The sequence below is a fragment of the Parambassis ranga genome, chromosome 1 (assembly GCF_900634625.1).
Source record: "Parambassis ranga chromosome 1, fParRan2.1, whole genome shotgun sequence".
Lineage (NCBI taxonomy): Eukaryota > Metazoa > Chordata > Actinopteri > Ambassidae > Parambassis > Parambassis ranga.
In genome coordinates, this window is record NC_041022.1 from 13,371,803 (window position 1) to 13,477,858 (window position 106,056).

At 41.6% G+C, this 106,056-nt stretch overlaps 7 protein-coding genes across 10 annotated transcripts; 5 read left to right on the forward strand and 2 right to left on the reverse strand.

Annotated features, from left to right (window-relative positions):
- Positions 1-11,493: 11,493 nt before the first annotated feature.
- utp6 (UTP6 small subunit processome component) lies at positions 11,494-17,525 on the reverse strand. The gene is made up of 19 exons (XM_028400677.1): positions 17,278-17,525; positions 17,108-17,192; positions 16,978-17,019; positions 16,801-16,893; positions 16,626-16,673; positions 16,476-16,539; positions 16,265-16,383; positions 16,007-16,084; positions 15,812-15,893; positions 15,570-15,651; positions 15,300-15,478; positions 15,095-15,174; positions 14,937-15,014; positions 14,619-14,795; positions 13,217-13,297; positions 12,844-12,953; positions 12,613-12,679; positions 12,414-12,486; positions 11,494-12,004 (listed from the first exon to the last, which is right to left on the reverse strand). The coding sequence occupies exons 1-19, from the start codon at positions 17,367-17,369 to the stop codon at positions 11,850-11,852; spliced, it is 1,785 nt and encodes a 594-aa protein (XP_028256478.1). The 5' UTR covers positions 17,370-17,525; the 3' UTR covers positions 11,494-11,849.
- A 725-nt stretch (positions 17,526-18,250) lies between these two features.
- On the forward strand, positions 18,251-27,500 carry suz12b (SUZ12 polycomb repressive complex 2 subunit b). Of its 3 annotated transcripts, none has more exons than XM_028400645.1 (17): positions 18,251-18,553; positions 18,808-18,952; positions 19,483-19,529; positions 19,619-19,683; positions 19,799-19,867; positions 19,996-20,045; positions 20,253-20,338; positions 20,424-20,655; positions 20,773-20,878; positions 20,973-21,078; positions 21,147-21,324; positions 22,416-22,504; positions 22,788-22,931; positions 23,775-23,932; positions 24,226-24,424; positions 25,077-25,210; positions 25,749-27,500. In XM_028400645.1, the coding sequence occupies exons 1-17, from the start codon at positions 18,539-18,541 to the stop codon at positions 26,059-26,061; spliced, it is 2,136 nt and encodes a 711-aa protein (XP_028256446.1). In that variant the 5' UTR covers positions 18,251-18,538; the 3' UTR covers positions 26,062-27,500. The 3 variants fall into 3 exon arrangements, with proteins under 3 accessions (XP_028256446.1, XP_028256465.1, XP_028256456.1); XM_028400664.1 differs by having other exon boundaries at positions 25,077-25,156; XM_028400655.1 differs by having other exon boundaries at positions 22,419-22,504.
- A 1,091-nt stretch (positions 27,501-28,591) lies between these two features.
- atad5b (ATPase family AAA domain containing 5b) lies at positions 28,592-33,491 on the forward strand. Its single transcript, XM_028429340.1, has 15 exons — positions 28,592-29,036; positions 29,115-29,387; positions 29,466-29,562; positions 29,674-29,756; positions 29,896-30,044; positions 30,347-30,515; positions 30,642-30,916; positions 31,004-31,097; positions 31,176-31,240; positions 31,326-31,524; positions 31,685-31,749; positions 31,832-32,595; positions 32,720-32,878; positions 33,087-33,168; positions 33,382-33,491. Exons 1-14 carry the CDS (start codon positions 28,592-28,594, stop codon positions 33,163-33,165), a joined length of 2,916 nt encoding a protein of 971 aa, XP_028285141.1. The 3' UTR covers positions 33,166-33,168; positions 33,382-33,491.
- On the reverse strand, positions 33,253-35,311 carry tefm (transcription elongation factor, mitochondrial). Its single transcript, XM_028406633.1, has 5 exons — positions 35,170-35,311; positions 34,556-35,040; positions 34,222-34,371; positions 33,951-34,129; positions 33,253-33,854 (listed from the first exon to the last, which is right to left on the reverse strand). The coding sequence occupies exons 1-5, from the start codon at positions 35,213-35,215 to the stop codon at positions 33,590-33,592; spliced, it is 1,125 nt and encodes a 374-aa protein (XP_028262434.1). The 5' UTR covers positions 35,216-35,311; the 3' UTR covers positions 33,253-33,589.
- Positions 35,312-35,920: 609 nt separating this feature from the next.
- On the forward strand, positions 35,921-39,519 carry adap2 (ArfGAP with dual PH domains 2). The gene is made up of 12 exons (XM_028403928.1): positions 35,921-35,939; positions 36,054-36,156; positions 36,563-36,693; positions 36,908-36,999; positions 37,239-37,324; positions 37,414-37,526; positions 37,619-37,765; positions 37,853-37,936; positions 38,041-38,103; positions 38,193-38,270; positions 38,376-38,604; positions 38,686-39,519. Exons 2-12 carry the CDS (start codon positions 36,069-36,071, stop codon positions 38,712-38,714), a joined length of 1,140 nt encoding a protein of 379 aa, XP_028259729.1. The 5' UTR covers positions 35,921-35,939; positions 36,054-36,068; the 3' UTR covers positions 38,715-39,519.
- Positions 39,520-39,912: 393 nt separating this feature from the next.
- Positions 39,913-51,504, forward strand: LOC114440721 (mitochondrial Rho GTPase 1-A-like). Of its 2 annotated transcripts, XM_028413171.1 has the most exons (20): positions 39,913-40,304; positions 40,830-40,888; positions 41,055-41,136; positions 41,217-41,260; positions 41,355-41,408; positions 41,491-41,543; positions 41,799-41,907; positions 43,736-43,837; positions 43,948-44,046; positions 44,163-44,271; positions 44,354-44,474; positions 45,199-45,283; positions 45,710-45,855; positions 46,012-46,112; positions 46,205-46,335; positions 46,881-46,964; positions 47,669-47,791; positions 47,889-48,091; positions 49,239-49,361; positions 50,226-51,504. In XM_028413171.1, exons 1-20 carry the CDS (start codon positions 40,268-40,270, stop codon positions 50,341-50,343), a joined length of 1,983 nt encoding a protein of 660 aa, XP_028268972.1. In that variant the 5' UTR covers positions 39,913-40,267; the 3' UTR covers positions 50,344-51,504. The 2 variants fall into 2 exon arrangements, with proteins under 2 accessions (XP_028268972.1, XP_028268980.1); XM_028413179.1 differs by lacking the exon at positions 49,239-49,361 and having other exon boundaries at positions 50,226-51,500.
- A 2,333-nt stretch (positions 51,505-53,837) lies between these two features.
- rhbdl3 (rhomboid, veinlet-like 3 (Drosophila)) lies at positions 53,838-92,459 on the forward strand. Its single transcript, XM_028417095.1, has 10 exons — positions 53,838-54,108; positions 54,242-54,782; positions 55,150-55,173; positions 76,525-76,683; positions 81,742-81,966; positions 82,235-82,383; positions 85,337-85,449; positions 90,473-90,573; positions 91,159-91,219; positions 91,383-92,459. Exons 2-10 carry the CDS (start codon positions 54,642-54,644, stop codon positions 91,652-91,654), a joined length of 1,245 nt encoding a protein of 414 aa, XP_028272896.1. The 5' UTR covers positions 53,838-54,108; positions 54,242-54,641; the 3' UTR covers positions 91,655-92,459.
- Positions 92,460-106,056: the final 13,597 nt, after the last annotated feature.

The window sequence follows — 106,056 nt, forward strand, 5'->3', positions numbered from 1 at the left end:
TGTAGTCTGGTTTTAAAGCGTGAATCAAAAAATGATTTAAATCCCTCATTGATAAAAGCTGTCTGATGGCAGTGGCAATATTCTCAAAGCAGCTGTTTTGTTTGTTTTTAGGTGACTAAAACCTGCTTTGCAGCAGACGCTGCCCAGTGCCTGTTAATGTGTGTAATTCAATGTCATTTTTAAGATTTGAACCTTTGGCTCATTTTGCATCAAAGACAGGTCTCTTCATATGCTCCTCCATTTACCCCTCACTTAACACAGGCCATCCGTTAAGAAGCTTCAAATTTGCTTTTTCAGTCACATCTAGCAGATACTAAGTGCAAATAATAACTGCATTTAATCAATATAAAGCTGCCATGCTTTGTTCATTTAATTAATTAGTATATGGTTTGTTTTGAGTTACACTGTAGTAAACCTATAGCTTTAGAGAGGTTTGCTGGAGGGATCCGCACACAGAAGGTCTGCTCTGTGTTTTTTTTTTCTTTTCTTTTTTGCAATCTCACCTTTGTCTGTGGTGTTTGCTCTGGATTTGAGTGGTTCTCCTGGTGTTGGAGCTCTGTCAGCCCACACCCTAATAGCAACCTCTCTTAAGAGAAAGATCTTTGTCTGTGCCGCTGGTAAGGCTGGTGTTCTTGGCATGCCCATTTCACCTGTTTGGTCATGCCACCATGGTATACTCATCTTCTTTTTTTTGCTGCACATGCAATTATTGATAGATCAAAGCTGCTTTAGATTATGTTAACACCCAAATCACCCCCAGTCACATCCAAGGACCTCTGCAGATTCCCATGCTTGATCTGAGGCAGATAGAGAGGAGCCGTTGTGCATGTCATGCTGACAGCCCTTTCACCTACATTTATTCTCTGTCTTGTCATCACTCTGTACAACTTCCACAACGTCCACAGGCCTGCTGTGTTAGCACATTTATCACTGTAAAGATGGATTTACATTACCATGAAAGAGCTGCTATGTAAGTTGAGCAACAAAGAAGAACGCTTTGGCTGAATTTAAAATGTCACCCTCTGTTCTCAGTCGATGTGTATTCATAGTCACTTTCAGTTCTTCTTCTTTCTTAAAAAAGTTTCTTTTGATTAAATATTGTGACAACATTGCCTGATTTGGAGCAAGAACAGAGAGATCTACACCAACATGCTGTAAATATGCATGCTGTGGCTTTTTTCAGAATACTTCAATATTTATCCACTTCTCATTCTTGATTTAAACAAGCTAAGCCAGTCGGGCTTATCTAGGAGCTACTGTAGCTGCTCCACCTGTGGGTTTAATGACTTGGTATATTCTGAACGGTGCTTATCAGGAGGGCCATTATATCCACGGTTTAAATTCAAATGGCTCTGCTGGATAATGATGCAGTGTTTCCAACATGCACTCGTCAGTCACACGAGAACACAGAGACGTCTGGGGAAAATTTGCGTGACTCAACACAACTGGAGTGGGTTCAGCCCTGGTGAAAGAATTAATTTATCATCATTTGTGCTTCCTGACTCCCTAAGTTACCGGATCTGGAGTGGACCCACTTCCATTGAAAGAATCCCCTTGTCAGTTTGACCCCTGGCTCTCCACCTTCACCTTCACTATGTTCTCGGCTGGTAAAAGCCTGACTGCTGTTCAGCTGCTGCCTAAGGGACTGATGGCGGCTAAGGAGCAGCCATGGGGGAAGCACACTGTCAGTCCTATGATAGCCGTATGAGATTCCACATGCTGTGATGAGTAATTCCTCCCTCCCTTCTCCATCACCATGTGGTTCGTGGCCCTGAGTCATCGTCCACACTTTCCCTCACTCCCTCTCCCCCCCTCTCTCTCTCTGTGTCTCTCATTCCCTCGACGTGAAGAGGGTTCTTCCTTCCTTCAGCAGTGGCCGTCCCACAGGGAAACTGAATAGAATCGCCTCCCTCCAATGACTCATTCACCAACATCGAGAGCTCCACACCACCCGCTCTCCAGCCCATGACAGCCCACCACACCACACCCAGGCCTAGATCCCTGTCCTCCACCGCCTGCTTTCCTCCATGTCTATCTTTCTATCTGTCTGTTGCTGCATGTCCTCCGGTCTGTCTGCCATTTTGTCTGTCTCTGTGCATAGTTGCTGCTGGCTGGTCAAACTGTTTCGTTGTTTAACTGTCTTTAAACTCCTGTCTACCTGCTTGTGTTTCTACAGTATGTAAAGTGTATCACATTGTTGTGCGTTGCTCGTTTTTTTTGTCTTTCAGTCTGTGCCCTGTTACCTCATTGCAATGTCAAAACACAGAAGGACATGAAGGGTTGACTTTCCTGTCTGCATATTAAACTATGAAGACACTGGCAGAAACATAATGACAACGTAACAGGAAATGTTGGTACAGTTAGTGAAGGGATGCTTTTCATTCAGCCTGTACAGTTCCCAGATAGAGTTGTTAACATTTCCAGCTTTGTGCTTATCTGCCTCTGTGTTGTGAAACTTTTGTCGAGGTTACTGTTTGATTTCAGCAGCCCCCCCCCCCACTCTTAAGACTGTATCCCTTCTTTCATGTGTTCTGCAATTCAATAAGCACGCGCTGAGGTTAAGATCTCTGAATATAACTTCTTCATATCGGCTGAGCTGCGCGCTGGTCTTGCAGTGCGACAAGTTGTTGTCTGTTCAGAGACATGTTGCAACAGGAGATTTGTTGACCATTGCAAGAGCAATAAGGATTTTTAGGGGCATTATGACTGGGTTAATAAAACACAGCTGCCCCTAAAAGTCCCTCACTTTTCTTGCTGCCTTTTCTCTCTCTCCCCTCTCTCTCTCCCTCCCTTAGCTTAATCTTTCTGTTTCATTCCAAACTTTTGAGATCAAACTACATTTGCTGGCTCCCTCAGAACATGATTTGGTGCATAACTCCTGTATCTGTTCAGTCGTGGCTGAAGAAATACAGCAAACTTGCAGTGACCACAGTGTCTTTTGACCTTTTAAATTGCAAACCGGGTCATATATTTCACAGAAATTGAGCATGTCTTCCAGTATTTATGAATTGTATATTTATAATGGCAGAGTTTTATTGGGATTTGTAGTGACGTTTTTAAAAGGGGGTTGAATGAGTTCACAGCAGAATTTCCGAGAAGGAGCTCTCTCTCCGTGTGTTCATTAGAAGTTCAGCTTTCACAGAAAAGGTAAACACAATGTGAAGCCGTTACCTTCACAAAGATTCCTATACGATGCCTACAATAACATACGCACGCAGTGTTCAGTTTGAACCGCAGTGACCCACAGCAGCAGAAAACAACCTGGGTATTGTTGGTATTTAAAGTTAGTGTGCTAACAAATGGTGTGAGGAGAGAATACGAGACAGCAGTGGTGGAAAAAAAAAAAAGAGTAAGCAACACTGTGCAGCAAGTGGTGAGATGAGTCCGATTGGGCCTTTTAAACAATGTGAAATGCCACTGAGAGAGGCTTGGCAGGCGGTAGCAGCCAGGACTGTTTAATATCACAATTTTAATCAGCACACTTGGTGACTATCCCAGAGCTCCCCGTAGCCATGCCGCTTATTCAAACCAGGCTCATTCCACCAAGCCTCCCTTACTAGGCCCTCAGCTCTCATACTCGCACTGGCTTGTACTCTCCTGCAGCATATATGGAGAGCTCTTGGCTGGAGTGGTTTTATCTGCTTTCTGTGATGTGTCATTGCACTTTAGTGAGCTACGTTGGAGTTGGAATCTGTGATGATAGCTGAGTGCATCTTCACTAATCTGAGGTGGATGAGGCACATTTAATGCATTTGATTTTGAATATATCTGATAATAGAGATTACGTGTGAAATATTTTTAAGGTACCGTCACATGGAGTTTAATAAGAACAAGACAAGTAAACAAACCCTTCAATCCATAGCAACATGTGGTAGATACTAGGCTTGTAAAGACAATGAACCACCACTGATATCTCATATACCGCCTGCAGAAAACAACATTTTTAATCAATAAAGCTGACAGTGAAGGGATCAGTGGAGTGACTTCCCACCTATTGTTGCTATAGGGAGGAGTCTGTTTTAATAAGCAAGGAGGTCGTGTGTTTTTTGAAATAAAAATCCCATGCTTCAGCGAATGTCTTACCTATGTGTCACTTGCAGCACAGAGATGCCACCACGGCCCCTCCACTCCTCTATTAATTACATAAAGCATCTAGTGTCAGGATGCTAAATTCATTAGTGAGGTATGTACGGCATGCTAGGGTCAGGACAGATATAGAAACAGGTCTCCAAAACAACTTCTTCCCCACTTGACATGCTTGTTCAACATAATAGAGCGTGCCACTTTGTGATTTTTGACAACTCTGCCTTTTTTTCATTATTAGTTAAAGGTATTAACAGGTTTTCTATGTTTTGCCGCTGCTGTGATTCAACACTAAAGTATATATTTTTAAATTATTATTATAGTAATAAACCCATAAAAATATCTACAACTTTTTAAAATGTGGTCTGCTTTTGGATTAAAGTAAATGAATGTATTATAATAACAATTTATCAAGAACTGCACAGCAGAATGAGGCCGGCTGAACATTTTCTTGAGAGAAAAAAATGAAATTGGTTTTTGTTAACTCATCTCTTAAAACATGACCATTTTTTGCAGCTTTTTAAGAATATTTGTGCAATTTACAATCGGAAGTTAAGCTCATACTCTTAAATATTAAATGTGATATCACCTGCAGTTTGTACTGTCTCCGCCATATTACTAGTGACATTATAGTGATCTTATCGAAGACAAGATTTTTAGTTCTCATATTTTTCTCATAATATCCAAATATTTGCCAGTGTATATGCTATATTAAATTCCACGTACTAACAATAGTGTAAGACTTTATCTCCTAATATTTTGCTTTGCTTTAAAAAGTACACCAAAGCCTATTTTATATTCTTGTAGTATTTCCCCATCTGCTCCTTGAATCTTTTATTACAGAGATAATACACAGCACAAATGTATTGTCTATGACTTGTGGGTCACATGAGCCAGAAACTGGGACTTTGTAGGCCAGTTGAATGAATTAAGGACTCACCTTGCCCGCAAAGACCCAGCCTCTGACACACACCATCATCATCAGTCCCATCTCTGTATGAGGACCAAACTCTGCGCCTTCTAGAAAAATCTACTGATTTCATTTCCAAAACAGGTACTCTAATGAGTGAATGAGTGACCACCTTGGTCCATACATACCCCCCTGCCTCCCAGTGTTTGGAGTGCCGGATTGTTGTTACCTGCATGCCAGGCAGGTGTCAGGAGCATCCCGTAGCCGTGTGGGGACTTCACGTGAAGAAGCGCCCAGTGTCTGGTTGGATGTCTGGCTGCCGGGAGGAGACCATGTCTGGGAGCGAAGTTGAACTTCGCCGTCCTTTCATCGCCGCCCAAGTAATATGTGACCACTTGGTGTTGCACGCATCCCAAATTGAGCAAGCAAGATTATCCTTTTGGGGGGTGGGGGGGGGGGGGGGAATTGTCTTTTGGGATAAGTCGGACAGTCCCCCCCCCCCCCCCCCCCCCCACGCCAGCCCATCTTTTCCCGTCTGCCCAAAGAGAAACAGCATGCAGACGCAACAGTGTCGCGTCTTGTCCCAGTCCCCCACCTCACCCCCCCCCTTTTTTTTAAAAAAAAATCAGCTTCTGCGTTTCCCACCAAGAGATCCCCTGTGCGCACCTATCCATCCATATCCATTCAGGAAGGAGGGAGTACAACGACAGCATGCTGCTGCTGTTCCCATGCTGCAGCCTCGATATTATGAGCAGGATATTCCCGAACAGCTGGAAGGAGCTGATATATGGTGCTGCGCCCTCGTGCTGGGCCCTCCCCAAAATGGACCGGTACTAAGTGCTAACCTGGTTATTTTCAGCGCGTCACTGGCTCGTCTCCCATTATAGGTTTCCGTCGGGGGCGCAGCAGTTAGTGGCTCCGTATCAATTATACTGACTTGAAAACGATCAAGAGCACTACACAGAGTAATGTCCGAGCATGTGTGTTTGCCTCTAACTGCACACATTCCTGCGGTGTGTTGGCTCGCTCGTCCACATGCGCCGCGGCAGCCAGCCAGCGGCTCGACTGCGTCTCCAGCAGCTCCGGGGCGGCTCGTCTGCGTCTCGCTCAAGGTGTTCCCCTCTTTTATCGATGCTGTGCGGGAGGCTCTGCACATCCCCAGGTTCAACACACCTCCCCGACCAGTAATATGTTAGTTCGTCGCGACCCCTGGTGGCCACCGCGCGTCATGACACTCCACATGTGTCAAACGTAACCTAATTCAGATCGCTGGCTGTGATCACGTGTTGCTGCACATCAGGTGCTAATTACAGCGTGACAACTGGATTCCTCTGGACAAATCTAATCCATTGCTTCATTAAAGAAGGAAAAAAAGGTCAAGTCAGCAGGGTTTCTGCTTATTTCTTAATTTGTTTATTAATTCTTTTTGTTTTATTGCAACATATTTGTTTTATTTTATACCTTGTTTGATGGTTTCTTCTGTGTTGTATTTTTTATTTCTCTTTTCTGTTTTAGCGTTTATGTTAATGTTCTCTTTTGCATACTCCCACATTTTATGGCATCCTAAACATCTTTATGAAATATTCTATTGTATTCTATTCAGGACCGCTCCACTTAGTGTGACGCTCTCATGTGCTGCTAAAACCTCATGATTACCGGAAATTGGATCATTTCACTTCAAAAATAAAAGTTTGGCTCGACACAGCCACCTGGAGGAATGCTTGCACATGTTTTTTATTCTGTATTCTCCGTAATATTACTCCTTTTTATGTGCACGGACACTTTATATGACCGAGTTGTGCTTTATTCGAGGTGAATCTACAGTTATTTAAGTGATTTTATTATGTAGGTTTTGACCGGAAGCGGTAAGTGTTGGGCAGAGGCAGACTAAAGGCGAAGTAGCAATGTCCGACTTGTTTCCTGACGAGAGCAGCCCGGCTTGTCATTAATGTGATAATTCAACACTCCAGCAACAGCAGGACGGATGTTCATCATCATCTTCATCATCACGCTAACATCTGACGCCTGTGGGTGAGTCCTCACTCCATTTATTGATGTCTTCGTCATGACTGTTACAGCCTGAGCAGTTTGTTGTTGTTTGTGTTGGCTACGACACAATCCGCTCCTTGTTCTTCTTGTCACCTCAGTCAGTTCAGCGTGTGCTTTTAAAGGTTTCTGATCTTCATCAGACCAAAAGGCAGATCACGTGAGTCCAGTTCAGGAGTGAACCAAGTTTATTAATACTGACATGACGTCAGCACGTGTGGAGGGAGAGGAATGTAAAGTGAGGTCACAAACAGTTCGGCGGCTGCTGCAAAAGCAGTTCAATAAATCCATCATGACCTACTGTAGTAAAAGAAGCTGTAAACAGTTTTATGTACAGAAAAAAAGATGTAAATATTTTATGAAATAACTGTCAACACAATGTTTGACCACCCGTGTTCAGAAAGTTTGTTATCTGAGCCAGATAGGAGCCATTTTTATTATCAATAGTATTTATTTGTAAGTGTGCATCATTTTATACAGATTCTTTTAATTGTTATATTTTGTACAGTGCAGTAAAAAGTACGTTAGTTAAATACTTTAAAATGCAGTGAAGTGGAAATAAAGGAGCCTCAAAAGTGTTTGTCTGTAAAACAAAAACACATCAGCCGCAGAGACGAATGTCCATAAATTTAAAAGTTTAGAGAGTAAATGGTTTTTTTATTGAGTGTTTTAAATATAACAGTGTACATTATTAAAATGTGCACTTTTGTCTCTTCTATTTCAGATTAATAGTTTATTAGACAGTGAATGGACAGACAGTGAGTGTCTGTGTTGTGAGGAAGTGTTTTTTTTTTTTAACGACAGTGCTGCAGAATTGTAATGTAATGTATGGTTACAGGCCATACTGTGTGTTTTAACCAGATCTACTTTCATCTTGTACCAGGACTGTACTGTAGTTCATTGTATCTGTGTAGGAAGGTAATATAATTTAAAAAATTCTAAGGACTGGAGAGTATTGAATTGAAGAACTAATATGACAGTAGTAAGAAAAAACCCAAGAGATGAAGCCACAGACTGAAGGAAGAGCTGAGAAACCGCGAAGGGAAGCTCTTTAAGAATGACCTCCCACAAAACGTTTACTACATAAAAGTTTGTAGCAGTCTCACTGATAGAAATGCAGTGGGACTGCAGTGATTAGTACTTAAGTGATGTGTCTTTCAATAATAATATAATAATAATAATAAATTGGGAATCATTTGACTTTGATTTTCAAGCAGAAATGTAAAGATTGCAGTTGACGTCATGAGAATTTGATCATCATCGTTTGCTGTAGAAAACATTTTATAGTTTAAGAACTTTATTTATTAATTTTAAAAGTAATAAGAAAGTTATTGCAGCCATGAAGTAACAGATGCAGATTATTTTTCACATTTTACTACAGTGCATAAACCACACTAATTCTAGCTAAATCATTACTTAAATCACAAGACATTAATTCTGAACTGCACCCTCACATCTCTTCAGCTCTTCAATCACAAGCTCCTCTCCTCTGCCGACACATCATCTCACTCCACTGTGTGTCACCCTCTTCTCTCGCTTTGTTTATAGTGCAGTAGGGCCGATCACCACCGGATGTGGCGGGCAACCCGCTGCAGGCGGCCCTCTCAATGGTTTCTCCCACCATGAAGGCGGTGGTGGATGCCATATGGGCGGTGTGGAGCATCGGGGCCTCCATCTATGACTACATTCACACCAACGCCATGGAGGAGCGCATCCACACGCTGGAGAACGTCATCACCATCCACCAGTGTGTGATTGGTTTATTGTCCGCTGGTGTGTTGGTGCTTTTCACCTACATCCTCATTAAGAAGCTGTGAAGGCGTGCGCCGTGGCATGCTGGAGTTTAAAATGGAGGATGTGGAGTCCAACGTGGTGAAAGAGACAGGTGAAAGACAGACAAGGGGGGCAGATTTACACTCCACATCTTCTATCAAAGGTTGGGGATCAAACACACAAGTGGGCACACTGTTTTTGTTCCCACAACATTGTAGGAATTGGTGAATCATCCTCTAAAAAGTATAACATCATAGCAGTGCCACTTTTCTCTGAACTTGTTTAGAGAAAATAGAGATCCCTGTACTGTATGAATAAACTGAGGCCACAATGTCCAACTGTTTTATAAAGGCCATAAGAGAGAGTTACTTTTACTATTAGCCCTTAATAAACTTTGATTTAGTATTTCACTTTTATGGCCTGGATACTGCATCAAAATGATCAATTGTTGGAACACATTTAGGCTTAAAAGGCCTCTGACTAAGAGCAAAACCCACTTAGCAGCCACAACATCAAACCCACCTCCGTAATGGCCTGAAGAGGTGTAACATTCACAGGAATGCTAGGCCCTAGGCTCCTCCAGCTGAACGATGCCCAGAGCATCACACTCCCTCTACTCCTGGTAAACTACACACCTGTTCTTCATCAGACCATCTTCTTCCATTGATCCTTGGGTACACTGCTCAAAAAAAAAGGGAACACTTAAACGGCACAACGTGAAATCAGCCTGTCCAGTTAGGATCAACACTGACTGTGAATCAGTTTCAGCTGCTGTTGTGCAAATGGAACAGACAACAGGTGGAAATGAGAGGCAATTATCAAGACAACCCCTATAAAAGAGAGGTTCTGCAGGTGCTGACCACAGACCATTTCCCGGCTCTCATACTTTCTGCCTGATGTTCTGCTCACTTTTGCATTTCGTCAGCACTCTCACCCCTAGAGGTAGCATGAGGCGGTGTCTACAACCCACAGAAGCTGCTCAGGTAGTGCAGCTCATCCAGGATGGGTCATCAATGAGAGCCGTGGCAAGAAGGTTTGCTGTGTCTGTCAGCACAGTGTCCAGAGCATGGAGGAGATACCAGGAGACAGGCCAGTACACCAGGAGACGTGGAGGGGGCTGTAGGAGGGCAACAACCCAGCAGCAGGAGCGCTACCTCCTCCTTTGTGCAAGGAGGAGCACTGCCAGAGCCCTGCAACATGACCTCCAGCAGGCCACTAATATGCATGTCTCTGCTTAAACGGTCAGAAACAGACTCCATGAGGATGGGTTGAGGGCCCGACATCCACAAGTGGGGCTTGTGCTTACAGCCCAACACCGTGCAGGGCTATTGGCATTTGACAGAGAACACCGTAATTGGCAGATTCACCATTGACTTCCCTTGCTCTTCACGGATGAGAGAAGGTTCACACTGAGCACATGTGACAGACGTGACAGAGTCTGGAGATGCCATGGAGAACGTCCTGCTGCCTGCAACATCCTCCAACATGACCGGTTTGGTGGTGGTGTGGGGAGGCATTTCTTTGGAGGCCGCACAGCCCTCCATGTGCTAGCCAGAGGTACCCTGACTGCCATTAGGTACCGGGATGAGATCCTCAGACCCACTGTGAGACCATATGCTGGTGCAGTGGGCATTGGGTTCCTTCTGATGCATGACAATGGTAGGCCTCATGTGGCTGAAGTGTGTCAGCAGTTCCTGCATGATGAAGGCTTTGATGCTATGGACTGGCCTGCCCGTTCCCCAGACCTGAATCCAATCTAGCACATCTGGGACATCATGTCTCGTTCCATCCACCGATGCCACGTTGCACCACAGAGTGTCCAGGAGTTGACTGATGCTTTAATCCAGGTCTGGGAGGAGATCCCTCAGGACAACATCTGCCGCCTCATCAGGTGCATGGCCAGGTGTTGTAGGGAGGTCATACAGGCACGTGGAGGCCACACACACTACTGAACCTCATTTTTAATTGTCTTGAGGAACTTCCACTCAAGTTGGATGTGTTGTTTTAGTGTTCCCTTTATTTTTTTGAGCAGTGTACTAACCACCACACACCAGTAAAATGATCCCATAATATTATTCATGTCAGCTCTCAGTGGTTTTAATGTTGTGGCTGATTAGTGTATATCCTTGACAATATTTTGTTTGTTTTTCTACAAATGTGCATTAGCAAGAAACAGCTAGCCAATTTGCAGATGTTTTTGCCCAACTATTTATGGAGGTTTTTCCTAAAGGGATCAGTATAGAAAACAAAAGTTGCCACAACTTCTGCCTTAAATCTCATTATGTTTCTATGGTTTTATTCTCATTTCACAAATATCTCAAAGCTTGTAATGTAAGAGTCACTACTATATGTAAAATGCAACATTTTGAAGTGTCCTTACTAACTGGATGTATGTTTTTGATGTTGATGGCCCTTGATAAGATGTACTGTAACATAGTGCTGCTGCTGCTTCATATTTATGGTTAGTTTCTAAGAGGTTATTCTATAAAATGTGATTCAAGATGATCCTTTGTACTGACAAACACTTGTGATGTGAAAAGTCATTCAAATGCTAAGTATGTTTCAGAGGATAAAGAAAGGTTATTCTTTAAACTTAAGGGTCAGTCAGAACCATGGTTGCATTAAGGTGTGTGTGTGTGTGTGTACGTGGTGACGTGTCACCAGAACCAGAGAACATCCAATAAGGAAAGTGTTTTAATATCAATATAACAGCATCAAAGTCTGTCTCTCAAAATACCAAATATATGTGAAAAAGTCATTTGAACTTGATGCCCTTCCAGTGCCAAATATTTTCAAAACCGTCTGGGAAACTACAGGAACCTGAAAGTAGTTGTAAATTACAACTGCAAGAAAAATATTTATTATAACTTGAGTGGAACCATCAAAGAGGAATCAGCTAGTCCAACCTTCAGCTTCCAACACTGGGAACAATTCATGGCTCTGGTTAGGAACACGCTCTGGAACACATGCTGTTTCTTCAGCTGACATCTGGACTTAACAGGCCTCATTTTCCACTACATGGACCTTACAGGGTCACTCACAAGTGTCCAGTCTGAAGGAGGGTGTATCTGGAAGTGAATCTCTCCACACTTTCCCCCTCCAGAAACTTCATGGCCCTCCAGTGGATCTTTCCACAGTTCTCAGGCTGGCCAAGTGGCCCCAGCTCCTCCTGGATGTACTGCAGCCACAGATCTTTAGAAAAAAGACAAACGTCAAGCTAAAATGAAAGAATGTTCCCATTAAATAAGATGGATAGCTTAAAGTGGAGGTGTATGAGCTGCTTATCCATCTTCAGTGTATTTATATCACTCTCTTTAAAGCCACCAGACTATATAATGAGAACAATAAATTTACTTTTTTAGAATTTAAAACTTTGATTCATTATGATCACGAGCCAAACAAAAAAACACAAGCAATCTAGCAACCTCCCCTATTTTCAAGTTAAAATGTTTTTGCCAGTGAAGTCTTGTGTTTTTTAAATGGTTAGTCCTGCCGTTTCTGCTGCTGTAGTTGTTTTGTTCCAAGTTGGAAACCTGGAAGTGTGTCCTGTTATTGTCAACAACTACTTCTCCTGTTTGCTCCTGAAAGCCTTTGAACTCACCATCATCTGAGGTGCCAAACTCTTGCAGAGCCCTCTCATAGCAGTCTCTCAGATGATTCATCTTTGGACTCTCCTGGAAGAATGAACACTGTTATTAAATTCGGTTTGTCGGTAAAACGGGTAATCTGTCTGCCAGCTTTATTTCTTCTGAATATGAGACGAGTGGTATTTATTCAGAGTAGCTGATAAATGGTCGTACTTGTTCCTTCTCAATTTGAATCATTGTGGTGAAAAAAGCCTTGGACAAGGGACGGTTTTCCTGTAAGCTGTAGGAGAAAGAAAAAAGTTTAAAAAGTACACTTTGATTACCAGACCCTCAGAACCCTCAGAATGAATTTAACATCTGTAGCTTGGTGTTTTTTGTCCTTGAGTATTCCTTTGTGTATTTAAATTAAGAACAACACAAGCAGACAAAGTTATTTGTTCTTACCTTGTAAACGTCTTTCTAGCTTTCTTGTAGCCTCCAGTGGAGTAGGACCAATCGAGATAGCTCTCTTTCATCTCCATGGCAACAGCCGGGGCTGTAGACAGCAGACCTCTCTGGGAATAAACAAGAACAAACTGTCTGCAAGGCTTTCTCCTATCAGAGGCCAACACAGAGGCATACACCTTTAAGTGATTATTATAAATATGAAAGTGTTATCCAGAACTACACATGCATCTTCAGGTTTGTATTATATTACTGTCCATTTCCTAAGGTCACACATATTGCCACAGTTTAGTAGAGAAATGGTGAAATGTTACTGATGAAACATCTATATCACTGTAAAGTTTCAGATTAACTGATGGATTCAGGTGGTTACCTTAAAGATGGTCTCCGTCTCCTCTGGACTCTGGTTGGTCATGCTCCACTGGACCTGCAGCTGCCACAGTGGAAGACTCTCCTATCAAGACAAAGAGATGCGAGCTAGAGAACCATAACCCCCTATACCTGCAGTGGATACAGTAAGGAGCAGGGTAGGTGTGTGTGTGTGTGTGTGAGAGAGAGAGAGAATATAGATTCTTTCCATCCTTATTATTTCAATTCTCTTCAGATTTCAGTACATGTATGTTTCCCAGTGTTTGCGTTTTCTGATGGGATGTACTACATCACCAGTGCTGTAAGTTGTTGTGCATCTCCAAAGCAGAACTACACATACCTAATGAGGAAGACTTAATTTCCTCCTTGTTGCCAACAGTACAGCTAACGAGTAGCCTGGAAGAGTTCTTTCTGCCCGACTCTTACTAATTCTCCACTTCTTTTGACCCCAAGAGTATATATATCTGTATGCCTCCTGGATTACTGCTAATTAACAGTGTTTGAGTGCATTTCAAATCTTATACGGCCAACTGCAGAGTTTAGACATGACTAATCACCGAGGAGCTGTGGCAAGAATCTGGGCAACAAATCACCTTTCTTTGCTTGCAGCTAAAGATTTTCTTACAGCACCATTTCTGGAAAGCACATGAATATACAGCCAACGCTGAGCCAGAGTTAAGACAATGTCCACATTTCATTCAATAATTTATCTACACCTTTGTGCCATGCAGTATGGAAACAATAGGTTGTTTTCTTAACACTTTGAGAGTGTGTTTTTTTTCTTGAGAGAACAGACATTGCATAATGAGCAGTGTAATCCTCCTCATACAGCTTCTACTCAGAGCCACAGTCTTGTGAAACCCCAACCACAGCATTAACCACTTGCTCTGTTCACTACTGTGGCATGCATGTTCATAGTACATTTACTGTGATAGCATGAAATGATGAGAGGAACATTGTAAAAATAAAGATCATGGAGTTGTTGGAGCGGGACGTGTGTCTCACACATCACACTTATAACTACTAACAAACATCTGAGGGAATGCAAGATTCAGAAGGTCACATTGTGACTTTAATGACCCTGACCCAAATGACTAATTTTAGTGTTTCCGTGTTGCATATACCTGAAGGTTGCTTAAGTGTACACATAACTGATTTTTATATCTCCTCACTTACAGGCAGAGGAAGCAATTTGAGAAAGTTAATGTGATGGAAGAGAGAGTAATTGGGCCAAGGAGATGGCCCACTTATGTGGCAGTGCTGGTGGCTGGTGTGTGTGTGTCTGACTGTAACACCTCAAGTGTGCTCAATGTGATAATGCTCAGTGTAAGCAAAGAAAATAATTACACCTGATATGACTGGGAACTAATTATGTGCAGTCGAAGTGTGTGTGTTTGTGTGTATACCTTAGGATTAACGTGTGTAAGAGCATCCTGGAACAGCCTGCCTACGTCTTCATTCAGCTGAATTAGTGTCTGCAGGCTCAAACTCCACACTGACACCGACTGGCTATAGCGCTGTGTGGCTGTCATGGCAACACTGGTTGCTCCCTCAGCATCTCCTGATGAGAGCAGGACCTGCAGCTGGTCACATATAAAACATCATGTTGGTCTTTTACATACATTAAAACACCACAAAGGGCTGTCACATTTTTAATGAAATGTAATGAAATCACAGAAACCACACTTTAACTCCAGTCAACCGTTTAATAGACTTTAGCTTACCCAGTTCTTGTAATAATTCTCCTTCAGCAGTGAGGAGTCATGGGCTCGCTGCAGCACTCCCAGCAGTCTCTCTTGCCTCTGTGACAGACATTTTAAACATGTCAGGATCCACTTCACATTTTCCATTGAGAAAAGGTCATCTAAACTTAAGGACTCACTTTTTCCTTCAGCTCTTGGACATTGGTCTTCCTCTTCAGCCTTTCCAAGCAGAAGGCCACATAGCAGGTCCACATGGGCTCTAGAAACCAAAGCACACAAGCACACCTGTGGTTTCCCGTACTGACAGAGCTGGCATGACTGTTTACTAAAACCGAGGGACACCTGCAAGGTTGAGACATTTTACAAATTATTAATAGCTCCTACCAGTGTTGAGGTTCTTGACTCCCTCCTCATAGACCTGGCAGCAGCGCTCCTCTCTTCGGTTGATATCCGAGGCTCGGCCTTTAGCACTCTGGAGCTCCTCCCCTGCCCCCGGAGCTTCCAGCTCCCGCTTAGCAATGAAATCCCACGTCACACTGTCCTCTGTGTAGTTAGTCTGTAGGCTGGAATCAAAGGGAGTCAAATTTCGTGTCTGTTTGAATTCAAAGGATGATTGAGTCAAACAATAAATAATTAAATATGTTTGAGCCTTACTCTTGCAGGATGGAGTCCTGGAGGTCTTTAGTGAAGTCGAAGATTGCTGCTATGTTCAAAAGGGAGATGACAAACTCCGCTTCTGTGGGACAAAAATGTGGCACATGAGTAGATTAATCAGTAATAACGTTTTGGTTACCAATATCAACTATAACTATTGTTGATACCACTATCTGAGTACAATTTTAAGTTGTTATATATCTTTTTGTCTTTGGTTTTTTACTACTTAAAAACAAGCTTACCTTTGATTTTCTCTGTACAATCTCTATACACAATCTCAGCCAGTTTACCGCTCAGGATCTCTGGAGAAAACTCATATTCACCCTGGAAAAGCAGATATTGATTAAGTCAATACAAAGTGACAGCCTGCGCACATGTTTGTTTACATTTAAAACACATCTGTGACCTGTTTATTTGTTCATTTGTTTCACACTCACCAGGTCCAGCTCAGCCTTCTCCAGCTCTGACTTCTGCTTCCTCAGTTTCTCACAATGCAGCAGCTCCATACGGAAGTACTAATGCAAGGACATGTTCGACAGTCACACTAAAGAACCTTTTTCTCAGAATTTATGTCGTCATCTCTGCACGAGTTAAAGGAGCAGTGTGTAGTGATTTAGAAGGATGACAAGCTCACTGCTAGATAACACTAAATCCTACATCCTGCTGTGTGTGTGTTGTGTATATTGCATTCTTACCTCCTGGTAGACCTTTTTGTTGTTTGGATGGAAACGTAGCGCCCTCAGAAACAGGTGTCTGGCATTCTCAGAGGAATTTCTATCCTCTAGCTCACTCTTGGCAGCCATGATCCACAGAGCTACAGAGAGGGAGATTAAAAGTCTTAACTTAAACAAATTAAACACACTAAGGTGTCAGCAGAAAATACACAGGTGACTGTATGTCTCGTACCTGGTTTATCAGGGTGGATAGCAAGCATGGATGAGAACACCTTGCTGATCTGGCCTTTGGTGGCCTGATTTATGAAGATGATGATTATTATTAAATATAGAAGGTGCAGCCTGACCTTATCTAAGTGAATATGTGAACAATTTTACATACCCATTTTTTACAGAAGGCAACATGGGAGAGCCATAGCTGCACATCATCCTGGAGGAAAGGAAGACATACAAAATCCTCACATTACTCTTCTGTACTGAGCATGTGATCACATTCAAAAACCTTAGTTATTAACATTTTATGAGCTGTAGCTTTGGAAATGCAGTGCATTCGTTACCTTCCACTTGTTTGTAGCTCGTCTAAAGATGCTGTTTATTCTGTGGATGATGGGGAACTCGATCTCCTCTCTTTTGAACTGGTAGTGTATGTGCTATACATGAAAAGTAGTCACATGATAAGACATTATATGTAAGCACCAGAGGGCAAAATTATGATTTTAGCGCAGGATACTTACTGCTCTTCTCTTCTTAATCAGCTCTAACACGTTAATTTCATACTGCAATTTGAATAAGATTGTGCAGTAAGTGCTCTGAATATGATGGAGTGGTCTTGTTATGTTTGAATATATTAAATATCGTTTTTACCTGAATGTATGCAATAAAGTCCTCCTTCTTTACAATAAGCCTGTGGAGCTTGTACTCCAGGGCTGTCATTCTTTTAATCATGGATCTAAAAACAAATTAAAACAGTAATATTGTTATTCCACACCACGTGATTAGATAGTGGGCATAAAAAGCTCCAGATGTTGTCTTACTTGACTTCTTTCTTGGTGAACAGTCCCACTCTCTCCAGCTGCTGTAGCGCAGGGATTCTGTCCTCTATCCGCTGCTGAACGATCTCCGCCATCTTGTCGACGAAGTCGTTATCGGTTCAGGTTCGGCTGATGTTTAGTAGTATTAAACTGTATAATTCTCTTTACTTTACACTGGAATAATTGCGACTATGGGCGACGTGCAGCTACCTCCCTCCGGTACACATGGGTGGAAGTTGTGATTTGCGAAATTTCCGGTTCCGTCTGCAAATAGGTCCGTGTGGAAACTTGAACAAAATTAAATTCAGACCGTTAAATCCATAGGGTTAACAAATGTGCTCGCTGTTGTTTTAAAACGGAAATATTACAGTACACATACAGAACAACGTTTTACGTTTTGTGAAGCAGTCTGTGTACTGAATCATACAGTTAATTACGAAATGATATATTATAGTTCTACACATTTGCATTTGTTATAGATTCAACTTATTTCGTTTCAAAGTAACTTTAGTTTGATGTAAGTCAAGTTTTCATAAAATTTAAATGGCTTGTAATTATATGACAGCAAAATAAAAATGGCACTAAAATTGAATTAGTGATACAGGTCTTTACTATTTCTAAAGTCCCAACAATAACACATATCATTAAAAAAATTACTAAATACATATCAAAGGGTTACTCTGAAATACATGATAAGTTCTTTCTGTGGGTTATTAGGTCATGGCAAAACAGGTAAGTAAAATCGATCAAACTATGTATAGCGAGATTGATTAAATTCATATAATGTAGGAGGAGTTGTGCTGTAAACGGTGAAGTCTTTTGTGAATGAGAATGAACTGGCAGCTGGAGCGTCTTGATGTGAATCCTGATAAACTCGATTTCCCGCAAAATCGCAGAAAGCAAGAGCGGGTTGCATGTCATCTCCGGAGGTTACCATCCAATCACAGCGCTGGATTATCTCAGTCCGTCTCCCATTGGCTGTCAACTGACTAGTGCTCTGTTGTTCAGTACAAATTGAAGGAAATCTTATCGACTTTATACTACAGATAGATAATCATTAATTTGATCCAAAATATTCAGCGCAGCTCTGATATCAAACGATTGTTGTGACAGGTGGAAGTGGGGAAGCGTCAGGTACTTGTTTTCAAGAGCACTATGCTAGCACAGGCTAGCTAACTAGCCAGCGTCTCGTCGCCTCCTCTTCATGGGTTTCTGCTGTTGAGTCTGCCAGGCTTGTGCTAGAGGCAGCGAGGATAACATATTAATGCCATCAGCCAGGGTGAGTTCCTTTTTAATACTCTCAGCATTTGCCACATGTTCTTTTCAGGCTTATTTGTAGTTTAGCGAACACAGCGTATAGTTTGAGGGCTCAGATATCAAGCAAGGTAAGGGTTAGCATTGTGCTTCTATCCGAGCTAACTAGCTTTACTGCTAACGCGAGTATTTGCCTATTGGCTAAGCTAACTTGTAGTATTTGTCCCACTTACTCTGTATTCGTTTATATTTTAACATGTGCTACTGTCCCTTTCTCAGAACTCAGGTCATATTATGAGTGGGGCGAGTTGCAAAGCTAACGGCGCTGTGTACCCTGCCTCATCAGCAATGATGAACTCTGTAAAGAAGCCGAAAATGGAGCAGATTCAGGCCGACCATGAGTTGTTCCTGCAGGCCTTTGAAAGTAAGATTTCGGTCCTCGTTTACTTTATATTCCACATGTTATCTTTTGGTAATACAAGAGGATTTCTCAGCTTTTAATAAACACCTACTAAACTTAACTGTAACTTAATTTTAGTCTGGTTTTGGCTGGCTGACCGTTAGTATAAGTGGAACTTGATATAGATCCCCAGATTGACTGATTTATTTATTGATTTCTTTGAAAATTGTATTATGATGGCTGTATTTATCAGCTTGTAATCATTAAGGAACTCATGGCTGTTATATGTATTATTTCTTTGGGTGGTGGATGTTCAGATCTATTTGCCACCACCAATCAACAACCCTTTTTTTTTTTTGATCATGTGTTGGCAATAATATTGATTCATTTTGATTGTCATTGCCACTGCCCGCTGTCATTCAGCACACCTCTGCCCTGTGGAAAAACCTAGACTTGTGTTTTACTTGGGATTTTAAAGGGTCTTTATTTTAACCAAAACACTGAGATAATATCATGATAAGGATCGTCTAAAAAAAGCTTTATTTTGTTTCTAGAACCAACCCAGATTTACAGATTTCTCCGCACAAGGAATTTGATTGCAGTGAGTGAAGTTTCAGAGAATTTTTGAATCATTTATCTGGACCTAAATTACTCCCTCAAATTTACAAATATATTTTTTTCTCTCTTTAGCCTATATTTTTGCACAGGACGCTCACCTTCATGTCTCACAGAAATGCTCGATCAAATGCCAAAAGGTATGTCTTCTAAATGTTTTTTGTTGTGATATTTGAACAGGATTCCTTCTGTTGCACCAGCAACAAACATGACTCATGCCTAAAAATGTACACATTTATTTTATCTTTGTTCCAGGAAAGCTTTCAAGGTGGACGATATGTTGCAGACTGTGGAGAAGATGAAGGGAGAGCAGGATTCTCTGAGGTAAAAGAGCTCTATGAGATTTATGAATTGAATTCTTGGTGATTTTTAGGATTAAATGCTAAAGAATAAAAAAAAATATTTTGTCTATCACCCAGTTTCAAATGTGCTTTCTTCATTTGGCCCTTTAGCTTGTCTTCACATCTACAGTTAACCTTCACTGGGTTCTTCCATAAGGATGGTAAGATTTCTATGCCTTTTGAAGGAAAACTGCTGGCTGCATTGTTTTTGTTTAATGCCATGATCTAACTATGTTATGCTGATATGACATTAACCAACCTACTGTAGTGTACATTATAATGCTAAACATTATAATGAATGTAATGTATGTAATGAATGAGATTGCTGTATGTGTTAATCAACATGTCCTCTTTGTGTTGTCAAACAGAAAAGCCATCTCAGAATTCAGAAAATGAACAAAATTCTGTGTCCTTAGAGGTGCTACTGGTAAAAGTCTGCCATAAAAAACGCAAGGTACAGTAAATTATTTTTAAGCCACAGACTCCAAATTGATTTGATGCTCCTTCCTAATAATATTTATTTTCACCTCTTTTTTCAGGATGTCAGTTGTCCAATAAAGCAAGTGCCTACAGGTAAAAAGCAGGTGCCTTTGAATCCTGACAGTAACCAAACCAAGCCTGGCTCCTTCCCTTCCTTACTGGTCTCCAGCAATGAGTTTGAGCCCAGCAACAGCCACATGGTGAAGTCCTATTCGCTCCTCTTCAGGGTGTCACGCACAGGGAGAAGGGATACCAGTGGTCTGGTTAATGGAGAGGCCAACGAGAACATTGGTAAGAAGATACCATTTTCTGGGGTGTTCATCATCCAAAGAAGGGATGCTAAATGTAACTGAAAGGGGCTATGGCTAGATATGAAACATGACTCTGTTGTTGTTTTTGTGTTCAAAGAGGTAACAGATACTCCTAGTAGAAAGAAAAGAAGCTCATCCCACAGAGAGGAGGGAGAGACTACAGAGACCTATGTTGCACAGATGACTGTCTTTGATAAGAATAGGTGAGGTTTTGCGATAAAGATTGTTAAATATTTATCTGTTCTGGTAAATTTTTGACTTACCTGTCAAACACGAGCTCTGTTTGGTGTTCTGCAGGAGACTACAGCTACTGGATGGGGAATATGAGGTATCGATGCAAGGGATGGAGGACAGCCCTGTGAGCAAGAAGCGAGCTACATGGGAAACCATTCTTGATGGGAAGGTAAGCTGTCCCCAAATTGTTTGTCACATCTTGTTGTGTCAAGCTAAACTTTGTTTATGGCTCCACAGAGACTGCCACCATTCGAGACATTTTCTCAGGGACCCACACTGCAGTTCACGTTGCGCTGGACAGATGATGCCAGTGGAAAGTCCACCGCCCCTGTGGCCAAACCCCTTTCTACACGCAACTCGGACAGTTCCAGCCCAATGGAGACCAGGACCAGCCACCACAGAGCTGCCCTCATGAGTAGGTTCAAAAACAAAGCTGGTTAACTTGTTTAATGTCTTGTGTAGAAGTATTTCTTTTGTTTGTTACTGTGCCAGCCAGTGTTTTGTGTTTTTGGTCAAAATTCTTTATTATACACCTTGGAATATATTTCAATCTGATTTACATTAAAGAGCTGCTTAAGGCAGAAAACATCCACAGATAAGAAAGTATGGGAATGGGACACACTTGATTCATGAGAAGACTGCAACGTTTAAAGAAAGATTTAATGAACTGATTCACTGTTTGGATCATTGTTTTGGAATACTGGCACACTGATATCAGTGTGGTATGATCTATTTGTAGCTCAGTCTGGCAAAAGACACTCTGTTAGTCATAAGTGTTGAGAACCCTTTCAGGCATGGACTTCATTTCATAAATGTGCATGCTGCTGTCATGTTTGAATGATTCATCTTTCTTTATCAATCATAATGGCATTTTTCTTGAATTTTTATGTTTCCCCTCGATGATTGTTCATTCTGCTACTAACTGAACAGCATACAGGATGTACAAACCAGCCAGAACGTGTGGGTCTTATTATATATTGTGATTTGATTGTGTTTCCCTAGCTTTTAGTGGGTTTTTTTCAGGAAATTATTATGTGACACAGCTTTGTGAGAATAAGAATGCTACTGTAGGTGTTTAGCTTCATCATCTATAAGTAGATGGAGGTCCTCTTTGGTACCAAAAGCCACTTGTTTTCTGTAAGAGTAGCTGTTTTAAGTGTATCAATGATATACCCATCCCATATACTGGGACACTCGATAGAACTGAGCTATCATTTACCCACCTATGTTTTTCCTACAGTAAATGAACATGAAACCGCTGTATGCTGTTGTCTGTAAGGGTCTTATCAGATTTGAATGGAGATCTACAGTGTGTTTTAATGCAAAGCTGAATGTTACATTTTCCATGTCTGAAAGGGGCTTCATTAAGAGGCATATGTGTGCTTATACGTTATATTTTTATGCTAAATGATGCAATTTCTACTTTTCTTAAATACACAGTGAATGTACTTCAATGCACAGAATCTGTCAATTCTCCAAGAATTAACTTCTCCATCTGTCTGTCAGCAGTGAAAGAGTCAGTCAGCACAGACATTCAAACGAGGAAAGAGCAGGTCCCATGTGAGCCGCGACAGAAGCTACGTATATTTTATCAGGTACACCACACAACAGTAAGGAATACAAAGGGGCCTGGGACACTGATAAGAACCTTTGGTGAGGTTGCAGAAAAGACAAATGTTTTGTTTAGTATTACTGACATGTTTTTAGAGCTTGCTTGTTAATATTTCAGTAAAAAGTTCATAATTATAAATGTTGTGTACCAAACGTGACAGTAACTCTAATGTTATGAAGCAGTGTTACAATCATCTGTTTATATTTGCTTTAGGTTGACCATCTCTGCTTTACTGTATAATAACTCTGTGGTCTGTTCTGGCTCAGTTCCTGTACAATAATAACACGCGGCAGCAGACAGAGGCGAGAGATGATCTCCACTGTCCTTGGTGTACTCTGAACTGCAGCAAACTCTACAGCCTGCTCAAACACCTCAAACTCTCCCACTCCCGCTTCATCTTCAACTATGTGGTAAGGGACTGATGTCGCTTTGTTTGAGCTAAGTGTAACTATGAAGCTCTGGTCTGTAAAGGTTGTAGGCATGGAAATTCACATTATGATCACCAAAACCGATCAGTGTCAGTGTCCAACAGGCAATTTGTGGAGTTGGAAGTTTGAGATGCAATTACAGAGACAGTACTGGTGCTTCTGATGCGGATTTGCTACCTTTTTCTGTGAGGTTTCAGTAAAAATGACTTGAATGATGGCTCTGATGCAGGAATGCACATTTCTAAGAAGCAAACGGTGCAGCTGCCAAGTGAGCTCCAGTTGCCAACTGTAGTAAAAGGGATAATATGCTGCAGTTAAAATAAATAAACCTGAGATTTTCAAGCTGCAGAGGAAAGACGAGGGAGTCTCAGAAGGGAGACACAGGAGGTAGATGCTGCGTACCGTGGAAGGGTTCTGAAATACAGCAAACTGCAGCAGTAGAAAAGAAGAGAAAACTCATGGGTGCAGATATATAATACACCCAGCAGGGCCTAGTTCTCTGTTTTGTTTTTAAAAAGAAAATCATGTAACAAGAAAACATCTGAGAGATGAGATTTGTTGCTGTGGAGAAACAGTTTGAGCTCATGTATTATAGGAACAAAGTACCTGGAAGGTTTCTATCCTCTAAGAGCTACTTGAAAATGTGTTAAATATTTAACATTCAAAGGCTGGGCCCAAATTTACCTGTTAAACCATAAAAACAAACTAGTCATTTAATCCTGATTATAGTATCGCTTTTTAAACAGAACAAGTACCAAGCTCTCATCTTAATTGCAATCTCTTTTGCATTTTTTCTTTGATCTTTTTATTTCTCATCATCTTCAGCCTCACCCAAAAGGAGCAAGAATAGACGTGTCCATCAATGAATGCTATGATGGCTCTTACGTTGGCAACCCTCAGGACATCCACAGCCAGCCAGGCTTTGCTTTCAGCCGCAATGGCCCAGTGAAAAGAACAGCTGTCACTCACATACTGGTTTGCAGGTAACTGTGTCTGTTCAAACATTGAAATAAACATGTTTTAACTTTTTATTAACCTGCTGTAATGTTGAATAATAATGCTTAATCAGTTGAAATAACTTTAGTAAACTTCATGAGCAGTGAAATGGATTAAAATTGATTTTAGAAGATATCAACACTTGAAAAGGTGTAATTTGTATGTTTTATAAGAGAGGGGGAGTGATTGTTGTCTTCCCAGAGTCTCTGTCCATAAACAAAATTCCAGCCAACCTAATTTATATCCAGGCTTTGTTGTTTTTCTCACCTGTATTCACTAGGCCCAAGAGGACCAAACCGAGTCTGTCAGAGTTCCTGGAGTCTGAGGATGGAGAGTTGGAGCAGCAGAGGACTTATGTCAGCGGTCACAACCGCCTCTACTTCCACAGTGACAGCTGCATGCCCCTGCGGCCCCAGGAGATGGATATAGACAGTGAGGACGAGAGGGATCCAGAGTGGCTTAGAGAGAAGACGGCCACCGTGAGTTATCATTGAGTTATTATTACATCTCACTGTTGAATTAATTCATGTCTCTTAAAGAGAGGCACTCAAAGAAAGGGGAAGTTTTGCTTCTAGTAAACTGTAAAAAGAAGCAGCAGTCTTAATTGATCAGATTGTCCCAGTGACCACCCAAGAAAGTGTAAATCTTATTTTCTAATGCACTGCTTGGTTCATTCTTGTCCTCTCAGTGTATTGTGCAGTTGGCTGTCAATGATCACAGATTTAGAAGGGCAACAATTTACACCCGTAAAATTATTTTACCTCAGGCTGACCAAAAATCAACTAAAGGAAACGGAAGATGAAAAAAAATAGCTTTGGAATAAAGATTTCAGTGTCTGATCGTCATGGCAACGTGGAGTAAAATCTTGGGTTGGCCCCATAAATAACTTTTATTTGCTCACAGCAGAATCTCTTGCCAACGATGAACACTTCACCTCACCGCACTCTCTTACACCATTATACAACGTTTTTATCACTTCAGTATCGATTTCCTGATTCCGCTCACACACTGTGCTGCATGATAAGGGTCTGTTAGTATTACTGTCAGGTTTTACAGAAAATGCCTTATAAGTACAGGAACTCTGTTCCTCCCTTTGTCTCATAATTTGTATTTTTTGTCTTTTGCTTGAAGCAACTGGATGAGTTCACAGATGTTAATGAAGGAGAAAAAGAGGTGATGAAGCTGTGGAACCTGCATGTCATGAAGAATGGGTACGTTGACAGTGTCGGCAGTGGAAAGCAATGCACATTCATTAAGGCAGCCACGTAAGCACTGTTTGCATTGTAAACAGTTACAGATGTTTAGAAAATAATGCTATCTAGAGATATTATCACTTGTATTTGAATTTTGTTGCTAATGCAACCTTTCTTATGGAATATTCAGGTGCTTATACCCATAATGAAGAGTTACTGCAGTAGTGTATCTCTTTTCTAGACATATTCTGAAGCATGCCCTGTTTCTTTTAATAGCAACCAAAGAAGGCTTTTATTTGAAAATGGCAATTTTTCATAACTGAAACGATCCTGTTTGTCTTGTTAAAATTGCTGCATTACAGTATTAAGAAATCCAATTCAACAATAATTCTGGTGCAGAATTTACACCATTCGCATTCCTGTATTTGTTTGTTGATTGTAGCCATCTACAGAAACTGACTAGTTTTAAAGAAAGATATATATATATATATATATATATATATATATATACAAATGCTATATTGCAGATCTACATGACCTCTGAGCCCCTCTAAGACCACCTGTCAATAGAAATGGCAGAATCTAAGCCTTTATTTTCTTTCCTCTGCAGCTTTATAGCAGACAACCAGATGAATCAGGCTATCATGCTTTTTGTGGAGAACCGAGGCGCTCACATCATTCGCCGCAACCTCTGCCGCAACTTCCTCTTGCATCTTGTCAGCATGCACGACTTCAACCTGGTGAGCACAACCACCATCGACCGTGCAATGGCCCGACTGCGACAGATCCAGGAAGAGCTGCCAGACATGGACGAGGAGCAGCAGGACCAGACTCTGGTATCAGCAGGAACCTGCAACGGTAATGCCATTACCTCCGCTGGGGCAAAGCAAGGCAAGAGGACAAAAAGTGCGCTAACGGACTGATGTCAGCCTGGATGGAGTGAACAATAATTGTTTATTTTATTTTTTATTTTTTTTTCTTCATCAATGGACATTACCAGCTCTTTGGTGCTTAGGTAGGTTGGAGAACTGGCCAGCCACAGACCAGTATACAAGGTAAACAAGTTTTTGGAACTTGAGAACTGAACCAAATATGAACAATATAAAAGTGAATCACGCATCTCCATGAACCAGGAGTTGAACCTACTTGATACACATTTTGTAGGAACCACTGAAGTACCTGTCATTGAATGAGAGAGTGATCAAAGTGAGTTTAACGATGTGGCACGACTGGTATGTCATTGTAACAGACAACTGTATCAAAACTACAGTTAAAAACTACCAGTAACATCTTGTTTGTACACATACTCGGTAACCTTGTTAAAAAAACGTATCCTTTTAGCTGATTATTTTAGCACTTGGTGTTTGTATTTAGGAAGCTTACCTTGAAGTTTTGAGAGAGAAAAAAAGATGCAACGCCAAATATTAAGAGCAACTTTTCCTCTGTCATGAGTAGAGAAGCATTGGTGGGTGAATGACATTATGAAGGGCCATACTATTGAGAAACAATAATTTCTAGAGTGTATGAAGCCTGCAAAGTGTGCGTTAGGGCCCTACAAAGGGTAGAGGGTTTTGCTGGTAGGTTGTCATGACAGTAGTGTTATACTGTAAGCTTGGATCCTGGACAAAAGATTAAATTCAGATATAGGTCCAGGCTAAAACTGCTACATCATTATCCCCCCTTGTGCCCCTTTTGGCCTGCACTGATATTATGTGTCAAGGAAAGCCTGAAAAAAAGAAAATCACCTTTTCTAGATATTTCATTTCTTAAGAACCAGCAGCACATTACCTTCTGTGTAGAGTGCACAGCATTATAAAATGACTTCCTGCAGTTTCTTCTCACTTCTGTAAATCGTGTTTTGTTTTTTTAAACATGTTATGAATGTCAGTAGCTGACAGAAATGTGTATACATGTAATCACATCAGATTGATATCTGTGCCCCAGATCTTCTCTCAAAGCAATATACTGTCTATTGGATGGTTGGTTTTCAGGTCCAAATCCATTGTCTGTTCTGTGAGGTGCAGGTATTCCAAAGGGGGATAGTATCATGGTATAGTCTGTATATTTTTTAGTTTAGTTTTTTTTTTTTTCATTTTCATTCAATAACATTTTTTTAAACTGTAGTTTTGTAGTGTGCACATACATTTGTGATCACTATTTCATTATTGCATCAGATTTCCCTTGTTGACAAAGAAATTAACAATATTTTTCCTGCCTCTGCTCTTCATGGAGAGTTTCTGTATTCATCTGGATAACGGAGTCATATTCACCATTATTGTCAAAATACCCTGTTAAATTGTGAAGTCTACATTCTGGCTAAGGGGATTTTTATATTTAAATAAATAAAATACATTTGACCTTATTTTAGACAGTCATTACTTTTTGTTTTATGTCATCTGCTAATTAGCCTGTTTATAAAACTTCACATAATTGTGGTCATAAATTAGAAAAAGTCGAGCCCTAAGCAAAAACATTACATTATCCATATGTTGATAATTGTATGTGATAAACATACTGACAATCAAGCTGCCTCAGATAGGATAGAAAGCAGAAGACGACAGGTTTATAAAACCTCTTTCCCCAGTTCTTTTACCAGCTACAGAGTAAGATGCTCATTCTCTGTGCATCATTGGATAATAATGGAGCTGGAGCATGCTCTGCTGGACAAACTGAGATAGTTATCCAATGTAATAATCCAACATTTTATATGTCATGTTAAAAAAAATATTTAATGCTGTTGTGACCTTGACATGAAATCCTCCAGTGGAACCTGCAGTTTGGTAACTGTTTTTGAAGATTATTTAAGGGGTCTCCTGTTTTTGATTTGAAAAATGTATCAGACAATAACGTTTTTATGCTTTTTAGAACATTTCTCAGAACATGTTTACTACATTAAAAGTCTGCTTTTGAGCTTATATAAAATCTCGAAACCTTTTGATTACAAAAGCCTGGCCTCCAAGAGACGGGGGTGATGAAAGTAAGAGCTGTCACTATTCTGATTAAAGAAAACTATTAATTACAGTTCATAGAGTAATTATAATTTTCCTGTTAACATTTAAGAGCAAACTATACACGTGTCTTTGTCATATCTGAATAGTTTGCTAACCTGTTCGAAAGCCTCTGCGTGATTCCCTCACGATCATTGGTTGCACCTGAACCTGCCTGGCGCATGTTTTATACGTCACCGTATAGATCGATGAGACGACAAATGTCAAAACTGATCCAGAGGTTACTATCTTTTTTGTGTTTTTTTATTGTTTTATTTTATTTTTGTATTTTGCATATTATTGTTTAGCTAAAACAGGCTAAACAATCAAGCTAGCGTAAAAGAAAATTAGTTTTTGCTATAAAGCTTAGCGTCGCATAGTGTGACGTTGTCGGCATCCTGCGTACACACCCCAGCGCCAAATCCAAAATGTTACCGCACAGGTTTTGAGGTTGCAGACTTTTACGATGCCAAACAAGCTGAAGCGAAGCACACGCGTTAAGGATGCATCGTGTCAAAGAAAAGGTCGAGCGCCCTTCGTGTGGATCGTCTTATCTGATGACGAAGCTTCGCCTGGTGATTCAAATGAGAAGTATGGCTCAAATGCTGCTGAACGCGACAGACAAACTCAACCAGTGAAGGAGGAAAGGAAGGTTCAGTGCGCAAAAATTGCACCAGTTTTCTTACAGGCTGCACAGCCCCGGAAATGTAAACGTAGCAGTGATGGAGATGAGCCTGTGGTAAAGCTTTCTTTTCTGGGGGATGATGTAAAGGAGGACCAGCTGCCTGCTTCATCCCTGCACAGCTGTCTGCAGGAAATTCAAAAATGTAATCCAACATTTCCTGTCCCTGCAGTATTCAGCTGTTTGCAGAGGAAAGCAAGTGATGTGCTGCAGCAGTTTGAATCCACAGGTAAGCATAGTTTGTTTGTGTTTATGTGCATGCAGAGGTGTCTTTTTATGACCAGCTGCATCTCTTTATTTCCCAAAGCAGAGTCCTCTACACAAAATCACTTCAAAGAGAAGCGGAAACGAGGGGATGAACTCCCTCAGAGGATGTGCAAGCGTCTGAGGTACAGTGTCACTACAGAGGGTGTAGCCGGTTTCACGTCAGCACAGGATGTCCAGGAAATGTCTGTCATCAGTGCGAAGAAGCAGCCCAGGTGCAGCAAGCTTAGTCGTACTCACAGGCTGAGGCAGCAAAGCCTGATGAACAACTGTGAGCTCAGCCCTGAGAGAGAGAGTGTTAAAAACTCAGAGAGAGGTAACACTTCTCACATGCTGCATGATGTGACATTCAAATGGCAACAATAATTATTGTCTCTGTTTTGTCTACCGGTAGTTTCTTTTTGTGAAGACACTCTCTGGACAGACAAGTACAGCCCTCAGCTTTCAAGTGAAGTCATTGGTAATCCAGCCTCAGTGAATAAATTGCACAGGTGAAATTTATATTGTGGGATTACCTCTCATTCCCACTGCTGTGTTAGACTTAAATTGATTAAATTGTGCCTTTCTTTCTTTCTTTTTGTAATCTTTTCTGTGGAGCTCAGCTGGTTGAAGACATGGAAAATAAGAGCCGTCTGTGATGAGAGGAGACAAGTGGAAGAACAGCAACAGGAAGAAAACAGTAACGGTATCAGCAGTCTTATGGTTTAGTCACAATACTGCTGTTCTCAGGTCATCCACATCACTACAGTTTTATTGCTCATGATTTCACTGATGTATTTTATGTGAGGAGTGTAGGGGACAGTAATGGCTGTCCTCCTGTGTAGGCTCGTGGGACTGTGGAGACTTCCAGGGTGAGGCTGGGTCAGAGGATGGAGGAGGGGAGCCTCTGTGCAACACCGTGCTGATCACTGGACCTTCAGGTGTGGGCAAGAGTGCTGCAGTGTACGCCTGCGCTCAGGAGCTCGGCTTCAAGGTGAGAAAAGCTGTGTGTTCAGTTCCAATGTTAGCATCCATGCTAGGGTGTTTCATTTTGACCATATCAGAAGTTCATATATGAATGTAGCTTAAGTATTTATTGTTGATGGTATTTGTTAACATGTGTGCATAAAAACGAAAAATATAAATAAAACACCAAAGAAGCAGATGGCTGTTTTAATGTATTTACTTAAGCAGCAGGACCTCCTTATTGAGTCTAAATTTACTCATCATCACCACTGACTTCTTGACTACTCAGTCCTTTGGCCAGTTAATGCTTTGACTTCTCTGTAATGCAAGGTATTCGAGGTGAACTGCTCCTCACAGCGCAGCGGGCGCCACGTTCTGTCTCAGCTGAAAGAGGCTACCCAGTCCCATCTAGTGGAGACGTCAGGGAAAGAAAGCCTGAAACCAGCATACTTCAACAACTACAGCACCAACAGCTGCATGAAATCTGAGAGTTTACCTGGTAGGACATTTTTTCTGATCATTATTAAGTGGTAATGAGATTTTTGTACCTGTATATAGCATACAGGTACAAAAATCTCATTACCACTTAGATGCCTTTTCACACGCATGTGTATTCTTTAAACAGGAAAAGCGGTGCTTCCAAAAAGTGTCAGCTCTACCTCAAAAATGAGGGCAGCAAGGACCTCTGGCCGGTCTGGTCGCAAAGGAAAAGCTAAACCAGCCACAGTCACTTTGGCCCACTTCTTTAAGGCGAAGGCGAAAGCAGATCTCTTTCACTTTGGTGGCCTGCCATTATCTGTAACACCAGGCAGCCAGCAAGGGGGTGACACGACAGCGGGCTCAGATCAAACAGCTCTTAAGGACAAAAAGACAGCCACATCGCTCATTCTGTTTGAAGAGGTAAACCATTTGGAAACACTACACTGTTAAGTCATTAAATTACTAGTTATGTTGATCTGATCCATTTGCAACCGTCTGCTCCTGCAGGTTGATGTCATATTTAAAGATGATGTTGGTTTCCTTGCCGCTGTTAAAGCTTTTATGAGCACCACAAAAAGACCGGTCATTCTGACCACAAATGGTAAACTAACACACGGTGTAATTATGAACAGAATACATCTGATGGCGAGCGTTGATGCAAAACAAATGTCCTCCTCAGATCCCTTCTTTAAAGAGAGATTTGACTGCAGCTTGGAGGAAATCGTTTTCAAAGAGCCATCAGCAGTAAGTGGATGACAGCTCTGCCTCTGAGTACAGCTTCAGTGTGAAATGAATGTGTTTGAACACAGTAACTCCCATCTGTGTTGAGGTGAACGCCTGCAGCTACCTGCAGCTGGTGTGTTTGGCTGAGAAGGTGCGGCTGGATTCGGATGACATCAGGAGACTCGTCAAGCTCCACTACGGTGACATCAGACGCAGCCTGCTGCAGCTGCAGCTCTGGGTGCACGGGAGTGGAAGAAAGACATCTCAAGGTGGAGCTCTGTCACGTAACCCTGTCTGTGCTGCGGGTATGTTTCTCTACATAAGCTACAGTTAAAACCCCACGAACAAAAAATTCTATAGACTTTCAGAAATGTGATTGATTTTGCCATCTAAGCTCAGATGCTACTGCAGAGGTATACTTTTTGGACTTACTTCACCTCACTCGTGTTCCTCCATGTGAAACAGGTTGCTCTGCTGACATGCTGGGTCTCCATACTCTGACCCCAAACCATGTGCTGAACATTTTAAAGGCAAGTATTCACGATTCTTTACACCATCCCTATGGGAAAAATGAATCGTGCCTGTTAACACTTTCTGCTTTTGAATCTTCAGCGTCAGTCCTGGTCTGAAAGGGACATGAACGAGCTTCTGAACCTCCTCTCTGAGAGCTGGAGAAGAGGTGTTCCTCTACTTTACTCCAACCTGGGGCTTCTTCTGTCCAAAGAGGCCAAGGGAGATCCAGTCCGAAACCTGGACCAGGTGACTGACCCAGGGCTGCAGAGTGAATCCTGTAATCCTCACACCCATCAGTTGAATCAAAATAATCCAAGGGTGCTGAATAAAAAGTCTATCAAGAATATCTCACGGCTTAGCCGAAGGAAGTGTAACACCACAGTGGACTCCACATCATCTACCAGTTCAACTTGTGCAAAAGCTGCAGGTGCAAGTGAAAAGACTAAACACACTGCAGACAAAGTGGTGACTGACTGTTTAGCTGTTCTGGCTGACTTCTTTGACCTCATGTCATTCGTTGATGCCACACTGCCACCTAAGAGTTCGCTTGTTTCAGGCTCCTGCACATCTGAAGCGTTCATGTGGACAGGAGCAGCGTTAAAGGACGGCTTGTTAGATGAGATGAGTGAAGAGGAGGGAAAGAGCTGGAGGCAGGAGGCTGTGTTTGATATTCAGGCAGCTGTTGAAGGTTTAGGGTGTCACAGGTGCTGGTGGAGAGTGTCTGAGGTGTGGACTAAAGCCCAAAATTCTAGGAAGGAACAAGAGGAGGAGAGTTGGACACGACTTCTGGACAGACTTGGGTTAACTGCCTCTCCTGAGAGAAGGAGCCTCCACTTTACATTTCCACCTCTCTGTGCACCAAGGTGAGGTTTCCCCTTGCCTGCTAAAATTTTAATAAGGTGTTCCTGAAATGAGCACTCATCGTCTATGATGCATGTAGTTATCGAGTACAGAAAAAGCGTGTAATGTTTGTGTCTGTTCCTCTAGTGTGTCTCAAAGGAGGTACAAACTGAGCAGGGCGGTGCTCAGCAGTAAACCCTTCAGCCTGCTGGGAAACAGACAGGCCGTCAGTGTGGACTACATGCCGGTCCTTCGCTCCATCTGCCGTTCTCATGAAGCACAGCAACAAGACAAGGAGTCAGTGAGGTGGGTCGAATGTAAATAAACAGTTTAAATGGAGAGTGAAATCTGGTGTAATTGGTGATGTAAATTCTTTGTTAGGACCAGTTTTGTTATCGTTATGAGTCATTTAAATCTATGTATGTTCTCATCCTACAAACACCTTTTTACTCTTTAGTTACAACAGGACTTTTGTAATTTTGCACATTATAATTTAAGTCATCTCCCACCATAGATGTCTGACCCACTTTCACAGAGTACACCTGGGCCTCTCAAAGTCAATGCTGCAACTCCTGGCAGAAGATTTCACCTAAAAGGTCTGAGAATGGAATAACTCCTGTTAATGAAGTGAATTTACTACAGATGAGATGATAATTCATGTTTTATTTACACATGGGTGCAACAATTTAAAGTTAATAAAAATATTTTTCTAAGTGAATCTGAGCAGTTAGAATATAAAGTACTTGCGTTGTTCAGATTTCAAGTGTCCAAAGATGATAAAGTGTTCTTCTCATTCTTTTATTCCACAGAATTGATTTAAAACAAACCAACACAAGTGCCTGCTGGAAGATGACAGCTATTACTTTAACCAAGACCTCATGCTCAGGTTTCCAAAAACAGCATTTGAATTGTTAATGGGACAGCATTTCAAATTCTTCTGCCAAATGCCGAAGGGTTCAGAACAACACCTCGCAGGTCAGCTTTAGTGGATGCAGTGCTGATCAGTCCAAGTGGCAGCTAAGAGGACGCTTCACTGAGCAGCTCGTAAAAAGCAACAGCCTGAAGCAGAGCATCACAGAGTTCCTCTCCTCCTCCTTTGCTGTCCATTTTGAAGGAATTCCTGTACTTTACCAGCAGCGTGTTGGGAAAGCTCACCCTGGGAACTTTCTGCACCACTGACTCGGTCATCAGCTGTCGCACCGCCTGCGCCCCGCTAGCTCTGGACTCGCCCACCATCAGGCCAAAGTGGCGTCCCACTACAGTTCGCATCATGTTAAGAACTCTGCGAAAGAACCAAAAAAACTCAACTTTATTAAAACATATTTGGTAAAAATATTGATATAATTATGTATGCGTTTTCTTTAATCCCTTTTCCCACCTGGGAGGTATGTTGGTGTCTGCTGGGGAGTTTCTGGGCTCCAGCAGAGCAAACAGCATTGCCTCCACTACCCTCATATGGGCCATGACAGGGAACAGAGCTGTATTCTGGACTGAGATGGAGGATTTCTCTATTATATAGAAATCTGCCAACGGGAGGCACTCCACCACAAAAGAGACCTGTTTGCAAAATAAATAAATTACAAACTGCTATATTGTGTTACAGTGAAAATGTCTATGAATAACATGGATTCCGAGTCTAATGTACTCACATCAGTTAAATAGGAAGAAGCCATGTATGTTCCTCTCAGGAAATTAGGACAGTCCAGCTGCTGCCAAGCCAATACAGTCATTCCTTGGTCCACATGTGCCCATGCGATTTTATTAACCCCACATACTATTGACACTATGGAACTGGCTTCCTGAATAAAAGCAGAGCAAGTGATCAGCATGAACGATTCTAATACTAACATATGCTATCAAGCAAGTGTGGCAAAAAATAGAACCTCATGAGACATTCACTGCCATGCCACCAAACTCTACAATAACAGAAAGGCAGCTGTAGAGATTGGAGCACCAACCACACACATAAGACCAGAAGCTCACCTCCAACCAGGACTTGTCAACCTCAGGCCTGATAAACTTGGCCAGCTGTATCCTCGTTTTTTTCTCCTTTTTAACCGGGTTAAGAATGGAGTTGAAGACAGTGACCGCGCTTTTGTGCTTCAGCAGTGGTACATTCACCACGCTTTCCAAAGTTTTAAAGGGTCCGTTTTTAGTCCTGTAATCGACGATGTTGAGCGACTTGCGGCCCCTCAGCATCTTCACCTTGGACAGCTCGGACGGTGTAGCGTTGTTGAGGAGCTGGAGGATGATGTCTCGCTGTTCGGAGGTGTAGCATTCATCTAAGGATCTATTATCATCTTTGCAGGGATCAGTTGTGGAAGACAGTGTGGCGTTCAGGGTCTCGAAGCCTGCCACGGGAACCCGGCTTCTCCAGCAACACGTGCACTGGAGGTACCGCAGCTCCAACTCGGGGAGGGAACCGCGCAGAGGGCGACGGAACAAACCAGACTGACCCGCATACTGAGCTGTGGAGAAAATAAAGCAAAAGGGTTAACTTGTTATTGCTAGCATACATGGCACCGTTGCCTACTGCACATTAAAATGCGTACACACAAGAAGTAAAACACACAGATAATTCTACGACATATATTTACCTCTTTGGATGACTGACAACAAAAATCGCCGTGTGAGCCACATCATTGTTGTTTAAAATTAAGTCGTTTTATTTAAAGCATCATGTAAGTTGAATAACTTCGCCCTTTCCCTGTTTTGGGTCCAACGGTTTTAAGTGATCGGCGGGAAACAACGACGCGGTATTGATTAGTTCCGCCCTTGCGAAATTCAGGTAAAAGCAGTTGCTATACGGAGGCTGTGTAGGCTAAATGTACAAAATTAGTTTTTACGATTTTTGTATATTTGTGATGCGTTTGCTTATTTTTTATTTAGTTTTTAGATTTAAGAGTTAGAGGTTGTTTTGAGAAGTAATCATTAAAACTGCTTTGAAAATATAAAAAAAAACATGTGTTGGCTGGTGTTTCAAAGTGGACCCATGGCATGTTTCTCTAAACTCTGTCATACTCAATTGTTGATGATGTGTACATGATTTATACAAGACGAATAATGCATAAAACATAAAAGCGTAACAAATAACAAAAAAGCATAATGTATCAATACCTACATGGAGATGTTTTGTTTTGTCTTAGGCTTGTAAAATATCCTGAACATAAACAGTATATTAAACCTCTATGAGCTACCAGCCTATGAGCCTGATACTGTAAGTCAAGCTCCCCGCAGCAGGGTGACGTCTCTTTCACTTCCTTTCTCTGTTATTTCTAGACCCTTTGCATTTGTGTGCAGAACAATCAACTTCATGATGCTGCTGTGGTAAGAGGAAATACATGGGCCACTGGCCAGTCAGAACAAAGTACGTTCTCACCTGCTACAGACCAGAATAGCTTTGAGTCATACAATGTGTAGAGTCAACATGGAGTTAATACCTAGTAGTTGCTTTGTTGGGATCTGACCGTCTCTCTGACAGAGACTACCCTCATCTATGGCCAGCCTGGAAAGAAATAACAGGATCCTGATTGATTTGGTGCGACAGCCAGGTAACAACTTGTGTGCTGACTGTGGAGCTCCTGGTGAGTAAAAACTAAAATCAATATGGTAACATAACTTTTTAAAACCTGCTTTAAATGTGTAAGAATGTCTCAGTTCATATGAACGGTAAATATTAGCTTGTAACACTAAGCCACATTTTTGGTTCAACAGAACCATGTCTAAATAAAAAGTATCACCAGTTAATGGTTTATAATAAACATTTACAAGGGGGAAGAGGTAACTGCTCTGTATTGGTTGTATGACCTAATTGTTCCTCATATAGACACTTTTATACCATCAGTATAGTGTCAAAAGAAATTAGCATGGTGTGTGAAAGGAAGACAGAAAAAACACATAAAGACCAACATGAATATATGCTTTAGTATGTTTACTGTGTGCAGAGTTTATCTAGTTCCAAAATAAAATAAACATTCTTCTTGCTGACAGAACCTGACTGGGCCTCCTACACTCTGGGTGTCTTTATATGCCTGAACTGCTCAGGGATGCATCGTAATTTGCCTGCTGTCAGCAAAGTCAAATCTATACGGCTGGATCTGTGGGACAGTTCACTAGTAGAGGTACTGATGAATCTGTGATTATAATATGGACACATAATGAAGCATAATGTCTACTTTACTGAATGTGTTTATTGTTTACAATACTCTCCTGTGCAGCAAAGGTCCAGTTATCATTATCAGTTCTTATTATAAGTAGCTAACTAGTTGGTTAATTGCTGGAAAGTGACTACATGTATGCATATTTATTGTTTGTTTTCAAATCCTGTGGTTTTAGTTCATGCAAGAAAGAGGAAATTCTGCTGCCAGAGCCATTTTTGAGAAGTGTGTCCCTGCCTTTTTCTACCGGCCACAACAGAAAGACTGCATGTGAGTGACTGTCACGGCATGTGGCAATTCACCTCATTAACTGAGCAGAAGTGAAAAGTGAGGATTGGACAAATAGTCTATTTATTGAATGGGACAGGAGGAGGGGTCATGTTGCTCATAGAAACAATGCAGAAGTGTAAGGGATGGGTACGGAGGTGGAGCTACTCATCAGTGGCAGGCCTACACATTTATATCGAGCTAAACACTAATGGCTCATTTTTACTTTGCTGTGCTTTCAGTGTTCTTAAGGATCAGTGGATCCGTGCTAAGTATGAGAGAAGAGAATTCACGGGAGAAAACAACCATGTTCAAACATACAGCACGGGTAACTATTCCTACACAAGCAAGGAATTATTCTTCTAATATCCCTTATTTTCTATCATATACAGTATCTTTTCAATGTGTCCAACCCAGATCTGTTTGAGGCAACACTATGGAAAAAAGGAAAAGACAACAAGCAGTTTCTCAAGAGGATGTTTCTGCTGTCTCAGACGGACTTCACTCTCAGATACTTCATTAAAGAGGATGTGAGTATTCTTTGCTATGTGACCATCCAGTTTTCAATGTCTTATGAAACACATGCTTTTGTTCCTGATGAAATGATCTCATTTAAATAAAGTCCAAAGTGCCCAAAGCTGTTATCAGCATGAAAGATCTCAACGCAGATTTCCAGCCAGAGAAGATCGGTCATGCTCATGGTCTGCAGATCTCCTACATGGAGGACGAACGTACGAGGAACCTGTTTGTTTACCATGAGAATGGGGAGGTGAGGCAGTCTGGCACGACAACAAAATCACTGCAAGTGAAGATTTACCCTCCTGAGATGCTGCTGTGTGTCTTGACCCTCTTTTAGATGATCGTATCGTTTTTCAATGCTATTCGGGCAACACGCTTGGCATACCTGCTGAAGAAACATCCCCCACTTCAAGACAAGGATGTGAGACAGATTTTAAATCACAGCTAAATATTTTGCAACTATAATCAAAGTGTCAGCCTGTCTCTGTGCTCATCTAACAGTGTTACCTGTGTGTCTGTCCACAGTTGATACATCAGTTAACAACACACTGCCTGAAGGAGGGGTACATGGAGAAAACTGGTCCAACGGTCTGTTTGCTTGGTGAAGAGTTCACCGTTAAATAATCATCTTTTCTTTTTTCTGCCAAATTAATTGGATTGTGTTTGTGCGTTTTCAGCAACGAGAGCCCTTCAAGAAGAGGTGGTTCACATTGTGCTCCATGAAGCGAAAGCTTCTGTATTTTAAATCTCCACTGGTAATAAACCAAAGAACTGTGCAAATAAATCCTTCCAAGGAACAAAAAGTCGATCATTATATATAAACATGCACATGTGCTGTCTCTGTGCTCATCGTCCATCAGGATGCTTCAGAGTTGGGTGCCGTCTTTATTGGCACGGAGAGCCACGGCTACTCTGTTTCAGAGAGCAGCAGCCGGAGCACCAGAGGAGGCCGGTGGCACTGTGGGATCATGCTGGAGACACCAGGCAGGCAGTTTGTGTTTATGTGTGAGCAGGAGCAGGAACAGAGGGAGTGGTTGGAGGCCTTCATGAAGATCATCTCTCAACCCATGACGCCAGAGGACTATGCAAGTAGGGTGAACATCTGCCACGGTGCTTCTAATGTTTTCCTCTGTCACATATTAATGTATGGTCTGTGTCTCTCTGGTACAGATGAAGCCAACTTGAGAAGGGGGAAATGACAGCTCACCTGATCTTTTCAGGACTGAAGGATCCTCCTGAACCTGCTGCTGCTGTGGCTGCAAAAAAGGAGACAAACACTTGTTTTTACATTTGCACACTTTGCACAGGACACACATCTACTATGTGACACTTTGGAGAAATCACTGTCAATAATGCTGGCTTGTGCATCAGAATCAAAATGATTTATGCATGGATAAATTATGACCCATAACAAATTACATATTACTCAAGTTCCAATGACATGCCCAGGTTCATGCACGCAGTCACTCAGTGTAGCAGACTGTAATGGAGGCTGTGAGGATGGACTGACTGTCATTGACTGTGGCAGGTTGAAGTTGTTCACCCGCTGTGGGAAGTACATCCTCTGCTGAGAAAGCTGATGTTCAACTTCCAGTAAACAAGACATAAATTCCTGTTTTTATCATTTTGTGATTCAGTGTTATGTCACAGGTGACAGACTAGGATTATACAGTATCCCAGTACAGTGGATGTCTTTGTTGCTCTGGGTATTAGCCAGGGTGGATTATCACTGCAGCAAACGATGGACTACTGCCACATCAAAACATGCAGATGATTATTTTGGTTTAACCATTGTACAGTGCTACTCACCAAGTGTGTGTGTGTGTGTGTGTGGTTTTTAAAATGTTACACATGTATCAGAAACACAGATGTGGACTTATCTCCATTGCAAGCAATATACATATAATAATGCAGCATATGTGTATAATTTTGTGATTTAGGTGTAGATCATATTTACAATAATGTACATTTATATTATTATTGAATTAAAAACATAAATAGAATGTTTCCATGGCTTTAAAGAACAAACTGTTGTTGAAAGAAATATATATTGTATTTCACTGAATGATAAATAAAGCCCCACTAGATGCTCACAAAAATATGACACAGTACACATGAATGTTAGTTTCCTCTCCTGCAGGGGGCGCTCGTTGATCAGAATATTCAAAAGCAAGGCAAAAAGTAAGATGTCTCACTCCGCACTGTTTTACCGGTACGAGAAGCGTCATCAGAGTGACTTAACAACGGAGCTGAAACAGACGATCAGGAAAACGGCTACTTGAACTTTAAGACCACAACATCAGAGCGACTGTAAGAAAGACACATTTCTATGTGTTACTTGTTCAATAAACGATCTTTGCTCGCCCTCTGTCAGCTGAAGGGGCGTGGCGGAGAGCACGCATGATGCTAGCGTCCCGGCTGCCCGCTAACGCTGCTGTGCTGTAACAGTCAAGTTAGTGATTAGCGGGCTGCTGCACACAGTAGCAGCCGTACGGTCAGTCGGTCCGGCGGCGGTCGGCAGGCGTAGTTTATTAATAAAGGTAAACGCCTCGTTGATATTTAATGATTTGTACGAATTCTAACGGTGCAGCGTCTGTTCTGAACCAGAGCAAACCGGAGTATAAATGCGAACGTAGCTGTTAGCAAGAGAGCCAGGCCGTGCAGAGCTGGCTGGCTGTATCCTTCACCTAGACAGGAGTTTAAATGTTGCACACAGACCGGTTTACCTACTTGGTCGACGACGCCGGAGAAGATGCGCAAGGACGTGAGGATATTGTTAGTAGGAGAGCGTAAGTGTTGTTTCTATTATCTAAAACTGTGTGTGTGTGCAGAGTCAGCCTTTTACTGTTCGCTTCGCACTGATGCTGCCAGCCGGGCATGTGATGCTGAGTCCTCATCATGATGGAGTGTGTGTGTGTTTTAGGCCACTGGCTTCTATTTGTTTTATACATGTGTCATGTCATGAATGTAATCCAAACCAAAATGTGACACAAATCAGGATACTATTGGAAGATTGTTGTCTCATATTTACACGACCACTTTAGATATTTGCACCTTTCACACAGCTAAGATGAAAGAAATAGAACTCAAGTACTCATGTGCTTAAACCTCATTTTTGTCCAGTGACTTTTGTCTATTGAGGTTTTCAGTTCATTTCATGCTGTGGATGCCTCTCCACACAGGAAAAAATCCATGGGTGTTTCCTCATATTTTCTGAGCCTCCGGTTATTTATACTGGACACTTTTGAGTTGCAGTTGTAGTTCATGGAAAGATTTCAGACAAAGTTCTTGACTGTGTCTTCCATCCTCTGCAGCCAAGGTGGGGAAGACATCTCTCATCATGTCGCTGGTCAGCGAGGAGTTCCCAGACGTGGTACGAAGGCATTTCTGTTGTGTTATCTCCCTTTTGTGTGTTTGTTCCTGCACCCGGCTTCTCCTCTTTTTGCTTAAGCACCATTCATTTGCCTGAATTATTGTAGTCAGCCTAATTGCCCATTGCAAACATGTCTGAGTCGGTGTGCCACTTATGTCTTCATCAGGTTCCCTACCGAGCTGAGGAGATCACCATACCTGCAGATGTCACACCAGAGAGAGTTCCCACGCACATTGTGGACTATTCAGGTTCTTTAAGAACTCAGTAAGCTGACACAGAGCGGCAGTGTGTTTGTTCTTGTTTGAGCATGCTTATCTTCCCCCCACAGAGGCCGAGCAGACAGATGAGCAGCTGTTTCAGGAGATTTCCAAGGTCAGTCAGTGCATTATTTTTGCTTTGCTCAGTGAAAAAGTATTCATGTCCAGGTGATATACTTATGGACGTCTGTGTTGGTCCCACCCCACAGGCAAATGTGATTTGCATTGTGTACTCTGTCAACAACAAGAAGTCCATAGAGAAGGTATGTGTCTTTACAGCTAGCATGCTGATAATTTGTTTGTTGTATGTGTCAGTGTGACACTGTGATATTGCTGTTTTTGCAGGTGACCAGTCACTGGATCCCTCTCATTACTGAGAACACAGACAAGGACAGCAGGTGTGTACAAAAATAGTGTGGTGCTGTGTGTGGTGCAGCAGGAAAATGCAAAAGAACAGGTTTTTTTTTGCATAAAGGTGTCTTCAGTTACAGGGTGATTTTCTTACAGCTGCTGGACTGTAAGCTTTTCTCATGAGCAGATTCAGTCACTGTGACATAAGTAAAGAGAAAACCCATACAGAGCAAAGTATTGTTTAGAATTGGAGGAATCTTGTGTTAGACTTGGATTTATTAATATGTTTTTGATCTGCCTAGGGTTCCCCTGATCCTGGTAGGGAACAAGTCCGACCTGGTGGAACACAGCAGCATGGAAACCATTCTGCCTATAATGAACCAGTACAGCGAGATAGAGACATGTGTTGAGGTAAGAAGGTGACCTGTCCTGTTTACTGCTGCTGCTGTTTCTCAGCAGTAGTGTTGTAACAGTGGAAGCATGTCATCTAGCCTGTAAATACCTACACATTCAGGTTTAATGTTGTACCAGTGCTATCGATTTAGACGTCAAGGAAACACACACACACACACACACACACACACACACACACACACACACACACACACACACACACACACACACACACACACACACACACACACACAGTGTCAAAGGCACATAAACACAACTCAATGCCTTTTCCTCTCTTGAGGGGTGATTAATGTGAAAGTTCAAGGTAGAAGGAATCAATATTAGAAAACTGATTTTCACTATATTATGCACCAAGTCCTGTGGTTGTGTAAATTATTTGTATTGTGTTCACTGTCAAAATATCAACTACTGAACCCATCTTGTGAAAATGTAGATGTGTGGAGGGGTAAGTCAGGTGAATACAGTGGGTTCAAATCCACATTCTTGAATAGCAGCCATCACTAAAGTGGACTTATGTGCATTTCCTACTAAGTGTTTGTTTTCTTGCATAACTGTTTGAAGATCAGTGTAGTATTCTGTATTCTTCTGTAACTGTGTGATCTTTCCCAGCTGGGGCTCATGTTGCCTCCTTCAAAACAGAGGCTTTAGTGGTTTGTCTTGTTGTGATAGCTGGAGGTTGTTTTCATTGTTGTGATAGTTGTTTTATCACTGTTTTTTTTAGAGGACAAATTTCATCCATGGTTCCACTTAAAAAAAAGATTGTGCCAAGGTTGTCAGCCAGCTGGGTCTTAGCAGTTTCAGCAGTGAGCTGATACTTGTACTTTTGGATAACTGCATATTTAATTCATTTAGTGGTCTGTTGTGACATTGACCAGTGTTCTTCAAAGGGCTCATCTTCAGCATCTTCTCCGTGCTGTAAGAAGGAGCACTCCCCCACTGCTTGGGTAATGCACAAAAGTTACTTTAGATTTTCTGTCTAATCACTCAGAGTTTAGCATGTAAACCAGAGCTATACCTCCTTCTGCCTTAGGCCACAAACTCATCAGCTATCTCTCAATAAAGAGAACATAAATAGAGGAAGCAGTTCATCAAAACATGTCGACAAGAGGAACAACTGTAATCATCCAGACGTTTTTAGTCAGAGGAGCTTATCAGTTGACTGAATAACTACAGATTAGTAATTGATCAAAGCATTTTACAGTTTGATGTCGGAGCCTATAGATAATACTGTCAGCTATATTGATTGGTGTCTTGTTGATACACATTAACCATATTGGCTTTGCTTTCCTGTTTATGCTCAGTTAAAATGGCTGCCCTCTGTTTAAGATTATTTACACCACATGCAGCATTACAGCCAGGAATTTAATGTGATAAATTCCCATTTTTATTACATTTAGTCATGTTATAGTGTGATTATGCTACTATATCTGAGTCAAACCCATCAGATGATCACAAGTGTGTAGTCAGTGTGTGTGAGACTTTCTGCCGCCTCTGCTGTTTGTGCTGAGTTCACTGTCTGCTCTCTTAATGGCATCACTTGTGTGTTTTTTTCAGCTGGTTAATAAGACCAGACGCGTCGCTCAGACAGATCCTGCGTGTGTGTGTTAATACCCTGTCTGCCGACTACTTAACACTAACTCTCTCACACTTACACATACTGTGCATGCAGACATAAACGCACACAGGCAGGTAAACTGGGATGACTTTACCAGGCAGGTCAACCCGTCACAGTGTCACAGATAACATGTCAATCAATGTCATGCCTCATTTTCCTGGATTGTATATACCACAGTGTGTATATGCTTCCCGTTTTCTTTCCTTCTAGTGTTCAGCAAAGAACCTGAAGAACATTTCAGAGCTGTTCTACTATGCCCAGAAGGCAGTTCTGCATCCCACAGGCCCTCTCTACTGTCCTGAGAAAAAAGATGTAAGAGCAAAAATGAGCAGTTGAATACATTTACATTCACCACTCATGAAACTCTCTATGTCACTATGCTACACAGGGACTTTGTTATCTTTTGTCTGTCTGATTTCCAGATGAAGCCACTTTGTATAAAAGCTCTGACTCGAATCTTCAAAGTGTCCGATCTAGACAATGATGGAGTTCTCAATGATAATGAGCTCAACTTTTTCCAGGTAATTCATCTGTTGGTTAATGTATGTGAGTCAAACATTTTGCATTGGGCCCTCTAGGATGGTTAAAACAGTGACCTTATTTTGACAACGTGCTGTTTTTATTTGACTGCTCACAGCGGACATGCTTCAACACCCCATTGGAGCCTCAGGCGTTGGAGGATGTAAAGAATGTAGTAAGGAAGAATTTAATGGATGGTGTGTGTGACAATGGCCTAACTCTTAAAGGTAGGAAGGAACTGACTGGTGTCCTTTTTCATGTGTATTTGTGTGCAATCCTGACTGGTGGTGCTGTCATGTATCTCTATAGGCTTCCTGTTCCTTCACACGCTGTTCATCCAGCGAGGTCGCCATGAAACAACCTGGACAGTGCTGAGGAGGTTTGGATACGACGATGACCTGGAGTTAAATCAGGACTATCTCTTCCCTCCGTGAGTTTCACAGTTTGCAGTGTCCCAGCAACAACAACAAGTGGTCTGGTTTTCATAATCTTGAACACAAAAACATGTTTATTCTGCACTAGGAGGTGTACACCCTATGAAACCCTTTCTCAAATTTTTATGCCCCTCCCTTCTGCATGTCTCCTTCACTAGCAGTATTAGCACTTTTTGGATCTTGGTTTAAACATACAGAGAGCCATAATTCACTCCAAAATACGAGTTTGCTGTTTGTGACTTTTGCCATGCTATTTTTCTAAGTAGGTATTTTTTTTGCCATTTTTTGTCATTGTGAAACAGTTTCATGGCAGTTTTACAACAACAACAAAATTGTTGTGTGTAATTCATAGCACAGTTTAGACAGGATGACATTTTTTTAGCCTTAGCATTAGGCCTTAGCCTCTGTACGGCCTTGCTCACTTGGTAATCTTCCTTGACTTTTTATGGAAACTTGATGCTTTGTAAAAATGTATTGGTTGTGCATTTGCAGTCCTTGTGAAATTATTATTCCTAACACATAATATTGCCCTTGAAGCATGAGACGAGCTTTGGGCACAATGTGTTTGCCCTACATCACACTATGGAAATGAAAAGGGACAGATTATGTCCTGAATTTACAGTTTATATTAAGAATGACTTAAACTTTGTATGTGTGAACAGTGACAATTTATCTTTGTAGCAATGCTGTTTATTTTATGATTTTACATTCTCTCTCCAGGTTGAAAATTCCTCCTGACTGCACTACTGAGCTCAACCACAATGCCTACCTCTTCCTCCAGAGCGTCTTTGACAAACATGACAAGGTATAATCCTGTGCGTCAGGTTCTGTATTTACTTTAACCTGTGCCCTCAGTTACACCTACAAGACGCTGCTCAGTAACCAGCACTGTAGAAAGCCACAACACACAGCCGCACCCAGCAGTGACCACCTGCTGAGGCGTGATCCAACTGAGGAGGGATTGACAGGAGAATTAGCTGTGAGGTTGAAAGCAGAGTCAGAGAGTGAAAGTGACAGCCTGTGCCAAGATCTGTTTTCTGTGGTAGTGATTAGTGTTCCACTGTGAATGTGCACTTCAGACAAGTGTGTGTGTTTTTTTCAAGGTAGAATTTACACTTGGCAAACAATGTATTTCAGAGCAGTTGTTTCCTTTTACTTTTGCCCTTTAAAGTCCACTGTAAAGGATTCTTGTCTGAGGTTGTTCTCCTGTCTGCACATCATTGTGTTTTAGGACCGTGACTGTGCCTTGTCACCAGAGGAGCTGAAGGATTTGTTTGATGTTTTCCCTTACATGCCCTGGGGCCCAGATGTCAATAACACAGTTTGCACTAATGAGCAGGGCTGGATCACCTACCAGGGCTATCTGTCACAGTGGACGTAAGTAGGCATGAAATTGAAGCCTCCACGTGTGGAGCTGTGTTTGTTTTCTGCCTGTGGAGCCCTCTGGTGGACTCCGGTAGTACAAGTTTAATGCCCTTATTATAAAAAAGAAAAGGACAAATTCCTTTAACTTTCATATTGCTCTTTGTTCAGGTTAACAACATATCTGGATGTCCAGCGATGTCTGGAGTATTTGGGCTACCTTGGATACTCAATTATAGCTGAACAGGAGTCTCACGCATCAGGAATTACAGGTAAATCTACCATCATTAATACTTTGCTATCATCAGCCTTTGAAGCAGCAGTTTAACTTGTTGAATCCTCCATTTGTGTTTGCTTCCTGCAGTGACCAGGACTAAGAAGATTGACCTGCAGAAGAAGCAGACCCAGCGCAGCGTCTTTCGCTGTAATGTCTTTGGAGATGTTGGCAGTGGAAAGAGCGGCTTTCTTCAAGGCTTCCTTGGTCGAAACCTCATGGTAAGCAGAAATGAATACTAGTACATAAGTGGCATGGATCTAATTAATCTAATTAATCATATCTAATTATTATGTATAGTGTCAACAGCGTAGTTTAAGGTTTAAGCTCTTACCTTGTCATTGTGCAAGAGTTCTTTAATACAAAGGGAAAGCTGCGGGTGTGGGTTCTAAAATGAGGTCATTTCTCCCTTAACAATGTAGTAATGAGTAAATTATTGTGGCATGTGTCAGATTTACTGCCCCTATTGCACAGACCAGCTATTAGAATGAAGGGATCCTTATCTCACAAATCTGTGTATTTGACCATAATCATTGACGCTATCTTTAAAAGGATGTGTTGGATATGTGTTGCAGTGAGTAGGGCACCATCTTCATCACATCAATTAATTATTAGAACAAGTATGTTAATCACAGACTACAGCTTGGACGGAAAAATAGATCAGCATAGTGTTTTCTGTTGCAGCACACATTCAAAGTGTAACCCCCTGTGACAGTTTGATTTATTTACTTTTCTGGCTTTTTGTTTTTTTGTTTTTTCATTTCAGCGCCAAAAAACTATAAAAGAGGAGCACAGGTCCTACTATGCCATCAGTACAACATATGTTTACGGCCAGGAGAAATACCTTCTTGTGAGTATCAGTCCTGCTACTACTTTTCTGCTTTGTTTAACTCTGACTTGTGTCAAATAAATAATAACAAAACTATAAATCAATAAAAACACAATGCACAGTTTACACTGTGTGTTGTATGTCGGGTTGTCAGCTGTGAACCATGGAGCCGGTCCAGCTTGTGGTCTGCTGTGCTTACCTGGCTGTTTATGTAAGCTTCTTATTCACCCTAATGCTTTTGTCAAGCAAGCATTTCTACTTGCTTGAACAAAAGCATTAGCATTGTACTGGTGTACTTGTACAAGTGTGAACACAATAGGCTTTTCTTTTTTTATTTTCAGTGTATAACATACAACCATGACATTACGGTGTTTACAATACATCCAAGTAATCCGTGACTGAGGACAACTCTTAGCATTGTCCATACATGTGTAAACCTACCAACTCGCCTTCTTTTTACAAAAAGAAGTGGTGATAAACCACAGCGCTGTGTTGTACCACATTTCTATGTGACAGTTTTTTTTTCATTTATTTTCATTCTGAGTTGGGTTGTTATATAACGAGCTAATTGCTTTAATGAAGATTTCCTGAAAACCTAGTTTCTCCAGAATTGACAACAGGCTTTTCCTTTGTTGTTTTAATATCTAACATGGCTGATTTATCCTCCCACTAACTGCATTCTTGATTATAGTTAAGTGAGCTTTTGATGTGCTCCTCTGCTCCAGCTTCATGAAGTGTTTCCTGACTTCGACTATCTGTCTGATGCTGATCTGGCCTGTGACATTGTGTGCCTGGTCTATGATGTCAGCAACCCTTTCTCCTTTGAATACTGCGCCAAAGTCTTCAAGGTAAAACTTTTCTTCATGTCATATCAAAAGACAAATGTTCGTCCACTTGAAAAAAACATTAAAATCATTTATACCATTCCTCCTCCTCCTCCCTCAGCAATACTTTATGGATAGTAAGACACCATGTATGATGATAGCAGCGAAGTCTGACCTGCCAGAGATCAAACAGATGTACGGCTGCAGCCCTCTGGATTTCTGTCGGAGGCACAAGATGCCGCCTCCTCAGTCCTTCACCTGTAATGCAGCCGCACCTCCCAGCAGAGACATCTACACCAAACTCACCACAATGGCCATGTACCCGTACGTATGATCACTATACTGCTGTTGATCTATAAATGTATTTTTACAATAGATTCCCTTAAGGGGTTCCCAAAGTTATTCAATATATTGAATCTTCTTATAAGATTAAATTCACTCAGATGTGTGCAGTGTGTGTAGGGCTGAAATAGAACCTAACCCAACCTCTGTGGTTCCTCAAATGACTACTTGAGTTCCTACAAATGAGACCCACATATGTAAATATCCAACTTTACCACAGAAATCTGTTAACAAACCTGGTACAAAAAGTCTCTAGATCATTTTTATGAGAGCTCGGTGTGTGTGTGTGTGTTTATACAGTAACTCATTTAAATTGAGGCCACCTTGTGTAGCAACTAGCTGCCTGCCAAGTTGTCATCTGTCAGACTCCGCTTCACTCGTTCCACCTCTTTGCCTATTGTTGGATTAGCCGGGGAATCAGGCTAAGTCAGGCTCTGCCACTGACCTTCAAAAACGTGCTTTTGCAAATCTATGAGTGTTTCTTTGTCTGTGGATAACTTGCTTTTTCCTTTTCTGCTTTTTTTTGCACACAGTCAGGATTCATGAGAAGCTTTGTAATTTCCCTGTCTCACTGTAACCTCGTTCCCTGTAGGGATGTTCCTACTCTCTACAAGTGCCACTGTTTGACATCAGTCTACATGCATTAATGCACTTGGCCGCCCTCTGGACATGTTGCTTTTAGTCTGATGCCACACTGTTGTGCACTGTAGGTACATGGGCTCCCTGCTGAGCGGTGGGGTTGATCTTTCCCGGAGGCTCACACTCAGTGCAGTCAGTCAGTCAGCACAGAGTAGATTTTTATAGAGACCTCCATCTAGACTCAACCAGCTGTGGGACTGCGTAATCCACAATACAAAAACATCCTCTTTAAACTTGCTCTTTCTTTTCTTCAAGTATAAAGTTCAAATATGAAGAATTTGATATAATTCTATTTTTGCTTCCAGGAGAAACATTGAAAACTTTTTTTTTGTCCAGCTGTTCTCATTGGATTCTGTTAACGGCCTCTTTCAACTTTAACTTTTTCTCTTTCTCTCTCCTCCCTGTACCTTGTGTGTGTTTTGCTCCCGTCTGTATGTAAATCCTGCTGTGTGTTGGTGTGTGTGTGGGTGTCTGTATCTCCTATCCTCAGCCACGCCCGGCTGCGCTGCATGTGCACTTGTAACCGGTGCACATTCTGCTTGTGTCAGAACTTCCTCAACTCTGAGCTGCTGCAGACGGTCAGGGCCAAACTCTACGCTGTGGTACTCAGAAGGTCTCTCACAAACTTCTCTTTATTTCTCTGACATGCTTCCATCAGCTCAGCTGTTTTTTATAATATAAATGTTATCGGTACACTACTGCACTGTACTGAGTAGATTTATTTTTGAAAGTTTCAGTTAGTATGATGTTTACATGTCTTTCTGTGAGCCTGTAATCTGAGGTGCTGCAGATATTAGCTTTACCTCAGATTCTTATTTTATCTCTCGGTCTTTTTAAGGTCTTTCTCTCTCTTGGCACCTCGTCCTTTAATCATTTCATGTTGTCAGAGTCCTTTTCAGTTTGTTCCTTCTCCCTCATCAGTTCTTTTGGATATCATTTGTCCAGGCTGTATTTCATTTTTTCCATATTTCAGTTTGTTTTCCTGTATAAAGACCGCAAGCAGCTTTTTCTGTGTTTGATCTCAGTCCCCAGTTGGTATCGGCTTCTCTTGCGTTGTCATCTTTGTGTATGTCACAGTGTGTCTCCGTTGTCTCATCTAACAGAGTTGTCATTACTCCTCTCTGCTCCTGTTGTCTCATGTCATAACTAGAATCCTGCACCTCCCTCCTCTGAATGACTGGCATTTCCTCCAGCATCTCCATTAGTCAAGGCTAAATTCTTACTGTCATCTGTTCTTCCTGTTGTTTTTTGACATGATCTTTCTTTTCTACCCCCGTTTCTGACTTTGATTTAAAACACATGCCAGGCTGTTCAGTAGTTTATTTTTTGTGTTTTGAGTGCAAAAAAGGATCCACAGATGTCTTTTAAATCTTTAAACTATGAGTAATCTAGGAAGAAGAAAATCCTTTTTATTTCTATATCAATTCCTCTGTCTCACCATTCATGTCTCCTGGGCCTGTTTCTCTCTGTTTAACAGACACATAAGCCAAGCAGACCTGAAGAGCTCGACCTTCTGGCTGAGAGCGAGTGTTGGGGCCACAGTGTTTGCAGTGTTGGGCTTCGCCATGTACAGAGTGCTGCTCAAAACACGGTGATCCTCTAGCACCCTAGTCTTATTACCCATGGTACATAATAGAACTCTTTTGATGAGTCAAAACATTAGGTTTTTATCTCAATTGCATTCAGTAAGTGGAAACTCATGTTATGTATGTCAGCAGGCCCCCCATTTAAAAAGTGCATTTTATTCTGAAAGGGGAAAACATGTGCAAATTTAATCAAACCTGTTTTTGCATTTTCATGCCACTGTGTTTCTCCTCTTGGGGGGAAAAAAGAATTAATTTTGTACCAAATCGCTAATTTGCTTAATCTGCTATCTGCAAGTATTTGCAAAGATAATATATTTATATTTATATAAAAATAAGCTGCTGTTGAGCCGTAGTAAGTTACATGATATATAGCTATTTTTGTTGGTTGCTTGCTGATTGATATGATAAACAACATGGTGTCACACACAGTATAATAGACTCGGACGGGGTATGCAATCTAAGTGACATGTAAATAGTGTATAGAACACAGACTGTGCATTTGTTTGTTCTTGTCCATGATGGCCATGTTACATTTAAATCACCGTTTGCAGGGCTATTGCTTTAACAGCCTGGTCAAGAACTTGCACAAACCTTGACAGTAAAAACAGTTCTCCTCTCTCACGGCCAAATTCCAGAGCGCACATTTATTTTTATGTTTGTACCTCTGATCAGGTCAGTGTCGTATCGGTGGATGTGGAGAGTCGGCTGCTCTCTTCCCACGTTTACTTTACAGCTGTGCATATGTTTATGTGCTAATGACACATTGTAAATTGACATACAGTCAATATGTACATCTGGTGTTTGCATGTTTCCAAACACATTCCAATGTTGCTGTTAAAAATCCTGCCGCATCATCTTCTCCACATAGCTTGCTAGGTCCTAATAACACAGAACTGTAGTCTTTACTTTATGATCCTGTGAGAGAGGTTAGTTGGGTCATTTGATGACCGTTGTCATGACGCCCAGACAGCTCTCATGGTTGTAAAAGATGCAATAAAAAGTCCCAAAATGTTAGTTTTCTTGCAGCTACAACAAAGTTTAGTTGTCTTCATTCAGCCCTGCCTTTCCAAAAGTTTACAATAAATAAACATGTCTGTAACATGTGCTGTAATAGAATTTATTATATTTGTTTGTCACACAAAATTTACTCTTTTGACAAGATGACAAGTTTTACTGAGACACAAGAGGGCAGCGTTGCTTAAAAAAAATCTTCACTAGTGGGTAATATCAGCTTCTCTGATATGTATAAGAGAGTTTTGAAACATACTCAAGTCTGTTCTTGTGTTCGGAGAAGTGCTTCATACTTCCTCAAAGATTCAGGTGTTGTAAGACAGGAAGCCTCAGGAGTCAGTTTAAGGAATATTAATCAATTACAGCTAAATTTCTAATTGAATGTTACAGTATGTTGTTGTAGAAGTCTCATTTGGATACATTCAGATCAAGTGCACTTTATAAACTGTACTCATCAAGATGGCTCCTTAACGATTTAACAGCATCTTCAACTGTGAGTATTTGATACTGTGCTTGCTTGGTTGATTTTATTGAATTGTTTCATTATTTTGACCATATCAAAGGCAGACATTGCAGTAGTTTACAAGAATTCACTGAGTATCAAATTCTCCTACATTTGTGAGATAGAATAAAGTTAATCATGTATTTGTGTTGACTTCATGAGAACTGTGGCATTTCAAAACAGCCATAAGTTTTAATCTCTTCCAGACTATTTAAGACTGTTTTCCTCTCTAACCACACCAGTGTTTGGAATATTGTGTCACTAAAGAGACTCAAGGAGCCCCACAACTTCAGAGTGTCTTTGTGCATTTATATGATATATATAACACCCGGTCGGTAATGACTTTACATAGGTCTTATTCATACAATCCAAGCTTTCAATTAGACGTCAAGATCGGAAAGTATGAATTTCAAGATCATGTTCAGCTGGCTTGAGGTCAGGTGACTAGAATCTATGATAGTCAGCATTTTTTGGTATTGATAGTTCTTACAAACCTTTTAGGATCCTGATCTAACTGCAGGATGAAACGGATGCCAGCCTGAAGTTATATCATGTCTCTGTAGAGTAAAATGCTGCTTCCCTTTGCTTAGGGTGGAGTCAAATTGGTGTTTGACTTAATAACAGTGGAACACCACCAGCAGCGCCATGTTTCAGTGTGGGTTTGCAACACTGTGGTGTCGTTCTGTCCCTTCATTACCACAGTACTTGGTTTATAAGCATTTTTTCTGGTTTCTCCTTCCAATGAGAGCTTGGGAGGCTCGTCTCCTTAGAGCATGATAAGAAGGCTTTTTTTTGTCACCGCTTTGTTCTTGTAATTTTTTTCTGATGGATTGCACATCAAACTGTCAGCGCCTACAAACGGCTCCGAGCTGCACTGCTGTGAGGAGAAGATGATACACCCCAGCTGTTAATTAATACATGAGCTACGTTTCCCAAACAGCAGGTGTGTTTTTTTTCTTGCTGCACACCTTGTCTCCCTCGACTTTTTGTTCACACTCTCTGTTAACAATTATATGAGCCTCGCCTGTTATTGCTCCTCAGCTCAGTTTGCACATGACCTGTGAAACCAAGACATACTGAAGCAATTTTATCCCGGGATATCATGTGGTGCATGCAGCTAAAGAGATTTAGTTTAGCATTTATGCAGTTTTACCTTAATAATTGAAGATTAAAATGATATACTTGACTGGCTATATGTAAATAAGATATAAATATTTATATTCATGCGAATCCATGCAGCTTCATGCTGTTATACTCTGTGCATAAATAGGCTATACAAAGGCCTAAAATGAGGTGATGACTGACCACTGAAACAAAACCTTAATCAAACGTCTGTGTTGGAGTCTAAAAAGCCCCCAGGGTTAAAAAAAATGATCTGGCTGTATTGTTTCCATGGCAATACAATCACATCCTGCCTTAGAACAGGAGCTTAGAGGGGTTCACGCTGCAGACCACACTGCCATCACATCAACGCTCCCCTCACACAAGGCTTCCACCCAACTATTAGGCTTGTTTGATGTCTCTTCAGGTAATTGGTAGGTGTTTGTCTGAAATGTGGCCCCATCATTTGGGTGATTGTGGCAGCAGACCTGTAGGGGACAGTTTATATCCCCCCTAAGAATTTATGTCCTAGGACACGCCTCCTTTACTGCCTTTAAATAGTGCAGGCTGTTTTTATGTGACATCTTCAGTGAGGTGCTATTTATAATAAGAGATCAGACCAGGTTAAATGTAAACGAATCTCTTTGATACCCTGTAGGGCAGCTATGGCAGAACACGCAACATGTTGCCAGTGTGCGTAAATAAAAATAACGGAGTAGTGTCACGTTTCATGTAGTTGTGAAGTAGCCTACAATTCATGTCAACATCACGCGCAGCCAGCTGCTCAGGAAGCGGGAGTTCCTCGAAAGCCCCTAAATAGGGGTGGATGGTGATCCCTCCTCACCGACAGACAAACCTCTCCCTCCCTTCATCTCTCCGCCCCCACCTTTTCTCTCCATCTCTCTCTCTTTCTGGAAGTACGAATGCGGATGGAGCACAGCCGTGGCGTCTCCTCCTGGAACTGAACCAACCATCCCAGAAGAGGCGGTCGGTGTGTCCCTGTCCCTCCCTTCCTCCGCGCCCCCCCTCGTTGAGGCTTCCTGTCGGTGTGCGGCGGAGGAACCAGACGGCCATCGAGCGTGCCAGGTATCATGACGCACCAGAAAAACCGGCACATTCCCGAACTTCTCTCTCCGGGTCTACCATGTGCCCACGTTGTTGTAAGTCGACTTCCACCGGCCCCTCTTCAGGGGAGAGCTATATGAGAGTCTGTGCGTCATCTTGTGCGGTTTGCCATCCCTGTCCTGGGTTTCGTGCTGTTGTCACCGCTGATGATGTAATTATTTCTTTCAGATGGATCCGCGCTCTGCTGCTGCTGCTGCTGCGTCGCCTCTCTCATAGTGAACAGACTCTCTCTGCAAATGTGCGTCTCCAGCCTCACAAACTTGGATCGCTGCCTCTTCCTGTGGCTCCTCTCCAGCTCTGCAAACCTCTGTCACAGCTGAATAAGGATGTGGTAAAAGATGCTGTGACACCACATGGAGACTTTTTAACCAGAAACTGTAATTATTAAACTATCACTCATCAACTTTTTACTCTGTGGATGAAAAGATTTCTTTTTTGTTGAAAGTTCGCTTCATAGAACTGGATTAAGCGCGTCTTTTAATTTCTCACACTGGGAGCTTGATGGGGTTGTAAAGTGGAGTTATGTGGAGTCATTCTTGAGGATCTAATCGGTGCTCTCCGTGGGTGTATGGAGAAGAGAAGCCCAAGGATGACGGGCGGAACCCGGGAGGCGCCGGTGAACATCTCTCCGGCTGTGGCAGCCAACGCGGAGGGTGAGGAGATCGAGGTTTTGGAAAGTACAGACGTCCTTCCCGTGGCCCCAGAAGATGTAAGTGGAGACCTTAAGTGACCTCTGTTGCCATCTAACATGTTCACATTCAGGGACTTTCACTTGGAGCAGCAGTAACTTATGACACCAAATATAGACTTTACAGTCCACTACAGGACCTCAAAGTAGCACTCAGATGTAATGATCCCCACTTATTATCTTTTGCTGCAGCTCATTGAGCGCAGTGATCAGATAATAGCAGCATGTGATTGTAGGACAGGCAATTAAGGCAAATCCACATCATTTTCAAACAGGTGCTGCACTGCTCTGTGGCACCTGTTCTGGGCTGATTCTTTTTCCAGCCATCTCGTGCTCTCTCACTCTTTCACACACTCTTTTTCTCTCTTTCTCTTTTCCCTGCTCTTAGCAATGGAAGTCTCTGTTTGATAAGGTATGTATCAGCCACATGCTTGCATCTTTTTCTTTTCCTGCTGTGCATGTTTTGCTCATTGTGTCTTTACAACATGCTCATCTGTGTGTGAACTGTGTGCGACCTTTGACTGGACCTGGAGCGCTGCTGTGTCTGGCTTCATGAAACGGGGAAGATTGTGGGGAAGTGAGGTGCAATAGGAAAATAGGATAAGATCACTTTTTAATGTAAGAAAGTCGATAATTAGTCAGTATTGCCCATGGATTATGACCTTAAACAGTGGCTCTGTCACTACTTCAAGTCATTTAAATCTGCATTAGGAGGTGTTGCATACTCACACCCATCATGTGCTCTGTTATTATTGTCTATAGCTTGTATATCAAAACTTAATTGAATTTCTTTTGACTATAAATCATCAGTTTCTCAGCTGAGAGAGTGGAGTCTTCTTTCTTTCAGCCCCAGTTGTGATTTAGGCTGATTAGACAAATGTATTTTTAGATCAAAATCTTGCCTAGTGCAGCTTTAAATCCTTTGCCTGCTGGGCAACAATCATGGCACGACATGAAACACAGGTCACGTCCCTGCCCAGCCGAACGCCCATGGTGCTGAGAGCATCAGGAGGTGGCTGGACGGACGCTGGAGGCTGCGTGGGTGTGTTATTTGCTGACATTGACCCCAATGATGCTATTAGGCTGATACATAATCCTGACTGCATTGATCTGTAAGTCAGAGAAAACACATGCATGCACACATAGACACTCACAACAGCCAAGAAACCCCAGGATGAGAGAAACAGAGATTGGGCTGACAGACGGCAAACGGGCCCCTTTCTATGACACACACACGTATGCACACACGGCTTGCACTGTGTGGGACCACTGCAGCACCTGTCTGGGGCCCCTCTGCTTTTTCCTGTGGGTAATCATTTATGTGTGTGTGTGTGTGTGTGTAGGGGTTAGCTGGGGTTTTTAAGGGTGAGACTGAGGCTCGTGTCAGGCTCACTCTTTTGGGGGGGATAGAGATCCCATGGGATTAGGGTGTGTGTGTGTGTGTATATTAATGATTGTGCATATTCTATGGACGGGAATTAAGTGGGCCTCACAAACCGCTGTCTTTGAGCTTCCTCAAGTGGGTGTCGGTTTGAAATAAAAAAAAAAAAAAGTGGGCTTGTCCAAATGGCAAGGTCGCAGCCCGGTCTGGCGGCAACAAATATCCTTTTACTCTTTCTTCCCTCCATCCTTCTCACAATGAGTTGCTCCATTTGTCAAGGGGATGACCTCAGAGACCCACAGCTTCTGTGCAGAGACAAGAGAAATGACGGGCCACCAAAGACCAGGAAAAAGAAAGGTTTTAATCCACTCAGACAAAAAAAAGATAAATGCTGCTAGAGGGCTTTTGTTTGTCTAATGCAGAGACACACAGTGCAAAGACTGTTGATGGAGATCAGTGTGGGGTCATGTAGCAAATGAAATGGATGTCCTTGTAGTTTCGTAGTTTGCTTATTGGTTCAGTGCTGTTTTGGTTTATTGTTTGATACTGTGGTCTTATACATTAGACTGCTCTGCATGATAAATAAATATTAAAATAAATATTAAATAAATAGTTGTTGTCACAGTGTGACCTTCTAGCAGGGGGATGTACTCTATTCATTTCAGTGAACTGTTTGGTGCAGGATAAAATAGGATGCCTGCAGATTGAGACTGCCTGGTCAGGTCAGCAGACTTTATTTTGTCCATCTCATCCTATCACTTACCTACCAGCTCCCGTGTGACTCTGCACATACAGCTATCATTCCTGTGTTTCAGACTGTTGGGAGCTGGAATCAAAGTGCTGCGACGCTCTGTTCGCGCTCCCCTTCGCTCCTCTCTCCTGTCCCTGGAGAGGATTTTGTTGCTGTATAAGTGCTTTCCTCCTCTGTGTGCAGGAAGCAAGAGAGCAAACCTCAAAATGCTTTGATTCATGTTCCCTGCTCGCCTGAAACAAACATGAGGACCGAGCACAGGCACAGGCCGACGTCTAATGAAGCAGAGGAGATGCTGTTGGAGGGGGGCAGCAGCTGCACTGTCCTCACTCTCTCTCTCTCTCTTTCTCCCTCATAATCAAAGTGTCCCAGCCTCCGTTTGTCCTCTACACACACACAAATCTGTAAAGAGTGCAGTCATTGAAGGATGATGAGAAGAAGCTGTGTCTTTCGTGAAAGCTTCTTTCTGTTCTGACTGATATTCATGTTGGGTTGTGTGTGTGTGTGTGTGTGTGTTTTTTCTGAGGATTTCTGGGGATTTGACCACAGTTTATATCCAGGGTTTATCTGATAAACCGTATTAAGCATGTTTAGATCAATCAAAAATTTTTGTTTTGTGCTCCCTGTGACCGTGCATCAGATTAGCTTTGCAGGGTTTCTCTTTGTTGTACCTATCTTGGCCTAGAGATTGATTTTGTTCACTTTTGGCTGGTGTATGACATTGTTATTTAAGGGAACTGGGAAAGTCCCTAGCAACAAGAGTTACGTCTTGTGAACAGTAACAGGTCTTTCATGCCTTTGTGTATTTGGATGATCCATAAGTATGTCCCCAGCTGCCTTTGTGTTGACATTAAAATCCCCCAGACACACGCCCACAGGAGCTTAGTGATTAAACACTTTCACATGTCTGCGTACTTTCCATGAAAGTGTTTCCTTCTTAATTTCTTGGTTGGTGGTATAGAAACGTCTGGCACACTGAACTGTAATCCCAGAGCAACTCACTTTTATGGAATGTTGTCTAGCCAGTACGCTATTTCATGATTTCCATTGTCTGTGTGTGTGTGTAAGGGTTGATGCTGACCCCTCTGCAGATATCTTGAATAAAGGTTGTATGAGACAACATCAGAAGTTTAATTTAACAAAACAAAGTTGTTCAGAATGCTGATTCTTTTCTATGATGCTGACATTTATGCTGATGCACAGTCATGCTAGACTTTCAACCTTTGCTTTTACTTCACTTTGGCTTGCTCTGCTTGGTTTCTTTTACACAAACTAGTCCCACATGGTTACATTTAGAGATAAAATTCACACGGTTAGGTTTAGAAAATAACATCACCGATGGGTCTTGTGACTGCTACAGCTCCTACAATAGAACTGAACTGCAAACTGATGCTTAGGTGCTACTTTTGGTCTCTATTATGTGACCATCACACAACAGTGTGTCCATGTGTGACATCTCATCTCAAGCTGAGGTCAAGTCCGTAGCTGTATCTGTTCATTGCTTCAGTGACACCTACCAAGTGAGAAGTCACAGCCAGCCTTCCAAAAATATCGACTGCAGCCCCGTCTGTTTTTCTTTTTATTGTGAGATTGTCATTATTCTTAATCAGCACACAGGTGCAGAAACCATGGGGGGCACTGTATTGTGATAAATGATTGATGATCACCCCATCACTTCTATACTGAAGCGGAGTGTTTGAAGTCGTTGTCTGTGGTGGTATCATCTTGCCTTCTTGTACCACAGAGCAGCTGGCCTTGCCTCGGTGTCTTCTGTTAAAAAAGAGCACTCAAAGCGAACGGTCTACCACTCAGGTAACTGCAACTTAATGGATAAACCGACTGGGAAACCTCAGCTGTGTTTACTGGTGCATACAGGCGTACAATGTCTTGGCTACGCCTTGTCAGTTTCACCTCCTTTGAAAACAAAAGACAGTTTAGACAGTGAGATAGTGGACAGCAGTCGGAGCAGATCGTTTTGATTGAGTTCAAAGAGAGGAAGCTGTGCATTATACAGTATCACATTTCATGAAATCTGAGAGGTCAAATAACTGGAAAAGGTGTTTTACGTCTAAACTGATCATCTTGTGACCAAAATATTATCAAACGTTTTTTGTTTGTTGCTCCTTCATGTTTAGGTTTTTGGATGTTTTTTCACCCACATAGCATTCTGATGTGCTTATCAGTCTAATTGTCACTGACATACACACAGATGGCGGGGTCACAGTTTGCCGACCTGCTCATCTGACACCGCACCAGTGATTGACACCAGCTGAGTGGTGGAGATAACTCAGCTATGCCTGGTCTCTTCTTGATTTTAGGATCATAAAAGCTAAATGACACTCCGCCTCATTCTGCCTGTGCAGTGTGGTGATGAAATAACAGACCCAGCTTCAAACATTTTCATTGAAAGATTTAATCAGTGCTCATCTTCCCCCACTCCTCTGCCTCTCCCACTGCTCAGCTCTAAATAGATTTCCTTAATGAAAGGCACGGTTCCAGTTGGCGGAGTGTGAAAACATTCTCTGTTTTTATGCAGAGGTAAAAATAGCTGCTGTGCCTGTCGATCTGTAAATGGGAAAATGAAGATGTGCCAGTTTATCTGTAATTGACCGTAGTGTGCAAAACTTATACATTAGCAGCAGTGGTATTGATTGTCTCTTTTGATTGTTGAATTGCTGATTTGAATGACAACCTTGTATGTTTTATAGCATAGATAAAGCCATGTTTTGTGCATATATCTGTACATGCCAGGACTAAAACTCTAATACTAAACGTCATGAGAGGCCGGGGCTGCCTGCTGCCTTTTAGGACCAGTGTCAGTGTTAGTTCTGATGGGGCCCCTTGCACAAATAAGCCCTGATTTGTCTGCTTTCTGTCTCCTCTTTCATCTCCCTCACACTTATTACCTCTGCCTCTTCTTCTTTCTGTCCCTCATCTTTTTGTTCTGAGGTCCAATCCACCATCACAGTTAAGTGGATGACACTGCAGATGTGTTGAGGCTGCTCATCAGTGCTTTCATCTAATCTATTTTCATTAGCCCTGTTCACAGTTCCCGGCCGTCACCACCGCACACACTAGTTCATCAGTTTGAGGCTGAAGGGCTCTGCTGGAAAAACATCAAATTAGAGCTTGATGAAGGAGTTTGGAGTGTTTGTTTTCTCTGTGTCATTGTGAGCTCAGTGTCACCACTGGTTATTATGACCTGCTTTTTGTCTGGAAGATCATGTTTCAGTCACACTTGCTTGACAAACTACTTGATCGCTGATTGGTTTAGTTTGTGTTAAGCTGCACTAGTGAAAGTTGTGTACATGTTAAACCAGCTAAACCTGCAAAGACTCTTTGTGTAAACACAAACTATTCCACTTGCAGTCACCAGGAAAAAAGGGTAAATACTTCTGTTGTCTTTTCATTTATTTAACAAGAGAGACCTGTTAAGCTGCTAAATGGACACATCAAAATCATCACTTTTTTCTCTGAGATCCTTTTCCCTGCTGTTTATCCAGAATTCTTCCTTATCTTCAATATGTTGACTGTCAAAGCATCAAAGACAAGTGCAAACCTCCACAGACATTGTTAGGAGCATTTTTCTTTGAACTAGACGGCAACCAAAACTGGTTATGTTTCTGAGCCTCAGCTGGTTAAACATCACAGACAACACTACATATACTCATTCATGTGGCCAAACCCTATGTTACCAGTTGTAACTGCTTATCTACAATGGGGCGGGCTGTATGTGATGACTTGCTGCTTGCATCGTTCCAAAATAAATGCAGAATTTGTAATCATTTGTAATAAAATTTTCTAGTAAAATTTTCTAGTACAACCGCATCCAGAGGTAGTTTCTTCTGCGTCTGTTAGTACTGACCATAGGAAATCCAAGTCTAACTCACAGAGACTTTCTAAATAACATACTTTTTTAATTTTTGAGAACACAAATCACGCACTATTTTCTGGCAGCATTACTGTTGCATTCCACAGTGCCAAATCTGAATATTGTTTACAAGACAGTTGCTGTAGTCAGTCTTGTGCTTTTCTTGGCTCAGTCTTCTGATGTATCCTCTGCAGCACAAAGGATTGTGGGGCAGAGGGGGAGTTCAAACTCACCCGTAAGTTAGTTATGTGGAACACATTATTGTTTTCTCATCATGACGGTGGGACAGGAGGTGTTTTAAATGCTGACAAGCACTTTTCTTAAAGGATTTTTACAGAGCACATGAAGTGTCAAGCTACAGACCGGAGTGTATTTTCAGGTTATTTGGGCCCCTATCTTTGTTCATTGTAAGATGAAGACCCCCTTACTTACCTTTTAACTGAAGCAACATTCTTTAACAGAGAGCGGCTTCCTGTTTCAGGTTGTCACTCTGATCCTCTGGAGATCAAAGACAGGTCCATTCATTCCCTGTTGCTGAAACTGTAGTCTTCCCACAGGTTGTTGTTACAGAGCTGTTGACAGAGCCGGTCATGACCCATCACACCAACAGCTGAAAGCGGTGTGTATCAGTGTGTGATGGACTTGTAAGCCCGTTCTTTAGTTTACTATTGACGATGGGAAAAGTCTCCTTTTTGCAGAGGAAATGCACATTTTAGGACACATTCCTGTGTCACAGTGAAATCTCACAGGTGCAGTGTTGACACTGAAACAATAACCCTGTGTTAGCTGTGTACACCTGTGTGTGTGTGTGTGTGTGTGTGTTAACTGATTTCTGCCTCTTCAGTCAAGCACTTCCCATTAAGGAATGTTTTGCAGTGAGCTCTGAGCTGAGCCAACTCTTTCATTCCCCTCTGTTCTCCCCGCAGAAAAACAGTTCAGTCGTCGCCGAGACAGATGGCACATTGACGACCACCACAAACGATAGCTGACAACCACCGGCGCACATGTTTATGCCCGCACGCTCGATGCCAGATACACTTTCTGGATGTGAACAGCAAATAGTTTGCTGGCTTTCAGAACGCTCTGTCATACTATGTGCTCAGATGTCCACAAAGCACTGTTCTAACAAACTACTTTAGCAGGGCCTCCTTGTTTATTCATCCTCCTCCCTGTTTCCCCTGGAGATTTTGCACTCAAGGCAGACTGTGATGCAGACAAAACAATGCAAGACACCATAATTCAAAGGCAATGACTTTTTTTAGCTGGTTTACACACACCCATACTGAACCTGGAGGTAATGCATAATGCTGCACCATCATTTTTTCAAATCCTTATAATTTCTACAAGCTTTCTATTTTTGTTTAAGGGTGATCTTCTGCTTTGTTATAACAATCTGTACAATAATACATTTAGATTGAATACCAACATGCATTTACACACTGATGTGTTTTTCCTCTCTGGTTTGTGTCTACATGACATTCAGAGGCTTCCAGAAGAAGTAATGTCTTTTCATGTAAGAAGACATAAAACTATTTGACACAAAGCAGGTTGAGAAGTAGTCATCTAATCTCTGTAACCTCTCATTTCTCCTCACTCGCGTCAGACTCCTCTGAATGACAGGCACTGTGAGGTTTCTCAGATAAATTAATCACACAAGTGGCTTCCCTCAGGCTCTGTGTTTGTCCCAGTTTCCCAAAGAAAGGCAGGAAGAGTGTTGCTGTTTACATTCATGGAATAGATAAGTGAATGATCCATTCCCATATCCATTTAGAAGTGCAGGTTTGCATGCTTTTATCCAGCAAATAAATAGATTCTGTAGTCCCAATGTAATATACACCTCAGTATGGCAAGTTTTGAAGATATCAAGGATGTGTAGTCGCTTGATGTTCGAAGGAGGTGTTCTATATGTGTGCTTTAGACCTCGAACAACACCTACTTTAGCATATATTCCATGCTGGCTCACTTCATTGCTTTAACTATGGCCAGTTTCTTTGTATTTATATTCATTGATAGACCTTGACACCCAAACCTCATCTTATTGTTACGAGATGACGTCATTCATAAAGCCAGATGTTTCTGAGAATGTCAAACATAGGTGAATAAACGGGTCAGAGTAGCCTGGGAATAGCTATAATGAGAATTACTGTAAGTCCTGACTTTAATTAATCATCCGAAGCTGTCTGCCTGTTTTCCTGTTGTTAAGGCAACCTTTCCTGGTGCAGCCCAGCAGGCTCAGCAAATGCCCAAGGTGAGCAGCAGTGCTCAGCTTTCACACAGATCCTCGTTCCCGTCCTGTCCCCTCTGTGTCGTCTTACAGGGCATCACTGCCTAAGCCTGCCAGCCCGGGCCAAAGTGCTGAAGTGGCCAACTGAGACAAGGACGAAAAACCACATCACAATTTTGCACTGACTCCACAAACATTATAAAAGGTGACCAAGGCCTGCGGAGAGTGTGTAGGTGGTGGACAAATCATTCCTCCCGACTCAGGGAGACTGGGGTTTGTGTCCCTTGTCCTGATCTGTTGCTAAACATCGCTTCATTCACAGTTCGCTTTGCCAGTAGAAGCAGTCTGTTAGGTTTAAAAAGATCAATGGTTTAGGTTAAAATAGACCCATCTGTACAAGTTTCTATGGCCTTATTTATTGCACCAATTTGAAGGTTTCTCTCTTCTTTAGGAAAAGGCTTTTTGCCCTTAAACAAAAAATAAAGTTACAAAAGATTCTGTTTATAGCAATGACTGGCAAGGCTCTTCGACTGTAAATCTATCTGAAATACTTTTCATGCCTGAAAGGGAATTTATGATTTTATGTAGTTGTGTCCTCCAAATGCAGCTGCAGTGATCCCAGCTTGTCCCTGATGCGTTCGGGTGCAGTCACACCTTTATTTCCAGCTGTTCACTTGGAATCCGATCAACCAAACTGCACGTTAGAGTGAAGGCAATGCCAAAGAGAGAGCCTTCTGATCGTCCTCTCCTGTGACAGCGCTGACAGTGCTGCTCTGTCTAATAGAAATCTCAGAGCTCCAGGGGTAGACGGACATATTCTTATCTTTGGCACTGGGTTTTCCACAGCCAGAGTTGCAGATACAGCGGCTCATCAGGGTGCCTGTCAAAGTCTGGCACTACGGGTGCCATTATGATAAGACTTATCTGCTTCATGAGAACAGCTGCCAGGGTTATGATAACTTACAGTTCCATTCCAAAATAAACTTTTTAATGGGATATAGGTAGCAGCGTTTTCACAGCATTGTCATATATATAGTAACATCTTAGGTGTAGAAATGTCAGTAACAGGAATAAGTGTATGCCATGTGTCTGTGTACGTGGTCTGTCTCTGTTGTGGTACTTTCTGTTTGAAAACTGGAGTCCACAGTGAACTTCCTCATCTTAGCTGCCACTGTAGAGCTCATTATTGAGAGTTGTGTAGAACACATGTAGAACTACACGCAGAGGGATGGAAAGAGTTAATGCTGTTTTATTCTGCTACTTTTTGAGCAACATTAATGTTATGTTATGTACATGCTAAAAAGCTGTGGTACATCATGTTCAGTCAGCTATTGTTGGGCTATTAGCGACTGTCTGTAGAGCTACATTTTGACTGATCTATATATTCTATATAAGACTTGCTGATTGGTCAGTTCATTATGACATTGTTACTTGTAGGCCTGTAGCTGTTACAGTTTTCCCACCTGTCGGTTTGGATGCTCATTTCCTTTCTCGCTGGTGCAGAATGAAGTGATAGGCTATTGGCTACAGGCTGTGTGGTGTCAGTCACACCACTCCTTGTCCATCTTTATTTACATTTTGTTATGTTTAGTTGATGTTTAAAGCAACATCAGGTTACGGTTTTACATTGATTTCATTATCACAGACATGACCTTGTCATTTTAGTAGGTAGATTGTGCTACCTTTGGACTGGCTGTCTGATCCTGGATGTAGCTTCAGGATAATCAGTCTGATTGCTCTAAAAAAGCTATCAGCATTTTTTACAGACCTTTTGTTCCTTTAAGAACAGCTACTCTGTAAAATGTTTGGTTGCTGTATAAAAGCATCATACAAACCTCACTTAAACCCCCTGAAGTGCCTTTTGCGTGGAGTTTTTTTTTCTCCAGCTCCGGTAAAGAACTCTTTTCTCACCTCACCTTAAAAGGAAAGGGGAGTTAGTCTGTTGAGAGAGTGGCAATTGTTTCTTTGCTCACTGACCTCTTAGGATTATGGGAATAGGATTATGAGCAAGCGGGTCCGTGGTGGGACTTTTACCCCACCTCCAAGGATCAGGAGACAGCTCGCTGGCTGACCGCCTGCGATTAATAAAAGCTCCTTCTTGCAAAGTAGTGCCATAACTGCACAGGAAGTGAAATGTCAGAGGAGACAGAGGACATTTGTGTCTTATACTTGTATAATACATCCTTTGCCTTGGTAGTGTGATCATTCTGTCAGGGGAGGGGCTCTTGTTGAAGATTGACAGACAGTTTGAAAGGTCCCACACATCCCAGATGGCAACCTTGAAAATGTTTCTGAGAGCCTGTTTAGCTCCTCCAGCCTCACCCCCAGCCTCACGCAGCCCCCTCCCTTTTTTTTCTTTCCCTTTTCTGTGTAAGATTTAAAGAATATAAGTCTGGGCCCTCCCCTTAGGGAAGCCCAACCTCGGGTCCATTTGCCAGCTATTAGAGATCATAAATCTCTATGGTGAATGGAACTGCTGCCATCAGTGCTGCAGGGATTTGATGGTGTGGGGGGGAGTTGACCTGAGGGCAGGCCTGTGGCAGAAGAAGGGACTGAAAGGGAGAGAAAGACAGCCTGGGGATGGCTCATTAAACAAATGTTTCTCCCCTCTTTTTGTTCGCCTTCCTTTTCCGTGAAGAGCTGTTGCAAGAGCAGAGCAGCGACGGGATGTTTGATAGTGAGGATTCTCACCTCGTTGTAGAAGGGGCGTTTGGGGAGAAAAGGTCACCAGACTCCATCTTTGTCTCTGTACTGACCTGCCTGTGCTCTGCGCCTGACTGACATGCTTTGTTTGTGCACTCTTCTGCCCGTGTCCTGGAAAAGGAGCTCATGTTTGTGTTTTTGTGAGTGACATTTATAGCTGCTGTGGTGCACTCTTTCTGTTTTTGTTTTAGATCTTCATGTTTGCCTGTGTCCTGTAAAGTGTTTTTGTTTTGTTGTGTTTCCTTACATGATTTTCTGCAGTGTGAATGCTTTCACTAACAACAACAGGGGGCAAAGTGTTTATTTGAACACATGTTAGAGAGCCTGCTGAGGGCCATTCAGCTGTCGGCTGCAATCCCCTCAGTTTCTGCAGACACCCCGAGGGCAGTACAGCACTCTGTCTCATTTGGCCTTACCTCTCAACTATCAAGCTGTCTGTCTTGTTCCTTATTTCCTTCTGTCAGATAATGTCAAACCATGTCCACTCTAATGCAGATGTTTTTTACAGCACATCCTTTTTTCTTTCTCTTCTCTCTATAGTAGCTAATAGCTCTGTATTTTTGCTGCCACCTGCTGCTGCTGCTGCTGCTATTCATATAACATAGCATACCTCATCTTCACCTCTGCATCCACCCCTAGACTCTCAACTGTGCATCCATGGTGTCTGCACAAATCCATGTCTGCAAGGGAGTACATCAGAGCTATCTAAAGTGATGTGGCCGACTTTCCATGTCAAAGCTGAGCAAAGACAGAACATCCTGTGTTGACCCTTTCACACCGAGTGCAATCACAGGCACTGCAACCATTGACTGTGCTTCAGCTCACAACTTGCATTGCTGTAGTTGGAGGTAATAACATCCAGAGCGTGTGTGATATGCCTCCCTGTGTCTGATACTGCAGCATCTGTCACAGGGAAGCCCTGATGATATTATGATTGCATCTTGTCTCCCTGCGACCTGAATGCCTCTGTGTCTGTAATATAACATTAAGCCGGGTGGGAAATGTGATTTTAAACTTTAGGGACTGAACCTGAAGAGGGAGAACAGCCTCTTTGTAATAACAGTGCAGTGAATTTTGTGTGTTTGTGTGTGTAAGTAAATGTTCAGGGATACTGAGTGGGTGTGCTGCTTGGTAATAGATCTCAGCTGTCTGTGGAGCGGGCGCCATGATATGCTGTGAATTAGTGGAGATGTCGATGGAACAGAGACGGAACAGGCTGCTGATTGATCAAGCATATTGATACTAAATATTCAATTTGGATTAACCTTCTCCATGATGGTTTTCTTATTATCATTATTTGCATAGGGCTGCAGTGCTTATGTGCATGTGTGTTTTTTTTAATTCAAGTGAAGCGAGATAAGAAGGTGTCAGTATTATTTACGGCAGTGGTTAGGCTGGATGCACAAGAGGTGGTACATTTCACAGCTTCAGCAGAAACTAATATTACATCAGATTTACTCAGACCCACTGAACACAAGTTGCACATCATATCAGCTTTACAGATCATCACAAAGAAACAAGAAGAGTGCACTTAAAATAACAGTCACAGCTGCTTTTATGTTAGATTTAAAGGAGGAACTGATTAGTATCATTGATCGGTCGTCTGCTACGCACAGATGAACCAAAACTGATATGCAGCAATCCAAGGTTATCTTATCTATATATACAGGAAGTGTATTTTTGCAGTCTTATCAATCTTATCAAGGTGATATGGGTGAAGTATACTCATAGAGGGAGTGCTAACTAGATATTAAGTGCTCCTGTAAAATCACAGGAATAAGTTGTGTCTGTGTTTCAGCCCAGTACAGCAAGTGGGATCAGATGTGAAGGGATTTCAAGTAATACCTTAGTGACTGACACCTATCCATGTGTGTGTCTCTGTGTTTGTTTGTGTGCGCGCATGCATGTGCACTGAAGACATCTTCACACTGACCCATGTTGCCTGGTTACAGGCCAGTTGGCAAGGGAACCGTGACAGCCTGTGCTAATTTGCGATGGCCTCAGACGAGTGTGTGTGTGTGGGTGTAAGATGAATGAGGGCTTCTAATCTGTCAAGTGAGACAGGTGACCCAGCGCTTCTCTGATTAGCCCAGACAGACACAATGTCAGTCATTCCTGCAGCCACCACCAAAGCACACATCCTTGTGATAGAAAACCATTGAGCAATTAAGGTGACTCAATGTGAAATGGTCTACAATTGGACTGGAGCACTTCTTATGTTTTTGTATTTCTATCATGTAAATCTGACAATAGCGCAGTAATGGAAGGCCAGCTTTTGTGTGTTTGGAAGCATTATGTCCTGACCTTTTTTAAAATTCTGCTTTGCAAAGATTTATTTTGGTCTGTGAATATGCACTGCGTGTAGTCAGAGGTGTCTGTTCTATGGTAAAATAGATGGAGAAAGAGAGAGGGAGAGAGAGTACATTTGACTGCATGCAAAAAGAAAAGCAATTACCTGAGGGAGACTGCATGCATTTCCCATCACAGACAACAAGAGAGGAGAGAAGGCAAATGAAAAAAGACAAGAGGAGAGAAAGGCTTGAAGAGAGTGGAGATACTGTGGACAGCAGGGACTGTCTGTGAGTGTTGATAAGCCTAATCTGAGTGCATATAGTCCCACCACAAGTAACACACAGCATCACTTGCAGGAGGGGGTGATGTGTCCACTGTCTGGGTCGGAGGAGCCGGACTGGTCAGGATGTTTGTCCAAAACTTTCACTAAGGAGAATCACACTTGTGTCACTGTTGACCATTTTTATGACTTTTTTATCGAGTTTTATTTTAACGACTCTGGAGCTTGGGGGTAAAAAAAAAAATAATCGAACCTCCCCCTTACCTCACTCTTCCTGCTCTTAAATCTTAAAGCCAAGTGGTATGGGCCTTCACTGTGTCCTACAATAATCACCTGCTCAAAAGGAAATCACATGTTCAAGTGTGCAGCCTGCATAGCACTTGCCCCCTCAGTCTTTCACTGGAGTTTCCCAGGGGAAAGCACTGCCCGTATTCAAACATGAGTAATGAGGGAAAGAAAGCAGAGTGGATGAGAAAACGCTGGAGGAGCTGCTGTTTAATGAAAGTGGGTTATAATGAAGAACTGTGCTGGTACAAGGCAACATCCTCTCTCAGCTTGTTGATCCTGCTGATGTATGCCATGTCAGATTGTTGCTTAATTGACTTTGTTTGTGTCCAGCCTGAGGTTATCATATCAAATTAGGAATTTTACCTGACCTGCCATATTGTTGTTATTCAGCAAGCCATGCTGGTTATTTCCACCAGAGGCTTAAATACTAGCAATTTTGTCTAAACTATTATTACAATAGTTTGCCGTAGAAATTCTGCCTTTTGAGGTAGATCGAATCTCCTCTTCCTCTCTGCACTCCTTCTCCTGCGCAGCCTTGGCCTCAGCCTTTGAGTCTAGGTGTTGTTTATGGCTGCATTAACCGGCAGTGCTGTGGCATTTTGGGAGCCATTAGAAGTCTTGTTCAGGCATTAGTCATGTCTCTGTGTGTGACGTGGACAGAGCACTGGCTGGGCTGGCGGGGGCCGTGACATGCATGGCGAGTTGGTCTTTACGTGAGCCAGACGGCTGACCTTTTCCTGCAGAATCCTCCACGTCAGGAGAGGTGATGTCTGAGTAATTAATGGTGTGAAACTGTGGTGCCTCGTCACATCCCTGCCTTCTGCAACCTCCCCCGCTCTGCTGTCGCTGTGTCACTCAGCTGTCAAATGACACCAGTAGGGGATCTAACAGGGAGGAGCAGGGAGGTATTGGATTTGCCCATCTGTGAGGTGGAAATGTGTTCATCTCAAGCACTCTGGTGATAATGAAATGGAAAACAGTAATGATACACTGGGAGTCATCCAGCCGTAATGTCTCACATGTCAACTTGAGCTGATTGTTTTTTGTGAGTGTTGCTTTCTAAAAGGAGACCAGCACACAGGCACACATAATAAGACTAACAACTTCCCAATGCTGCCTTCTCCCTCTTCAGGCTCTCAACAGTCTTGCCTTTGTCTGGCTAAATGAATTTTCTCTGTGTCGGAGAACAATGAAATAACAAACTGGCTACTGACTGGTACCCCGTCAGCATCAGTGCCTGCCCGAGCTGGGAGCTGTCAGGTCAGCATCTGACAGCAGGGGAGATTAGACCTGCTCATGTCAGACCAACCTCCGTGAACTCAGCTTTCTTTCTTACAAACTACACTGACTGCTGTGTTGTCTGACAGGGTATGTGTGTGTATATGTGTGTGTTTGTCTATGTATGGAATGTTTTATATCCCCAAACAGACCACTGTGCACAATAATATCAACATTGTTATTGACTGATATTAGCATTAAAACAAATGCCTGCCAATGATATCAGCAGATATGTTGACACAAGTGTGTCTGCTGTGTGTTAGAAAGTGTCTCTGAAAACTGCTAGAAAAGTTGCTGACTACATTGGCATTCATTTAGCACTACAAGTTTAATTATCTAGTTTGATGAGTTTTCAGTTTATTACTGTGCATTCCAACAATCAACTTTAATCTTTTAAAGTACAGGTAATGAAATAACAGCTATATGTGTCATAAGCATCCATACAGGACACTTCCCTAAAAGATCTTCATCAGTTCTTGTTGCCCACACAGTCTTGACTGTGATCTTTGGCCTGATGTCAGTCTCAGTGTTTAACTCTTCACCTCTCTGTCTGCTGCTCCGCCCCTCTCATTCTGTGCTGCTGCCCGCTGACAAGCTGTCGGCTCCACTCAACCTGAACTAGTCTTCTTAATGACACTGCGCGCCGTCAGTGGTGTGGATGATAAGCCCCCAAACCAAGGAGCGTCTTCCTTTTTTTAGGGACCAATAGCAATGATAATGTACTCTTTCAGCTGTGTGTGTGTGAAAATAAGGCAGCAGTAGAGACTGTGATAAGACTGATTAACATGAGAAGGTGAGTGTGTTTGAGTGTTGTTTATTGTGTGTGTCTGTGTGTGATGGCCAGTGAATGAGGTGCCCCTGGTTCTGTCTGTCCTCCGTCAGTGTAATTAGCAGGCAGACTAACAAGCTTTAACGAGGCTGGCGTTTTATTAGAGCTGCTAATTGCTCCACGTCAGGGGAATACTCAGGAGTTAATGTAAATGGGCTCTTTTGTGCGTGTGTGTGTGAATAGACGTTATGCAGTTTATGCAATTCAGCGCCCACAGACATAAAAATGGATAATGATCATATTATTTATTTAACCTAATTTATCAATCAATCCTCTGTTTATTTACAACTGTGCTGACTGCTACTGTTAGATCACTTACTCCTCTCAGATTATAATCCTATTTACTGTTTGCGTGTGTAATAATATTCAATTGTCATTCATGAAGATTAGAACCTGTTTATAATATGCAAAAATATTGATCGCTGCAGAGATCTGCAGAAAATATTGTGCTAATGTATACATTCCATTATTTTTGTATCAATAATAATAATTACAGTGCCATCATTATTAACAAGTGCACCTCTACTAGTGTAACATGTCATCATATCTGCTATAAAAAACTTTATTTTTCAGCCTTGTCGGGACTCTTGTTTCTGCATCATGGAAACAGGAAAACATTATAAAACATTATACTTGCCTCTCATATCTGAGCTGTGAACATGGCGTGACTCCTAAGCCGAAGATTGTTTGCCTACTTCATAGCTCCTCAGTAATCAGTGTTGACTGATTAATTGGTTAATCTGCATGGTCTTAGAATTGCCTGTCATTGTTTCGTGGCCACTAAAGTTCCCTTTGACTGGGTAACATTCATTTTTCATGTGCTCATTTACATCTCTTTTGAAGCACATGCACATTTATTTTTTTTAATTAATTACAGTGACAAATACCTGCTGTTTTTTTGTAATTGATTCTGCCAAAATGTAGGACATACTTTTTTAAAGGAGCACCTGCAGCTTGCACTTTTGAAAACCCTTATGGCTACAGAGAAAGGAAAAGCCTTTAGGAAAGTACAGCACCTGCCAGCTCATTAAATGGTGTCGGCTATTGTTAATTAGTCTGCACTGCAGACCCTGCCTTTACAGATTTTTTTTTATTTGCAGAGGAATACACAGTATACATGTAAAGAAATACAATTATTATTTACAGAGAGAGCCTTCAAGCTTGTCCCTATCTAGAGCTACTGTTTGTCACTCTGCAGGGTTTCTGTAGGGCACAGTTTACAATGTAGTCTTATTACACCAAGATTTAATAATTTTGCTTTCCATGGATAATGTAATAGCTTGATTTGTTGGTTGGTCAGCAAACTGAGCAGAAAGAGGCAGTTCTTTCCTGCATAATCCTTAAAATAGCAACAATTCAGTAATGCACAGTGCAGCAGTTACACTGCTGGTCTGGGGTTTGCCATGCCATTATTTCACTGAAGAATGCAACTTCTTTATGCTTAACACACAATATAACAATATATAGTAAAAATAAACTAGTTTATAAGAGCATAGCTTTGCAGACTCATACAGTATGTTGACTCGGCTTTGAATACATGACAGACAGACAGACAGACAGACATAATACATAAAACCAAAATCAAAAAGTCATTGGCTTTTTTGCCACTCCCTCCTAACATAATGTACAATGCATACTTTCACACTATAATACACTCCAGCGTGTTACCAATTAGCTGTGGTCATGGCTGCTGTTCTGCCTCCGCCTGGAAGGTGTTATTGTTAAACTGCATGACCCTATGTGCATGAATGCAGTGTGTTTCATCACTGCTGTTAGGTACGGGGCAACTTTAGTTGCTATTTTCAGTGTAGGATAGCAGATAGAGATAATAACAATGGGCAAAAAAAAAACCCTACGTGTCATTGCATCATGGGGTCACACACGTCACGCTTCATGCCTGTTTACTGCATGAACCTGTACGGCTGGATTATTTTCCAATGTAAAGCTAGATGTCTTTATAGGGGTAGGATTTCAATTTCCTGCCTTGTCAGTTTGTTTCACTGCATTTCTGCTTTATTACATGGAGCACAGTGAGGAGTGAATGACTTACCCACAGCAAAAGGCTTCGTTCTAATTGAAAGCCAACACGGTTACAGCATGACCTGTTTTCTCCCAGAATGCATCCTGTCTGAAGTGTTGATCATTCTGGCACATAACTGGTTTGGGGATATGTTTTGTGCTGATGTGGTATAAATTAGACACTAGTTTATTGTCAGCAGTTTATCTACTTATTGTGAACTCTACTGTGAGATCTGTGGTCTGCTTGAAGGTGTTTTAAACAGGCACAGTGCTGTTGATCAGCATCTACAGACCTTCTTTCAAAGATTGCCTAGTTTTCTTTTACATTTAGTTGTTTTCACATTCACAAAAACAAATGGTATCTATAAATGCAGCTAGTCTTCAAGCTGGTTTTCACACCCAGAGAGTGGCCAGGCTTATTTTTTGTAAATAAAAACTTAAATATGAGGATAAAACGTATCAAACTTTACACATCAGCATTTGCTTCATCAGTTCTTCACTGCCTGGCAGGTTCTGTATTGATGTTGGCATAAGAGGATTTGAGTTTGGTTTATTATTAAAGAACCAGGAGAGGATGTGGTTACTTGGTGTCTGTTTTAGTTCGTCTTCCTCTCACACTCTGCTTACTGCTCCACACAACAACTTATCAGCAGCTCATGGCTCTTGGACGGTGACCCGTATCAGTCTTGGTCAAAGGTCAGCAGAATCCGAGAGGTCGGAAAAGGTTGTGTCAAATGTTTGCTTGTGATCAATGTCTAGTTATCACAATGTGCATACTGAAGAGGACTTGTTGTTTCTAAGTGTTATGACTATGGTCTGTATTGGTTGTTTTCCACGTTTTGCTCAGGCCTCTTCTCTCCTTCAGGCTCTCTGTGAAAACATGTTTTTTTACCCTCACACACTGCATACCCTCATCTTCCTTAATATTCAGCTTTATGAAAATGAGGCTGAAGACAAAAAGCTTTACATTGTGTTCAGTCTGTACCCCCTCAATCACCCCCACCCTCCCTCTATACTCCCTGTTCTGCTTCGCCCCTCCCTAAGCTGTTTTTCTCCTCTGCACTGGCTTTAACATGAAAGCTCATTGGTAGTGAATGTTTTTGTGGTATTATGTCTGTACTGGGATTTATGTGTGTGTGTGTGTGTGTGCCTGTTTTAATCTGAGGGATTTGCATCATGCCCCCTTTACTGTTTGCAAAACAGACTCATGACATTGAAAATATTCTGGTCCAAAAGTTCACAGTGAATTTTATGTTACATGCACAAGCTAAACACCGGTGTATGAGCATAGCATTACCTCAGATCATCTGCCTGTTTATATAGATAGATGACATCAAAAAATTATTTAAAAAAGGACACCCCTTCCTGCCAGTTTTTAGTTAGTAGTGTCTCTGATGGAGGTATGCGTATTTATCTGCATTAAAAGGAAGTGATAACTAATTGGACTGGGTAAACCTTGCATGAAATTGCCATCAGAGGCCCATTCTCGAGTGTGTGTCCCTCTGCAGAGCTTCACCCCAGCTGCCTGCCCGTTGACTTCAGAGTGTGCTCACTCATCTATGAAGCCTGTGGTGTTCTAGAGCTGAGCGAGGAAAAGATGTGTGTGTGTGTGTGTGAGGAAAGTAATGTATGGATGCATCTGTGAGTGACGTGAAAAGAGATAACGGGCAAATTTATTGAACTATGTATTTTTCTTCTGAGGCTGCGGGTGTGTTTGCTTCGCAGAGAAAGTGAAGTGGAGGTGCATGAATGTATGTGAGGGTGGGGTGTGCGTGGTGCTGAGTTGGGAGAGGAGGCTGATTGGGTTTTTTTTGTTTTGAAGGGGTGGAGGGAGTTAGAGAGACAGAAGGGGGGGGGGGTCTCGGATTGAATTGTAATCCTTTAGTCCTGGTTAGAAATAACCCTGCATAGTCTGGGGACAAATAACATGACGGGGACACACACACATGTATTGTCTCGCTCGCACACTCGGGTGGTGAGACTAGATTTGGCTGGTGTTAGTTCATCATGACAAAATGTCTTCTACAGAAACTGGCTGATGTACTGCAAGACAAGGTTTGTTTTTTGCCTTTATAAAGTTTTGTTTTTTGCAACACGTGCTTGTCTGTCAGCGTGAGAACGAGTGAGAAAAGATGGATTGGTGTCTGTAGTTTATTTGTGTGCCTTTAAAAATGCGCTGTCATTGTAAGGATGTGCTCTGGTTTAATAAGAATATACCTCAATTTTTGCAACACTTCCTCCTCCTCCTCCTCCTCCTCTTCTGCTGTTGAATGATATGTGGCAGATGGCACACATTCAGACCAGTTGTCATAAATGATTTGTTCACTTCTGGTGGTGCTAAATTCATCATAAATCATAAAATGTTGGATCTGGTTGCTCTAAAGTAAGATGTTGCTCACACTGCTGTCATTCTAAATAAGGCTCTGTTCACACCTGACATCAGCACGCATCAGGGGTGATCCGTTCACAAGTGGACAGCTCGAAGGGGTGACGCATTTAAGCCATTCAAGCATTTAGACCATGTTGAGAGATGATGTGGGCTGCAGTGTTATTGCTAACTCGACTGATGTCCCTCTGCTGCATTCAATTTGCTCTGCAGAGCAGCAACCGTACTAGCATGATCAAAACGAGAGTTTAAAATGACAGCAGGAACTTTATTAATTCTGATTTTGCAACATGTTTGATATGGAGACAGTCAGGAGTTTTCAGATATTTCTAGCCTCAAATGGAATAAGCAGGAAGTGGATCACCCTTTTCTAATCTGAGGGTTTCCCTTACTGTTTCCTCTGCAGCAGTCTCCCTTCATAATCTCATCTCCCCATGTGTTTACAGGTTAAATGTAAAATGACATTGAGTGGAAAATCTTACTGACAGCTGTGACATCACAGGGGAAATAAAAAAATGCCTGATCACTGTTAAATAACCAAGAGAGGAGAGCCCAAAGCTCCTCTCCCTGTTGGTCAACGACAGCACCTGCTGCCAGCCTGGCTGCACTTATCCTCGCTGGCATATGGTGAACACTCACACGCACACACACACACACACACACACACACATAAACACACGTGTGTGTATGCTGTGACTGCTTCTGTTTCCAAGGTGTTGGAATCTGGCAGGCGTAGAATATTGTCTGAATGTCAAATCTTTATGCATGAATGTGTACAAATTGCAAAAATACAAAGAGTTATGTATGCACACACATACACACACTCACACACGCATACATGGAGGCGCACAGAGAGGTAGCAGTCATCTTCTGTCTGCACATTATTTGACATACAAATTAAATAAAGTACACATTCCAGGCCTCAAATAAGGACACTGTTTTTAAGAAACAAGTAATAGTGTCCACACATCACAAGCCTGTGTTTTACCTCTATACTCTGGGATGTACTTAACGGCAACATAACTGTTTTGTATTTGCATATTTTAGATAGCAATGTTTCAGCAAAATTTGCCACCTATGATTTGAAATCCTGTGTTTTTGTCCACAAAGACACACATACATGAGGGGTAATAAAAATAGGGAAAAGTGCAGAGCTGTATTCACATTTGGTAACATTTGGTAATGACTGTTCTGAAGGTCTTTTGAATTCACAGCTGCACCCACCACCACCACCATTGTATTGAATGCCTCCTGTAATCCGGCTGTAAATGAGCAGCTTGTGGTTAAATGTTTCAGTGTCATTTCAAAGTGAACTTCAAAGCTGTGAACTGTCATTTTTGGAGCCAGCCTTAAATGGTCAGACACTTTAACATGTACACATTCTTCTCTGATACTCTGCATATTCGTTTTGCCTGAAACATTTCTTTTTATTATTATTATTATCTTTGTGTGCATTTGCAGTACGACCAAGATAATTCAGGCTTCATCAGCACTGAGCGGTTCAGGGACCTGCTGGCGACCCACGGCTCTGAACTTGATCCACACAAACTGGAAGTCCTGCTGGCCCTTGCTGACGGCAACTCTGATGGAAAGATCTGCTACCAGGACTTTGTAAATCTGGTGAGATGCCTCAACTTATTTATGGACTTGTTCACATGGGAGTTAAAGAGAAATCAATAGTTTATGTCTATGTTAGATATGTCATTTGATACCAGTTTCTTCTCTGGGAAACTTCACACATCAAACTTTTTTTTACATGCACCTCCAAAAAGCCAGATCACCTCAGCTACAAGGTGGAGATTCTTTTTTTTCCTATTAGGAAATGACTGTGCGGTGATAAATTCGCCTCTTAGCGCTGCCCTTGCTCCACTTTCAGTTTCACCTTCAAACTGCAGCCTGCTGCTGATTGTCCAAGGTCTCACTCAAGTATCTCCATCTGTGCTCATAACCTTCTCAGTTTCTGTTTCTCACTGTGTCTCTGCTGTTCCCTCCTCGTGGGAGGCTGAACTGCTGACCCGGGACAGTATGGAGTGGTGGCAGTGTAGGAGTAGCTCTGTGGTAAACAATAACTACTGGGTGGCTGAGGAGAAGGGTGGGGGTGTGTGCATGTCTGTACAGACTGCAGGGAATTCATTGTTGTCTGTGAGTGTAAGTATGTCCATCTCTCTGTGTCACACTTGTTCTGCAGAACTGTTTATTGTCTGATACAGTGGGTGAGGAATGAGCTCTGTAGGAAAAATGTCAAAAGAACTTTTTTCATGGTGGTTTTCTAGTTTGTGTATTCATGTCACGTGAAAGTCTTTGGGTCATGCTGGAAGTGGGACAGAGAGGAATGGGGTGTGTGCACGTCTGTGTGTACATTCACACTCTGTGTTTTTCTTAGACCCCATTGTGTCAGGTCCCCAATGGTTTATACATCCAGAGAGGCAGCAAGAACAGAAGCTAAGTGAAGAAAGAAAGAAATGACTATTCATGATTATGGAAATATGATGTTATAAACACATGGGTGCTGAAACAGATTGAATACTTCCACTTACTCATATGTGAAGATTTCCATCTGTTTCATATACTTTTTGTTGAGATGTTTGTTTTTTAAAAGGTTTCATTACTGTATTTAAAATTTAAGGTGTTCTTCCCAAAGAAAATATCATAGATCAAATGTGTTGAATAACATCATAAAAACACAAGGCATTCCCAGACTTTTCTAGATGTGACATCTTTATATTAACAAAATATTTGTGTTGCTTTTCTCTGTTGAATATTAAAGGTAGGGTAGGAGATTTCATTCTGATGCACTTTTTGTTAAATTAGTGTAACTTCTCTCTACAATCTACAATCTACAATCCGATAGCAACCAATTAGTTCGGCAGTTTCGCATTAAAATGAAGAATATTAATCATCTGTGGAAGCTATAAAACGTCAGCCAATCCTACGAGGCGCACCTGCGCTGAGTATTGGCTGGTTGTCACTCTTCCTGCTCTGTGCGCACCAGAGAGGTACGTGCATGATGGCTGAAGTCACAGACTGGTTGGGAGGCGTGGCTTCGGGGTGAACTCCGAGAGAAAGGGGCGTGTGTTTACTTTCAAAATCTGGCTGACTCTCACTGAGTTTTCAAAATCTCCTACCCTACCTTTAAGCAGCAATGTGATGGCATCATCACCACAGGTTCTTGGTTGAAGAGTATTAAGAGTCAGTGATATTGTTTACCTTTTCTTCAGGTTATTTGTCAGTCATGAACCATACATCCACATTCTGTGAACAGAAAAATGCCTTAAGATACATTTCTCAATATTTCTTAATATTAAGGGAATTTTATCAGATTTGACAAACATTCACCTGATGGCTTTATTACACCTTGTTGGTCAAAGGTTTATATACTAATTATATCAAGTAGGATGTATCAATAAAAAAAACATCACTGTAATATCATAAAAGCTTTCATTTTGTTCCCTGAAAGTCTTTATAACATGTATTGCATGCATGTGATATGTAAACTGACACTGAAACCTCATATGAGGTTTCTATCCATTAGACACATGACCTCAAAGCAGTAAGTCAGCTTGAAATGTTATACAGCTCTGTTTCTGCAGACAGAATGGCTGAAAATGTAGTGTTAAAGGAATGTGTGTAAACATGACATAACTGACTTCCTATGGGTCGCCATGAATGGTCTCTATAAATAAATATCAAAGTACCAAAGATAAATAGGAGAGAGTTTCAAACTTTAAACTTAAGTGGCCGTGCCTGCTTCCTGTTGGAACCTTTTTATCTCTCCACAAGAAAAGATGGTAAAAAAGGGGTGATGTGGGGAGGAGTAAGAGAAGGCGGAGGCCCGGGCAGACAGAGACAAACTGTGAGGGGTTTATTTGTCGCGCCATCTCTCCGTTGCACCGCAGCTCCTCCATCAATGTGATTGTCAGTAATTGCCCACTCACTGCTCTGTCACAGTCGGTGTTCAAAACACTGCTCTCTCTTCTCCTTCCCTCTCCCTTCCCCCTCATCTTCTCTCGCTCTTTACCTTTACCTCTTCCTTTGCTTAATGTTTTTCTTTCTCTTTTTACTTATCTGCTTTTGTTTAACTCATGCATCACTCAGACATTGTAAATGTGTTTTTCCCACGGTGGGCAGAAACAGTAAGTGATAACTTATTGTTTGGTGTAAAGCTGTACAGTAGGGTCCTCTGTTTTTTATTATAATTCCACAGTGTGCTGTTTTGCGGGATTGGTTGACTCTCCAGTCCAACAAGCAACTGAAAACTGAAGTAAAACAACAAAGAAACCATCTGGCACAGGGCCACTACTTTAAAAGTGAAAGTCTGAACTCTTCACCCCACCTCCTTCATTTACAGGCTCCTGTTATTGTTTAGGCATAGGCATAATCTGCCAGGAATGTGTGGACGGTGTTGCAGCGAACGTGAAGTTGTTTTGTGTGTTTTTGAGTCCACTCTGTTGATGTAAACACAGAAGCATCTGCCAGAAAAGCAACACGAACATGCGGGACCCTGGTGGTGTTAAACGTAGGGGTTAAGGCAAGAACTGCGTCACATACTTCTCCCTACGTTTTTCCCTCATACTCTCTTTTTTCCTGTCTCTCCTCTCAACAGTGAAACGGTCTCTTGCTGTTCAAACACGCCTTTGTCTGTAAACTTCTCCCCTCTGGTCTTGGCTAACAGGCAGAAATGTCTTTCCTTCTTTTGTGCCTCACAGAGAGCAGAGGAATTGTGGTCAATTCACACGAAGAATTGACTGTCTTTATGGAGCACGGCTGCCTGGGGGAGGTCTGTGTGAGAGCACTTGCTTTGGTGTGTGGCATCGAAGTGGCCATGGTAACCTGTAATCATTTCCCCACAATTCTCAGTTCCCGATATAAAGCCTGAAATAATTGGCTTTTTTTTCTGAAGTTTATCTCCAAACAGTGACCCCCCCCCTTTTTTTTAAGAAAAATCCGCCTACGTTTATTGATCCTCAGATTGTACGTGTCTGTAATCAGTACTAGCTGTGTTTTCTTGTACATCTTTGTCTTTGTTTTCAAGAAGTTCAACATCAATCACAACTTTATAACTCATCCAACATTTGGAGGCAATTAAGAGTTGCAGCAGTTATACTACCCACTTTTTATTACTCAGAGCTGCTCTGCCACATAATGTATTTTACTGATCTCTGTCCTTGCTGAAAACAATATCATCTACTTAAAATAGCATCTGCTCACTGACACAGCTGGGCTTCCTGCAGCTTCAGAGACACACATGCTGCTGTAGACTTGAGATACGTTGTATTGCATAAACAGAGCTAGGTAAGAAAGAGAGTCTGGAAGGATAGAAAGATGGAGACAGGAATCATTACACTGTTGTGAAGAATCTTAGAACACACATAGCAAGTGCAATAAAAAGAACAAAGATTAGAGACAGCGTGATAAATGGCAGAAAGCTGTGACTGAAACAGCTGTAAACCTGAATCTGTTTCTCATTTGCTTCTAAGATTTTTTATTTTTAATCATTTAACACAATCTTCTGTTTCTTAGAGTTACTAATATTTCATGGATTCATGAGTTATTATAAAATATTTATTCTCTCTTTTCGTTATGTGTAAAGTGTGAAGTTTGATATGATATGTGCATTGTTGGTAATTACGCATCGTAAAAATAACCTGCTTCTCACACCAGCGGCTGAAACGCCCACTTCATTTCTCACTTTTCTGACCTGCATGTTGTGCTGTTACTGAGTTGTTGCCCTGTCGAACAAAAACAGGCTAAAATTGTAGCACTGGTTGCAGATCGTGATCTGATATGTGCTGTCAGCTGGAGGGTTTATTTAGATGAGGTGTAATTTCACTGCATGAGGAGATGCTGTTAACACTTGCTTTGCAGTGAAGAATAAATAAAAGTGCTCTTATTATTATGTAAAAGCCAAGGCCATATTTCAGAGGTTCTGTCATAAATTACCTATGTGCATATATATCTGACATTCTACCCATGGTTTGTCGGTCTATAAATAATTTTAAAATGATACTTAGCAAAATATATCCCCTAAATCCTCTGTAGATGTGAAGTGTGTGGGAGGATGTGCTTGTAGGAGAAGATGTCTTTGTTTCGGCGACTGTATCTTATAAATTATCCTATAAATGAAGTGATTGTTTTTATAACTAATCAATGAATTGTTTGATCTATAAAACTCACTCAGAAGACACCTGAAAACTGTCAAAAAGTAATCAAAGATCTTTTTGTTTGTCTGGTAAAAAAAAAAACACAATTGAAAATATTTAGCAAAAATAATTCTTAATCAAAATCATTGCAAACTTATTGAACTAAGTGACCCACCTCTGGAGCTGAAATGCATGACGCCTTGTGGCTGTGAACAAACCATCAAACATGGACACAGTTCATATGCAGGCAATTGAACTTGATGTCAGAGATGGAGAAGAGAAGGGTATGGTGGTTGCTAGGTGATGATGGAGGCATTCTGCTGCCACAGTATGGTGGGAACGGTGTGTTGTTGAGCTGGACTGAGTGGGATTGATGTGTGTGGCCTGTTTCTACAATGTGTATGTGTGTGTGTGTGTGTGTGTGTGTGTGTGTGGAGACTTCAGTAGTGCATTCAATAATTCATGAGTAGAGAGTAAAATGTTAAAAATAGTTAAACACTCTCTCTTTATCCCTTTCTGTCCTTTTTTTTGTCTCCAGATGAGCAACAAGCGCTCCAACAGTTTTCGGAGGGCCATTCTGCAGGGGAGCAGGCAGCTCAAAGGCTGCAGCCTCAGAGATGAAGTAGGCCTGGGATTGCCCCAACGTTTGGTCCGACATGTGGCCTATGAGACGCTGCCCCGCGAAGTGGACCGCAAGTGGTACTTTGACAGCTACACCTACTGCCCCCCACCCTGGCTCATCCTGGCCATCACTATCGCAGAGGTACATGATTGGAGAGACAGAGACACAACTCAAAGAGGACCTGCCCAGTGTGTTGTGGCATTTATCTCACTGTTGATCACTCATGGCTGGTGCATTAACACAGCCAGACACAGAGCTGTTAACCTGACAAATAAGCAAGTGGATACAAAATTGCTTTAAATACAATCATAAGTGATGTTCTTTTAATAGCATAGCTGCATAGACGTATAATGCAGTGCAATGTGTGGTTTGTATATTACACTGACCGTTCATTCTGTGCTGTAACCAGGTGGCTGTGTTCATGTACTATGGATTACAGCTGGACCGTCTGGTCCTGCAGGTGTCTAGCCCGTCCTTCCTTAAAAGCCCACTACCTTACCACCCACAGCTTCGAGCCCAAGCCTGGAGGTATCTCAGCTACATTTTCATGCACACTGGGTGAGTTCAAATCTTGAGTATCTAGAAGTTAATGTATTTTGCTGCAGTTTATCATGACGGACGTCATCAATTAGGGTGCAGTTAAAATAAACAGGGACTTCAGTGAATGTGAAATACCAGAAGAAAGGTATCATGTTCACAAACAAGTGATGATTATTGGATTATTGATGTAATGTGTTGACAGGTGCTGCCATATCTTAGTGCAGGGATCATTTATCTTTATAAGCACTCTTCTCTGTCAAAGGAAAACATTAACTTGGAAGCTAATTTAATAAAGAACCTGCTGCTGCACTGCTCCTCTCCTCTCCTCTCCTCTCCTCTCCTCTCCTCTCCTCTCCTCTCCTCTCCTCTCCTCTCAGGTCATCCAGGTTTAATTACTCTTCTGGGTAAATGTAGACTCAGGCAGTGAGGAAGAAAAGTAATAAAATGGTAATTTACTTAGCAGAAACTGGAGGTTCTATGGAACAGTGTATGTTGAAAAGATAAACTGAAAAGGACTGAGGGATAAAAAGAGAGAGATAGGATGTTTTACATGCACTTATTACAAAGGAAATGATTTATGTCCACAGAGGGAGGTGGCCAGATACAGAGATAAAGTAATAGGAAGAATCCATGTACACTGAGTCACAATAGATTATAATTTTATGGATTTTATGGGCATAAATAACAAAATGACTTTGTGGATATGTGTAGCGTTAAATGCAGGTAAACCTGTCAACTGTGTGTTATGGTGCTCAGAAACATGGAGCAGCAGCATGGAGGCCAGTGACCATATGCATAATCAAACAAGGACTGAGAAAAAGTGCCCTCTAACAAGAGTCAAGGACAGGAATAAAACTAAAGATGTCCTGATCCATTTATCCATCACTACAGACCCTGTAGACCCTCACTGCTCCCAGTATAACACTGACAAAGCTTTGTAACTGATGAATATCAGTGTTTTGCCCTCTCTCTCTCTCTCTCTCTCTCTCTCTCTCTCTCTCACACACACACACACTGTGTCTCACACACATATTCAAACCATGTAATCCTGTCAACAGCTCAGCACCAGTGATCCATCCAACTCTCAACACTAAAACAGAATGTAAATATTTGCCCCAAAACATCCCTGAGCAGAGTACAATGCTGATTCTATCTTTCTCTCTCTCTCTCTCTCTCTCTCTCTTTCTCTCTGTCTCTCTCTCTCTCTCTCTCTCTCTCACACACACATACACACACACACGTACCAAACCTGAGCGCCTATTTTCTACTACATCCTTCTAAGATGATTCAGAGAAGCTCAACATATGCTAGTAACCTGTAATATTCAGCTGTGGTTTGGTGATAAATAGGAATGGACACTTTTGTTGAGTGCTGTGAAAGACCATGCGTCATCTGGGCACAATAGGACCTCTCATGGGTGTCCACAGCTCGGGCTGACAGCGCGACCCATTCCTCACAGCCTCATTAGCAGTGTAGAAATAGATAGCCTCTGTTAACTGGAGTGGTGTTGTCCTTCTGTGCTGATCAATACAACCTGTTGTCTCTCTGATCACTGGAATGGTCCTGAGTGTCGGTGGTGCAGTCAGTGGGGTGGCCAGGTTGTGTCAAACTGAACAGATTGTTGTCCTTGTTTTTTACTGTGTGTGTGTGTGTGTGTGTGTGTGTAAAGTTTGTTTATTTCTCAGATGTAAAAAGTATACATTTGTGAGAACATGCAATCAGCATCAACAAAAAGAGTAAAGAGTTATCACTCTGTCTCTCTTTGTTTGTGTCATGTCTTTCACATTTGCTGAAACAGAGACTGGCAGAATAATTCACAGACAAAAACACAAAGTGATTGAAGAGAGTGATCAAGACCCAAGTGAGAGAGAGAGAGACAGACGCTGAGAGGCCAGATTATAGTGGCTTCTCTCCTTTTAGATTCTGCTGTGACACCCAAATGTGTCTGAGCCGCTGACTGAGGTTTGGCTGGAAGGACTTTGAAGCCATGAAGGGCAGTGTGTGTGTGTTTGTGCGTGCATGTGTGTGAGTGAAGCTGTCTGGCTTGCTTGTAGTCTTCACACTGAAGTACACACTGAAGACAGATCGGGTATATCTACAGCAGCAGCACAACTGTTTTTTTTGTCATTTGTTAATGAATGAATATATATTTTTCTTCTTCCCTTTATTTATTTATCTATAGTAGCATCTCTCTGCATCATTTGCTCTGTCTCAGCTTTTGGTTTGTGTGTGTGTTCCATGTCAATCATCTGATACCTACTCAAGAATACCAAAACATGTTGCCCTCACAGAATTACAGTAGTTCCTGCTTTTATATTTAGAGCATTTTGCTGAAAGGGAAATAAGTGTCTTTAATTTTAAAATCTGCACAAAATGATGTATCTCTGTATTAAGGATCTAAAACATCTTTTGCAATTGGATTGTTGAAGACGTTTGAAGTGTCACTTTCTCTTTTTATATATTTAATTGAAAGTACTGCAATACTACACATTGGTTGCAGTCCTATACACTTTAGAACAGGATAGAACATAAATACAGTCTATGGCATTAATGAGAATAAGTATAATTTCAATACTGTGAGTCCATGCAGAATCCCAGGGTCAAACTCATCACCATGGCACTATGAAAGATTCCCTTTATAATGTGATTATCTCTGTGGAAGTCATTACTTCAGATGAATCTATGGCCTGTCCTCACCAGGACAAAGCTGCTTTTATCAGCCCTGGAGTTTGCAGCTCTGTGTTAATATAAATCATGATCTTAACCTAAACCAAAGTGTGACTGAAGACAAAAGTGAAAAAAATGATACACTGTCCGTGTTTTCCAGACCAAATTAATAAATATAAATTATATACATGAATATAACTTTTTCCTTGTAGCAGCTGCTAGCTGTTATTGGTGTTTGTATATTAATAACATTAAATATGCATGTAGTTTTAACCCTGTGGCTCTAACCGTGTATGTTTTACAGGATTGAACACCTGAGCCTGAACATGGCCATGCAGCTGTTGGTGGGAGTCCCCCTGGAAATGGTCCATGGTGCCCTAAGGATTGGACTGGTCTATGTGTGTGGTGTGTTGGCAGGTAGGTGTGTGGGGTCTCTTTCTCTCTCTAGAGCTCAGTGACACAGAACACACACACACTGACACACTGGTGGGTTTTTCCTTTCTGCTCCACCGTTGTTCCATCTGCCTGCTGTGTGTTTTTATGTATTTAACAACCTATCAGATTCCATCCAGCATGTGTGCGGCTACTGGTCAATGAGAAAATTGGATGTGTGTGTGTGTGTTAAGAAACAGATGGCTTTGTGTTTCTGTCTTTCTACCAGACGTGGTGGGATGTAGGGGGTTGTCAGTGCCTCATCAAAGCCTCCATATCCCTTGGTGTTCATTTACAATAAACCAGAGCAAAGAGAGTCATTACAAATGGAGCTCAATCACATCACAGTAACACACACACAGTCATAATGAAATAGGAACGGTAGTGTATGAGGTTTGGATGAAGAAAGAGAGAGGACAGATGAATTCTTAAGTGTTAATAAGGCTGAGAGTCTGGAGAGGGAAGGCAGGATATGAGATGGAAGTGGAGAGGAGGTGGGTGAGAATTAGGAGAAACTGAGCGAGGAAGCATCTTTGAAGAAAAGTGCACCCTTTCCTACTTCATAATCATCCTCTGGCACTGGTGCAGTTTCTTTGTTCAGCTCACACAACGTGCATGGGTCTGATCATGAGCAGTGATTTTCTTTAATGAATCAGTAATTGTAAACAAAGTGATCGATCCCACTTTGTTTTCCTTTAAACTGTTTTGGTGCCCGTGGGAGATATTTCTAGCCAGATAACTGGAGTGGAAATATTGGGCTACTTTTAGAGAGGAGACATTAATGTGTTGATGGAAACATGAGACCTCGAGGCAGTCAGTGCAGACTGTTACTGATCGAGAAGCAAAAACACAGATGATTGTGTCAAATGAATTGCAGCCAGTATTTATTTTGTTTAATATTCATTCAAATGTCACTCTCAACATCTCTAAGTCCCCATCTGTGTGTGTGTGTGTGTATAAGGGTCCCTGACAAACACCCTGGGGATACCAGCTGTGGTGACCTGTAGTATTAACCCCACAGTGAAATGAGGAGGAAAGGCACCATAAATCGCACACACACACACACACACACACACACGTCTGCTGTTTTAATTAGATATCGACCACCAGCGGAAGAGGGGAGGCATGCTCTGGTTATGTTGGCTGTAATGTTTGGTTTTGTTGTTTCTGATGGGCCTTTTTTTTATTCTGGCAGTAAAAGGACGTCAGCCAATGTCACAGCTCTCTGCTAAGAATACACATCATTTAGCAACAACTTGATATGTTCTATCATTGTATGTTTGGGCACCCGTAATTTATACATTATTATGTTTAATAGACCCAGCAACATTTTTAATATATCAACTCATATTGTTTATGAATCTACATATTTACAATCTATAGGTTATAGGTATTACTGATGAAGATAATGAGGTCATTTATAACAGCATATCAGAGCCATATGCAAATAACATAAAATAAAATAAAATTCCAAGCTCCAACATTTTGTTATATTTTAGACTTTTCACTAAAGGGAACTTCCTAAAGGCAAGTTTTAACAAGGGAAACGTTAAAGTTGTCTATTTCAGTCTAGTTTCTGTGTATGTATGTGTAATATGAACACCTGCATTTTATGGTACCTGCCCAGTAGTTACACTTTTGAAATAAAAAAATGCAAACAAATAATGATTCTTTTATTAAATTAATTCATTTTTATGGAATAACCTGGCAGATCATCAGTGGACAGTATTGTCTTAAGTGAAGAGATCTTTGTGTGTTTGACACATCTACACAATAAGCTAGACAATTGAAATGATCAGTTAAAACACAAGTGTGTTTTCTGCATAAAAACATGTCACAACAGGCAACAGATAGGGGCTCAGCTGGCACAGAAAGGGGTCACAGTTCAGAGGTCAAGTAATGACTCAGAAAAAGGTCAATGATCTTTGTAGCACCAACACACACTGACACTTTATTGGAAACAATGCAAGTAAACACACAAAGGACTCTCTGATGGACAGCAGACAAGTGCATGTACACAATAAAACACAAGCTTGTCCATATTAAGAGAGTGAGTCAGGTGCAGACACAGACACATACACACACATAAAGCACCACTATAGTGACATGGTACAGTCAGCCAGCTCAACATGCTGCCAAGCTCTTAATATGTCTCATCATGAGCGCTGATTCGCCTTATTATTACTATTATTTCCCCTTGTGTCGCTGCTTTTTACCCTGCAGTTTGTATGAGGAGCAAGAAAAATAAGATGTCACTTCTACAAACCACAGGCCAGCTGGGACTGTGGAGCTGAGACGGTCCCTGTCTGTGTTTGTGTGCGCACTCAACACAGAGTGCTAAAATGATGTTATTAAACCAAGGTAATTACAGGGATGGAGGTCACCCTGTGCAGACACACATTCTAAATTCAGTAACTGCAGAGGCGCACAGATGTCCTGAGCTGTGACTGTGTTTGTGTAGCAGAAAGAAAACAAACTGTGAAGGATGGTTGAATAATCACTCACCATGTTGATCATTTATTTGAAATTTAAACTAAATTAATTAATGTTTTCGCTGAACTTTATTCATTTACAGTTTGTGATGGTGTGTGTGTGTTTGGTTTTGCGTAATTACCCAGCTGCATAGATTGCTGTGCAATATTTAATGACCTGGTGAGTCAGGTGCTGTTATTACAGCACCGTGCTGTGTTGTCATTATGGTTCACACACCCAAGAAGGCCACACATTAGGAAAAGAAGAAACTCCTATTTGGTGCTAAATGTCAGCTCCTGCTGTAAAATGTCCTTTAATTTCACTTTCTGACACATCTGACTTAGAAATTACATGGCTGGAACTCACTGCAGTGATTTGAACCTTACTTTGGGTTGTCTGTCGGAAATGATTTCAGTGCAGTTTTGAGAGCTTGTAGGCACCACACAGCGCTTTTAAAACCACAATTAAAACACCACTGTGTATCCCTATTCCTTCTTTTAAAAACCTCAAAGGACAGTATTTATCTTCAGTCAGAGCAGTTCTGTAGTTTAGTCGCTGTTACAGAATTACAGTGTTTACCCTCTGATGATGCAGCTGTGCGTGCAATAACAAAAACACATGCTGTCATCTACATACACACATTTCTAATATGATACAAAACCAACTGAATTCCCCTGATGCCCATGTGTTTACAGTGTCCTCATTCTGTCATTGTGTCTAGGAGGTGTTGCCTTTATATCACTGCTGATATTAATATATGTGCGGCTACATATTCTCTCATGCTTGTGGTGTCTGTGTAGGTTTTCACTGACCTCATGCTGTGCCCCTCACATAAATAGCATCATGATTAGGATGCCATGGCTCAGCCTATCATTCCTCCTTATGGGGATTTAAACTTCAGATTCTCTTTGTTCTAATTATAAAATTGGAAATTGGCAGTTTCGGGGGGAGAAAGACACAGAAGTGAAACTGAGCATCAGCCAAACCACATCATACATATGTACACAGATACAAGGCTGGTCAGGTTATTGAGAGTTTTGCATCGGAAGGTTTTTCTGCAGGTAGCAAGATGCTAATCGGACCATTGGTCAAACCAAAACTCATTCAGTAGCTGCTGTTTGGACACAACATGAAGTGTTGTATGATCTTGTTGAACACATGAGAACTCACCTAACTCCAAATAAGCAGCATTTGAACACAAAAATACAGCATTGCCAGATTCAGTATAACTTATGAGAATGTCCAGTGTATGCATGCATTGCTGTTGTGCAAACACAATATATTTGAATTGTGTGGGTGGACATGGAGTTAAAATGTGTGAGGCCATTCATCACTAGCTCCTTATGCTCTCTTTCGTGGTGTGGGCAGTTGCACCTCATGTGCTTAGCATCAATAATGTACACAGTTCAGAGCTGCAGACAAAGAAAAGGAAGGAAAAGATGCACTGTGGAAAAGACTGTGGATGCACACAGAGAGGAAGAATAGCAAAAGAAAGAGAGTTTGTGTTTGGGTAATTTAATAGTCACGCTTAATTCTCCTTTATTGTCTCTACAGAAACTGCAGTAAGAACAAGTGTGTGATTCTGCCTTTGAATGCCTCACATTTAAACTTTTCAATGCTTTATTGGGTCCTTTGTTCACACGCTGAATTGGTTCTAAAGGTGCAAGGGAGAGCACTTCCTTGTTTGCAGGAGTCTAATTTGTGCAAATGCATTTGGTTTACAAAAAAACACAGTGTGTGCTGGTACAGTAGGATCAAGCCTTTCTTCACAGAGGTCTATTCACAATGCACATTAAATAGAAAGCTGCCTTTCTGCTATTCTGAATGCTTGTATTCAGCACACAAATGGCCACCGCTTGTACAACAGAATAAATTAGGCACAAAGTCTAAGATGTAAAGGAAATTTTCATCCTGAATAGTGACAACTCAGACTGCAATGTGTGACACATTTCAACACAACATACTGTGTCATATAGTGGTTTATTGCATTAAGAAACAGCACAAAAAATATCTAGAAATGCTGATTTAAGGGACTATAATCAATATGTTTGATGGCCAGATGTTTTTACCAGACCACTGTTCATATGGTTTGGTTACAGTAATCCTACAGGGGACAGAAAATCGCATTTACAAAGCACGATGGCTTAAAAACAGGGATTCAAAGCTGATTGTTTTCTTGACTCACTGACAGATAGTTTAGAAAAAGCTTTCAAGATTGAATCCTTCATGTTTTGGACTCCAGTCGCCTTACTTCAAACTCTTGAATGAAAATGGATGACTGAGAATCTTCATCAGCTTCATGTTCTACCGTATATTTGATCATCAGTGTGCACAATGTCATTATTTTTATTTTTGATCCATAGTGTGTTTGTTTGTTTTTGTTTTGTGTGGTTTGCAGCTCAGTAGGCTGCCACTTGTTAACAAACAATGTCTACCAAAGATTCTAAGACCAGAGTTCTTCAGCTCAACTCCTCAGATCAATTGTGACATTTGTTCATAAATGTACTGAAATGAGTGCCCTCTGTCCTCTCTGCAGGCTCTCTGGCAGTGTCTGTCACTGATATGACGGCTCCTGTGGTCGGGTCGTCTGGGGGAGTGTACGCCCTGGTCTCAGCACATTTGGCCAATGTAGTAATGGTACGATTTTATGACTGTGTGTTATCTGTGTGTGTGTGTGTGTGTGGATCATTATCACATCACTCTTGTCACCACATAGCGTCACCCCATAGCATCACCACATCATCAAAGCCACCCAGCAGGTGCTTCTGTATCTACAGATGCCATACATTCCTCCCCATCAGTCTGTCCTTTTCCTTCAGAGATCAGAAAACTGTGTGAGCATGTCATGTGTGCAGCATGTGAATAAAATCCCACCTCAGCGCACTTGTCTTCAGATGTCTCACACAAAACCTCTGTTCTGTGTAATGGGGTGCCCTTTATGATTATATAGAACATTCTCAGGGTTGGAATGAAGGAAATGTTCTGCCTTCTTTCAGCTGAAATCTTATTATCTGACCCAGCTAGAACAGACTGAGGGTCAGGGTGTCTCTGGGGCTTTCACAATTGACATGAATTGAGACAAAGGGCACAATCTCATGTCATTTCATGCCTTTGTGTGTGTGTGTCTTAGGAGGACTTGACCTTCTACTAAAGTTTGCACTGCCTTTGTCTTCATAACTGTTTTCTTATTGTTCTTCCACATTTCTTTTTCTTGTTTTGCAGAATTGGTCAGGAATGAAGTGTCAATTTAAGTTATTTCGGATGGCCATGGCTCTGGTGTGCAGTAAGTCTGGAGGCACACTCTCGCAGTGCTGTCAGAAAGAAGTTTAACAAGGCTTAATTGTTGTTTATAATGACATAAACTAAACTTGTTTCAATTTTATTATGCAAATGAGTTATTCGAATCTACTACAGAGCATGCTCACACTCCCTCTCTCTGTTCACAGTGAGTGTTGAGTTTGGTCGAGCCGTGTGGCTTCGGTTCTACCCGCCGGCTTTTCCTCCGTGCCCCAATCCCAGCTTTGTAGCTCACCTGGGAGGAGTGGTGGTCGGCCTGACACTGGGCGTGGTGGTCCTGCAGAACTATGAGCAGCGGCTGCAGGAGCAGTCCCTGTTTTGGATATTTTTCTGTGTCTACACCTTGTTTGTGCTCTGTGCTATCTTTTGGAACATTTTCGCCTACAGCCTGCTTGATGTGCGACTTCCCCCGCCACCCTGACCATGCTTGTTAGAGGCAGACAGGACACTGCAATCCGCTTTATTCATCCATATATACTGTACGTCTGGCTGGATGAGTCACCTCAGCCCTCACATTGAAGTGCCAGACATCCACTTTCCTCTTCCATCCAGCACCCTGATGCAGGGATACATGGCATGAGCGGCCATTTCTGCCTTTCGTTTCTTGATTATTACTTATTCTTTTTCCATTCCCTGTTCTAACCTCCACACTTTCTCTGCTGGATGCGTGTCTCAGCCTGCGGGATTGCTGTTGACAACACTGTGTCGACAAATGAAAAGCCAGGAACAGTCCTATTCACATGGCTCACCTTCTCTGCCTCTTCCTCTTCAATCCAACGGTGCCTACTCACAGAGACATCAGCCTGATGAAAGTATTTCTGCACAGCTGCCTCTTGTGTAGGGTGACAGCAGCACAACTCTGTGGTGTAAAGTGTGTTCAGACTCATGCAATCTGTAAATGAAGAAAGGAGGTCAAATTAGACTCAGTGGGTGTTTTGTCATCATTACAAGCAGCTCATGAGTGCAGAGAGAGCAGGGAGTACTCAGTATAGACTGCAGAAGCTATTATGAATTCACTTGTTGAAGGAAAATTGTGGGTTCAGTGTTGCCTTCAGTATTTGTCGCGTCCTCAGAGGAGGATTAACTTGTGTTTAGCACTATTTAAACCTCAGATTTGTGCGTTTTGTGTGTGTGCGTGTGGAAGAAGTGCGACAAGTGTATCATTGTGTGTACAGATGGAGAAAAAAAGAAGAAGAAGAAGCAGAAGTGCCATTCAGACTTTTAAGCTTTCAAAAAATGATGCCAAAACATTGCTACAAGCACTAGGGGAGGAGCACAGCCCCCTAGTAAGTGTTACTTATGTGTAAGTATAATTAATCTAATTTTGTCTGTAAGGAGTCTGTTGAATGTAACACAGTTTTCTCTGAAGTATTTCTCATTGATGCCAAGTAGTGCAGCCATTGGCAGTGGCTTTTATGAAAATACTCACAACAGTAGAGTCAGCTGAAGCTGAACAAATTTTAATCTTTTCTCTCATTACCAAACGTAGAAGAGCACACATGCCTGACCTCGACTGCATCTGGGCTGGGGTTGTTTCGTTCTCAGTTCAGGAGGCAATTGGGCAAAGTAAATCAATGCTCACTCATTAGTTTCTGTCACTGCTTAATTTGTTAATTGATTGAACTGGAATAGAAAGCGACCCCAGCCCTGAGCTTGTAAGTCTTAACAAACTGTACTGTACTTTAACCTCGTGTTACACTGATAACTGCTTCGCACAAACATTATTATAACGTAATTAAATACAGATCAATATTTTAACATGCGTTTGCTGTTGATTTTTTTTTACATGGTGATATTGATATGTTGTGTAAAATTGACTGGTCTGTCTGCATTGTGATATGCTAGCTATATCCTGTAAGTATCCTATTTAAAACTTAAAGGTTGGCCTGGGATTGTATATAATAAGGGCTATAATGAAAAACAGAGTGAGGGGTAAGTCATAATAATATTTTAACATTGTGCGTATTTTGTAGATTTGATATGTACATACCGGGGTACATTAAACAGTTTTATATGAAAACTAAATACTATTTCTTTGGATTTCTTTCAGTGTGTTAGGATGTGTTTTGCCCCTTTAGTTAATCCGGCATTTAGCTATTATATTATATAATATATAATATATTATATTATATATTTCTGAAAAATGAGGCTCTGACAGCCAGAACGTGTAATCAGCCCAAAACTGGACTGCAGCATTCTTTTCTAACACAAAATGTTATCATACACTCCCCTAACAGGCAATGATCAATCAATGAGTTGATTATGAAATGTGAGTCCATGGCCATGTGTGTCTGTTCATGTATTCATGCACAGGTTTTCCGATTAGCTGCACTAAATCCAAACCTCCTCAACATGGAAAAACTCTTCATGACCTTACACATTATCTCACACATGGCTGCACACACACTTTTTTTTAAATCATACTTCAGGGGGAGGACAGGACTTAGCCTCTATTTTACAATGAAAAATGCTCAAACTAAGCAGGCTTGAAACCAGATCAGTATTAAAATTCAGACCTCAGGGCCCCAGAGTGGACAGACGGTATATGAGGCTTTTTTGGGGAAAAAAAACAAACGTCAGAGTGATCAATGAAATGTGTGTGCGCACAAGAATCAACCATTATTCATTTAGAGAAGAGACCCCTTAAGCTGTCCGTGTGCGTCTTCTGTCTGGCCTTATGAAGAGGAGCAGATTTGAAGATGTACACTGAAATATTCATTACATGACCAAGGAAAGCTGCTTCAGTTGTGCTTCCCCTTCATAAATCTCCAATTCCAGAGGTAATCATTCACCTTGGTGTGAAAGAGGAAAGGAGCAGCTGTCGGAAAGGCAAAACTGGATGAATTTGTGGTGTCCTTGCATTGATGCTGCCTGCTGAGAGAAGCAACACTGTAGCAGCATTTCAGATACACACAGACACACATACACAGACCTCAAGTGCGCTAATACAACACTTAATGGCAGCTGGTGAAGTACGATTTATTTTAAGTGCTAGTGAATACTACCTAATGTATTTGTTTTCAATGGTTGCTACAACTTTACAACTACTATTGAACATCTTCTTCCTAAATTTAGTGGCTAATACCAGACTGAATGTTAAACCACATGTCTGTGGTACCGAAGCATAAAGCCTAGACTATTTATACAATAACTCCATCCAGTGGACAAAAAACAACCTGCAATCATCTACAGGAGTCAGTCTGATTCCCCATGCATAAGATTAGATCATAAATGGCACCCCAGAAGAAGGCTTGGTTTAAAAATAGAGCAAAGGGAACTCCTCTTGAAGTTCCTGCAGTAATGGGTCATAAGGTAAACCTTCCCTTATCCCATTTTACTCCACTTTCACCTTCACCTCCCTTCCTGTCATTCAGCCAACATTAGTGTCCCGCCTGTGTTTTAATACTAACCTGCCAATCATCCTGGCTCATACTCAACCTCTCACACCACTATCTCTTCTTATCCTCCACCACTGGGCTCTTACCCTCTATTTTATGACAACATAATTCAAACTGATTCAAATATATTTGTGTTTAAATAATCTGACCTCATTTGTAAAAGTTGAAAAAGAGTCCTCCAATGAGGCTGACTTACAATATATATACCGGTACAGTTTTTTTGTTTGTTGTTTTTTAAATGAGGGACAGTCAAATTGTTATTTATATCAGTAGGAAGTATTTAGGTAATACCTTTAGTTTTTGTGGCTGCAAATACTACCATCTAGTGTTTGGTGTTTGAAATGGCAGCCACTGTAGTACAAAGAGCTATTACATCAAAATATATCTAACAAAAACATTTTTAACAGGCATATATTTATGTATCTGACATTAACCATTAGCTCCAAGCCTAGCATACACTGTCATAACACAGAAACCTAACACGAGTAAGAAATTACCACACATGACAACTGTCCCTAATACTGCAGACTGGTGCAGACTTTAGCCCACAGGAAATCATCTGTGAAAACGGCGAAAAATCATGTAGTGTGACATCAGCTTATGATGGACTTACCATCTTGCTGTGATACAACAGTGCTTTCTTTTGTTAACCTTAAATCCCTCTTGGCTGGGTTAATAAATGTATCTTAATTTTAGCAGGACACTGTTTCCTTGACTGTTTCAGTTTCACTGATGGTTAGCAAAGAAATAACTTGGAAGTTAACATTTTTAAATTAATTTAAGCTCTATTTCAGCTTTTGCTTTATGTTTGACTTAACTTCTGCTTGACACAGTGTGGTGTGTGTGGTTGTATGACAGACACACACGGTAACCTATACACACAGTCTCTGCTGCAAGATGTTGCTTCTCAGATTTTCCATAATGTTGCTCTGTCTTTCTACCAGTTCAGGTATGTCTATTTACTGAAGACATTTCAGGTACATGTTGATGCTGAAGTCCACATGTAACACTGCTACATCAAAGAATATTTAATGATTGGTTTTATTGTAGGTTATTTGTAGTTTTTATTGACTTTGCGGTCATGTGAGACTTTGCGGTCATGTGAGATTTTGCAGATTCTGCAGCAGGCAGCACACACCCACCTTTTTAATTTATCATTGTATCATAAGATGACATTTATGAGTGTCACTGCCCATGCTGACAGTTGCCTCTGTCCTCAGTGCATGCCGTCAGACACACTGCCAGTAATGTGAAGGATTTCTCACAAGTCCGCCCAATTAAATTTTGAAAGTGCACAATCCATTCCCCCCCCCCCCATCACATATTAAAACTGTAGTCTCACTTATAACCAGAAGAGGGCAGCATTTGACAGTAGGCTAAATTGTCTTTAGTTCGGCATGTGGAGTTGTGGTCATCATGGAACTCTTGGATCGCTTTACACGTGTAATTATATTCATCAGTGTAAACGCATCAAACACGTGAACATACACAGCAGATCATAGTTTAATCTGCAGTTTGTCACAAAAGCAGGTCACACGTGTAGTTACTGGTTATGTGATTATGTGTTCAGTCACACGTTTGTAATTATTTGCTATTTAGGTCGACGTGTTACATGGTTATATGTGCAGGTGCAGCTCTCTAGGTTTTCATTCTAGTGAACAGCCCCACACTGGACTAGTGTAAGTCTCCAATAGGCATCCGTGCGTAAAAGCGCGTCAGAGGACTTCTCCACCCGCCCCTTCCACGTGCGCTCACAATTCTTTACGATGGTCGTGCAGTCACGAGAATCACAGCATCCCATGAAAGTGCACATCAGCGAGCCCAGTGTGTAGATGCCTGTCTGCATCTGCGCTGCCTGCAGCTACACAGCGTCATCACGCTCCGAGAGCCAGCCGCTCCAGAACAAGAAACAAGTGCAGGGAAACTGAGACAACTAAGTCCACTTCAGGTTGGAAGGGAGACGAGCAGTTCCAGATTTCCTCTGAGGACCAAAACCACTGTTTTTCCTCCTGACGAAAGCGAGAAGTGGAGCAACACCAACCCCAGAGTATGAAGAAGACCCAAAATTCAGGTACAGATAACAAAGCCACGGAAGCTCTGCAAATGTAACTAAAAGCATGAATAATGCATTTGAGTGTGACCTACTTTTGGCACAAGTTTTAAAATGAATTACTTCCTAGGGTTGTAAATGTACCAGTAATATGGCCCAGGCTATAGATGAATGCATTAATACATTTCTGTTTTTGTGTTGATCTTTGTTTTCTTCCATCTACATTTGTGCCCATTTTAAGCTGTTTGTTTGTCACTATACCTCTTACCGCTGACTTAACAGCGCTCAGGGGATCACTGCGGGGTCTCCTGGCAATGATGTGCATCATCATCTGTCCTTCTCATCCTGACCTTCTGTGTGAATGCACTGACTCCTTTAGGCTCCACGGACACAGTGCTGTGTGCGTGTATGTCTGTTTGGTCTTTTTAGAAATGAGCTTGCTCAGGATGTCAGGATGCATGCTTTGTGTATGCTTCTGCATTGTAAATATAAGGGACAGTGTGTGTGCTTGTGCAACACACACCTCTGGCTACACTTGGGCCCCATCTGTGTATTCGTGCTCTCAGCATTTGGGAACTTATGACGGGCTCTAGGGAGAGAAAAAAGCACTCTGGATTAAACAGAGATGGCACTATTTGTTGCTGCAGGACTGTGATGAAAACAGGAGTTCAGGCCGTAAGTATTTGGACAGTTTCGGTATTTGCTACCAATTGATAGTGTCAAAAAATAAATGAAAGCAGTCTAGAGTCTTAAAGGAATCAATGCTCGACCATTTAGGGAGTAAAAATCCAGAGGGGTCAGTAGAGGTGCTTGCCAGCAGTCTTATCACTATACCTGTCAATTTGCTGTCTCTGGAGATCCTCAGTGCTGCACCTGCACTCACACAGCATGACTATACAAACACCCTCAAAGTATCTGATAATCTGCTGGTGGTTTTGTGAGCTTCGTAGGTGGCCAGATTGCTGTGGAGGCCATTTGGTGTGTGATTTCTATGTTGTGTCATTGTTTTCTCACACTTTTCCCAGTGAATATGCTCTCCAGGATGCCCGCTATCACTGCTGAATGAATAATGCACAAGATCCTTACAGGTCTGGTGTCCCTCCATGAGGAAGACCTGACCATCGCACACCCCTCTTCTGTCTCAAGTCCTGTAGCCCCTGCAATTTTTTTTTTTATAAAGTATCATGACCTTAAGGTGTCATTAAGGTGTCAGGCTAAATCATTTCATGGCTGAACTGGAAAAAAGAACCCAGTTAACAGCAGTGCAAAAACACTTTTCCTAATGAAGATGTATCCCATCCCAATTTGTATCCCATGCAAAAGTTTGAGTTTCACTTAACCTTTCTCTATGTTTGACCATGCCAATCTCTGTGGGGAATTTAAGCATTTATCTGTCAGAATTCGCGTATCACAGACTGAGATGAAGGAACGTAACTGTGAAAACCTTTCCAAGCCTCTAACAGTGTGTGCCCTTCTTTTCTTTAATATAAAATAAAGCAAATCTACAAAACCTGCAGTGATATGTCAAACACCATCTGAAAACTCTGCTTCAAAGCTCATAGAAATTCCCTCTTTTAGAAGGAGTGCATCCCATCTGTGATTTCTCCAGTCAGCCGTACCTGATTTTGACCCCTCCAAATGGGAGTGCTGCGGTGTCCCCTCTCTTAGATCACTACCAAAAAATATGTTGGCTCCCATTTAGCAAAGTCCGGTGGGACCTGGAGCTTGTTGGGTTTAATGAAGTGCATGTACCCATGTTGTTCTGTAGTTTCATGTAATGTGACCCTGAATGAACAGGGAGACCCAGCGGAATAAAAAGCACTTTTTTTTTCTTCCTACGCATGAAAGATCCTAGTCAGCTGTAGCTATATATCATCACGGTTGGGTCATTTTTGTTGTCAGCTTGAATAGATGCTTTTGTGGTGGATGTTTGCTCAGGGCTGGTTGTGTGTTTTTTGCTCCACTTTTCATATTTTGATAGAATATTTTGTTAGAAATAATGCAAGGATGATTGCAGTTAATGATTCTATTTTTCTTGGTGATTAGTATTTTTTTGTATCAGCATGCTAGTATTGTATTTATGTAGCACCTTTCATCTCTTATATTACAGCCATGCAACATATATTGTGCTCAATCATACTGCTTACTGTACTTCTGATTTGAATTGATTTATATTGACACTTGTACTCTTGTACTTATCTTATAACAACAGAAAGTGACATTGAGTTTGTTCCAATTAAGACTACATGATAAAAATTAATAAAACAATAAATTCAAAACAATATAAAAGAGGCAACAGTATCCAAGTCTTGGTGACTAACCTATCATTAAAAAAATACTAGAACACACCAGCATCTCATCTTCTTTAATGTATCCACCAGTTGTATCACCCCTCATAGATATAGTAAAACAATAAATATCAGGTCCCATCACCATGGGGTATAACTGGTTTGTTACCATAAATCTTAAAAGTCCAGCATCCCTCACATCATCCTCCCACTGAACCACACCAGTAGGTCCCACAGAGGACAAGCAGATGAGGGGAGTCAATACAGTTCTTTATTTCTCCTTAACAATGGCTCTTCAGTGACAGCTAAGCTAGATTCCCTTCAGCCTGAGTCATCCATTGGCCTGGGTTGCCACTGCCTTGACTACAACTCCCCTGTGATAATAAGACTTTCATTGGAGACTCTGGTATTCATCTGTGGGTGTCTGTTTAACTCACTACCTCAGAGTAAAGCTGCCAAGCTCATAATCCGTATCACATTAATAAAAAAACCCATCTTCAGTTTTAGATCACCTTTATCAAGCTTCAACCGTAAGAGCAGAGTACAAAAGCTCCCTGACTGTATCAACCAAAGTTCCTCCTGAACTTTTCCCCCTCTTAGATAAACCTTCCCAGAGCTATTAGCCTAATGCTTTCCCTCCCACCACAGGAAGTGACATATCATTTTTTTTCTCTGTCTCTCACAGTTTATCTCTCTTCACAGCTGTAATTGCTATCTGATTATACACAGCTTCAGGCCCTGAAGTGCTGACCCATGCCTCAACAATGCACACATACACGAAGAGGTCCTCGCTGCCTGATAAATAGTCCCATTTACCCTCGAATTTGCACACAAATGCACACATGCAAGTATGACGTTATGTGCAACTGTGTCAGAGCCCGCCTATAAATAGAGATGGTCAACGATGACGTATTAGCTTTTCAAAGCCCCCCCTGTGAGTAACATAAGGATGAAAAGGGGCCATGTCACTGCTGCTTATCATGATGAGCAGCCAGTCAGCCATGAATAATGCTACTGTGTGTTCATTAGAGAAACACCTGATGTTATAAGCAGATGCCACTGATCATAATGAGAGCACCGTTGTATTTTTACAGCAACAACATTATTTTGTATGGTTATTTTTTTTTACAGTTGGAATTGTTTCCATTGAGCTTTGTCACCTTTTCAATGAGAGATGTAGATGTAGATGTAGAGAGAAGTATAAATAATACTTAATGATCATTTATATCAGCTCTGCGAAAGTGTGTGTTTCGATATGTGCCGTCCTTCATTTATTTAGGACGTGCTCCTTTGCCAAACTCCACATGAACAGAGATCACCGCAGAGCTCATGTGTCAGGAACTCACTTTGTGTGTGTGCACTGTTGTGTATCTCCCTGCATATGTGTGTGTGTATTGACTCTGTCTGGGTCCGAGTTGTGGATTTAGACATCAGGAGCTTGGCATGCTGATTACAGAGGTCTGAAGCCACAGGGAACCACAGGAACTCTCCCCTCTTTTTTTGCCTTCCTTCTCTTTCCAGCACCATCCCTCCATCAGTTCAGGCTAATTTGCAGAGATGGAGGTGAAAGCAACAGGCCTCGGGCTTATGTGGCAGGATTCTGTGCTTTATGATAATCAGCCGAATCACATAACTTCGCTCCTCTCATCCATGCTTCGTCTAAGCTTTCCTCTACTCAATTACTTAATGCACAGTTAACCAATACGGACTGTAACAATGCACAATGAGGTGTGTTAGCTAAGCTCTGCTGACAGATTGTTATTGTTCCTGCTTAACAAATTTCCTATGGATTTGTGAGGCCAGCATTTCAGGCTGTTTTTAATTCAGTGCCACCTGAAACCCTAACATGAGTTCCTATACAAATATTGCAGGGTGGATGAAGGATGTCAGTATGGCGTGGAGTCAGGACTTCCACAGCAGCTTCTACTCTGTCTTCAATGTCCACATAGCGTTCACATATTTATCAATAGCTACAACAGACCTCTTATTTCCTGCTGGGGAACTTTGAGGATATCCCATTTTATGGAGACTGCTGCCAGCCTCCCCTCACTTCTAATGATTACCTTATGGTCCCAGCAGTGTTACCACAGCCATGCTGGGATCGGACAGACACACAGACTGCACTACTTGCAGTTTTACAGCCACTGACAGTCCAAATGACCTGAGAATGGGATTTAGATCGTCAGAGAACTGGAAGAGAGGAGCCTGTGTGAGTTATTGCTTAAAGAAATGGGGTTTTCTGTGAACTGTGTCTGACTGGACGGACTGTGTGACTGTGCTGCTCTGTGTGTGCGTCACGAGGAACAGGGTCAGGCTTTTACTGGTTCTCACTGAGGATTGGTTGAGTATGTCTCAGCAGTGACGTGCCAGTTACTGACTCAACATTAGTAATGACTTTGGCCATGAGCGTCATGCTCTGTTTTGAGTACTAATTTTATGAGCTGTGAAACATCTTCTGTGGTTGAGAATTTGTGATCAAGTGTTAGTGAGTAGAAAAGTCTCTCTCTTGGTCACTGCACCACGTTGGTCCAACCTGAAATATCTCTTTCTGTTGGATGGATTCCCCTTGAAATGGGACTTCAGAGCATAAATCCTGCTGTGTGTGGGGATCCCCTTTCACTTTTTATTTAGCAAGATCAAAAGTTTGACTTCTTTATTTATCTTCAGCTGTTGTAAACCTGACTGTGTAGAGTACTCTTACTTTCAGACACTATGACCTATAAGCACTGGAATATAACCACACACACCTGGGATCAGTTTTACATCACCGCTGATTGAGAGCCTATAAACACCTGTGACTATTGTAAATCAATGGACAAGGAGTGACTGAATGCTGAGTGACTGTGTTCCACTGCAGAAAGATGTCAGATGTTAGTGTGCTTCAGTGGAGTTTTTGTGTGAGTTTAAAATCAGGATAACTGGACTCATGGCAGGACTTTTTTGCCACTCCCCTGAGGTGCTTCTGCTAACCTGTTTCTGGCTCTGCTGAATCGACTTAGAGACTTCAGGATATAACCACCAGCTGCAGCAATTAATATAATCAATAGACAAGTCCAGTTGACCTGCTTTAATAATCAAAGGAAGTTTTCCATATTGGTATCAGAAATGTTTTTAATTAGGTTAGGAACTAGAGTTGCACAGATTCTGTGTTTGATGAAGAGGACTGACGTAGTTATAAAATGTGTAGTTCCTTCACAGAGGCCTGGCCAGTCATACCCACTCACATTGTGAAAATTCTCTCAGTGAAGTGGGACTTCACAGCCAGTTAAACTCATTTGAAACTCTACTGCACCAATCATAACCGTTTATCTGAAGTGTGGTGTCCTTTATATATTCACTGGTGTACCTAAACCACTGCATGATGTTTCAGATGGCTTTTGTTGATACTTGGTTGCCCCTCTGCCCCAATCACACACTTTGTTTTTCTGATTTGTTGTATGTCTATCCACATGTGTCCAGAGGCATTTATTGGGGGGGGGGGCTGGTACTGCCCCCTAGAAATTCATAATTAGTATGGCTGGTCAGGCTACATGTCTACATGTTCGCAGCCCCTTCTTGCTGTTCCTCTTAAGTGACAGCAACCGCATGCTGTCCGAAGGCGCCTTCAGTCTTTGTTTCCCATTCAACGCTCTTTCAGCACGCCTGAGAGGTTTTCCTTTTTTTGACTCAAGTAAAGATTACAGGGTAGTGCTGGTGACAGTTGTTGTGTCAGGAAGCATTATATTTTTGTGTCGTCCATCCCTCCGCCTGTTCCTATGGCTGTGATATCTGTGGAGCGCCTTGGCTGTATTTTTAGCAATTTAGCATGAATGTTCAGTTACCCTGAAGGATGAAGATCCATGATTTGACCTCTTACAAACACATTTCTAGCCTTAATCCAAGAATGTAGATGCGTATTATCTAAAAGGATAAAATGATAATGTGGTGACATTTTAAATGCAAAGTTCTTTCCCAAAACACGACATAAATGAGAGCTGAAACATGAGTCGTATGACCTCAAGGCATTAGGGAAAAGGAAAATATCTCAAAGGATCATAAACATCAACATAAACATGAAGCTTCCTTCTGTTGTTACGGTATTATTTCTCTCATAGTGTTGTATCTGTAATGGAACATTTTTACAGAGCTGTTAAAGCACAAAGACTTATACGTTGCAAATAAATGAAATGTTTACAATTCTCAGACAGTCAGTCAGTCATTCTTTTTTTTTTATTAATTCCAGGCTTGCTTAACATGAGGTCAGCAGTTCTTGAATCCTAACTGCAGAATTGGAAGCAGGCTGATTTATCCAGATTTAGAAGGAGAAGGAATGTTCTTGAACTTGTCTGGTCCTATGAATGAATCACAACAACTAACTCATAACACCTTTGCATTTATATTGGAGGATGACTGAACACCGGGCCGCTCATCCATGTGTCTCTGTTATCACATTCCACATTCAGTGGGACCAGGTTTCTTCCATCAGACCAGACTGGATAATAAAAATAAAGACCCTCAACATGTTTTGCTTAACAGATGTAAAGAAGTACACTTTGTGTCTGGTTTAAGCCCTGAGTGTTTGGTGTGATGATTTATTTGTTTATTTTTAGTTCTTCAGAGTAATAAAAATGAAATCTTTTAGGATAAAGACAACAAAAAATGCATTTTCTCATGGATTGTATAGAAATCGGAGGACTTCTTTGGCTTGTGTAGATGAGTGATGTGAAGAGTCGTGTCATGGCTGTACATGCCCCAGGTTGCCTGTGTTGGCTGTAGCAGAAACAACAGCAGAAGACACAAATGAGGAGGACAGCGTGTCTCTTTCTCTCTCTCTCTCTCTCTCTCTCTCTATGTCTCTCTCTCTTTCGCTCTCTATGATGGAGCAGAAGCAGGGGAAGACGAGCACAGCGTAGCTCTCCGGTGAGGTCATCAGACTGTGGCTAGCTGCACCACATCAAACTGTTTTCTCTTTCAATTTCCAGCATCTGCTGTGTACAGACTGGATTCTGTGCTGCCAGTGCCAGTGTTTGTGATGTATGTGTTTGCATTACAGTGTGAATTACACTGTGTCTGTTGGTGTTTTCATAGGTGCCTCTCTGTATACTTGGAGCTATACACAGTGACACTGTGTTGGACTGAGACAAACTGATTGTTTACCAGTAGAAAGATGGACACTGAATCGACTGTCATATTTGGTTGACTGTATCTTTGGTGTGGCCCATTTGCCCTGGCGCACGGTTTGGGTGCTCCAATCAACAGGAAGTCTTCTGCTAGCTGTAACCTCTGTCCTCTGTAATCCATTCACATGGCAGCCTTCATACCACTGCTGCCCAATGTGAGCACAACAATTGTATTTAATTATGTTGTGGCATAAAGAGGATGAAACGTTTTACTACTGTACTAGAGTACACACCTTTGTGTGACACTATGAATTTGAAACTGAACCAAACTAAACAGAATTCAGCCATTACTCCATTGATTGTTCACACCTGTGCTCTTCCCACTGTCACATGTTAACATGTAGTACTGATCTATAAATCCACCTCTTGACTGCTACACACTTTAATTTAGTCTCACATGTGTTTTCACCCCTGAAGACACTAAAAGCTTTCTGCCCTCACTTTAGCTACTTTCTTTATTCCCCTCCATTTACATTCTTTCACTACTTCCTCTGCCTGCTCCTCCTCTTCTCATGTTTATCTTTTATCTTCTTCTCACTGTTCTTTCTCCTTCATTGTGCTTCACTGCCCTGCAGGCATCCCTTTAGTGTTGGCTGGCATGCTGGTGAGCTTTTTGCCTGTTATATGTTGCAACTAAATTTAGCATGTTTGAGTCACGCGTTGGGCCAAAGGTCGTGCTCCAAAGTGACGGCTTACATTAATATGCACCCCAAGGCTCACCATCCACTCTTAGTCAATGTGTGATACACAGTTTTTATTTGGGTGGGGTGGAGGGGAAGGGGGGGGGTTGTTTTTGTCTCGCATGAGTGAGCAAGCGCACGTGTCCGTCTGTGCCTTATGACCATCTGCCTCATCGAGTGCAAAGATAGGCTATGTGTTTTCTGTATGTGTCTATAAGTGAGTGAAAAAGAGAGACGGTGTGTGTCTGTGTGTGTGTCGGAGGTGCTGTCGAATGAACAGAATCTGCTTGGATAACCCTGTGGCGTTTGTGCATGTGTGGTTTTTGATGTTTAGGTGTGTGTGTGTGTGGTAGGAGGGGTTGGCTCTATCTTGCCAGCAGGTTTGGATGATGGAGAGGACCTTTCTGTCTGATCACTATAATTTACCTTTTATAAGCACAACCCAATATATCTTCAGATGAAAACACTACAGTATCTAAAATGAAAAAAAAAAACAAATACTGTTAATTTGAATTTACTTCTAAAAAAGGAATATAGAGCAGAAACGGACAGATGCTAACATGTAAACAGATTCAAGTGATTAGAAAATATTACAAATATTTTTATTCTAAACCTTCTTCATAATGTTAGCCAACTTTTATGAATTGTCTGGAGTTTATTATTTATTATATATTTTCTCATAACATACAAAAGGGCAAAAAACATTATTTAAATGAGAGTTAAAGGTCGGTGTCTAAAGGAAAATGTTCCAGGGACACCTTATTCCCTGGAAAAAAAATAAACTTCTGTTAAATTAAATCACATAATGCAATGCTACTCATGCTACACAGAATGTATGTGTTTGTTTATGTGTGAGAGGCAGGTTGCCATTTCATCCCAGGCCACTGCCCTTTGTTCTGAGACCAGAGCAGAGTGTGTGTGTGTGATGGTGGTTCTGGAGGCAGTGTTGCCATTTGGCTCCATCCAAAGAAAAAAAAAAGAAGAAAAAGAAACATACGAACAGCTTTAAATAAAACAGCAGCAGCTTGAAGGAACAGCATCTCTAACATTAACATGTGTGTCGTGTTTGTACGAGTCAACAAATGCATAAGAATATGTTGTCCGTGTGTTTTTTTGACCCTGTGATTAAATGCAGCATTGCAAGTCTGGAAAATGATCACGAGGCAGAAAGAGCCAGTGGCCAAAAGAAGCATGTCTCTATTTTTAAAAATGCACTTCGGTCTACATCCAGCTTTATATATGGATGAA

Coding starts and splice junctions, on each gene's coding strand:
- utp6 (XM_028400677.1), bottom strand. CDS start 17,369: ATGGCGGAGATCGTTCAGCAGCGGATAGAGGACAGAATCCCTGCGCTA. Junction 16,894..16,977: donor TGATTAAGAAGAGAAGAGCA/GTAAGTATCCTG, acceptor TTTCATGTATAG/CACATACACTACCAGTTCAA. Junction 15,652..15,811: donor TTGTACAGAGAAAATCAAAG/GTAAGCTTGTTT, acceptor TTTGTCCCACAG/AAGCGGAGTTTGTCATCTCC.
- adap2 (XM_028403928.1), top strand. CDS start 36,069: ATGGCCAGCCTGGAAAGAAATAACAGGATCCTGATTGATTTGGTGCGA. Junction 37,000..37,238: donor CCACAACAGAAAGACTGCAT/GTGAGTGACTGT, acceptor CTGTGCTTTCAG/TGTTCTTAAGGATCAGTGGA. Junction 37,325..37,413: donor TGTTCAAACATACAGCACGG/GTAACTATTCCT, acceptor TGTCCAACCCAG/ATCTGTTTGAGGCAACACTA.
- LOC114440721 (XM_028413171.1), top strand. CDS start 40,268: ATGCGCAAGGACGTGAGGATATTGTTAGTAGGAGAGC. Junction 40,305..40,829: donor GATATTGTTAGTAGGAGAGC/GTAAGTGTTGTT, acceptor CATCCTCTGCAG/CCAAGGTGGGGAAGACATCT. Junction 49,362..50,225: donor TACGCTGTGGTACTCAGAAG/GTCTCTCACAAA, acceptor TCTGTTTAACAG/ACACATAAGCCAAGCAGACC.
- tefm (XM_028406633.1), bottom strand. CDS start 35,215: ATGATGTGGCTCACACGGCGATTTTTGTTGTCAGTCATCCAAAGAG. Junction 34,372..34,555: donor TTGACAAGTCCTGGTTGGAG/GTGAGCTTCTGG, acceptor GCTTTTATTCAG/GAAGCCAGTTCCATAGTGTC. Junction 33,855..33,950: donor GACACCAACATACCTCCCAG/GTGGGAAAAGGG, acceptor GTTCTTTCGCAG/AGTTCTTAACATGATGCGAA.
- suz12b (XM_028400645.1), top strand. Junction 20,656..20,772: donor AGAGGCCAACGAGAACATTG/GTAAGAAGATAC, acceptor TTGTGTTCAAAG/AGGTAACAGATACTCCTAGT. Junction 20,879..20,972: donor ACTGTCTTTGATAAGAATAG/GTGAGGTTTTGC, acceptor GGTGTTCTGCAG/GAGACTACAGCTACTGGATG.
- rhbdl3 (XM_028417095.1), top strand. CDS start 54,642: ATGGAGAAGAGAAGCCCAAGGATGACGGGCGGAACCCGGGAGGCGCCG. Junction 55,174..76,524: donor GGAAGTCTCTGTTTGATAAG/GTATGTATCAGC, acceptor GTGCATTTGCAG/TACGACCAAGATAATTCAGG. Junction 82,384..85,336: donor TACATTTTCATGCACACTGG/GTGAGTTCAAAT, acceptor TATGTTTTACAG/GATTGAACACCTGAGCCTGA.
- atad5b (XM_028429340.1), top strand. CDS start 28,592: ATGCCAAACAAGCTGAAGCGAAGCACACGCGTTAAGGATGCATCGTGT. Junction 30,045..30,346: donor CTCAGGAGCTCGGCTTCAAG/GTGAGAAAAGCT, acceptor CTGTAATGCAAG/GTATTCGAGGTGAACTGCTC. Junction 32,879..33,086: donor CAAGACAAGGAGTCAGTGAG/GTGGGTCGAATG, acceptor CTCCCACCATAG/ATGTCTGACCCACTTTCACA.